Source organism: Vipera berus (genome assembly GCF_964194415.1).
Source record: "Vipera berus genome assembly, chromosome: 8".
Lineage (NCBI taxonomy): Eukaryota > Metazoa > Chordata > Lepidosauria > Squamata > Viperidae > Vipera > Vipera berus.
The window spans coordinates 5,053,630-5,197,808 of NC_138211.1; the positions used below are offsets into that span (position 1 = coordinate 5,053,630).

The 144,179-nt window shown below is 43.8% G+C and overlaps 2 protein-coding genes across 2 annotated transcripts; both read left to right on the plus strand.

Moving 5' to 3' along the window:
• Nucleotides 1–20,694: 20,694 nt before the first annotated feature.
• On the plus strand, nt 20,695–90,008 carry IGSF9B (immunoglobulin superfamily member 9B; the record flags this gene model as incomplete). The annotated part of the gene is made up of 20 exons (XM_081333650.1): nt 20,695–20,764; nt 44,026–44,223; nt 46,563–46,709; nt 53,406–53,557; nt 54,472–54,589; nt 54,924–55,065; nt 55,418–55,563; nt 56,787–56,929; nt 58,827–58,967; nt 59,996–60,112; nt 62,508–62,658; nt 64,156–64,267; nt 68,872–69,047; nt 71,029–71,255; nt 73,220–73,304; nt 73,735–73,896; nt 74,478–74,523; nt 75,448–77,079; nt 88,743–88,849; nt 89,785–90,008. 20 exons carry the CDS (start codon nt 20,695–20,697, stop codon nt 90,006–90,008), a joined length of 4,296 nt encoding a protein of 1,431 aa, XP_081189776.1.
• A 19,084-nt stretch (nt 90,009–109,092) lies between these two features.
• On the plus strand, nt 109,093–119,398 carry SPATA19 (spermatogenesis associated 19; the record flags this gene model as incomplete). The annotated part of the gene is made up of 6 exons (XM_081333404.1): nt 109,093–109,152; nt 112,976–113,032; nt 114,352–114,534; nt 116,815–116,906; nt 118,679–118,756; nt 119,311–119,398. The coding sequence occupies 6 exons, from the start codon at nt 109,093–109,095 to the stop codon at nt 119,396–119,398; spliced, it is 558 nt and encodes a 185-aa protein (XP_081189530.1).
• Nucleotides 119,399–144,179: the final 24,781 nt, after the last annotated feature.

Below are 144,179 nucleotides of genomic sequence, written 5' to 3' on the forward strand. Positions count from 1 at the left end.
CCCCCAGCTCCTGGTCTGTGGACCAGCCACCAGGCCATGCAAACGTATGAAGCCCCCCGTTCGTGGGATGCAGGCAGCACGTAAAACCAGGCCCCCTGCCATGCACGGAGAAAACCTCTCTCCATGGTCCCCAGTGCCCAAAAGGTTAGGGGCACCTGCTGCAGAACTTTCTTTTCTGTTTTTCAATGTTCTGTAGAATCAAATCAAATCAACCTTTATTGTCAAAGTACAACATGTGTATAATGAGATTGGCTGAATAAGGCTATTGCATTCCGAAAGCGGACTAACATGCCAATATATTTTTCCCCCCCAAAGCTTGGTCTCCTACCAACTTGCTGCCTTGTTTCTAGAACCCAGTTCTTGCATCCCTTCTTCCTTTTCAGCTCCCAGTTCAGCAGGCTCCACCTTCTCAGTCACAGATTGTCCTGGTGGAAGTTGGACTAGATGGGCGACCCCGCCCCCCAAGGTCCCTTCCAATGCTCTGGTTTATTTTCTGGAATGCTGCCAGATAAGGAGACCACTTGGATGTTATCCTGGTCCCTCAAGGCTTGGGGAGTGGAGTGCAATGGTTCCTCGCTCATGTCTCTATCTAAAGAATGGAGCTGGGATTTCAAAGGTAAATTCCAATAACGATGAGATCATGAAAATGAGATTAAATATAACATCAAAAATGCTAATAGGATTTAGAGGCTTGGTAATCAAGGCTGAGGATTATGAAGATCATCAGAGTAAATCCCTAACCCTGAACCACGTTCGGTGTGTATGTGTGTATATCGGGAGAGGGGGCAGATGTAAGGAAGGACTTTGTGTTGAGGATCGGTCGCGTGGCTTCGCGAATCTAAACATTATCCGTCTGGGAAGGAAAGGCATTTCAATATTGGATGTGGTGACTTCCAGCTTTGTGTGTGGGAGGATTGTTCTGATAACACATTTGTCAGTTAACGTAGAATTTCCCTTGAGTAAAATTTCACTCTGGGTGGTTATATGTCCATGTCTGGGTAGTTTTCATAGCAACAGTGGAAAAGTAATTTGCCACTGTCTTCTTTCCAGAATTGTTTTAACCTCTCAGTGAAGTCTCCGTAACAATCTTGGATCTCCTGGTAGTCTTTCCATTCAACCAGGTCTGACCTGCTTAGCTGTCTTAATGCATCCCTGGCTTGATAAACGCCAGGACCTGCTGTTGACATTTCTCAGTTACATTTTCTTAATCCGTAAAAGGAACACAAAAAACAGGCAGAGGGTTATATATTCTGGTGTGTTCTATACAAATGTCAGCCTTTCCAGGTAGGTAGACATCAGGCAGGAAACAGGACCAAATGAGCTGTTTCTATTTTATTGTTAAGGCTACATTAACAGAATCTTGCAACTCTGAAAGTACAAATCTTCCACTGTTTCCTTCACAGTCTGAGAAGCTATGGAGGTCAACTTCTGTGTCCCTTTCTCCACTCATTGGGCAGCTTTGGGCTATGCCATCTCTTATCTGATTATTCCCTAGGCAGCATTTTTTCCACTCTCAAAGCTTTTCTCACACACAGTTACAACACGGTAGAATAAGAAGTTTCTGGGGGTGGGGGGGAGAGAGGTAAGGTGCCTTCCCAGTGAATCCCCAAGTTCAGTGACTCACAGTCTACCATTATTCCTCCTTTAAACTATAAGGCTGATTTTGTGCAAGACACTAGACCAGACTAAAATGGGGTTTGGGAATTTTCTAAACCTAGTCACTAAATCAGGTCAAACCCTTGCGTGTTAGTTCAATGAAACCTTCCAACTCTGTTATTCTGTTAAACCTGCTTATTAAAAAGCATGTTTGCTTAGGAATGCCCCAAACAGGATCTTGCGCAGACAGTAGTTCCCTTGAAAGTTTGGGACCTGCCCTCTGCCACACCCCCTCCCCAAATACAATCCTACACCGGCTCTGATCCTAAGCCCACGTAGAGTTTTCTCTCCAGAGAACCTCCTTCCAAGTAAGACAGCCACTGCAATATCCACAACAGCTCTCCGATTACGAGTTTGCAGTAATTGTGTTGTAATCTCCTAAAAGGGGGGTGGGGTGGTGTGAACTCCATTGGTTCAGTGCAGTAAGCTGGGGGGGGGGCGGGGAAAGCGGGGAGGGGGGGAAGAAGAAGAACAGGAATCTCTTTCTCAGCTTCCTCGAGCTTTCTCTTTGCAAAGAGCAGAATAATTACGTTTTCTCGTCTTCGGTCTCCCCTCCTCCCTCCTCCTATTCTGCCTTCTTCTTCCCATTTGGCTGGTGATTACATTATACTGCCTGGCAATTTTATTAGCTTTGGCAGAGAAAGATGTGTGTGCCTGTGTATCCGTCTTCCGTGAAAAAGGGATGGAGAAAGAGGAACAAGAAAGCAAGAGGTTGTGCCAGCACAGAGATACTGCTTCTTTTTTCCCCTCCCTCTGACAGCTGGGCTCTCTAAATCCAGTCCCCTGCCCCCCTAGTTCCTAGCTCAATAATCTTAACCAATGATTCCCCCAAGGGAGAGGGGAATTCTCTGACATCTGTGGGTCAAATTGTTTGCTTAGGGGAGATGGAAGCGTGACACACTGGTTCTCGCTTCGGAATCTGCAATCTTGATCCCAACTGGAGATGCAATTCTTGGTCTCACCTGGATGAGGGATCCTTTTGAAGCTTAGAACCATACTTTTCCTGTTGGACAATGAAAGCAATTTGATTTCCTCGAATCAACTGGATTTTTCTGCCTTGTAGGTCTTGAGGGAGCCTCTAGGACAGGGGTCCCCAAGCCCTGGTCTGTGGACCGGCGCCAGCCTGCAGCATGTCAGAAACTGGTCCACGCAAACAAGCAAAGTTGTCAGTCTTTAGGAGATGCAGCTGGCACACTCCTCTCGTGATGTTTCAAAGGCAGAGGGCAGGAAACCCTCAGGGCTTGAGGAACATGTCATCTGGAAAATAAATGAAGGGCAATGGAAGGGTTCTTTCCTAGGATTCTGTAGGGCAGGGGACCCCAACCCCTGGTGAAACAAACGAAGCTCCATCTGTGGGATGCACGCAGCACACAAACTCACATCCCTTCCGGTCGATGGAAGAACCCCTCTCCACGGAAATGGTCCCTGGTGTCCAAAAGATTGGGGGCCATTGCTCTAGGAGACGTCTGAGAGCAGGTTAGGGAGTTGATCTTCACCTGTGTTACAACGTGTCTAACCTCCTTGGCAGCACACCTTAACTGCTACCTTTGCAAAACATGCTATGATTCAGAAGCAATAACAAACTGGGTTAAGAGGTCACCCAGCCCAGCCTCTTGAGTTACTTTTATGCTTCAGGGTTGTGTGCGATCCGCAAACTAAGTTGTCCAAGGTCTGGGTTTAGGTTGAGTGTTAGGGATTCATGAAGGGAAACGGATGGGGCGATTGTCAAAACCAATGTCAGCTTTGGCTTAGAAATAAGACCAGTATTTTTTTTATTTTATTTTTTAGAAACTAGGGGAGGTTGCATTGCTACTGTTAGCTAGTTCTGTTGGTTAAAAAGATGCTAGCAAAATGTAATTGCCCTATAATGAGACAGCAGATGCTGTGAATAGACTTTCCCAAATGCAAGCTTTAATTATGATGTATATGAAATGGACATTCATGTTCAGTAGAATATAAAGGACTATCTGAATTGCATGCTTGTATACAGGATGGAGAAAGTGAGATCCAGTCCTGAAGAATAGCAATTCCAGTCATTTTTACAAGCCAGGTTTCTAAAAATAGGTCCCAAGAGAAAGCAATCATAGTTTGGGAGAAGGAAGATGGCTGCTAAGCTTTTCAGTCTGAAAAGCATCAGTGTTTGAAGAACGCCACCCCAGCCATCAATTCTCTCCCTCCCCCAGTGTCCAGCCTCAGCAGATGCCAGCTCTCCGTATCAAACCCTCTCTTAATCACCACTGCATTGCCCAGTTTGATAGTAACTGCCTTCCACTTAAGCAGTGATCCTCATGATTAGGGATTATTAATGCTTAATTCAAAGCTGGAGGAAACATTTTCATTATTAAGTGGGATTGTTGATTCAATAGGTCCCTCGCTATGAAGACAGAAGAGCTTTTTGCTGAGAGATATAGATATAGAGATAGAGATATAGAGATATAAAGAGAGAGAGAGAGAGAGAGAGAGAGAGAGAGAGAGAGAGAGAGAGAGAGAGAGAGAGAGAGAGAGAGAGAGAGAGAGAGATGGAAGGTAATTGACCTTGTGGTCACACACCTTCCATCGATGGTTAGAAGAAAACAGCAGCCAAGTGTTGAATGTTGATATTTGGATTCTATCAGATTATATAGTTTTTCATTGATAATGTGTCATCAAGTTGGTGCTGATTGTTGGGAATCAGCAAGACAGATTTTCTCCATGATGACTTTCCCCAACCTGGTCCTTCCACCCTTCCAGTGGTGCATCCATCACCACTGAACTTGAATACATCCATTTTCCTGCTGGTTGTCTTCTTCTTCTTCTTCCCTTTCCTTCCATCTTTCCCAGTGCTAGACCTTCCTCCAGAGAGCTGGGTCTTCACAAAATGTGTCCAAAGTAGGATCATTTGAGCCTGGTTATTTGTGTCTTGAGGGAGAACTTTCAATTGATTTGTTCAATGATGCATCAGTTTGCTTCCTTGTCTCTTCATGTTATGAGGAGTCTTCTCCAACACCAAAGTTCAGAAGAGTCAATACGCTTCATATCTTCCTTTTTTTCCATTGCTTCATGAGAACATTACTATTTATTTATAGATTTATATGTTACCTTTATTTGTACAACTCAAGGTGGCATACGTACCAACAACCCTGTGAGGTCAACCTATTTTCCAAAGCATCTGAAGGCAGGACAAGAAGCAATAGATGGAAACTAATCAAGGAGAGAACCAACCTAGAACTAAGGAGAAATTTCCTGAAAGCGAGAACAATTAATCAGTGGAACAGCGTGCCTCCAGAAGTTACAGGTGCTCCATCAATGGAAGTTTTCAAGAAAAGACTGGAGAACCATTTTTCTGGAATGGTCTAGGGCAGGGGTGTCAAACTCAATTTCATTGAGGGCCACATCAGCATTGTGGTTGCCCTCAGGGGGCCAGGTGGGTGTGGCCAGGGTGGGCGTGGCCTACTGGGTGGGCATGGCTAGAGTGCGTATGGCCTACTGGGTGGGCGTGGCCAGCTCTACATCGTTCGCATCAAGGGTGCCTATGGGGGCCTGGGCAGGAGTGGGACATATCTGAGGGTCTCTGGCAGAAGGAGGGTCTCTGGGCCAGGGCCAAGGAAGTGGGGGCCGTTCCCTCACTGTTTCCAGGATGGCTTCGCAGGCCACATGAAACCACTTCGCGGGCCGGATCCGGCCCCCGGGCCTTGTGTTTGACATGTCTGGTCTAGGGCCTCCTGCTTGAACAGGGGATTGGACTAGATAGAAGACCTGCCAAGTCCCTTCCAACTCTGTTATTCTGTTTGGTTCACTTGGGTTGAGACAGAGAGAAGGGAGCACTAGAACTCACAGTGTCCTGGTTTCTAGTTTGGCATCTTAACCAAGAGAGCAACATTTCCTTATGAAATCTGGATATCCAGCTAGAGACTACCAGCAACATCCCTGTTTTATCAAAAAAGTTCCTCTGCGTTTTCCTTTTCTCTCCTTTTACCATCCTAATTGCCAATTCCCCCCTCCCCCTCTCCTTCCCTACGCTCTCCTGAAAGTTGATTGTGCATTGTACGAAGAAGCAATGTGTGTGGCATTTATTTCTCAGCTGCCTGGATTTAATTTCTTTCTTCCTTTTTTCTTTTTCTCACCACAGCCAGAGAACCTGTCCAAATGCAGAACAACAAACAGATGGCAATGGATGAGTTCCCAGAGGGTCATCTCTGCTTTGTAGATATTATCCAGCCTTGATACGCAGCCTGGCTATTTCTCAGTGGTAAAATGAGGTAAAGCAGAGAGTTGGGCTCCAAGCTTCCTCAGCGGAGTAGAGGTCCATTCTGAAGTTCATTGGGGCTTGCCCGCTGACGCAGCAGAAAATAGTCCTTTATATGCGTGGAGCGTGATGGCCCAGTGGTTAAAGACGCTGAGCTTGTCAGCTGGAAAGACCCACGCACCATGTGATGGGGTGAGCTCCCGTTACTTGCTCCAGCTCCTGCCTATCTAGCAGTTGGAAAGCATGCAAATGCAAGTAGATAATAGGTACCACTTTGGTGGGAAGGTAACCGTGTTCCTTGCACCTCGGTGTATAGCCTTGCTGGCCACATGACCATGGAAGCATCTTTGGACAATGCTGGTTTACTTGGTGTATTTACAGTAGGTGAGAGTGGATTCCACTGAATTCTGGAGTGTCTACTTTTGACTGTAATACTCCACAGGTAGAAATGCTCTCACCTCCCAGGTGTGATCTTTGCATAGCAGGATGGCCATTGGGAGCATCCTGGGTGCCCTCTGAGCTTGATTGCCTTCTTGCAGACGTTTCATTACCCAACTAGCTAACATCATCAGTTCTAGTAAGTTTGGCGTTTGCTCCCTGTTGATCCAGATAGTCTTTGTTGAATGACAATCATTCAGGGACCAAAGTTAAGATGACACTCCCTGCATGAGGGAGACTAATAATGGGTCCTCAATCCTTGTAGCTATGGCAGTGTCCCCTCTGTCACCATTTGTGATCTTCGCCACCAGTTTCCGACATGCAAAGTTTCCTCCTTGGTGGGTTCCTTGACTGATTATAGTCTTCTAATCTGATTCGGCTGGAGCAGATCCCTGCATACGTCGTTGCGGAGGGGGGGGGTTGTAATTATTTTTGTCGTTGTTTCTTCCCTAGAGTTTTTCATCCTTTCTTTTGAGTGGTGTGCAAATGTGACAAATTTGTCATCGTCAACTTTCCTGCAAATGCAAGACGGTATTGCGATCCGGCTGCTAAAAGATGCTCTTGCAGAAGGAACTCACCCAGGATAGGGAAAGCGGCTGCCAGCTTTCCATCCGATTATTTCCTCGGACCGCCTCTAATGATCATATCGGTTACAAACAGTGGGGTGAATGGAGTTGTTTTCATTTGCTTGAGCAAGGAAATCTCTCCGTTGCCGGCGTATTTCAGCAGAGGCGTTTCTGCTCCTGTTCTGGGGAAACCCCCCCACCCGCAAAGTCCTGAAGTTGAATTCATGGTGGAAGAGCTTGCCTCTGGAAGTTGTAGGTGGTTTATCACTGGAGATTTTCAAGAAGAGCCTGGACAGCCATTTGCCTGTCCAATCTTGGCAACTTCAAAGTTCCAGCTGGGGAATTCTGGGAGTTGAAATCCACAAATCTTAAAGTTGCCAAGGTTGGACACCTGCTGGTATAGGGTCTCCTGATATGGTCAGGGGGGGTGGACTACAAGACCTCCAAGGCTTTTTCAACCCTATTATTCTATGTTCCATGATTCTTATTCTCCCTGTCTTTTTCTACATAGCATCCAGACAATCTTGTAGCTTATTATTTCAATTTCCAACAGGGAGCTATCCATATGCTTTTTGAAATCTTAGAAAGTGGTTTTAAAATGGCCTTCTAAGAAGTCTCTTTCCTTAGTATGAGGCATTCAGATGGTTAATTTGGCTTGAGATAGGACTGTTATACAAACCTAGCTTATCATCGTGATAAGCCAGCTTATCATCAGGAATAAGCCAGTTGTGGCATCCAAATGTTGAGGAAAACCCAACATTGCTAGGAAGCATGAGGGATGCTGGATGATGGAAGTTCAGCAACATCTGGAAGGCCCAGAAACTATTGCAAGCCACGATGAAATCACGGCTTAGTGCAATGTATGAACCTACCATCACTTACATAGTAGAGCTGATAATAGGATATTCTTGGCAATCCTAGAAAGGTAGCAGATGAGAATAAAGTGGGTGTCTGTCTGGCTTTAGTAATTTAATGGGAAATAAATACAGAGATCCACCCAGTTATGGAGAAGTATTATCAACCGCTTCTGAGCTTGCTTTCAAGTCTAGGTGTAGCTACAATTCTCCTACACTTTCCCTGGGCATAACTCCAAATGCTGATTGTTGACACCTTGGGAACAAATGCCACCTCTCCACCAACTTTCACACTGAAGCATCTTGCCAACAGCTTCCAGCTGTCTACAGAAGTAGGTGTAGAAATATGTTCACATCTCCTTCTGCTGGAGATGGAAGTGAGGCTTCCTAGATCAGAAAAAAATGCCTCTTAAGAAAGCTAGGAGAAGCCTGTAGGTTGGTTCTAAGGATCTAGCGGGGACAGTGGGTCAGGCAGTCCCCTTGACTTCTCTAAGAAGAGGCTGGTTGTCCTATTAGAAGGGCGAGAGTTTTGTAGCTTAGTTTTTCCAAGCAAAAGATCAAGTGCTAAGCTTGTCGCTGGCCTGAAGTACATCTTGCTTTCTCCTAGACCCAAGCCATTGTAAGAACAAGCACATCCTTGTACAAAATCAATTGGATGATATGGAGGAGGATTTAAGTCTGGCAAGATCATACCTCATTGCAGGGAGGGGGGAAAATATATCTCTGATGTGGTAAATCAATAACTAGATCTCCCCCCACAGCCCGAAGTGGTACAGTCCACAGAGAAGCTTACTAGCTCTTCTGCTTGATGTGAGAATTCAGATCAAACTATTCCTCTTTAAAACCACAGGCAACATTGGATGGGAAGTTTGCTTTGGGATTTATAAAATCTTACATTTTTGAAAATGTCCCCTTGGAAAAATAATGAATGACAGGTACACTAAGTTCTTAAACTCCAGACCTGCTAATGCCCTGAACATCCTTACAGAGGCCTAGTTTTCTGAAGGCCACCAAGTAAGATGGCGGCAGCTGAGGGAAACGCTATCTACGATTTCTGGGTCATTGTGCCCTTCCCCTTTTTGCCTCTTTCCTATGAGTTACCGACAAGACGAGCAATGCGCACACAACCAGTAAAACACAGGAAGTTCAGTTCACTTGTGAAGGTGCAGGCGTGAATTCATCTTCCTGACGTCTGGGCCAATGCGATCGATTGGGGAGGAGTGATGAATCAAGGTTAATTTGCTTGACGGGCTTTCTGCCACCACAAGTCCAGAGCAATTAGAAGGCCAGCCGATGTTGCGAATGGAGCCTTTCTCCAAGACTCTGTCTGTATCCTGGGCTGATTAGTGAAGTCAAGAGCCAACGATGGTGTTATTAATTTGAGGAAATGGCCTTTTCTCTCCTTCCTTGTTCGTGTTGGCTGGTGGGGTGAGGATAGAAGGCCATCTTTGAGGATAACTGGATTTACGTCTCTGGTTGGTTTTCAAGTTATCTGCTCCTCACATTTCTGGGTTGTTTTTTTTTTGCAATGATTTTATTTTACTGATTTATTGGTTACATTTGTATAGCCACCTACCCATGATTCCGGGTGGCTTACAAAGTTGAAAATACAAAACAAACAAACAAACAACAACCTCTATGCAAACCGCCTTACTAACTCACTGAGTCCTGGTGATTGGCCCAGAGTCACCCCAGCTGGCTTTCATGCCTAATGTGGGACTAGAACTCACTGTCTTCTGGTTGTTTTTAGGCCAGCACCTTAACCACTACATCAAATTGGCTCATACATTACATGGCTTGGATTTGAAGGATTCAGCTGGAATTCCTTATACTACTTTCTTATGGAAAATAGAGGAGGAAGCAAAAATCCAACATCTGTTGAACACTTTCATTTCTCTCTCTTTCTCTCTCCCCATCCGTCCGTGCATATCTATCGGTCTGTCTACTACCTACCTACCTACCTACCTACCTACCTATCAATATCTATATCATCCACTCATCTATCTTTCTATCATCTATCTATCTGTCTGTCTCTCTCCTTGACATTCCAATTTTCTTCTTAGAGCTCAAGATGATCTACATCTGACTTACTCCTCATTTTTTCCCCATACAATAATAAAACCTTTGACAAAGGCTGAGTTGAGAAATAGTGACCTGGGCAAAGGTCATTGAGTGAACTCCATAGCTGAATGGAGACTTAACGGCCATCTCTCTAGAACTGGTCCAAAAACCTTACTATTATACTTCACTGATTTTTATATCAAAGTTTATGATATCGGCAATTGTTTTGAAGGTCAAACCATTTCAAACCGCTCCTGTAATGTTTAAAGCAATTGTTGTGAGCAAAGGATATCTTTCTATCCATCATCTTGGAGAAAGTCTTCACATTTATTGAAGTTTCACCTAAGTGGAATTTTCCTCCAATGGGATTTTCCCATGTATTTTACCAGGAAACATAGATAGGGCAGCCTAGAAATGTAAGTGCCCTCCTAACCATACCAAAGGGCTCTGAGTTTGTAGGTGATGTCGATTTTCCTGTATGAGTCCAGGGTCACCTAACCCTAACCCTAAGTGGAATTTTCCTCCAATGGGATTTTCCCATGTATTTTACCAGGAAACATAGATAGGGCAGCCTAGAAAGGTAAGTGTCCTCCTAACCATACCCAAGCACTCCGAGTTTGTTGGCGATGTCCATTTTCCTGTATGAGTCCATGGTGACCTAATCCTAACCCTAAGTGGAATTTTCCTCCAATGGGATTTTCCCATGTATTTTACCAGGAAACATAGATAGGGCAGCCTAGAAAAGTAAGTGCTCTCCTAACCATACCCAAACACTCCGAGTTTGTTGGCGATGTCCATTTTCCTGTGTGAGTTCATGGTGACCTAACGCTAACCCTATACCAGGCAACATAGATAGGACAGCCTAGAAAAGTCAGTGTCCACCCAACCATTCCCAAGCACTCCGAATTTGTTGACAATGTCCATTTTGCTCTCTGAGTTCATGGTGACATAACCCTAACCTAAATTCTAAGTTGGTGCAAAATATTGGAGCTATTTTTCCAACCTATCCTTGAAATTTCTGCTAATGCTTACTGTGGGTTTAAAATTCATAATGCTGAATGCTTCAAGCAAAATGCGAAGCACTACATTATCTCATGGCCAATGGTTGCTGTTGTGGTGATATTTTCTTTTTCCTGGTGAAAGGAGAGAGTGAAGGAAAAGAATTGGATGAACGTCGATACTGGTAAGACTGAGAAGAAGAGGAATGATGCAGAAGGAAGGGATAAAGTAAAGCACGGGTCCAGAGAGTAATGGAGGAGGACAGCAAGATAAAAAGAGGAGACTCTTCAGATATGAGCTAATGGGACAAAGTCGTCACTCATTTATGTTACACACTCCATTCATCTGCCATTGCTGAAAATGGCTAGTATATGAGAATCCATTGGCACAGTATACATCTGTCAGCATGATGGCTGTCACAACTTTGTCAGTGAAGGAAGTCTGCAATCTGGTACTTATCCCTCTTTTTTAAAAAAATAAATTATTGAAGATTTTTTACATAAATGAAAGGTAAACATAAAACTAGAGAGTGAAATTGAGGAAAAAAGATAAAAGAACAAGTAGAAAACAGTGCAAGTAAAAGGAAAGGAAACTGCATGGGAAAGGATAAAGGACAAAGAAATCTCTTCTGATCTTCTTTATAGCAGGAATAAACAAGTTCATTATCCAAAGTGATAAAGTTACAAAATACGTCTTGTCTTTCCACATTCACCCCTTTTTAATTTGTAAATCCGTATGTCACCAATTGATTTTTCCGGCAAAAAGTCCATAAAAGGTTTCCAGTCTTTTATAAAAGTACTTCTTTCTGATCAAACAGGTCAATTTTGCCATTTCTGCAAAAGTTCCACCATCTTCATGATCCCCTAGTATTTCCCTCTTCTTTTGAAAAAGTAGCCCCACCATGATGGTTGGAGACCATATGCTTTGCTTTCCAAGGGAGATTCCTGTATATGGAGCTGGGTCTTCTATTAGACTGGAGTTTCTCAACCTTGGCAAACTTTAAGATGGGTGGACCTCAGCTCCCAAGACTGAGGAATGCTGCACTCACCAAGATTGAGACACGTTGCACTAGACCAGGGGTGTCAAACTGCTGGCCCGTGGGCCGGATGCATCATAGCAAAATCGCGCTCACCCCATGGGGAAAAAAAAGTTGCGATACGTGATGTTGCAAGTTTGACACCCCTGCACTAGACTGTCCTCTGTTGAAAGAGCTGTTAGAAATTGATCTTCCATTTATCTCACAGAGCAGTTGAACAGCTGGAATATTAATTATTATTATTTTTTACCTTTGAGCAGCTACCACTGGACATCCCAAAGGTGCTTTGGGACAACCACGACTTGGATGACTGAGAACCTCCATAGACACCAACCCATTGGACAAGACGCCCTCTCTTTGCTTAGTGGTCAAGCCTGCAGGGAGGAACGAAGCGTTTAGAGCATGAATCCAGACCTTTGGATTCTGCGTATTTCCAGTGGCAACTGAAGTCCGACCTGCTAAGAAGCTTTCACATTGGAAAGGCTAATGGAAAAACTAGACATAATGCCGCTTGCGGGTGTGTGTGAAAGCCCTAATAAGCAGGCATATACATAGAATGAAGGCTACTGCTAAGCTTGTAAGCCGCCCTGAGTCTTCGGAGAAGGGCGGGATATAAATGGAATTAAAATAAAAAATAAAATAAATAAATAGACAGAAGGAAAACCAAATACGGAGAAAGTCCCTGCACATCCCTTGGATAGCAAAGGTACAGCAAGGAAGAAGCAAGTACTGGAGCATATAAAATCAGACACATCGCTGGAAGGCAGAATCACAACGTTCCACCTTCTTATTTTGGCCCTGTCACGCAAGCAGACTTGCTGGGAAAAGGCAGTTATGCTCAGAACGGTCAGCGGTAAAAGAAAATGAGGCCAACAAAAAAAGGAAGCTAGATCACATCAAAGCCAACCAGAGCAGAAAACAACTGAAAGAAGCAGGAAAAACAGAATTGAAAGAGTTGCAGGGGACCTTGGAGCTCTTCTAATCATACAGGAGACCCCATACTATTTTAGACAAACGGTTGTCCAGTCTTTCCTTAAAAACCTCCATTCTAGAACAACCTCTGGAGGCGAGTTGTTCCACTGATTAATTGTTCTGTCAGGAAATTTCTCCTTAGTTCTAGGTTGTTTCTCTCCTTGATGAGTTTCCACCCGTTGCTTCTTCTCTTGCCTTCTGGTGCTTTGGAAAATACGCTGACCCTTTCTTCTTTGTGGGAGCACCTCAAATATTGGAACGCTGCTATCATGTCACCCTCTAGTCCTCCTTTTCATTAAACCAGACATACCCAATTCCTGCAACTTGTCTTCTTTTAGCCTCCAATCCCCTAATCATCTTTGTTGCTCTTCTCTGCACTAGATATTCCGTGGTTGATTGCTGATTAACTGCCACAGATGCCTTGAGGGTGGAAATTATTTTTGAGCTCTAGAGTCAGGATGATCCACCTCTGAAGATGAAGGTGTGTGGGGGGGACAGCTTTGAAATGATGCGTAACATCATACTGCCAATTGACTGGGTCACTTGAATCACATTAGCAACTCTTCAGCCTGTTAGTACATCTTCCAACATATTGCATTAGTCATCAATCCACTAATAGACTCACTTTCACAACAACTCCTGGATTAGAGAGCTGCAATTGTCTGTCATCTCTTATTAACTGCCTGTATAAAGTCAACTGGAGTAATGCAAGCCTCTCGTCTTATCTTCCCAACCAAACCTTCACTGAAATCACACCTGTCCACACAATTGCACCTCTTTGAGTCTTGATCTCCTTGAGGATCTCTTCAGTAAAATGGGATCAAATGCCTCCAGGAGGGTAAGAGAAGGACAGGAAGAGCCTGGGGGCAGAGTCAAGAGAGTTATCAGCTTAGAATCATTACATACTCACATGTTCATCCTCTCTTGAATTCTGTTTACTCTTATCTAGGTCCAATTTAAGGGACGCGGTGGCTCAGTGGGTTAGGACGCTGAGCTTGTGGATCAGAAGATCGGCAGTTTGGCGGGTCAAATCCCGAGTGCCGTGTAGCAGAGTGAGCGCCTGTTACTCGTCTCAACCTAGCAGTTCGAAAGCACGTAAAAATGCAAGTAGAAAAATAGGGACCACTATGGTGGGAAGGTAACAGCGTTCTGTGCACCTTTGGAGTCTAGTCATGCCGGCCACATGACCACAGAGACATCCTCGGACAAAAGCTGGCTCTTCGGCTTTGAAACAGAGATGAGCACCAGCCCCTAGAGTTGGAAATGACTAGCACACATGTGCAGGGGAACCTTTACCTTTATCTTAGGACCAATTTAGTGCTGAACACTAGTTGACTAGATTCCTGTGTTTAAGCATGAGCAATAAATCATCTTAGCTGCAATTTAATGTGTGGTGTTGATCCTGTGCACCTGAGAACATTCTAAGGGGAGGGAGGGCCTTGAAATAGACCCTTGACTTGATGCTGTAAACCAAGTTTCACACATTCCCCCATGCATCCTTTTTCTTAACAATGTAACACTGGTTCCTATAGACTTGACTTGACTACTGGGGCTGTGTGGAAGAAATTAGCTTTCTGAAGGCTTCATAATGAGATAAAAAGTTGATTTCTATAGAAAAGAACCATGCATGGTTTTCATTATCATCATCATCATCTTCAGCTGATAATGATTGCACTTAGGAGGAATCTGGCACTAGGACATGAACTAATTGGACTTAATTGGATTTGAACATTAATTGGACATTATTAATTAAATGCAATTGATACCATTACTTCCAGTGTATATAATTCTTCCTCTCCCCCCCCTGCACATTAACTGGTACAGATGCATTGCAATTGAACCCACTAATCTTTGTAAAATACAAGGTCTATAATCTGGAGCTCCATTCCTAGAGAAACAGGACCATGGACAGCTCATGGAATTCTTCAGATCTTAACCTCAAATTCTAAAACATCATTTCTACCACGATCCTCTGGATGTATCGAAGCCTTTTTTTCCCCCTTGGCATGCCCTTCCTTACCCCAAAATAAAGCTTGCACAATCAGGGGTTGCAGGAAACCAGGAAACTTCTAAATCAATGCAGAGAAGTCGAGAATTCTGGTTCCTTGCCAATTGGGAACTCAATCCCCAAACAGAAAGTGTATTCATTTACTTATTTTCCTATTTTTGCATTTCTTTCTTGCTTGAGTGTTTTTACTTATGTAAACAGAGGAATAAACGAGGCAAACCACGCAAAGTAAAACATTCAATGCAAATTTGTTTGGTTTTGCGAATTCAACTTTTAGACCTCAGTTTGAATTACTGGGTTGTATCATTTAAACACCCCAAACATGGAACTTGTATGGTTTTATAAATCCCAAAGCAAGCTTCCCATGCAATGCGGTCAGTTAATCAGCAATAAACCATGGAATATCTATACAAGGAAGAGGTGGGAGAACTGCAAGAGACTAAAACAACAATATCATTTTGGTGACTCCAGAATTTCACCCAATAAGACACATCAGTCCCAACATCAGTGTAGATGAGTGGACTATGACAAAGGAATCCTTCAGTGTTAAGTGACACTATCCATGGTCAACATTTGTGAGGTCCTCAGCATATATCAGTGATTCTCAACCTTGATCCATGGAAGATGTATGGGCTTCAGTATCCGGAATCCTCCAGTCAGCCTTACTGGCTGGACTATTCAGGGAGTTGAAGTCCATACAGTTGAGAAACACTGGCACAGGGGTAGGCAACCTTGGCTCTTTTATGACTCGTGGACTTCAACTCCCAGAATTCCTGAGCCAGCATGGCTGGCTGAGGAATTCTGGGAGTTGAAGTCCACAAGTCATAAAAGAGCCAAGGTTGCCTACCCCTGCACTGGCATATATGGTTTGAGTCTTATCATATATGGCTTTGGTATGCTAACCTTTATCAGATGGGTTCATCAGATAAAAGTTTTAGAACAGTTCATAAGAATAAGGCATAATCAGGACTCAGACCAACTAGGAAATGTTCAAAGGAGACGCATCATGTTGAAGCATAATGTACCTTAATGAGTTTTGTTCCTTCATTTACCATGGTATGTAAGTCATGGTCTATGACTTATTGTGTTGTACAACCCACCATCTGCAGTTTAGTCAATAAATAATGAGTACTAATCAGGGCACCATAGAGAGAATGGGCCAGGTAAAAACCAAGGAAAGGGCTTTTGGGGCAGTATCCACCCCTACCCAATAAAGTGAGCAAGGGAAATCCTAAAATGTAGCAGGGTTGACTTATTATCTTTCGAAATTACTGAAATAACATACAGGAGCACCCTTAAAGAAGACATGAATGAAATGAAAGTTTGAATTAAAAATAATATCATAATTATCCTTTAAATTATATACTCCACAAAACTGTTGCCTCCATAGATAAAATCCCCTTTTTTTGTTCATTCCTAGGCCTTCAAGTATGGATCAGGCATCAAGGCAGTTCTTTCCTTAAAATAATAATAATAATAATAATAATAATAATAATAATAATAATAATAATAATAATAATAATAATAATAATAACAACAACAACAACAACAACAACAAAACAACAACAACAACAACAACAACAATAATAATAATAATAATAATAATAATAATAATAATAATAATAATAATAATAATAATAATAATAATAATAATAATAATAATAGAAAAATCCTGTTGAGTTGTGGAAGCTCAAGACATTGAGAGGGAATTTGCAGGCTTTCCTTTCAAATCCTGGGATTAAAAGCTGACTAAGGGCCTTCAAAAATTTTCCTCCTCCTCCTCCTCCTTTCCTGGCAAGGAGAAAAGCAGATTATAAGCAATCTGACACCAAGATCCCTTGACTAAAAGTTTGCTTAGCTTTAGATTAATTGTCACCAGGTGGAATCCTTTGTTTATGTTGATCCCATGGAGAGGGTTCTTACCTCCCAATTCTTTTAGAAGAATATGAATATTAATCTTTCTTTGGGGGTGGGTGGGTGGTGTCGGCCACTTCCTAGAGCTTGGCGTAGGCGTGTACGATACAGCAATGATATTGATTAGCTGAAGGGCTTTCCAAGGCAGGGATATGAGATGCAATCAAGATCCTGAGCTTTGCCTTCAGTAATATCCGAATGACAGAGTTGGAAGGGACCTTGGAGGTCTTCTAATCCAACCCCTTGCTTAGGCAGGAAACCTTAGACCATTTCTGCCAAGTGGCTGGCCAATCTCTTCTTTAAAACTTCCCATGTTGGAGCATTCACGCAGATCGGATTCACATTGATCACACAGAGTGTTCATATAGGTCAGATCTATGTGACATGCATGATATATTATCCAGAAAAAAATCTGGAATGACCAGAAAAGTTAAGATGGCCTTAAAACAACTTCCTTTGCCCCATGCAGAATGCCTTCCAAATATTTTGGAAGTCTAGAACTCCCGTGAGCCCAGTTGTATGATCACTGTTTAAGGGGAATGGGTTGTGTAACCCAATATCAAGGGCTGAACTCTAAACTTCGGTCTGTTCTCTTCTGTTTAATTTATCCAGCCCAGTGTTTCTGTCTCGTTTGGCAGCGGTTCTTGACTTGCTACCTGAGACATCTAATGTTGGGGACTGATCTTGCAGTTCAGATATTTTGGCTGAACAGACAGCTTTGCAGGAAAGCGTCTTTTCACAGTGAGCTAAGGCCACTCATCTTTGGTCTGTGTTACCATGACAAATTCAGGCTGGGTCTCCCAAGCACACATTACTCTTAGCCATAATGTATTTTGCTTTTAGCTTTGCATGGTCTATGAAGTTTTGTGGCTTGTAATCCATTATGGTGTTTTATTTTTATTTAGTTTGCCAGCCATTATTGTTTATAAATCATGTTTCATGGCTGATACAAACCCAGCCAGTTCCTGTATCTTTGATAAAAGGATGAAAAAGACCCTTAGCTTAGCAAAATGTGTAACCCCGGTAAGTGACGCCCTTCTAAGAAGACTAACCCATGTTTTAAGTGTGCAAATATTTGCATGCAAGAAATCCCATGAAATCCCACTCAAGATTGTGAGGATAATAGCATTATGCGCTACAGTATTACTGAATCTGCAGAATTCTCTCTTTCTCTATAAATCTATCAGTCCATTGATCTATCAGCTCTATCTATCTATCTATCTATCTATCATCTATCTATCTATCTATCTATCATCTATCTATCTATCTATCTATCTATCTATCTATCTATCTATCTATCTATCTATCTATCTATCTATCTAATATCTTGCCTTTATTATTTTTATAAATAACTCAAGCTAGTGAACATGTTTTACACTCCTTCCTTCTCCTACCTGAGCTGGGTTGAGAGAGACTGGCTCAAAGTCGCCCAGCTGGCTTTCATGCCTATGGCAGGACTAGAACTCTCTGTCTCCTGGTGATTGGCCCAAAGTCACCCAGTAGACGATACTGGCTCTTGCCAGTGTTGCCATACTTTAGCTGAAATTATTAATTGCAGGTCTTATTTTGCCATACTGTTTTACAATGCTCCAACCTCTCAATTCCGTATGCATTTGCCCCCATGAAAAAGACAAAGGCTTGTGTGTGTGTAAATCTGTGAATTTAGAAAGCCAGCACAGTTGTCTGAACTTTGCAATAAGTTATGGCTGTCTATAAACTTTGCCTGGAAATGAAGGCCATCATCCCTTTAGAGGGATATTCATTTCTTCTCAAGTTTCCATTGACTGGGAAACTCTAGGACTGGAGTGTGTGTGTGTGTGTGTGTAAGAAAGAGAGAGAGAGGGAGGGAGGGAGGGAGAGACAATATGGCATCATTTGCAGGTCAGATCAGAGATGGTTAAATTGTTCCCCAGATGGTGCTCAACCTTAGCTGTTTGCAGCCCTAATCTGTGTAGCAAAGGATGCTGGGAATTTTATTTCACAGTATCTAGAAAATCCAAAGTTCCCTGGACTGTAATATGTTGTCTTTGATGCAAAAGGGTTCCCTCCCTGACTTTCTTCTAGCAAACCTTGGATCGTATAGAAACCACGTCCTTCAACGTGGTCAACCTTTAGTGGTCAACTAGGATGATGATTTTGATTTCCCCCAGGCTTCCTTCCTGTTTCCTGCAATGCCTTTCTCTCTAGAACATAACCAAGTGACAGAAGGGGATGGTAAAACTGGAAGAGCAGGCGAGATCTCTGAAAATACACCGTGGTTGGAGCTGGGTAGCTCATTAAACTAGGTTAAAACGGGATTGGGTTGGTTGAACCTCAGGGGGCGGCACTTCACACTTTACCCAGATTGTGTGAAGCCAACCAGCAGAGCAGGCCAAGGTAGACTTCTATCCGATACCAAAGCATAGTATCAAGGTTGTGCTTCATAAAACTCCGTTTGATGGGGAAGGGGGTTTGCGTGTTGTGGGAACCCAGCCAATCCAGGCAGCTGGCCTTTGCCAAGCATCCTCTTCCATTCCACTGAGCACAAGAGTTCCCGTTTTGGGTCCCCAAGTCTAAGTGACTTCCTGGCATGGCTAGTGGCCCTCTGCTCCTCTCCTCGGGAAGGTGGGCGCTCAGTAAGAACCAGCTCAGGCCCAACAGGGCCCCCTCGCCCTTTCCTCATCACCCCCACCAGGCGGGCCTTATGCGCATCCCACAGCCGCCCCCCACCACCACGGGAAAATTCCACCGACGTGCCTTCCAGCCGCTTTTTCCAAACCTCGGAGGCTGCCTCTGTTTCCCTTTTGTAGAAAACGTGACATCCAAGCCTGCTCCGAGCCGCCTCCTTCCACAGGCCGCGGGTGGCCCGGGACTGGAGGCTGCTGATGGAGGATCGGGGCGGGATAAGGGGGGGGGGAGAGAAGAGGGGGAAAGGGAGGAAGGGGGCGGCCCGAAAGCTCAGCTGCAGGAGCAGGGCCGGGGGCGGTCGGACGAAGCGAAGAGCCCCCTCCCCATCCCGGAGGAACACCAGAAGAGTGGGAAGCCCCCCCAAGTCAAGAGAAAAGGCTCCCCTGCTTTGCAAAATGGGGGAAGGGGAAGAAGGAAGGATGGGGGTGGATGGGGGTGTGTGATTCCTTCCCTGCCCCTCCCCTCCCCCTCCGCACCAGCCGCAGCGGGGAAGCTCTGCGGAGATCTCCCGCGATGAATGCGCTGCAACGGGCCAGCCCCTTCCCCTCCTCCCGTCCCCCCTCCACCAACCTCCCTCCCTCCCTCCTGGTCCCGGAGCATCCTCCCGTTGGAGAAGCGGCCATGCAGTGGAAGCGGGGGGGGGAGGGCGTGGGGGGGAGGAGAAGAGCGCTGCCGGCCTCGGCTCCAGCATTGCGCATGATTCTGCGGCTCTCTTGCCTTGCACGCTCCAACCCACCTTGGCACGGGGGGGGGAGGGAGGGAGGGAGGGAGAGGGAGGGGGCCGCCGCTCTCCCTCTCGCTTCCTCTCTCTCTCTCTCTCTCTCTCTCTCTCTCTCTCCCCCTCCCCTCGGGCCCCGGCTGTCAAAGCCGTCCGCCAATCGGGACCCGCCCCCCCGCGCCCTCCGCCCAATCCGCGCCCGGCGGGGGCGTGGCCCGAGCGGGGCCAAAAAAAGCCAGGCTGGCCTGGCCCAGGCTAGGCTGCGCGCCGGGAGGAGGAGGAGGAGGAGAAGCCGGAGGGGCTGAGCGGCGGCGGCGGCGGCGGCGGCGCAGGTGGCGAGGCGAGGCGAGCGAGCCAGCCAGCCCAGGAGCCGGCGAGCCTTGGCGGCGGGAGGATGGCCGGAGCGGCGGCGGCGGCGGCGGCCGAGAGGCGTCCGGAGGGCGCATCGCCGGGCAGGCGGGCATGAGCGCGGCGGTTGCTGCTGCTGCTGCTGCTGCTGCTGCACCCCGCCCGGGCGCGGCGAAGGGCGCTTGGCCGAGGAGGATGCCGCCCTTGCTGCTCGCTGGTCGGTAGTAGTACTATGATTTGGTATGTGGCCGCTTTGATAGCAAGTCTGATCGGCAGCACCCGGCCACTCGCCGCCGCTCAAGGTGAGTCGAAGTGCACGGCGGGGCTCCGGGCTGGGTCCCGGCTGCGCAAGAGACGCTGCCGCCCGCGGCGGCCGGGAAATTGCGCCGCGCTCTCTGCCCGGGCAGGGGACAGAGCCCGCCGCTCCTTTGGTCTGTAGAAGAGGGGATTGGAGGGGGGCGAGAGGAATCCTGGAAGGAAGGAATAGAGAGGAAAGAAGGAAGGAAGGAATAGAGAGGAAGGAAATAGAGCATGGGGAAGGGAGGAAGGAAAGGAATAGAGAGAAAGGAAGGAATAGAGAGGAAGGAAGGAAGGAAGGAATGGAGCACGAGGAAGGAAGGAAGGAAGGAATAGGAAGGAAGGAAGGAAAGGAAGGAAGGAAATAGAGCATGAGGAAGGAAGGAAGGAAGGAAGGAAGGAAGGAATAAAGAGAAAGGAAGGAACAGAGAATGAGGAAGGATGGAAGGAAGGAAGGAAGGAAGGAATAAAGGAAGGAACAGAATGAGGAAGGAAGGAAGGAAGGAAGGAAGGAAGGAAGGAAGGAAGGAAGGAAGGAAGGAAGGAAAGAAGAGGGAAAGAAGGAGAGCCCTTGCAGAAAGTTGCCGAGCGGGCGAAGGCGCAACAGCCGGCTTTTCCTCCTACTTCCGAGGTTCGACATTGGTGGTGGGAAAACAGCGGGAGATGCCCGGAAAAGATCGCAGGTCTTGGGTCACTTTGTCAAATTCGTGGGGAGAGAACCAGCGAAGAGAATGCGGAGATGGAATCCCCCCCCGCCTCGACTTTCTAATTGCAGACTTTATTGAATGGGGGAAACGCAGCCGGTGTCTCCCTTGCTTTCTCGCCTTCTTTTCGTTGTTTTTTCCCCCTCCTTCTTTATTTCCCGGCCCACACGCTTTCGGAGACAGGATTAGCAGAAACTGTGGAGGAGATACCCAGTCGAAATGACGTGGGAGGGTGACGAACACATTTTATCCGAAGCAAATAGGACGGGGTTATCAGGCAAGATTTCTCTACGTGTGGCTCGTGTGGAATATTAGTTTACCGAACAACCCTGCTGCCAAGGTTTCGGGATCATACGTGCTTCGCATGTGGCATGCGTGTGGCGCTTGGGAAACTTTTCCTAGACAGTTAAGATCCGGGAAAGTATCATGTAGGCTTCCCTTGGATTTTCCCTTGGGCCGGGGGGGTGGGGGGGGGTAGGAGAGAAACCTAGAAAAATAAGTTAGTGGTTGATCACTAGACCATCTGTGGGGGGGGGCGGGCACAAAGGTGATTTGGGATATAAAAGTTTTAGGGCAGCTGCCAATAACCCAAGTCTAGCTAATAACCAGATTTGCAGAGACTTATGGAACTTGGGAGACTCCAAACTGGGTGTTTTGAGAGGATGATTTGATATATATTCCTTCCCGGGGTGTGTGTGTGTGGGGGGGGGGGGTGTTGATGGAAAGGAGGCTGAATCGGTTTCCTTTAAAGCTTGGGGCATAAAAATGTGCAGTGCGTTTGCTCAGGGTTAAATCCTGCAGGAATTCCCAGCAGCGTCTGGCTCTTGAAAAAAAAGGACCTTTCTTGTATGGGAAGCAGAGGGAAAGTGAGAAGCAGCTAGAATGTCTTTTGACCTCTGATGAAAATGCAAATCCTGCCGGGCAAACGACCTTTCCGGATGAAGGAGTTGATGCATCAGAAGCTTGCAGGAGACAGTTGTGCATTGCTGCTACCAATGGTCTCGAGGATCTAAGGAGACGGTCCTTTTAAGAGATTAACTCAAGAGAGGGAGTGGCCAAGCCAGGATTGAGGGGTTGTTGAAAAAGAGATGCTTTCCACTCTGGAAGATGCCACACTGCTCGGTGGAGGTTTAGATCTCCAGTCTGCTTTGGTTTATGCAATGCTTGCTTCTCTACCAGAGCAGCTACCTCATTTGGGCAGTTGTAATTGTGCGTTAAGGGACACGGTGGCTCAGTGGGTTAGGACGCTGAGCTTGTCGATCGGAAGGTCGGCAGTTTGGCAGGTCGAATCCCAAATGCCGTGTAGCAGAGTGAGCGCCTGTTACTTGTCCCAGCTTCTGCCAACCTAGCAGTTCGAAAGCATGTAAAAATGCAAGTAGAAAAATAGGGACCACTGCGGTGAGAAGGTAACAGTGCTCCGTGAGCCTTTGGCACCTAGTCATGCCGGCCACATGACCACGGAGACATCCTCGGACAAGCGCTGGCTCTTCGGCTTTGAAACGGAGATGAGCACCGGCCCCTAGAGTCGGAAACGACTAGCATGCATGTGCGGGGGAACCTTTACCTTTACCTTTTAATTATGCTTTGCCATCTTGCTGTAGTTGTTCACCTGTGTGATGCAAATTTGGCTCGGTTTGGACTGTGGCCCTTTTGACAGACTTCTTCCCACCAGAAGGGAAATAGATCCTTCACATAATTTTATGAAAGCACCCTTCGGCATGTGCAATTTCTAGTTTACATGCTTAGTGACTATGCTCTCTGAACAGTTTCCTCCCCCCCTCAACAGTGTTCACATTCCATTAATTGAATTGCATTTCTCCACTGCTTGTTTATTTGCTGGTTGCTAAGCATCTCTTACATTTGCATGTGGGGTACAAATCTTCTTGACGTGGCTGTAACCTAGGTCCGGTCAAACGTGTGTGCAACAGAATGAAGTGACAACATGGAGGTCAAATGAATTGGTGAGGGAATCCGGCTTGGGAGGGTTTCTGAGAGAGGTGGGGAACTCAGTTGCGCAACAGAGAATGAGCTGGCGTTCTCCCTTATGCGCTGTTCGTTCGTGCGGGGAATCCTTACTCTCAGGGACTGGGATCTAAAAATAATCTAGATATCTCTGGATATTTAAAGCCCCCAGATTGTACTGTATCTTTGTTTCTTTTTTGGTGATCTTATCTCTCTTTGTGGAGAGAGCTTGACTTCAATCCTGGAGGTGGAATTGTTGACCTTTCCGATACCAGTGAATCCCACCAGACGCTGGACCTAATGACTGAATCCGGCAGTTGGAATGATGGATTGTAATCCAGCTCCATCAGTTGGGCTGCTGGAGGCCCACCTGTGTTTGGAAAAGTTGAACTTATTTAATTAGGATACAATCGCAAGGCTCTGATACTTGAGGGAAGTCAAGATTCTTGTACTAAACATTGGACCTGTCAGAGCTGGTCACCTGCAGTGGTGGTGGTGGTGGGGGTCACTGCAGCTCTGATGAAAAGAGTTGGCTTAGTCCCAGCCACTAATGAAGAGAGGATGGGAAAGAGGAATATAATCCAGCATTTTTAGAAGGAAACACCCCCCCCACACACACACACACTATTTGTCTTTTCACTACAAAGCTGAACAATGTACCATTCAGTTAATGATTCTCTGGGTTGTGTAGGAAAGTACACCAAGCCAGTTCTGGCTGGATTTGATGACTTAAAAGGCTCACTGAAATACAGTCAATCTGGGCATGGAGGTCTATTTTGACCATCTGAGTTCTCCTCAGCTTCTTTTCAGCATTGCACCATAGTTAGATCAACCTCAACCAGCTCTTCTCTCTGGTTTGAAGAATCCATGCCTGCCTTCTTCCTCTCTCCTGTCCCTCTAATTAGGGTGCTGCTGTCCCAGGAGCATAGGGCTTCGAGGTGCTAGTGACACATTGTGTAGGGTGGTGCATTCTTCTTGGGAAGCCAGTGCTGCATAACCCACTGGTGGTCTGGCCCATCCCACAATTGAATCTCCCCCTCCCCTCCTTTATTGGCCAATGCTACCGAGTAGAATATTCTGTCTGCAGCTATGAATCATGTCATGCAGCCTCGGCTGACTCAACAGCCTTCAGACACCTTGAACTACGTTTCCCATCGACGCCAAGGAGTAGGGCTGCTGGAGACAGCAGGAGCCTTGCTCGGTTGACCAAGCCTAGCTTAATGGAGACCCTACAGGTAGAGGCAACCTCTGTATTCCAGATGTGGGAATTGAAGGAGGAGAGACGCCATTATTTGTTTTGCTGTTGTTTGGGATTCTCTGTGCTTATGCTGAACTTCAGGGATCTGGTTTGGGGTGGGTCAGGCATTTTAGTTCTTCTTTTCTTAGGATGGAAGAGTTTAGAAGTTGCCCACCCAGGCAACTGTCAGCTCTGGTCCCATTCTCTCTTAGCCTAACCCGCCTCACAGGGTTGTTGTTATGGGGAAAATAGGAGAATAAGGAATAAAATGTATGTCTTTCCAATGATCTTGCAGGCCCGCAAGAGGCAGATATATCCAAGGCTGGAGAAAAAGAATGGAAATCAAAGTTGGACCATTGGAGATGGAGGCATTTTATGTTGAAAGTGATATTTAGGAAACAACCCGGCTTTCAATTAAGTAGCCTGCCACAGTGGGCTACTTAAAAAGTAGCAAAGGCGGGATAAAAATCTAATCACTCAATCAAATGACTAAATAAAAATCAGGATTGGGAATAAGAAAGCCGGGTTGTTTCCTAAAGATCACTTTCAACATAAAACACATCCATCTCAAACGAAGTCCAACTTTGATTTCCACTGTTTTTGTCCATGCCCAGATATATCAGCATCTCGTGGGCCTGCAGGGTCGTTGTAAAGACAGGAAGTAAAGTAGAGCATGCAAGAATATTTTCTGGGATTTTTTTTTTTCTGCTAGAGTCTGTGAGTCTTAGGGATTGGATGTCTCCTTTTTCCCCCATATGCTGAAAGTCCCAAATAGGAAACCCCTAGAGCAGGGGTCTTCAAACTCGGCCCTTTTATGACTTGTGGACTTCAACTCCCAGAATTCCTCAGCCAGGCATGCTGGCTGAGGAATTCTGGGATTTGAAGTCCAGAAGGCATAAAAGGGCCGGGTTTCAAGATCCCGGCCCTGGAGAATGGGTGAAGTTCTTATTCTCTGAGAATGAATAAACCTGCCTTATCCATCAGTTTCAGAAAAAGGCTTTTCTTGGAAAATAATAACAATAACCTAAATTGCTTCTGCATACTGGTCATGTTACCCATATACGTGGCTGGTTAAAGAGGAGGAACGAAGTCTTGAACTTTTCTGCTGTGAAATGGGCTTGCATACAAGTCCATTTCCTCTGACATTTAACCAGTTGCTTAGTGACGGTTCGAAGTTACGACCAACCTGAAAAAGGGGACTTAACGACTGGGGTCCAAAGTTTTGACAGCGGCCCCGCCCCCTAAGGGGGGGGTCACGTGACTGCACTTTGGGGGCTCCACAGTGCAGCTGCATTTATGGCTATTTGCAGCACACACACATCCCCGTTCGCGTGACTCTATTTTCCCTTCCTCTGGTCCTTCTGATTTTCAGCAAAAACCACGCCCATAGCGGTCAATGGGTTCCCTTAATGACGGCAGAGTTCGCTTAATGACCGCCGCAAAAAAAAAGTCGCAAAATCAAGTCTGTCCCGTGAGCGACCCATTTTTGCATCTGTCACGACCATAATGGTCAGGCGGCATTGCGGTCGTAACTCAAGGACTACTTGTATTGTAGATGAAATGGGTGGGCCTCTGAAAACTTTCTTGGCAAACTTCTCGAAAAGAAAGTCCACGTGGGATGAAGCCCATTCAATGGAGGTCTTTCCCCTCAGGGCTGCAGAGAGAGAGAGAGAGAGAGAGAGAGAGAGAGAGAGAGAGAGAGAGAGAGAGAGAGAGAGAGAGAGAGAGAGAGAGAGAGAGAGAGAGAGAGAGCAAGTGGTTGACTTCAAACAATGGCTTAAGCTATATCAGGATTTAGCAGAAGGTGGGTTTAGATGTCCCCTATGGTCCTTTCCAACTCTACGATTCCGAGGGGGGTGAAAGAGGCTCTATCAGCCCTTGAAGGTGGACCAGACCTGAAAATGGCCAGGTTATTGGAAGGAACACCTCTCCCCTATTACGCATAACCCTTCCCCCTGGCCCACCAGGATGGGAAGGCAGGGCATGTTACGAGATTCCCACCGATTAGAGATTATCCTCTAATGCAGGGGTCCCCAACCCTCCCGTCTGTGGACCATTACTGGGCCGCGGCATGCCAGCAACCAGTCCGCACAAACAAGTGAAGCCCCATCCGTGGGATGCAGGCAGCACACAAAACCACGCCCCCTCCGGTCCACGGAATAACTACTCTCCACGGAACCGGTCCCTGGTGCCCAAAGGATTGGGGACCTCTGCTCTCGTGGGACCACAAAAAAGGGCCTTCTCGGTGGTGGCCCCTTCTTTCTAGACCATCATTCCCTCTGATATACGATTGGCTTTGACCCTGCTGCTTTTCCAAATGGCCCTAAAAACACAGCTTTGTCAGCCGGCCCGGGGACCACAAATTTAGGTGGCACCGATCAAGATTTGATTATGTTGTTGTTGCCATTGGGAAATGTGGTTTGGTGGAGGTTTTTTTTTATGGGTTTTTATTATTGGGTAGATTTTTTAAAAAAATTGTTGTAAACTGCCTTTACACTTATGTGTGAATTGGGCAGCTGTATAAATTACTCTACAGTAATATAAATGAATTAATAGAACCCACTCACCCTCCCACCCCCAGAAGTCTAGAGTCACACTTTATGAACAGGAACACAATAACCACAACTTCTAAAGTCTGATAGTGCTTTTCCTCCCCGTCTTCCTTATACCCCAGTGAGTCAGGGAGGGGGCCCAAGCCTACCCCCCCCTTTACCCTGCCTTTATTGCCCAAACCTAAGATATTTCATCTTTCATCCTTTTCTTTTTTGCTTACATGTCAGTTTCTGAACACTTGCCTCAAGGCCGTCTCTCCTTAGGCCCTACCTGACATCTCTGTTGTCTGACGTGTCTGAAATGGTATAGGGTTTCCTGCCGAAGCAGGGGGGTTGGACTAGAAGACCTCCAAGGTCCCTTCCAACTCTGTTATTCTATTCTATTCTATTCTATTCTATTCTATTCTATTCTATTCTATTCTATTCTATTCTATTCTATTCTATTCTATTCTATTCTATTCTATTCTATTCTATTCTATTCTATTCTATTCTGTTCTACCTTCTGGATTCTCTTCTCTTCTCTTCTCTTCTCTTCTCTTCTCTTCTCTTCTCTTCTCTTCTCTTCTCTTCTCTTCTCCTCTCCTCTCCTCTCCTCTCCTCTCCTCTCCTCTCCTCTCCTCTCCTCTCCTCTCCTATTCTATTCTATTCTATTCTATTCTATTCTATTCTATTCTATTCTATTCTATTCTATTCTATTCTATTCTATTCTATCCTTTCCTTCTGAAGCATCTGCTTCTACCTGATGCTGCTTTATACTGCTTTTTCTCCTAAAACAAACAAACAAAAAACCAACCATGTTATCTCTCCTCCTTTCTCCTAAGCCTGATGATGTCACAGTGCTGTGTAGCTAATCAGGCCGAGCTCTGCAATGACATCATGGGGAAATCTCTCTGGTTCTGACTCCCTCTGAAGGAATCTGAGGGGAGAAGATATTTCTTCTCTTTTGATTTCTTTGACGCTTAAAGCAATGCTTCCTGTGGAGCTGGCTGGTTTTGAAGGCAGGAGAAGACTTCTGCTGGGATTTAGCTACAGAAGGGGGGCAGAAGGTGGGAAGGGGGGCCATACCTAAATCTGGGTATAGCTATCAACATAAGGTGTGTGTGTGTGTGTGTGTGTGTGTGTGTCCCATTTCACTTCTTATCCCTGCCTTTTTGTTTGCATCGTGGCCAAGAAGCACGGCTCTAGATTAGTGTTATTCAACTGTGGCTGCTTGAAGATGGGTGGACTTCAATTCCCAGAATTCCCCAGGAGAATTCTGCGAGTTGAAGTCCACCCATCTTCAACCTGCCCTAGTTGATAAATGCTGCTCTAGAAGTGCCCATAGTAAGGACAGGCCAGCAGGTGCCCCATTCCCCAAATGCTGCTGGGTTTAATTTAGGCAGTGAAAACATTTTATGAAATTTGCCCTCCCCAATTGATCAGCTTGCAAAATGGTACTTGCCTGTTCATCTTGGGGGTTGGGTGAGGGGTGGGGGTTGATGTTTAGCTGACATAGGTAACCCGTTCGTGTATTTGGAATAAGCAATCTGGCTTGGCTTCTGCCTTGTCTTGGCATATCATAGAAAAAAGAAAGGCAAGTCTTTACAGAGACGGATTTAATTCTGCTGGAGCAGAATTGGAAACGAGCATCTGTTGCAGCTCACATCCGCACCATTTGTGGACTTTGTTGAGAAGCTCTGTTCGAGGTAGCGTGCTTTGCGCCAGAGAGGTGCATTGCACCACAGAGCAGTCTGGATCTTCTGGTACAGATGTTTCTGCTGCCTTCTAGCAGCCTGTTGAGGAGCTCTGAAAATCAGAAGGAGTGTGTGTGTGTGTGTGTGGGGGGGTGTTCCTTGCCTGCATGGTGTATCCTCTGCAACCAGCAATCTCAAATATCTTGGCTTAGCAGGGTAGCAGACCGGCAGAGGACAGGGAGGGCTGTCCTTGCTTATCCTGTCATGTGAATGCATCTGATTGTGGTTTCCTTGATAAACCGTTCTTAAATAATCCCTATCTTGGTGTGAAAGTTGTATAAGTTGTATAATAAGCAACGAACTGCCAAAACATATCTTGGACTATGTTGAGACTTCCATAGAACATTTATGTCTGTGTTAGGTCTGTGTCTCTGTCTCTGTCTCTGTCTCTCTGTCTCTCTGTCTCTCTGTCTCTGTCTCTGTCTCTGTCTCTCTCTCTCTCTCTCTCTCTCTCTCTCTGTCTCTCTCTCTTTCTGTGAAGACTCGCACTCCCACTTGGAAGGTTGAGAGTTCAATCCTAGGCAGAGACAGAGATTTCTGTATCAGGGCACAAAGAGAAAATATTTTCTGCGAACTGTGCATGGGTGACGGGAAGGGCATCTGGCCAGTAAATGCTCAGCTCCATTCAGTCACCTCCGTCTCGCCCCAACCCCAACCTGAAGCATTACAGCAAGGGTCCCCAACCCCCGGTCAATGGACCAGTACCGGGCTGCGGCATGCCAGCAACTGGTCCACACAAACAAGCAAAGCCCCATCCTCGGGATGCAGGCAGCACACAAAATTACACACCCTCCAGTCTGTGGAAAAACCTCTCTCCAAGGAACCGGTCCCTGGTGCCCCAAAGTTTGGGGACCTCTGCATTACAGGGTCATAAAAATAAAAATGGCCCAGACGGTCTCTATGCATGTGAATTTATTTATTTATTTTATTTATTTTATTTTAATTCCATTTATATCCCGCCCTTCTCCGAAGACTCAGGGCGGCTTACAAACTTGAATTTGTAGAGGGTTTTTGTACAATCAAGTTCGGAGGGGAAGCCTCTCCCTGGAAGAGTTAATACTGGCACGTTTGGACTTTATCACTGAAAATGCTGCCTTCTGCAACTCCTCTTTTCTCCATGAATACAGAACGGACCCTTCAGGTGACATCCGATCAATACGTGTCAGGACTCCTGATTTGCTGATTCGAACAGTCACATGCAGCATTTCGCCCAAATGGATGCAAAGCAGATTCAGGGAGCTGCTTTTGCGATCCTCAGCAATTCATGTGCTTGAGGGAGTGAGAGGCACATTTATTTTCGGTCTTCCTCGAAATCAGGCTGAGCATCAGCAGAGGAGACACACTGTCCATGCTCCTGCACTGGAAGGCATTAGCGCTTGGAGAGATTAACCTCATTTTGTTCTAGCTGTGCAATTCTTCTTCCTCCCCCCCCCCCCCCGGAACACTTCACAAACATCATCAACCTGATTTTATTTTTGCAGCCTAGGAAAAGTTTTCCCTGACATGACACCCACCAAGCAGTCCATTTATTTGCAGGATGTGTATGTGTATGGTTACTCTGAGAAGCGTTTATTTGGTTAGCAACATAAAGCAGTAGGTTTAAGACCACAGCCCCCAATCCTTTGCGTATCACGGACCAGTTCCGTGGAGAGAAGTTTTCCCGTGGACCAGAGGGAACATGGTTTCATGTGCTGCCTGCATCCCACGGATGGGGCTTTGCTTGTTTGTGTGGACAGGTTGCTGGCATGCCCCGTCCTGGTGCTGGTCTACAGACCAAGGGTTGGGGATCTCTGATCTAAGACATTGTGCAAAGTTCTCACCTAAGAAGGAAGCCACAACATCTCCAGTTCAAAATAATTCCAGGATGGGCTCATGCAGTGTTTCCCTAGAACCATTTCGTTCTAGTAGTGAAGGCACCAGGCTAGACATCAGGAGACTGAATTACTCACATTTTTTTCCTCCCAACTATGATCAACAATATTGGATTGCTTGAGGAACACATGGTGAGAAATCTGAATAACGTCTCACGGGTCTTGCTCCCACTTGGTTAGACTAAGATTGCTGGCAGGATGGGTTGGAGTTTTGGGGAAGACTGTTCTGTGTCTTCCTGGCCATCCTTGGTCATGAAGGTTGCTGAATGTTGGACAGGTGTCAAAGACGGCCCTTCTGTATTTGCACCTTGGACTCTACAGTATGTCCTCTTTGCTGCAGGAGTCAACTTGGCCCGCCCTCTTACTTCCCCTGGGAGAGCCTAGCTACAGAACAGGAGATACCTGACTGAGGGTTGCTTCCCAAACTCACCCTTTGTAACCTTGGCTGAAAGGTGTTTGGGGGCTGGGGGGAGGGGGAAGAGGTCATTGGCTACTTTCCTACTGTAACATTTCTTGGGATTGAGAAGAATGTGAATCTATCTGCTTCAAAAGACAGGCTAGATTGCTCTGGTTCCTCTGGATTACTTTTCAGGCTTGATCAAGTCTTGCATCTATGGAGATTCTCAATCATCCTCTTGAGTCGTTTTCTGAATTGCATGACGTGGCCATCTCATTCTGTGTGTATTTATATATTGCCCCATGGTGCTTTTTACAGCACAGTCTCTGAACGGTTTGCAAATGTCAGGCTATTGCCTCCAACAATCTGGACCCTCATTTTACCGACCTTGGAAGGATGGGAGGCTGAGCCTTTAGCCCGGTCAGGATCGAACTCCAAACTGTGGGCAGGGTTAGCCTGCAATACTGCATTCTAGCTACTGCACCAGCAGGGCTTTTGGATGATGGGCCTTGTTTTTTCCAACAACATCTGGGGATCCAAAGATGTGGGAGACTGTTCCAGAGAGCCCAAACCATCGGCATCATCGTTTGGACTTACCAAACAAAATGGAAGGCACTTTCATCCTGCTTACCACTGTGCCTTTGTGAAGGAGGATATGTCCTCTTCCCGCAGGGTGTTAAGCTGATCTGCAGAGGATTTTGCTGGAATCACACTTTTTCCTTCTCTTAACAGCATTTTCCATGCTGTGGCTGCCTTTTCTGTAGCTTGGATGGTGTGACCTTGAGGCTAACGCTTGCCCTCTGCACATTCTCCATCAGTCATTCTGTGGGACTTTAAAAGCAGGAGCAGCGCATCAAAGAGCTGCTTCCACTCCCCCTCCCCTTCCCCGGAGGCTGCTTTGCAAAAGCAGAGTAAGAAAGGTCATTGCTCTTGGACTTGCAGGGATGCTGACCTCCCTTGAAGGAGGTTGCCAGAAGAAGGCCAAGAAAAGACCCATCAGCTCTTATACGTCATGAATGCAATTTGAGAGTTTTGTTTTTTGGGACACAAGGTGTAAAATCTTTTCCACCTGATTGCTTATCTAACCGTACCTTTCTAAGTGGCTGTATGGTGCCTCACAGCTGGCCAGCAGTGCAGGTCCGGTCAGATTTGACTACTGGCGGGACGTGTAATCGTCAGAATGGAAAGGTCTCAGCTTTGATGGATTCTCTTTGTCTGACATTTTCACAAGACAAAGGGCCTTGGAAAGTCCAGACTTCACTCACAACCATGAGTTGTGCTGGTAACTGCTACTACCTTAGCTGGCCTTTTAAGCATTGGCTGAATTTTCAGCTTAGAGTAGAATAGAATAGAGCTGGAAGGGACCTTGGAGGTCTTCTAGTCCAGCCCCCTGTCCAAGTAGGAGACTCTAGTCCAGGGGTCAGCAACCTGAAACAGTGAAAGAGCCACTCGGAACCGGTTGCCTCACAAAAGGAAAAACTGGGAGCCGCAAAAAATGTGTGCACATGCGCGTACATGCACGCATGTGCAGAACAGGGTTTGAATGAAGAGTGGAGAGAAGGTGAGATATGCACCTACCCTGCGTATTTGAATTGATTGGTTGAACTTTTTTAGTCCCACTTTTTTTTGTGGGGGGACTGCACATGGCAGAGGACTGGGAGCCTCAGGAGATGGCTGAAAGAGCCGCATGCGGCTCTGGAGCTGCGGGTTGCAGACCTGTGACCTATACTATCTCAGACAGGTGAATGTCTAGTCTCTTCTTAAAAATCTCCAGTGATGGAGCGCCCACGATTTCTGGAGGCAAGCTGTTCCACTGGTTGATTGTCCTCACTGTCAGGAAGTCTCTCCTTAATTCCAGGTTGCTTCTCTCTTTGATCAGTTTCCAAACATTGTTTCTTGTCCTGCCTTCTGGTGCTTTGGAGAGTAACGTGACCTCCTCATCTTTGTGGCAGCCCCTCAGATACTGGAACGCTGCTATCATGTCTCCCCTCTTTCTTCTTTTCTTTAGACTAACCAGACCTAAGTCCTGCAGCTGTTCTTTATATGTTTTAGTCCCCAAGCCTTTGATCATCTTAGTTGCTCTTCTCTGATTTTTTTTTCCAAACTCTCAACATCTTTTTTGTGATATGATGACCAAAATTGGCTACAGTATTCCAGGTGTGGTCTTACTAGGGCTTTGTAAAGCGGTATTAGTACTTTGTGTGATCTTGATTCTATGCCTCTGTTTATACAACCCAGGATTGTATTAGCTTTTTTGGTTGCTGCTGCACACTGCTGGCTCATAGTCAAGTGATCGTCCACAGCTTGACCTGGGCCATCTTCTAACTTGCACGACGTGACCATTTTCAGCAGCAACATGCTCACCAATTTGCAAAATTGGGCAGGTCACGGTGGGTTAGTCTATGGGCCTGATAACCTAATAGCATTTAGGAGATTTCTTGTGATCTCCACATGTGGTAGCTGATAACTTTGGAGACATTTCTGTCTCTGAAGTGAGATCTACTTTAGAATTGGCAATTGGTGAGGTTCAACAGCTTCTCCTTGAGGTGGAATAGTCCCTTTTTTTGTTTGTTTGTTTGAACCTGCTCGTTTTCTTGCAGATATTTTTGTTAAGATAGCTGTTGATTTGGGCCTAGCACTTTGCGTGAATCCAGTTGTGGCAGTTTTTAAACCCTGTATGTTTTTACGCCCTATGGAAATGCGGCCAGTTTTGATTTTTTTTTTCTTTCAAAAAACTATAATCGGTGAATACAGTCGGTCAGGAAGATAAATGAATGGTGTGTGTCTTAAGATACTGTGACAAGTTATTTCACTGGCTTCTTTCTCCATTTGCTATTAATTACGCCAAATGAGCCTTAACTCTTCGGGGTACCTTCCAAAATGTATCTGACCTCAGCCTGCAGAATTTTAGCTGCTCTGAGGCAGCAAATTGGAAAAGATGGACTGTTTTTACAATTACGGTGAACAGGATTATAATGCCTTTTCTATGCGCCCTGTGGAACACCCTTCTCCTTAGACCCAGGAGATCCCTTATCCTTTTAACCTTCCACAAATCCCCTAAGAAAGGTTAAGCCTCCCTTTAACCGTCCTGAGATCCAAGAGACACCTCGTCTTTTAACCTTCCACAAAGCTGTGAAGAGGTGGCTCCTCCAAGATAGGGTAAAATCAGAGCTGCAAGTTGATTGTGTTGACTGCATCAAAGGAGAGCGGGGTTGTGGCACCCTGGTTTTTGCTTCTGTTGTTATGGTTTTACGATGTTTGGCTTGATATAACTGTTGTGAGCCACCTAGAGTTCTGTTTTCAAAATGGGCTATCCTGCAAGTCTGAATAGATAGACAGACAGACAGAGACAGAGAGATAGAAAGACATTGATAGATAATAGATAGATAGAAAGACAGATACAAACAGATAATAGATAGAGATGGATGGATGGATAGATATAGTAGATGATAGATAGACAGACAGACAGACAGACTCAGACAGACAGATGATAGATAACAGATAGATAGAGATTGATAGACAGACAGATCTTAGCAGTGTTTGCCTAACTGTGATTATTTGTGCAGCATGCTAAATTATATATCATGGTTTAAAAGCCCTTATGATTGAGTTCACATGACGTATTAAGGCACACCAGATAAGCCTCATTATGTCTGAGCGGGATATGTGAACTCAGAAAGAGATTGGTGGTTTGGAAGGAGCTCAAGATGGCAGAGACAGAGATAAGGTTGCAGAATAAACTATCATTGGCTGTGTTCCTCCACTACTCTTATCTGTTGTGGAGAAATGCAAGTGTTAGTTATATACCTGCAAGAGCCAAACCCACACGTGGCTTAATGAGATATGCCAGTGTTTCTCAACCTTGGCAACTTTAAGACACGTGGAATTCAACTCCCAGAGTTGAAGTCCACATGTCTTAAAGTTGCCAAGGTTGAGAAACACTGAGATATGCAAACCAAGTCGCAGCACACCTTGCCTCTTCATTGTGGACGAGTAGTGTTCTTCCCATCCAGGAACCACCCTGCAAAAATGGGATGTGATGGTGTCACAGTCAAAGCTCCACTTCACAGTACCCATTGTGTGTGTGTGTGTGTCCGGTTTGTATAGGTGGGGCTTCGGCTGTACGGCGGCATTCACCATTTAAAACATGTGGACACCTTCCTGTAGATGGCATCTTCCACCCCATCCCTACAGGGAATTCCAGCATACGGTGGCAGAAGTCCAGCATGCCTTGTTGCTTATTGGAGCAGAAGACTCTATGTGCCATTAGTGAGTTGTTGAGCTTGTCTTGTAGCCCTTGAGTGAAATTCCACCCGGATGCATAATTCGTTTTGCGTGCAAGACACACCTCCAGGAACCCTATTTACGGGGTTGGTGGCGTGGTAGTGGTTCCAGAGTGATAAGATGCCTTCAAAGATGATGCTTGCTCAGGTGTAGCTCAAGTTCTCCTAGGAGAACGAGGAAGAGAGGAAAAGAGGAAATAATGAAACCTCCCTTTTCATTCTCTTACACTGAAAAATTATCTTGGCAGAATTTTCTGGAATATACTTAATACCTCGAGTCTTCTGCAAATCCATTTAGGGTGTCGAGTTCAGCCAAACAGGTAAAAATAGATCTCTCTTATCCATTTTTTTTTGAAATCTGGGTTGGGGAAAAAAACCAATTAACTGTATCGTTCTAAAAAGACATCTGGCTTAAAACGAAACGGGAACAAAGGCATTCTGGATTCTCCTTAAATATAAATTTGGGACCTTCTTATCCAATACTCTGAATCGAAGTCTGCTTTTACCAAATAAAATAGAAAATCACGGGAAGGGTAGTTGATTCCTGAATTAAGGATTATCAGTGATGTAATAGGTCACGTATTGTATGTGTTGTAGCAAATTATGAATATTTATGGTTTTTTTTGACTAAACAGCATGGGTGCTTTTCCGTCTCCCGGAAAAAAAAACAGAATTTTGCCTGTAATTACCATCCATGGAACGGAAAACTGCTGGGCAATTTGGTTCACAGGGCAACCAGACTCCCTTATTATTGGACTGTGGCTCATTCACTGTTACCGATAATAATAATAATAATAATAATAATAATAATAATAATAATAATAATAATAATAATAATAATAATAATAATAATAATAATAATTTTCAAGGTAGGTGCTATGTGCAATGAGTGCAAGTTTAAAGCATTCACAAATGTGGAATTAAACATTCAATACTTAAGGAGTAATAAAACATTCATCTCGGCGTTTGCGTGCCTGTTGTGATAAATATACTTAAAACTGTTTTTTCCTGAGGAATTATGAAATTGCAGTCCAACACATTTTGAAGAGAGCAGGTTGGGCTAATAATATATGACAGGTGAGAATGTCTGTTGATAGAGATTTGGTGTCTCCTTGCACCTGTTGAAGTTTCTGAAGAAGCTTCAAGGACATTCTCAGATAGAACACACGGAAAGCATCTAACTTACTTCTCGGTTTTGTTACTTCAGCTTATTTTAGGGGGTTATGAGCAGATGTAATGAGTGTAGCTGAGTACAGGTGTCCTTAACTTATGAATACAATTGAGCACAAAATTTACGTCGCTCAGTGAGAAATTGGTTAAGTGAATTTTATCCCATTTTACCACTCTTCTCGCCACGTTTGTTAGGTGAAGCACTGTGGATGTTAACAACAAGGTTGTTAAGTGAACCTGGCTTCCCCATTGATTTTGCTTGTCGGAAGGTCACAAAAAGAGGATCCCATGCTTCCCCCCTCCCCCCGGGACTCTGTTCTTCAATAAACTGCAACCTTCTTTCTAAAGCAGTCTCCATTTTGTTTATTCCCAGCTTGGACTGGGTTTGAGTAGAAGACCTCCAAGGTCCCTTCCAAGGTCTGTTCAGATTGAAGACATTCCTCAACTATTCCTTCTCCAAAGTACAAGAATGTTGGACTACAGGTAGCCCTTGACTGACGACCATTTCAAAGTTATGATGGACCTCCTTGGGTATTCTTAAGACCTGGTCCCAAAGTTCTTCTGTAGAGTAACCTGCATCAGAAGCTAGAATGCCAGCCCTTCTCAGGCATGTCTTCTGTGCTGTCTTGAGGTGGGGAGTTCCTTGTTTTATGCTTATCCATGTTCCTTCTTTCCGGTAACACTTAACTTTTGCCTGAATTCCCGGAAACCAATGGCTCCACATGTTGTCAAACAGTTGCAGACATTGGTATCTACTGTGGCAGAAAATGGAATCAAGAGCACTTCAAGGCTAGAATGGATTTTTACCTGAGACTTACAAGATTGCCAGGCATATTCCCATAGGACCAACCTAGTCTAGTTGTCCACAATGTTGTCGATTTTAGACAGACAAGGATCTCATGTGGCTAGGCGCTTGTGTGTCTGTGCACTGAGAAATCATTAAACGATTGCTGAATTACCGGCATCTTCCTGTCAGCTGAGCCCATAAGGAAGGATCTTGAAATACGATCTAGTTAAGAGCACTTTTTACACTTGCTAGTGAGAAATGGAGGTTCTGGTGAAAGGTTGGAAATGATTAACAAGGCCTCTAGATCAGTGTTTCTCCACCTTAACCATTTTAAGAGGTATGGACTTCAATTCCCAGAATTCCCCAGCCAGTATGAGTAGTTGGGGAATTCTGGGAGTTGAAGCCCACCCATCTCCAAGCTGACAAATTTGAGATACACTGATCTAGGCCATGGCTACAACGTGGGTTAATTCCATAAACCACAAGTTATGCATGGTGAAAAATTCTGGATGTTGGTCTACATATCTACAGTTCCCTGAGGTGGTTCTGTCTCTTTGGGCAAGTGTGATTATAACCATTTGCTTTGGACATATTTTGTTCTGAAAATCATAAAGAGTTTTATAGCCCAGATGTGGTAGCCATACACATGCTAGCTTCATCAAATGTGATGATGGAGTAGTGTAGGTGGGTTAGATCTTTACACCTTAAGTAGAAGCCCAATGTTGGCCAGACATCCTTCACTTCATGTCTTCGTTATCTGTCATCTTCTCTTTGCTGTCTGCTGGGCCTGTCTGTCTGTCTGTCTTCCAACTAGAAAGACCTCAAAGGAGAAAGAGTGATCTTGATCCTCCTCAAGAGATAAGAGAACTGGAGACTACCAGGTCCATCTTAGCGAGATGCTGCAATGATTTTACATCAGTGATGACTTGGACCAGCACCAGTCTTTCATGGTGAAGACTTATAGATAGGAAACATGAAATTAACTAACACATGTGGACAATTTGCTTTCTGTAACCCAGAATTGCAGCCTGACCTAGTGCCATCTTTCCCAACACTGATCTAGCACCTTACTAGTTTCCAAAACTTAATCACAAACCCTCCATAAATAGAAGCTGAAGGCTCCTCATCCAAGGGGTTTGATGGGTCACAGTTCAGTGCTAGCAGAGTGGAATTATTTAATTATTAGCAATGTTCCAGTATCTCAGGGGCTGCCACAAAGAAGAGGGAGGTCAACCTATTCTCCAAAGCACCTGAAGGCAGGACAAGAAGCAACGGATAGAAATTAACCAAGCAGAGAAGCAACCTGGAACTAAGGAGAAACTTCCTGACAGGGAGAACAATTAATCAGTGGAACAGTTTGCTTCCAGAAGATGTGGGTGTTCCATCACTTGTCAGACAGCCATTTGTCTGACATGGTATAGGATTTCCTGCTTGAGCAAGGGTTGGACTAGAAGACCTCCAAGGTCCCTTCCTACTCTGTTATTCTGTTAAATAAGCCAAACCTAGAGAAGTACCGCTAAGACTGCTGAAGTGAAATGTTGATTTTTGGATTTCTGAAATGGACCGGGAAGGACAGTCTGACAGTTCTTTTCTGAGGATTGTGGGAGGATTGTGGTCCTTGTGAGATGGACTGGAAATTAGCTCTAAGGAAGAGCAGTTGTGCTGCCTCTATATTCCATAAAGAGGAATCTTCCTTTATCTCTTTTCCTTGGTCTCCATCAGGAGGGATGATGGACAAGGCTTCTCCGGAATCTGCATCTTTCTGTGGTTGACCAGCAGAAGAGAAGGGGAGGAAAGAGCCAGCAACCCAAAGTCATTTCCTTTGCCGAAGGGCTCAGCCATATTGCAAATGCAGTGATAAGGAGACGCATCCCGGGGGTAGGCAAAAGGGTGGCCTAGGGTGGAAGCTTTGCTTGAAGGATTGGGTGCTGAGAAGTGGCACCCCCTGAACTGCCACCTGGCTGGCCTTGCTCTTTTCTCTGGGTCTTTGATATTTTCTCCATCTCTCTGGGCAGGATCTGATCGCTGGCATTTCAGCTCCCTCCCTGCCTCTCTCCTTTCCTCTCCTCTCTGCTTTTTCTTCCCACCGGCAGCCAAGCCTCTTTGTAGCTTCATCATCTCTCCCAAACGAGCGTCAGGGAGTGTGCGCATATGGGGAGAAGCGGGGGGGGGAGGGAGGGAAAGAGGCGAGAGCAGCAATAACGGTTTCTCTGGGCATTCCCACCTGTCCTTTCTCCGTCCCATCCCGGAGGGACTTCTAGCATCGTAAGCTCGCTTGGCCCCATCGGAGCCAGTTGCTGGTTAATGCTTGTCTCGTGGGTGCCAAAAATAGACTCGCTGGCGGACCAGACTCCTGTGATGGAAAAAATGGTGATGTCATCTTGGGCCAATCAGCAACAGCCCAGCAGGGAGGATGCGGTGGTGGTGGTGGTGGTGGTGGAGGGGGGGGATGGGCAGCAGCAAGAGAAGAGCACTTTTTAAATCTTTTCTTGAAGCTACTTTATGGCTCGTATGGAGAAGTCAGGAGCAAAAACCTTGCTGCAGATTGCAGTTAGAAATGGGAGATGGTTCATTGCTCACCGAGAAGAAAGTCATTAGGAATCCAGTCCTGGGACCCTGGAATTGGTCGGGAGGAATGCTTAGTGCTTTGCCCCATGGTAGTAACTAGTTTGGGGAAGTGGCTGCCATCCATTTATACTTTGGGGTGAGGAACTGTGGTAAAGAGGGAGCAAAAATCTGCACACACACACACACACACACACACACACACACACACGATGTTTGATGTTTCAGATGGACACCAAAACAGTGGCTGTGTTCCCAAGTCACGTGGATCACTTGAACCACGCTTTATTCAGTTTGGGCTTGATTTAGCTGACATGTCATTGGGCAGATTGTCTGCAGGTTTCTGCAACATGCAAAGCCCTGTTTGGAACTTTGCAGAACACTGTGACAGCATTGGCACGCAGTGAGCAAACAAAGAAAACGGATTGTGGCTTTGTGTGATGACCTGGTTTGCACAAAGGGTCATGATAATACCCGCGTTTCTGCCGCCGAGTCACAAATGACTATCCCACCTTAACCTCACCTGGTGCAGTTCCTCACTGGTTAAGTGGCTCAGCTTCTGCCAATAAACCAGCAAAATCACCCCTGATTTGCTTCCTGCCACAGGATCTGTAGACTTAATATTTTATCAAGCGGGCTTCGCATTCTGTGTGGCTGATCCTTGACACCTTACCTCATTCACACCATCAGCTTACCTAGGTTTCTCACTTTGCATGCTGGGGCAAGTAACACTGTAATGAGAAACAGAAATAAGGAGCTCATTTTTGCTGAGAGCGGACCACTATATGGCACCCAGGTGTGCTCTGAGGGTTACTGAAATAAGAAACAAAAATCGGAGTGTAGGGCAGCATTCGGATCTTAAGTTGGCTTAGATCATGATGGTGGGAAGGGTTGGTGGAAGAGAAGGCCATTGGAATAAAGTCACCAGGGCAGTCCACAAGGCAACACTTGGTTTCAGGATCTGTTACTCCCACTTGTTCCTGGATGCAGCTGATTATCTAGGGCAGAGGTAGGCAACCTTGGCTCTTTTATGACTCGTGGACTTCAACTCCCAGAATTCCTGAGCCAGCCATGCTGAGGGGAAAGGGAGAGGTTTCTATGCTTAGCCATGCTGGCTCAGGAATTCTGGGAGTTGAAGTCCACGAGTCATAAAAGAGCCAAGGTTACCTACTCCTGGTTTAGGGGCACTTCAGGCTGGCTCCTGGCCAGTTTGGGATGGGGGAAGCTTTCCTGCTTGATCTGTAAGAAGAAATATGAGGGTCTGTATATCTCTGTTAGATCTTCTAACTTCTTGCAACATTTAATAGTACAATTTTTGTTCTTCCTCAATGCATTTATTTGTTTAGAGAGCTTTTTCTGGTGATTTTAGTCCTATTTGGCTAAGCATTCCTCAAGGTGGTGCTGAAGGTGTAATGTACTGCTTCTTTGCTCCTGGCCCAAGGACTTTGCTTCATGTCCATATTTTTAAGACATTTGTGGTCCATAATTTCTATGAGCTTCATGTATCCATTGGGGAGATGTCCAGGTTCTTCTCTACTATAAAGTATGTTTAGATCCATTTTTCTCTTCAGTCATTGTCAAAGATTCTGGGGAGGTGATGTTCCTGTACTTTTTCCTCTGCAGAGTGAAGGACTGCCCATGGCTGAATAAGGTGAAGCTCAGCCAAGAATTTTAGGCAATTTTAGTTTGTGGCTAAAGGTCAAAGGGAAGGCAATGAAAAGAAGGACTAGGGGTGACATGACAGCAGTGTTCCAATATCTCAGGGGCTGCCCCAAAGAAGAGGGAGTCAAGCTATTCTCCACAGCACCTGAAGGCAGGACAAGAAGCAACAGATGGAAGCTAATCAAGGAGAGAAGCAACCTAGAGCTAAGGAAAAAATCCCTGACAGTTAGAACAATTAATCAGTGGAATAACTTGCCTCCGGAAGTTTGAATGCTCCAACAATGGAAGTTTAAAGAAGAGATTAGACAACTATTTGTCTGAAATGGTCTAGGGTTTCCTGCCTGAGCAGGGGGTTGGACTGGAAGACCTCTAACGTCCCTTCCAAGTCTGTCATTCTGTTAACCCAAGGCAACTCAAGATCTCCTTGGTGAAACATAGTGGAAATACTGGATTGGCTGGATGGTACTCAGATGTTGAACTGCAACTTCTGGGGCCTCTAACCAGTGGGCATACTGTCTGGGGCTGTTTAGAGTTGTGATCCCACAATTTGTGAAAGACTCTACTGTAGCTCAGCATGATTTGTAAGCCTCTGTGCCTTCCCGCTTTGGAAGCATTAACAGAGAGATCTTATTTCTGCATCTGAACACAGGGAGATCCAATTGCAGATTTTATTTCAGATATACAGAGGTAGGATTCTAGGTTCTGGAGGGAATCCTTGGAGGGAGAGGCTGAAACGGATCCTTTGGCTTTTGGATCAGCACTGCTGATCAGTGACTTCCCCATCAAACACCCTTCCAGGAATGTTTTTTGGCCTGCGTTGCCAAGCGATTGGCTCCGAAGACAGATCCATTTATGAATGGATGCTACCAAGAAGAAAACCACTCCCGGTAGATATTATTAGGTGAGGCAAAAAACATTCAAGGAAGAAGAGTGAAGGAGAAGCCACGGGGCTTTTTGCTGATTCCCTCCCCTCCCTTTTCTCTGCCTACCCCTCCCTGAACTGAGAAGGAGAAAGAAAAGGGGGCGGAGGTAGGGAGAAAGTCACCTTGGAGCTATGCTGAAAGGCTCCCTTCAAATGCTAGGTGGATAACAAGCTCAGGCGGAGACAATCTTCCTAGAGGGTGGGGTGGGGTGGGCCTTTGGAGATGTCTACACCTTGCCTGGATAGAATCCCCCATCTTGCCTTCTGTATAAATCACTTTTTTTAAAATGCACTAACCAATGCACGGGTCCTATAAACGCAGGAACGTTTCTCCTCTCTCCCTCCATGCTCGCTTTCTTCGTCAAAAGTCAGTGTCACCTTGAAGCCTAACCTGCTGTGTGTAGGGGCGTAGATGTGTGTGTGTGTGTGTGTGTGTGTGTGTGTGTGTGTGTGTGAGAGAGAGAGAGAGAGAGAGAGAGAGAGAGAGAGAGAGAGAGAGAGAGAGAGAGAGAGAGAGAGAGAGAGAGAGAGAGAGAGTAATGAAAAAGCTGCACAATAGCGTCTGTGACTGTTCCCAGTAAGGTAATGAACCCATTCAAATGCTTCCTGAAGATGACCTTGATAGAAGGATGTGAGCTGTTAAGGAGAGACTATGTTGTGGCTTGGTCTGTGCTTCACAAAATGAAGATACTGAAAGAAAGGTGTTACCCACCCATGTTTCCTGATAGGTTTATCTGTGGTCTTCTTGAACAGAATAACAGAGTTGGAAGGGACCTTGGAGGTCTTCTAGTCCAACCTTCCTGTCTCAAGCAGGAAAGCCTATGCAATTTCAGGTAAATGGCTGTCCAATCTCTTCTTAAAAAACCTCCAGGTTTGGAGCACCCACAACTCCTGAAGGCAAGCCATTCCGCTGGTTAACTGTTCTCACTGTCAGTTCTAGGTTGCTTCTCTCCTTGATTAGTTTCTATCCATTGCTTCTTGTTCTGCCTTCATGTGCTCTGGAGAATAGGTGATACTCTCTTCCTGGATTCCTGGACTATGGTCAGTTTAGCAATTTTAAAAACTCTCCAGTCTTAGAGAGGTTGGGTCAACTGCTGTCAGGATCTCAGTCATGGAGATTCCATCTTCTCCTGGTTGCTGGTCTAATCTATCTTTTGGGATTGCACCGTACATTAAGCCATAAACTGACCAATTCGACTGAGCTGGTACATTTGAAGTCAACTAATATTTGAACAAGCTTGACATTCACCATGCCAAGCAGGTTTTACCATTGTAACTGCTAAATTTGTAGCTGATGGGCGATACAAACACAATTGTTGGATACAGCTGTAGCTGTAAATAGATTTTCTTCTTGGCTTAGGGAAAATGACTGAATCCCCCCCTTTTTTCCCCCTTCGTTCCCCCAATTCCTTTTTCCCCAGGTGCCCACGGTTTAAGAGAGGAACCCGAGTTTGTGACGGCTCGTGCTCGCGAAAGCGTCATTCTGGGATGCGATGTGATCCATCCGGTGACAGGCCTGCCCCCTCCTTACGTGGTAGAGTGGTTCAAATTCGGTGTGCCCATCCCCATCTTCATCAAGTTCGGGTTCTACCCTCCTCATGTGGATCCAGAATATGCTGGTAAGTTAAAAAGAAATTATAGACTCCAAACAATTTTGGAATCAGTTTAATCAATGAATTTGTTTATTAAATTTATATATGCCGCCCATCTTGGCTACTTTAGGCAGCTTAACATTGCTCTTTAAAAACAAAACAAAACACCTGCGTAAAACATCAAAACTTTAAAACAATAAATGCAGATGTTGCATTTAAATTTAAAAAATTAAAAAAACAACAACAATATTGACCATGTTGGAGAGGAAGGGAGCAGAATGAGCCCTGGGAGGACATGGGGGCCTTATCTAATCCATTAGCCATCTCCAAAATGACTTAGTGGTACCCCCTGCTAGTTGGCATAGCCATGTCTTCAAGCCCTTCCTGAAGGCTGAAAGGGTAGGTGCAGATCTCACCCCAGGACCATGATGTTTCAGAGGGCAGGAGATGTGGCTGAAAAGGCTCTTCTCCAGGACCCTGCCAGCTGAAATTCCTTGACCGATGGCTTCCACAGCACGGTCCTTCTGCCAGTGTGGTTGAGTTGGGCCAATCCCATTTGGGGTGAAACGGTTCCTCAGGTAGTCTGGACCCAGGCCACGAAGGGCTTCGAAGGTGACAACAAAGACCTTGAATTGGAAGCAAACTGGCCATCAGAGTGGTAACTCAACTCTCACAGCTTCACTTGAAGAATACGGCTTTTAGGAATGTGTTCGTCTGCCTGCTTCTGCTTTTGTTGCCTCCTTCTGAATCTTTCTCATATGGAGACTGGATCTGTATTGAACTCTGCCTTTCAACAAGTCCTCGTGGCAAAGGTGTTTATACCGTCTTGCCTGCTGGTATCTCTGGAGCTGAAGGCTGTTCTCTAACCACCTTCTGGCTTTGCATCTGCTAGGGCCATGTGCTCAACTGTCTGTCTGCTAAGGCCCCAAGCTCTCAAGAGCATCCCTGACTCCAATCCAGGAATACTAATTAGATCAGATTGTGAGAAATAATAATAATAAATTCAGCTCCCTCCATCCCTCAGCTGTTTGAACGGCAGGACACTGGCAGATGATTTTTTTAAGACTACCTCCATCCAACAGATTTTAGTGATTGAGGGTGGTTGGATATTTTTTTCTCTCTCTTGGATCTCAGAAGTGACTTGGTCCTTGGTGAGGGGTTAGCCATGGGGACTCTTTGGATATCTAGGATTTCTCCAGAATTTCTGGCCATGATGGGAAAGACTGCTGGGGAGCTGAATTCTAAACCTTTCGGAGTGGCTCTGCAGTTCTTCAGAACTAAGATCACGTGAAGTGTTAATACCACTTTACAATGCCTTGGTAAGGCCACACTTGGAATACTGCATCCAGTTTTGGTCACCACGATGTAAAAAAAGATGTTGAGACTAGAAAGAATGCAGAGAAGAGCAACAAAGATGATTAGAGGACTGGAGGCTAAAACATATAAGGAACAGTCGCTGGAATTGGGTATGTCTAGTTTAACAAAGAGAAGGACGAAGGGGGACATGATAGCAATCTTCCAATATCTCAGGGGCTGCCCCAAAGAAGAGGGAGTCAAGCTATTCTCCACAGCACCTGAAGGCAGGACAAGAAGCAACAGATGGAAGCTAATCAAGGAAAGAAGCAACCTAGAACTAAGGAGAAATTTCCTGACAGAACAATTAACCAGTCAGTGGAACAACCTGCCTCCAGAAGCTGTGAATGCTCCAACACTGGAAGTTTTTAAGAAAAGACTGGACAGCCATTTGTCTGAAATGGTATAGGGTTTCCTGCCCGAGCAGGGGGTTGGCCTAGATGACCTCCAAGGTCCCTTCCAATATTATTATTATTATTATTATTATTATTATTATTATTATTATTATTATTATTATTATTATTATTATTATTATTATTATTATTATTATTATTATTATTATTATCGTATTTGACTCTTTCAACTCTCCCCCACAGGACTTGACTTTGCTGCTTTTCTTCCTCGGTGGAGGAAAAATGTGGCAATTGAAAGGAAAGAGCACAGGAACACATAGCTTAGGAAGTGCATAAACACTTCAATCTCATCCCGTTTTCACGAGAAGGCTCAGTTGAGAAGGCTTGAAGTTCTAGGCACCATTTGTCCTCAGATCTCCCACAGATTCCTACCCCTGGCAGAGTCTGGGATAAGGTTTACTCTGAACGTCCCGTGTAGTTTCTGTGATCTTAATATTACTGTTAATGAGGGGGAAGGTTCGTTCTCCAAGCTTGTGGGTTGCTTTCCGAATGTTTCATTACCAGGCTAGGTAACATCTTCAATATTGTTAAATCTCGGCAGAATAACGGAGATTCTCTTTCTGTCTCCACTGACTTCTCTTCTGGACTGCTGTCTTCCAGGCCGCGCTAGCCTACATGATAAAGCCTCTCTACGCATTGAGCAAGTTCGCTCCGAAGACCAGGGCTGGTATGAATGTAAAGTACTCATGCTGGATCAGCAGTATGACACTTTTCATAATGGCAGCTGGGTACACCTCACCGTCAATGGTGAGTAAGGGATCTTCCTTGTTCCTAGAATTCTCTTTGGTTGCCTGCAAAATGTCTAGTGTGATCGTGACAAGTTCCCACTTGCCAGAATTCCCTACCTCCTGGTTCTTCCAAGCATCTTGCCATTGTTGGCTTCATAAAATAAGCCCACCTAACCCTGAGTTTGGATTAATAATTGTTGTCTAGCTTCTTACATGCTGGCTTCTTGTGAAGAATATGGCCTTTGGGTGAGAATATGGCACCAATGCACTAGCTACCTATTTTACACTCTCTCCCTGGCATACGACTGTTCACTTAGGAATTTGAGGCTTCTAGATGTTGCTGAGATAGCTTTCCAAGATTCGTCCACCGTCGACTGAGATGGTAGAAGTGCTGCTACAGCAAGTATGCAGCAGGTGACACCTTCCCAACTTTCCAGTATGTAATATTTTTTCCCCCTTCCCCTGGCATTAACAATGTACAATCTGAAAAGACACAACCCCTTCCCCTTTCTTGCTCAGAACTGTCCTAGTTCAAAAGGACGTGAGAATAATCTACATGTCCATTAAAAACCCTCTGCTTTTGTACACAGATTAGCAAGTGAGCCAAAGGGAAGAACGATAGGATCTTGCCAAAAGAACGGGTGGGTTGTGTTGAATGTGTTGCCCACTTGTTGGTACTTTTCTGGCCACAATGAAAGCAGAAAAACAATAAACATGAGTTATGAGTTGTGAATTATGCACAGATCTCTGGGCTTTATATATATAAAGTGATATGTTTCTACAGTAACACTGAATGGCTACTTAAACTCTGAATGAAATGCACATTTATAGAGTAACTCAGAGGAGGTTGTAATTTTCACTTGACCCAGCTACTAAATTCCTTTTCTGATGCTCTGGCGATAAGGAGTACATTTATGAGAATGATAAGTGAGAATGTCTTTTTGGAGAGCAAAGCATCTTCCAGAAATATGTCTTTCCCACTGCCTCTTGTCGTCTCTGTTTTCAGTGGCTTCTCCCTTTTTAAGGAGATCATCCAGGAAGGCAAACCTAGATGGAGGTGTTGTTGGTACGTCTAGGATGTGGGTTTTGCTGTGCACCAAATCACAGAGGTTCTGGCACCAGATTGGGTGAGCAGGAGAAGGTGGCTCTTATGAACCACTAATAAAGGAGACTATTTGTAGTTCAGGGTTGACATGAGGGGGGTCCTTGGTGCTCTCTGAGCTTGCTTCTTTTCTTGAAGATGTTTCATGACCCAAACTAGGTAACATCATCAGTGCTGGAAGGGAGTGGGGTTTGCAGGGAAGAGGAGGAGGAGGAAGAGGAGGAGGAGGAGAAGGAGTAGGAGCAGAACTTGGTGTTCTTGGTGTTCTCTGAGCTTGCTTGTTTTCTTGCAGATGTTTCATGACCCAAAATAGGTAACATCATCCTAGCTAGTCCTGAGCAGCACTGGTGGTGTTACCTAATTTGGGTCATGACTTGTCTGCAAGAAAACAACCAAGCTCAGAATATGAACCAGTTGTCACCTCTTTAATAGCTCAGATCAGGAGATCACCGGTTCTGAATTGCTGAGGAAAGAAGGATGGAAATGTCCCGTGCCTAAATTAAACCCCTTTCCTGAGAACAAGAAAAACAACAGCGCTTCAAGAACAGCAGAGGACGATCAACCTGGGCTTGTTAACTTTTAATAGGAGCCTTGCACTCCTCCAAGGAGCCCTTAATATGTATTTTTGAAGTATTGGCGTGCTCACTGGAGCAGAGCATGTTCTTTGTTGCAGTCTTAACCTTTCAGCAGTGGCAAAGCTCTGGAGCGTTTGCTAGATGATCACGAGGCCAGGGCTTTTGCTTTAAAGACACCCTAAGGACACGTACGGCCTGTTTATTATTATTATTATTATTATTCTTGATCTAACTGGCTGAATCGCTAAACTCTTCTTTGAAACGAAGAAAATATTCAACACACCAGTCAGCCAGTATGGAAGGCACTTCGTCAACACAAGCCACAAAACAGCCCAAAGCACCTATTCTGGTAGAGAGGAATTTCCTGAAGATGGGCTTGAGTCCGAAAGCTCGGAAGAGTAAATCCCTAATCCCGTTGATCGACCCGAATTTGGGTTTGAAGGAAATATTCCCTGCAACTCATTTGGAGAACTTGAATGGCCCAAAAGACGGCTTTGGGAAAGAAAGAGCTAATTCTTTCTTCTCTTCTTTCGCCTCGATGTCGCCAGTGCTTAATGAAAAAAATTCAGATTTTTGCTTGCCTCCGCAGACTTCTTATATATTCTGTATCTGGAGGATTGGAGTCGTATTTGGGGCAAATATAAGATCCCTTAACACTTGTGCTCTCAGATCTCAGTCATAAGCATATAAGCCATGCCTTAAGACAGGCAATCCTCAACATACCACTACAATTCTGGACCAGAATTTCTACTGCTAAGCAAGGAGATGAGTAAGTGACCCACACGCAATTGCACAACCTTTTTGCCCCCACGGTTGTTAAGTGAATCACTGCTTGTCAGAAGCTGACTGAGAAGGTTGCAAATGATGGTCATGTGACTCCAGGGGAGGGGGCTGCATCTGTTGTAAATACATTCTGGTTGCCAAATTTTGATCCCGTGACCTTGGGGATGCTGCTACAGTTGTCAGTGCAAGGACTGATTTTTTTCCAGGGCTGTTGTGACTTTGAACGGCCATTAAAGGAATGGCTGTAAGTCAAGGACTTCCTATAGATCAGATTTGGTCCCATCTGGTCCACCTACTGTATCAGGAAGCCCACCCATCTCCCAAACAGATGGGCCCACTGCCATCAAAGCTAATAGCAATAGATCCGGACGACTTCCCAGAATTGGTTCAACTCTATAGATGGGGGTTATTAAGAGCCAAACAACCTTTTTTTTTGGTGGCCTCTAGAATTTTGCAGGATTCCTTTGTGGATACATTTCCAGTAGCAAAATTGCCAAGTCCAGGGTGTCTCTCTCTCAACTTATTTTAAAACTGTGCCCCTCTAAAAATAAAAATGCCCATTTCTCTCCTAGTGAGACCCAGCTAAGAGGATGAATACTTTGATTTTTGTTTTCCTTTTGCCTGCCTATGGTGTAATCTTTTGAATATTTACTGGAACACGAGCCCCAACATGTTCAGAGGGACGTGCAGCCAAGGAAATGGGCACTGCCAGCACAACACAAGCCACTTACAGCTTTCCAGAAGTTGCTGATCTATAATTTGTAGCCATCTTGGCTGTGGTTATGGGAAGGGGTGGATGGACAATCTCTGGAGTGCGATTCTTAATATGTAGACCCTGCAGTCGATTCCTCCTGTGTGCATCAGTTGTGATGCTGTTACGCATCCCATGTTAAGTAGGTCAGCACTTACCACCGGGAGGATGATTGTGGATTCAGAGTCAGAGTGTTATTTAATAGTGAGGAAGTGATTAGGCATGCAAATCTGCCTGTAAGTGCAAAAAAAAAACCCTTTAGAAGGCAAACGAAATGACACACACACACACACACACACACACACACACATCTTCCAGCTTCTCAGAAGCCAATCCTGTACATGTATTCAGAGAAGAGACCCCAAAATGCTCAAAGCACATTCAGCGCAACTAGACATACATTTTGTCTAAGACTTTCCCAGCTGGGCAGTTGTTAGCTAAGAGTGTGCCGCACTGTGGACGTGTGATGGAAGTGAAATTCATCAGCCTAGTCTAGATGTGCAAATAGAATAAATCAGAAGTAATGAAACCAGTCCTGTGAATTTACACCCCTGGGGAATAGGATGCTGTAATGGCCGAAATTCTGTAATTTTATGCCATAGTTTTTGAAGTCCTTGAGTTACAAGCGTTCATTTAGCGAGGGTTCAAAGTTACGACATCACTGAAAGACTGTTAACGACTGTTGCAGCATTCCCAGAGTCACATGATCAAAATTTGGGAGCTTAGCAGACAACTTGTGTTTGCAACAGTTGCAGGTGGTGTGACTGCCATTTGCAACCTTCCCAGCTGGATTTACTTAACAACCGTGTGATTCACTTAGCAAGTGCAGTGATGTGCTTCACCATGGCATAAAAATCATAAAAATCAGGTAGGGCTCATTTAACAATTGCTTTGCTTAGCAACAGAACATCTCTTCCAATTGTGGTCGTAAGTCGAGGTCTCTCTGTAAAATAGGATTGGCATGAGGCTTGGGAATTCTGGGAGTTGAAGTCCACATTTCTTGAAGTTGCCAAGGTAGAGAAACGCTGCTGTATATGAATGCAGTTGTTCCTAAATTCTTTTCCCCTAAGCAACGCAAGCTGTTTTTCCTCTTCCTGGAACAAATTACGCTGACTTTAAGAAAACGAACTGTTCTGCTACCAGGAGTCCGTTCTTCTTCTTCTTCTTTTTTTAGCTGATGTTGCAGAAATGTCTTCCTCAAAAATTGGATTTAACAACTATTTACAATTAGGCTGGGATCATAATTGGCAAGAGCTGGTTTAATCAAAAGGGAGATTAGTATCTGCATGGTCGTGCCTCTGCGTGTTTCGGTCGCCTTCCTCTAAAGTGAGCTTGAGCGGCGCCTGTCCATCTTTTATATTAACCAAGTTCCTTTGTCTATCGAGTCAAATTATCCAAAATCAAATGGGGGGGGGGAAGACAAAACGAGTGAGGATTTTCTGTCCAAATGTCTCACCAGTATCAATGACATCAACTTCCATAAAGGAGTGCACCTTGCTCCTGAAATTGCTGAACCCATAATTTAAAATTATTTGAAGTTTTGCAACGGTTTCTATTTACATTAAAGTCCTTCTTCTTCTATTCCAGTGCTTTGGATTTTAGACGTGGGGGATTTTGGCTTATTTTAGGGAAAAACCCCCCTCCCCCCACATCACTTTTCTGTGTTTCTGGCTTCATGAGGCCCTGCCTATGGTTTAGCGAGAGCCGATTTGGTGTTGTGATTTATCAACAGGGAGACTGCGAGTTCTAGTCCTGTTTTAGGCACAGAGCTAGCTGGGGAACTTAGGGACAGTCCCTCTTTCTCAGCCCTGGGGGGGGCGTGGGGGTGGGAAAAAGGCAGAATTAAGCCAGTTCTGAAAATCTTGTTTTTTTTAAAAAAAAACACAACTAAAAGAGGCAATCACCAGAAGTCAACACTGAACCAACACCTACAAAATGGCTCAGAGCTTCAGGTTGTTTATACCTGTTGTAGGAAGTAGGCCTAAGCCAGGGGTAGGCAACCTTGGCTTTTGTATGACTCGTGGACTTCAACTCCCAGAATTCCTGAGTCAGCCATGCTGCTGACTCAGGAATTCTGGGAGTTGAAGTCCACGAGTCATAAAAGAGCCAAGGTTGCCTACCCCTGGACTCTAAACAGCTAAACAACAAAGCAAGGTACAGGTTGCTCAAACCTCTCATGGAAGTAGCTACAACAATTCCACCTGACCTGTTTACCCTGCAGGTAGTCCTCAGTTCACGACCGCGATTGAGCCCCACATTTACGTTGCTTAAGCGAATTCTGCCCCGTTTTACGGCCTTTCTTGCCACAGCTGTTCAGTAAATCACTGTGGTTGTTAAGTTAGTGACACAGTTGTGAAGGGCATCTGGCTTCCCTCATTGACTTTGCTTGTCGGAAGGACGCAAAAGTGGGGAAATCACATGCTCCCGGGACACTGCGACCGTCATAAATATGAGCCGGTGGCCAAGCACCCGAATTTTGACCATGTGGGATGCTGCTTTTTTCAATGCCGTCGTAACTTTGAACGGTCACTAAACCAACTCTTAGAAGTCAAGGACTGGCGGTGTTTTCTCTATTATATACTGCTCAAAAAATAAAGGGAACACAAGATAAGACATCCTACTATTAAATACAGTACATTGTGTTGTTTACGTGTTCCCTTTATTTTTTTGAGCAGTATATTTCAAAAATTAGAGAGAATGGATGGTCATTTGGTTGCTCAGTTTTGGGTGCCTTCTATCCTATTTTTTTCCCCTTTCCCAGGGCATTTCTATTCTTATTTGAAAGAACTTTCCTTCTAGCATCTCAAGCCTAACCAACCAAAGATGGATTACATATTACTGAGTGTAGATAAGGTTGGCTCCTTTTAAAATTGGAAGGAAAGACATTTCTCCTAGCATCCATCTCTCTCTTTCTCTGTGTGTGTGAAATTCATAAAGCTCTAAAGCAGGAATTGTGTAGTCTGAAAGCAGTTACCCGTAACAGCCTTTACAAAGCTACATGGCACCTTGTTAGGACAGGGGAGCCAGTTTGGCCTCAAGCTGGAAAGCAGAAGGCCATGAGTTCAAGTCCCAGCTTAGCTAGGAAAGCTGCTGGGTGACTTGGGGCCAACCTCCAGGAGACTGGGAGTTCTAGTCCCACCTTAGCCATGAAAGCCGGCTGGGTGACCCTGGGCCAGTCACTCTCTCTCAGCCTAACTCACCTCAAAGGGTTGTTGTTCTGTGCAGAAAATAGGAGGAGGAAGAGGTGCTGGATACATCCACTTCTTGGAGATATTTGTTAAAAAATATTAAAGGCAGGACACAGGCAAGTAAAATAAAATACATAAAAAATCAGAATGGCCCCCTTGGGTGTGTTGAGAGTGCAAAGAGCAGGGATCCCTGTATTTTCTGTGCCAGAGCAGCAGATCCAAAGTGAATTTGTGTTGGTGTCCTCGAACCACATAGCCTAGGACCAAATGGTGTCATCTCTGTCTCTTTTTCCTTCCTGCTCCTTTGTCTTGGCAGCTCCTCCCACTTTCACAGAGACTCCCCCCCAATACGTAGAAGCAAAGGAAGGAGGCAGCATTACTCTAACTTGCATGGCTTTTGGAAACCCTAAGCCAACCGTCACCTGGCTGAGGGAAGGAGAATTTTTGGGTGACAACAACAAATACCGGGTAAGTTTGTGTCTTGGAAAGACGACTGACAGTCCTTGCACATTCGGAGGCACTGTGGTGGAATGTAGTCTGGATTCCCAGGAGGGAGGGGGCTGCATTCCAGAGGACCAAAAGACAGCAGACCTAAGATGGTTTGGCTGGGAGGAAGAGAGTCAGGAACACTCCTCCCTAGTAATTCTCTTGAGTGATACAAGTAGTTGCTTTAGTTTGGCAAGATTCTGTCTATAGGTGAGGAACAATTAAGGAAACTGCTTAGAAGTAACTCTGTGTGTCTTTCCTGATTCATGGAGCCTGGCACAAACTATCAAGACTATTCTTTAGATGGCAGCATAAAACATTTATTCAAGCCTATATACAAGAATCTGGTCAGCTAAAGCTCAACACTAAATTGATGCCAGATAAGGGTCAACGGAATTGAGGAGGGGTTTGGGCTTGTACTGTTTGTGGGAACGTATCGATTCTAGATTGATGACTTGTTTAACTCCACCTCCAGGTCTCCCTGCTGTCCCTCACATGTAGCAGTCTGAGGACCAGTGTTTAATTTTGCCACTCCCTGCTGTAGGTCTGACAATAGCAATAGCACTTAGAGATATATACTGCCCCATAGTGTTTTATAACACTCTCTGAGCAGTTTACAAAGCTCAGCCTATTGCCCCCAACAATCTGGGTCCTCATTTTACTGACCTCAAAAGGATGGAAGGCTGAGTCAACCATGAGCTGGTCAGGATCAAACTTCTGACACTGGGCAGAGTTAGCCTGCAATACTGCATAACCATTGCACCACGAGGGCTCCTGGTTTCAGCGTTTATTGACACTGTCACTGCAGGGTGTCTTACGTAGTTCCATAGTGGGTTTTGTAGTCCATGGATTTTATGCATAGAAGCTTGCCTTGAAGTGACCTTTGGCCTTTTCAGGTTACTGACGGGAGTCTGACAGTTACGTCCATCAGTCGCAATGACAGGGGTGCTTATACCTGCCGGGCCTATAGCATCCAGGGAGAAGCTGTGCACACAACACGCTTGCTTGTCCAAGGTAATTTGTGGGCTGGATCCCTTCACATTTTCCGATCTTGCACTACTTCTTTGAGTTGTTCTATGCTCTGGCAGGTGCCAGCTTTAATGGTGGGGTGATTAATTAATTCAGCCACATTCTGCCTCTTATGTCCTACTTCAACTGGTACCCCCAGAGGGGTTAAGGATACAGCTCCTGGTATCGCTCACAGTTTAGCTGAAGAGCTGAGCGTACAGGGACCTGTTAGGTGCCTCGATCCCCACAGTCTGCTGTGATCTTTGCGTGAACTCTGCTTATGAAGTCATCTTCCTTTTTCATCTGCTGAAGTAACTGTTTGTCTCTTGCTTTCCCACAGGACCCCCTTTTATCGTTTCTCCCCCGGAGAACATCACGGTTAACATCTCCCAAGATGCAATGTTCACCTGCCAGGCGGAAGCATATCCAGGCAACCTGACCTACACTTGGCACTGGGAAGAGGACAATGTGTACTTTAAGAAGTGAGTCCAGGCTTGGATCTTAGATGTTCCAACTCACGGATATACCAACCGATGCCGCCTAGGGATATCCTTGAAAATTGAGGGGGAAATGGAGATTGGAGTAATATTCCCCTTCTCTCTTTTCCTGGTCCTTAAGGAAATCAAGTTTGGGTATTTAATTGAGGAAAAGCATTGTGGTTATTATTCCCAGCCTGTGGTGGTATGAGGGTCATCAGATTCGCAGAGCCTAGAGAAGGATGAAGGCAACCCCTTCTTCACAGAAAGTGACTTCATCGAGGAGAAACTTAATATAAAACAATACCTAGTTTGATACTGTGCGCCCACTTCTTTCCTTGTTCTCATCCACTTGCAGCGACCTCAAACTAAGAGTACGGATTCTGATTGATGGGACACTGATCATCTTTCGGGTCAAGCCTGAAGATGCCGGGAAATACACCTGCATTCCAAGCAACAGCCTTGGCAGATCACCTTCGGCCTCTGCCTATCTGACTGTGCAATGTGAGTTGCAAGCAAAGTAACTAGCTGTTGCTCTCTCCGTTTGCCTCTTTTGACAAAACGAATGCTTAAGTAGCAGAAATGGCTAGCTGATAGGAGGAAGTTGTGAGAAAAAAAACAACCCCTATATATTCCTATTTAGGAACAATGATCATGGATCCACTAGAACAGGGGTCCCCAACCCCCAGTCCGTGGACCGGTAACAGACCGTGACATGCCAGCAACCGGTCCACACAAACAAACAAAAACCCATCTGTGGGATGCAGGCAGCACACAAAACCACGCACTCTCCGGTCCATGGGAAAACCTTTCTCCACGGAACCGGTCCCTGGTGCGGAAAAGGTTGGAGGATCTCTGCACTAGGAGGATCGAATTATTCCTGGATTTGAATTTACAACTTCCTATGTGTTTTGAGAACTCCAGGGGCGCCAAAGATGAAAATGGGCTGACCTTTAAAGCTATCTTAGATATTTCTCCTAAGAAGGATGTCTCCATTTTCGGGTTGAATTTTCATGCTTACGGGAAACAATTGTAGCAGTTCAAATGGATTAGACCCCAAGTCACTGATCTGTTTCCAATCACTTTTTGAAATCTTTCCCTGTCTTTATAAATTTTGCCAAACCTGGAATCTTCACGTTGTCTTTAAAAGTCCCTCTAGCTAGCCCATTCTTGAGTGATTGTGCCAAAACAGGCATCTGTTTGTCCTATACCTGGCATTCATTGTAAATAGTTTTCTACCTCTGCTGTTTTCACAGAAGGCTTTACACCTGCTAAATCTGTGTGGGAAGCATTTTACTGAAAACATTTTTAAAGCCAGGCTAAATATTTTAGTGTTGATCGTGGAGGTGAGCGACAATGTAGACACTTCTATTTTCCAGCCCCCAAATATATATTTCTTAGAGCTAAGTGCAGATAGGGGAAATTCAGTTTCCATGCCTGAAGCTTCGTGCAGATGCTAAGTGATATGCTAATGGCTTTGGAAGAGATAATGAGTCTGAATATAATAGTCTTTGGTGGCAGTAATGAACATTACTAAATTAGCATATGGGCTTTGGAGGCCATTAAAAAAAACCCCATTACTATTGTTTTCCCATTCCTTATTTTACGGAGGCTGCAGTAGAAATAACGTGTCTTTCAACCAGTCTGGAGACGAGCAGAGAAAAGTCCAGATGTTTCATAAAGACATGATTACACTTCTTCGTAACTTCTGATTGCTTCCATTTCAGATCCTGCCAGAGTGGTGAACATGCCACCCATTATATACGTTCCAGTGGGGATTCATGGATACATCCGCTGCCCGGTTGAAGCTGAACCACCCGTTTCTCTGGTCAAATGGAACAAAGATGGACGCCCTTTGCACATTGAAAAGGTATGCGTGGACTACTTATTTTCTTTTTTAGGAATGTCAAACGTGGGGTTGCATTTTTCTCCCCTCCTTCCTCCAGAAAGCTCAATATTTCATGCAAAAGGATCCCTTTGCCCTTTCATCTTCACAGCTACCTTGCGAGTTAGTTGGTGTGAAAGGAAGGTTCTGGGTCAAGATTGCGAGAACTGAGTGTGCCTATTTTAATGAAGAGAAGGACGAGGGGTGACATGATAGCGGTGCTCTGATATCTCGGGGGCTGCCACAAAGAAGAGGGAGTCAAACTCTTCTCCAAAGCACCCGAAGGCAGGACAAGAAGCAACAGGTGGAAACTAAACAAGGAGAGAAGCAACCTAGAACTAAGGAGAAACTTCCTGACAGAACAATTAACCAGTGGAACAACCTGCCTCCGGAAGTTGTGAATGCTCCAACACTAGAAGACTTTAAGAAGAGATTGGACATCCGTTTGTCTGAAATGGTATAGAGTCTCCTGCTTGGGTTGGACTAGAAGACCTCCAAGGTCTTTTCCAACTATGTTATGCCTAAGGATGCCCCAAACAGGACCTTGCACGGACAGTAGTTCCCTTGAAAGTTTGGGACCTGCCCTCCACCACACCCCAACTAGAGGTTTTGGGTGCTCCATCACTGGAGGTTTTTAAGAAGAGAGTGGACAACCGTTTATCTGAAATGATATAGGGTCTCCTGCTTGAGCAGGGGGTTGGATTAGAAGACCTCCATGGTCTCTTCCAACTCTGTTATTCTGTTATTACCCTATTGTACCCTAACTTTCATAAGTGAATTTGAATCATGCCATCTTTAACTGCTTAACTGAGAATGGTGATGTTTAGTTCTGAGCTGTAATCCATTATCCACTTCCTTGGTATGAATTTCATTCATTGTTGTTTCTGTATTTGGAAGGCAACAGTGTTTGATTAATCAGGTTCACAGATGAAAAACTTACCTGGTAGAAATGTATCTCCCATTTAAATTAAATTATTTATTTATCAGCAGATAAAAGATCCTCTTTAATGAGACTTCATTCTACTATTATCTTGGTTTAAAATTCCTATTGAGGACTTCATCCTTCTAAATGTTTAAAGCGAAACACTCAATATTTAGAATTATTTTTAAAATATTAACGGCGTAAAGATGAAGCTTGTTTTAAATACAGGATCATTCATCAATATGCCTTTCATCTGAACACAGCTAGTCTAGCTGAAAAGAGACCAAGTCAAACCAAAGCTCTAAAAGCTGATTAATTTCTACCCAAGAGATTTCTTCACATGCTTTATTCACCTAATGAAACCAATGATTATTTTTAAAGCCTAACATTTGATCAGATTTCATTCCCTTCTCTTCCCCCCACTTAAAGGAACAGCATCCTTTTCTGCACTGAATCTCTGTTGAGATTCTTGTAACATGGGTGATTAGTAATAAAGCTTCTGTTTGAATATTCACAAGTGGTTCTGGATGCTTTTGCCTGACAGGGGTAGATTGAATTATTCTGGTCCAAGCAATAACTCTGATGAATTAAACAGGGTGTCAAGTGAAGATCCAGGCAGTTCAAGTGAATATATAGATTTATTTCAAACTTAAGCTCTCTACAAGAATCTGAAATACAAATGGTCAAAGTTAATTGGAGGTAGAAAAGAGTCAGTGGAATTCAAAGTGGGCTGGATTTAGATCCCTTGTGGGTATGGAAGGACTTGAGACTGATGGTGCGTTTGACCCCTCCCTCAGGCTTAACTTGGTCATCCCTTACACATGGATGTTTTCTGGACCAAAATATTTCAGATTCTCCAAAGGCTTGGATATCATGTTTTACTCCTCTGTCTTATTCAGACTTCTTTATTCTGCGAAACTCATGTCTGCCAAAATCTAATTTCTTCCATTGTTTTGGCAGTATTCAGGCTGGAGTCTTCTGGAAGATGGGTCAATTCGAATAGAAGAAGCAACAGAAGACGCTCTTGGCACATACACCTGCGTGCCTTATAATGCTCTAGGGACTATGGGCCAATCGCCCCCTGCCCGATTGGTACTGAAGGTATATCATTGGTTGATGTATTCCTTTTGGCTCTGTGAATGTGGCCATGCATGTATGCATGGCTACTAGCAAAGGGCCCAGGTTTGCCTTGTGCAGTAGAGAGATATAACTTGCTGTGATAGTTCTGGAATGTTCCAATGCTGTCATACATCAAGGGGGGGAGATATTTACAGAATAAAACTGTAGAAAAAGGGGCAGAACCTGGGGGCAGAGTTAAAAGAGGGATCAACCTAGAATCCCTACGTAGCCAAAAGCAAACTAAGGCCAACCTCCCCTGAATTTTATTGATCCTTATCTAACTCCACGCAGGCACTGAGAAAATTCTTGCACATAAGATTTGAGCAATAAATCAGTTTAATTGGGCCTTTGTGCATGGACCCGATCTTTCAAAAACAGATGTTTTAACTGGTAATAAACATTATTGCCTGTTTATTCAAAGCAAAACCATGATTGTGGTTAATGGGAAGTTCTTTTGTTTAGAATGATCTCTGTTGCTGATATGATACAGACGATGTGCCAACGATTCAACTGTGCATTAAGCTGACCTAATTGATGGCACTGATGGCCGTTGGGGGTTGAGGCATTTTGTAGAAAAGAAAGCAATTTTCTTGAAGTTGATCAGCTGTTCCATTAGTAAAGTCTGCATGTTTGCGTGTATGAGAGTAGCGTGAGTGAAGTGCATGCTCATGCAAGGGGTGAGGTTTGAGTAGGGAATTGTGAATGGTTGAAAGAAAAGGCCCTACACACACATCAAGCATCATGCTTCCCTTTATCTGTGCATTTAGATCAGGGTTTCCCAACCCTGGCCGCTTTAAGACCCGTGGACTTCAACTCCCAGAATTCCTTAGCTAGACAAGGTTGGGAAACCCTGACTGAAGATGGACCAGGGTTTGAAAGCCAACCATTTGTTCACCTTTGGACAAAGGCAGTAAGTGGCTGAAAATCCCGCAGTTGGTTGGCAGCTCCAGGTTTTCAGCGAGAAGCATTGGATGGTAATTATTCTTTGCTTTTCCTTTCTGGTTTCACAGGACCCACCCTATTTCACGGTGCTACCAGGCTGGGAGTACAGACAAGAGGCAGGGAGGGAGCTCCTAATCCCCTGTGCCGCAGCAGGAGACCCCTTTCCTGTCATCACTTGGAAAAAGGTACCCGGCCTGTCAGAAAAATCTGCAGGGCATTTGGCTTTTGATGAATATTGCAGACAGAGAAGCCATCCTTTGTCCTGGTAAGAGCAAACTGCAGGCTGCTCTACCACTCTTGCCCTGTCCTACAAAGTGGGTGGGGGAAGCCCAGCTTTTTGCCAGGAAGCATGTAGGACAGTCTTCCCCAACTTTGGCCTCTTGGAGAAGTATGAACTTCAACTCCCAGAATTCTCCAGCCAGCCTGCTTTAAGACTTGAATTCTGGAAGTTGAAGTCCACCCACCTTAAAGTGGCCAAGTTCAAGGAACACTGTGTGGGAAGAGTAGGGAGTGTAGCTGGCAGCTTGAAGGAGCCCAAAGCTCCTTCAGAATCTTCCTCTGAGTAGTCCAGACTTAGGCTATCCTCCCACATTTTGATTTTGGTTTGAGATGCACTGCAGCACTTTAGGACTTCATCAGGGAACCAAAGAAGGAAGGAGGTCTCGGCACTGGGGAGAGGTGTTGAGTTCTACTTCTTCCACCTCCCTGTAAGGCCTACCTCAACTTGCCTCGAGTTGGGAACGATGAGGGGAGCTGAAGTCAGGCATACGTTGGATGGACCAATCATGGTGGAATTAACCAGTAAGACCATATTCGTATGATGGAGCCAACTCGGGGAAAAGGCTAACATGAGACACAATGTTCAAATTTAAGTGTTTTGACCTTGGTTTTGTGGCCTTTGTTGGCTTCTCCCTTCTGTAGTCTTTGGTTGGTAGTCAAACTTTGAACTCTTCTTCATAAGTTTCACCTTACTCTTGTAGTTCCAGAGTGGGCCCCATACTCCTAACATTTTGGGACCCTTTGTGGTCACGTGGTCTCCATCCACTTCTTTCCACCAATTTTGGCCTCTTTCTTATTACTAAGCAAAGGCCAGAACACGCCTCGTTCTCCCTTTATCCTAAGTTTTAAAAGCTGGTCTTGGGCAAGATGCCAAACCACAAGTTGCCTGACTCCACTTTAGCCCAGCTTAGCATCTTCTCTGAATCCAGCCAGTGTGTTTGTTTAATTTAAGGCCCATTGTGCTGGGTAAACTTGACCGTGATGGAGTACTAAAATCTGGAATGAAATGGCTTCAGTTGTGTGGGAACCTGGCCACAGAATCATCAATGAAAGGAGAAGAACATCTCTTTCTATTTATCATTGTCCCGGGAAAGGTGCAAGCCTAATTAGCATCCTCTACCAGTCCTCTAGCAGGGAAAAAGCTGCCTTTTAACCTAGTTGTGACTTCATCAGTAAACTGGTATTAATGTATTAAAGGGAAGGAAAATCAATAGGTCTGTAGCTCCCTCTTCTGTTCTGAAGCAGTGAAACAGTGAACTAAGCTGGAATAGTTACTGGAACTGCATGCTTCAAGAATTAATCAGAAGAAATGCATGGGAAGGAGTAGCTATTTCTCACGAGTAGCTGAGAAATTCTATGATTTCTCAAGGTCCAGAAGACGTCTTCAAAATCAATTTGGAAGCTTGCACATCAAAGCTTCCTTTGATCAGGTATCTAAGCCTCTTGGCTTCCTAGCTTGCCACCAATTTTTTTTTTTTTAAAAAAGGTGGATAAGAGGATTTCTGTGAGAGAAGCCAACTAAGATATCCTTTCTGAGGTTAAAATTGAGCATTCCTGGAATTGGAAATCTTAAAAACTCCATGGAGCGTGAGCCAATTTCACTTTATGGTAAAGCTAATTCCATGGAACTTGATCCAATTTAAATTTATGATATAGCAGAACCAGTTATAAAACGAACATCCCTCCCTCCCCTTCTCCCCTTACTTCTGGAGGTTAAGGAACATACGTGGCTGTGTCTGGTGGCTCCAGGGGACATGACAGATGTGGTTTTTATGCTCCATCATTGCTAAGCTTTTTTTTTTTTAAAAAGGGCATCAGCCTGTGCAGGACTCAAGGAATTTCTTTTGTCTTCCCTCAGTCTTTCCAGGCCAAAAATGATGTGAAATTTGGGATCCAGCAACTCTGGAAGGTTGAGAGGGCAGAAAAAAAAAGCAAAGAATGGGTGTGCTGGTGGCCCCCGGTTGTCCACCCTGATCAGGGCAATATATTCCTTGCTCAACATTAGCCCACAAAGCCAACTACAGAGATGGCTTCCTGCTTGATTGCCACTCTTGCCATCCCTGTCTTCCTTATGCAAGCTCTATGAGGGAGCCCATCTTCCTCTGCCTCTTTGGCCCATGATTTCACCCCACTCCATGGCTTTGGGGGTTCTCTGTCCAAGATCCCCTCCCACTCCCTCACCGACAGTAGCACCCTATGTCCAGGTACTTGCAACATATCTCTGAGTTGTATGTGTGTGTGTGTGTTCCTCCCCATCCCCCTCTCCTTCCTTCCCTGGGTCTTCTCTCTTATTTGACCAAGGTAGGGAAGCCTAGTAGAAGCAGACACACCACCCTTCCCAGTGGAAGCCTCCAGTTCCGATCTCTCAGTAAGGATGACCACGGAGAATGGGAATGCGTTGCTACCAACATCGTCACAAGCATCACGGCAAGCACTCATCTGACTGTCATTGGTAGGTATGAGGCTGGGAAGCGTGGTTGATACGACCAGCTGGTTGATCGTTGGGGAGGGCTATGGACACTTGTGACATTTCAGCTCCAGTTGTTGTTGTTTTTGTTGTTTGTTTGTTTTTTTTAATTTGAAGATTTATATGGCTGCTCAGTACACAAAAATGTGATTCCCTGTAGCATACAATCGCAGAAACAAGTGGTGGTTCCCCAAGAACCACAAATACAGTCAATAACCAGAATACATCACACAGATTAGAGCATGAGAAAGCTGGACGGGTGACTTTGGGCCAATCACCAGGAGACTGTGAGTTCTAGTTCCGGCTTAGACATGCAAGCCAGCTGAGTGATTTTGGGCCAATCACCAGGAGACTGTGAGTTCTAGTCCCAACTTAGGCATGAAAGCTGGCTAGCTGACATTGGGCCAATCGCCAGGCGATGGTGAGTTCTAGTTCTGCCTTAGGCATGAAAACTGGCTAGCTGACATTGGGCCAATCGCCAGGCGATGGTGAGTTCTAGTCCTGCCTCAGACTGGGTGACTTTGGGGCAGTCACTCTCTCTTAGCCCAACCCACCTGCCAGGGATGTTATTGTGGGCAAAACAGGAGGAAGAAGGAATATTAGATATGTTCTCCACCTTGAGTTGTTTATAAAAATAATAATAAAGTAGGATATAAATCAAATAAATAAGGTATTCTGCCTCCCGTGACATGCTCTCCTCAATTCCGATGCAAAGCCTGAGGTCTTGAAATCCTTCTCGAAGGCTAACAGGGTTGGGGCCAATCAAGGAGCTTGTTCTGCACAGCAGGTGCATTAACTAATTGGTGGGAAAAGCTGGGCAGTACAGAGAAACATTTTGTGTGCAACAGCATTTTCCAGGTCTTGCTTCTTACTTTCCATTATTTCTCCCCATTTCCTTCTGGATTATGATTCTACTCCCCCCTGCCAAGCCCCGATCATTCTGCTATCTATTAGGAGAAGCTTCCTGGAGAACATCCATGTAATTATAGTAATATTATATTTGATTTTGTTTGTTATTGACTTGTTTTCTTCTTTTTAGTGAAAGTCCATCTCAACTGAGTGACATCCTGGTTGCTTTCCACATGGGATCTACCATGTTTCCCCAGAAATAAGACCGGGTTTTATATTTTAGTTTCTGGTTAGGTCTTATTTTCAGGGAAATACGGTACTAAATGCGTCCGTCTGGCTGACGAACTTAACTGGGGCTTATTTTTGCTTTGGAGCTTATATTACGAGCATCCTAAAAAATCATGCTAGGGCTTATTTTCCAGTTGGGTCTTATTTTGAGGGAAACATGGTATATCCCTTTGAGCAGGTTCCTAGATGTCTTTTATTTATCAAATAATAAACATGGGGATGTTAGGGTTCTCCAGTGATCCATATCTGAAAGGGATATCCATTGGGTGCTTCCTTTCTTTCATCCTAGTTTAAACTCGGTTTTGTTCATCTTGATGGTCCTAATTTCCATCTCCTTGTTTTCAGGAACAAGTCCCCATGCCCCAAGTAATGTGCGCGTTGCTGTTTCCATGACCTCGGCCAACGTTTCCTGGGAACCTGGCTATGACGGCGGATATGAACAGACATTCTCAGTTTGGTACGGCCCTCTGTGAGTCATCCCAGCATGCTTTGCTCTCTGCTTCTTTTCTTTCCCCGTTGGCCAGTGTGAACAGTAGACTTGAGGCCTTGTCCTTCTTAAACTGAGTCCTCTTGAAAGTTGACTGTTCTTTTGTGTAGCAGCAATACGCAGGTATCCTGTATGAGAAATGAGTGTTTTGCACCCCAGATCTTGATTAGCTGACTTATGTGGTATATATGGAGTAGGGCTTTGTCCATTCCTTTTTAAGGTGACTTTCCCCATCATGAGGAGACGGTCAGGGACACTTAAATCTTGCTTTTCTTTCACGATGGAAGCCAAATTACTCCTCATGGGATTTGCAGAGACCTCAAATGCTTCCTTGGGCCTCGTACATTCGGTTTTCAATTAAAAATAGAATCCGTCAGGAATATCCAAATCAAGATTTGCATCATGGAAAAAACAGTGGATTTAGATTGGCTAAATTGTGGTTATCCCAATCTGTACAACGAAACAGTAGCTTGCATTCCTGGGGGAACAGCAGCCGCAAAGCAACTGGTGAGAAAGTAAAGTCTTAAATATTGTATCCTTTATGATATCCTTTATGAAGCTTTATAAAGCTGTATCCTTTATGATACAGCTCTGGTCCTGATCCATTCTTCCTCTGCAATGATGCAAAACAAGACAAAGCTAAAATTAATGTTTTCCACAGTTCACTAAACTAAAAAGCACCCAACCAGCCACATATCTGTGGTCCATCTTCACACCTGCGGTCTCAAGCAAATGACCCCTAATAAATCTTCGAACATAATAGTTGAGTTTACCTAACATGCTGATTTCTGAATCTGACATAATGGTGCTGTATTCGTGTGATTTGTCGTGCCCAAATAAACTACACAATGGCATCCTTTGATGGTTTGTTTCACATGACAGCTAAGAACCCAGTTGGATTTTCACCATGTGCTGAACCAAACATCTAGTTTAGCTTAATCTATAGTGTTGCATAATCCTCCAATTGGTTAGCATGCTGTACATCCTATATATTATGTAATCTATCCTTCTTCAAGAAAATGCACCCTCAACGTGTCCTGAAAACAGCAGCTGGAAAAAGCTGGTGTGTCAAATTTTATATGGTGATGTAACTATTCACCTCTGCCTTCCTGTAAACTGGATGAAATTGTTTTATTTAGAGGCTGTCTTCCAAGGCTACTGGTGTCAAAATTTGCTAAAAGTCACTGTAATTTAAAGATGGTATGCTCATCAGTGTGCACTATGTTTTCATACCTCTAAAATTACCCTGTACACCGCCCTGAGTCCTTCGGGAGAAGGGCAGTATAGAAATTCAATTAAATCAATCAATAAAATAAAATATGACATACCAGATCGGTGCCTCAGACTATTTACATTCTTCCATACGTGTAGGGTCTAAGTCAATTTGGATGGCTCTCAATGCCAATAGCCGTTTTAAATGGAAAACTTTCTCTTCCTAATCATCTACCTTGTCCAGGTTTTTTGCTTTGTAGGGGTTTAATTTTAGAAATCACATGTCAGTAAAAAGTTGATGGTTGGCTCACATTTCGCCTCCCACCTGCAGCATCCAACATTGTCACAGAAGTGTGAAAAAGCTGTCATGCCAGAAAGGTATCTGGACCGCTTACGCCATCTTTTTCAGTCTTCTAAAATAGCTGTTCAGGTTTTACAGAAGAAAATATAGGGCACGGCAGTAAAGGGGCACAATTCTTCTCCCCAATAAAGCTATTCCTACATCTGGAGTGTCGCTGAAATAGCCATCTAACTGTAGGCCTGCAGGCCTTTGGTTGAGGTTCTTCTGAAAAGGAAGGAAGAAAGAAAAAATAAATAAATCTGGAATCTACCTAAATTATTTCCTGCGGTGAGAAGTCCATTCGCCTTTCTTTCTTGATATGTCACCCCTTGAGTCAGTTCACAAGTCCTTTTGGTGTTGATTAATCAAATGATGTATGTGCAAACCACCAGCTTCTGTTGAAAAGATCCCTAAGGTCAGATCCCACAGGTTCCTCTAGATTTGGGGACATATTACTTATGTGTTGACTTTAAATTTACCGACAAAGAATTAAAGGGAGACTAGTATAGCTATTTCTCCCTTTAAGTCTTTGTTGGTGAATTTAAAGTCAACGCAGAAATAGCTTGTCACAGAAGCCTGTGAAAGCTCCTAGATTGGGGCTGAATGGCGAAAGCAGAAGCTGAACGCTCTGTCCCATATTTGGGGTAGACCAGGTTGCCCTGATAGACTGGCTTCACCAGAAAATGCATATCATTTAAATAGTAGCAGATGAAACCAAAGGATTGGCCAATATGAGAACTTAGAACATTGCTGGTAGTTAGGTTTGACAGCCGTAGATGAGTTGGATAAGACATTGATTTTCATTGCCACTGCTAAGTTTGTAAGCCGCCCTGAGTCTTCGGAGAAGGGCGGGATATAAATGGAATTAAAAAAAAATTCTTATCACTGTAGCAAATCTCCTTCCCTTTAAGCTGACTGACATTATCTCAGTTGGCTGAGTAGGGATACATCCATTGCCTTCTGTATTATGTTGCCTATTTTCTTCCTATCCTTCCTTCTTCTTTCTGCCTCTTGTGTCCTCTCTTCACCCCATTTGACCAGGGAAGTCTACTGGTAACTTAAAATATTAGATGCACAAATCCGATAATAAAGAACTGTTTTGATTTTTTGGACAGAGGGAAGAACCTTTGGGTGGCACAGTGTTCTGAACCAGCCAACTACCGGCCTTGTAATAAGGCAAACCCCTATTCAAACAGTAGAGACTGGAGAGCGTCCAAGGCTGAAAAGCGTCTGCCAAGATTTATTAGTCAATTAACAGAACAAGAAACAAAAACACTGAAACTTGAATCCTCAAGCGGAAGGGTTGCTTTCAGCAACCAGCCCTTCCCCAAACACTCCTTTTATTCAGAGTTCAGGGCGTGGCCTCCCTCTGCCTCCTCCCGAGGAGACCCGCAGCCTTTCTCTGCTTGGTCCTGCTCGACTGCCTCCTGCGTCGGGCGTCCTTGAACAGGGCCAGCTGTGGGTCATCATTCTCCGCACTATCGGGCTCACGCAGCTGAGAAGAGGGCCCCGGCTGGGAGCTCTGCCAAGCCTGCAAGCCATCATCAGCCGGTTCATCTCCCACACACTCCTCCTCCCCCTCATTTGAGTCATCCGATACATCTGAGCCGGCTGCCGGGCCCACAGGCTGGCCCTGAGTCACAACACACAGATAGATTCAAGAACAGTGGCCATGAGTGCACCGTTGGGAGACTTGAAGGAGTAGGTTAGGGACACCAGGTCTTGGAGAAAATCTGGGTAGTATTTAGAGTGCCGAAGAAAGTTTCCCAGTAAATTGGCAGTCTTGGTTTGGTTGTTTCAGTGTTTGATCTTCAGTGCTTTTGGCCTGGACTGGAGCCAGAAGGGGTGAAATTGTACCTTGGACTTCACTGTTGTTGAAGTGGGGCCATAGGTGAGCAAGGCCGAAAGCAACAAGCAGCACAGAGGGTCATGTAGCTTCATGCTGAGGACATCTGAGTCATCTTGGTCTCCACTTATGTGTCTGCCACTTGAGCTGGTTTTACGCTGTGAAGAGAGTGAAATCTTACTGAAGGTTTACATCTGCCTGGTGAAATAATGAGAAGTTTATGGCGAGACACCAGTGGGCAGCAGGATGGCTGATGTGCAGACATAAAATTTCTCATCATTAGTGCACTGCTTGTGGCTTTCATAATTTCATGCCATTTGAAAAGCAAGATGGGTGCTCAGGTATCAGATAACAAGCAGAAACTGGGTTGATTATCCTACCGTTGTAATTCAACAGCTTTTATAAATATAGAACGTAAACCTTGCAATATCAAAGTGCAGGGGGAAGTAGAAAAGCCTCACGCTAGACCAGGGGTAGGCAACCTCGGCTCTTTTATGACTCATGGACTTCAACTCCCAGAATTCCTGAGTCAGCTGGCTCAGGAATTCTGGGAATTGAAGTCCATGAGTCATAAAAGAGCCGAGGTTGCCTACCCCTGCGCTAGACCTTTCAACCCATTTTTTTTTAAAAAAATCACCAAGTTATCTAATTCAGATTTTTTTTTTTAAAAAAGACACTTGACAGAATGTGGGTAGCACATGTTTAAACGGCAGCAGCCAAAAGAGATGGGATGTTGAAGAGCCGGAGATTCGTTGCTTTCCATTCGCTCCTCGTAATCAAGTGATGCAGACTGAAATCAACATGCAAATAGGATGTATTATTTGCATGTTGGCTGGCTGGGGATTTCTGGGAGTTGAAATCCACATGTCTTAAAGTTTGCCAAGTTTAGGGACCCCTGATTTAGGTCACCAAATTCAGTTTTTTCTCAAGGTGGAATTTAGATGACTGGTGCCATTTCTTAAAAGTGTGTGTGGGTGTGTGATTAAATAGGATCCTGATTACCATTGGGACTGTTCCCCAAACAAGGCCGTTGTTCATTAAGAAATTATCTCTGCTTTCCCTTTATGGTCCCTTCTCCATCTCTCTTCTGCTTTCTCCTTTCTGTTTTGCCTCTGGGATTCTTTCTTTCCGAAGAACCTGCTCACTGGATGGTCTTTCTTCTCTCTCTCTCTCTAGGATGAAGAGGGCACAGTTCGGACCTCATGATTGGCTTTCTCTTCCAGTACCAACTGGTCCCACTTGGTTGCTTATGGATAACCTAGAACCAGAGACTGCCTACCAGTTCAGCGTCTTGGCCCAAAATAAGCTGGGCACAAGCTCCTTCAGTGAGGTGGTCACCGTAAATACTTTAGGTGAGTCCTGGAGATGAATGCTTTTCCATCATCCTTCTTTTCTTGTATCCATTCAGCAAAGTTCTAGGTAGGCTATGTACCAAGCTTGCTGTTCCATTTCAGAATTCTGGGCATGGTCCAGTAGTTTCCCAGAAACTAGTCTTCCAAAATTGGAGGCTGCTCTTGGTGTCCCAGACCTTGTGTTCTTTTTGGAATGAAAGATTAATTTCTGGAAAACATCTGGACCACTCCTGGTAGGGCGGGATGGGTGTGGCTCAGAAAACGAAGGCAACTTCCATTGTGGTAGGTTGTTCTGATACTTCTATTCTTTCTAATGAATCTGTTTCCTTCTCCCCTATTTCCATTTTGGAATTGTTATTTGCACAAAGAGTGGGCAGAGCATGGGTCCACAGCACATTATAAAATAATCTAAGCGGACCAGATTTATCATTGGGGAGAGTTTGTTTTAAGCCACAGATACAGATTGGAAAAGGAGTTGTAGAACAGTGGTGAGATGAGGAACTAAAAACCCAGTGCGATTAATGTATTAAGGTGCTGGATTAGTACCTGAGATGCAGGTTTAAGGCCACCTTCAGATATCACTTCTTGACTTAACTTGCTCCAAAGATTGTTATCCTAAAACAACTGGAGGAAAATATGTACTAGGTAGATGGTCTTAAGCTCCTGGAGAAAGTGTGACACGAAAATACCTCTAATTTATTCCAGGTGGGGTCCTTGGCGCTCTCTGAGCTTGGTTGTTTCCTTGCAGACGTTTCATGACCCAACTAGGAAACATCATCAGTTGATCATGATGATGTTACCTAGATGGGTCATGAAACGTCTGCAATAAAACAACCAACCTCAGAGAGCAACAAGGACTCCACAGTTCAACCCGGAGCTAGGGCTACTCTTTTCTCTTGGTATTTTATTCCACCTTGAAACTTGGCTTGCCACTCTTCAAAATCACATTTCCCAGGGCCGCTTATGATGAACAAACTTCAGTTAAAGTGGTCACACAAAAAAAGGGAGAATTGGAGAAGGATTTGAGTGGAAGAGGAAGGGGAGAAAGAATTCCCAGGGAAGGACATTCAGTACAGGGGCAATATTTTGGCTGCTGGATGCCAGAGGCATGAGGAGCCACGGTGGGGAGCAGAGCTGTGAACTGCGGTGGGTCTGTTTTTTCTTGTTTTTGGACATTGGAGAGAAGAAAAATTGGAGAAGGCTTCATATTTTTTTTAAAAAAAATATCTTTTAAAGATTTCATTGTAAGATTACCACTATAATTTTATAGTGGCCCCTACCTTAAAATACTAAAAATGTATGACTCAATATTGGCCTGATAACCTAGTAAGAAGGACTTTTGCCCCAGAAAGGTGCTTTTTTCAAGAGGCAACTGAACTTCCTTTGTTTTTTCTTGAAGATGTTTCACTTCTCATCCAAGAAGCTTCTTCAGTTCATGAAGTTCATGAAGAACTAAAGTTCATGAAGTTCATAAAGAACTGAAGAAGGTTCTTGGATGAGAAGCGAAACGTCTTCAAGGAAAAACAAAGGAAGTCCAGTTGCCTCTTGAAAAAAGCACCTTTGGGACAAACATGACCTGGATGATGGAGAATCTCCATAGACATTTTTGGCTCAGAAGTTGTTCAATTTTCACACGAAGCCAAAAAGAAGGATCCACTTAAAGAATGGTAGCCAACTACATTTACAAATGTGTCCTTTGTTGTTGTTAGTTGCGAAGTCGTGTCCGACCCATCGCGACCCCATGGACAACGTTCCTTCAGGCCTTCCTGTCCTCTACCATCTTCTGGAGTCCATTTAAGCTCACGCCTACTGTTTCAGTGACTCCATCCAGCCACCTCATTCTCTGTCGTCCCCTTCTTCTATTCTTCTAGGTGTCCTTTAGAAGTAGGCATTTGTGCTATTGATGCAATCCTTTCCCGTCCTTATTATTACTTTTTTCCTCTTCTCTTTTTATTTTCTTTATTAAAAACAATACGTTCAGCATTCCCTGTCACAACTCCAGAACCTCTGGTGCTGGTTACTCCACCAAGGTGCCTAACAGCTAACCGGACCCAACAAGGTGTTCTGCTGTCATGGCTCCCACCAGCCAATCACAGCTTTCCAATTGACCGGTACATCATGGAATTTCGGATTGGAGAAAGATGGGAGATTTTGGATGATGCCATTTTAGGGAGCGACAGTGATTTTTTTGCCAAGGATTTGACTCAGGTGAGTGGAAACTCTGGGAAAATGGTGATTGACTTTTCTCCATCCTTTGGACACTAGTCCTATTGTCCAAGCAATGTTGTAGGACTTGATGGAACAGGACAAGCGTAAGCTTGATGTCATACCTGTGGCACCATGGTGGTGCGGTGGTTGGAATGCAATATTGCAGGCAAACTCTGCCCATAGCCTGGAGTTTGATCCTGACCAGCTCAATGTTGACTCACCTTCCATCCTTCCAAGGTCAGTAAAATGAGGAGCCAGATTGTTGGGGGCAATATGTTGACTCTGTAAACTGCTTACAGGGGTCTGTAAAGCATTGTGAAGTGGTATACAAGTCTAAGTGCTATTGCTATTACTATACCTCACATTCCAAGTTGCTGGGAATAATGTATTTTGATTAGTTAAATAAAAAGCAGTAGGAAAAGCAGAACAGAAAAAAAAGTGGAAAGGAATAGAATATATACATATAAGTAGCTATATCACAGTATAACCCCAAAATTAATCCATGTTAAATGATTTTTTTAAAAAAAGCATATTACTGGTGTTGCATAAGATTCACAAGTTTGAAGTGAAAATTTAAAAGGTGAGATATAATACAACGATTAGGAAAAAGTAAAAAAGAAAAGAAAAAACCAGAAATAAATGTTATTTGTAAGGGGAAAAAAACCCTCCACAAAACAGCCTTCTCTCATTTCTCTTTTGCTGTTCTTGCTCCCCTGTTTTAAATTTTAATTAATCTTGAGGGGGCCTTGATATTAAGTCCTCTTAGTTCTACCTGGATTTGACCTGGGCTTTTGTTGAATTTATATGGGCTGCTTGAACCTGTCCTGTTACCTTTTATGATTATGGTGGAGATGGTACATCATGTATATTTAATGCTAGAAGCTGCCCTATGGGACTCTTTCCAAGTCAGAAGGGCAGGGTATAAATCCCATTATAAGTAAATCAGAACGTGAATTCATAAATAATCAGCTCACATGAATGCCTGCTTGAAGGGATCCATAGGGAAAAGCTTTTACCGCAACCTGTTCAGAAGTAAATCTATTAAGTCAGTAGGACTTGTTTTCATGTAGGAGCATAGAGGAGTGCAAGTGAAGCTTTTTGTTATGCTTGCCAGATTGTCAGAGGTCCTAGTGTGGAAAAATGGGTTGTCTGGTTTTGCTACAAAATTAATAGCCTATGGATGCTGCATTTATTTGCTCCTTGAACCCAGAATGGTGGTGTCCTGGATAGTCTCTAAGCTGGGTGGTTTTCTTGCAGGCGTTTCATTACCCAACTGGGTGACATCATCAGTGGTATTATCAAAACAAGGCGAACTTGATGATGTCACCCAGTTGGGTAATGAAACGCCTGCAAGAAAACCACCCAGCTCAGAGAGCAGCAAGGACCCCCACAGTCCTCCTCCTCCTCCTCCTCCCTGCAAACCCCTCTCCCTTTTAGCATTAGTTGGGTAATGAAATATCTGCAAGAAAACAACCAAGCTCAGAGAACACCAAGAACCACACAATTCTCCTCCTTTTCCTTCTCCGTCTCCTTCTCCTTCCCCTCCTGTTCCTCCTCCCTGCAAACCCCTCTCCCTTTTAGCACTGATGATGTTACCTAGTTGGGTAATGAAACGCCTGCAAGAAAACCACCAAGCTCAGAGAGCAGCAAGGACCCCACATTTCAATCCTGAGCTACAAATACTCTGTACTCTCCATCTTGCAATTCTTCCAAGGTTTTCTTTGGGTCATACTGTTGGGGAACTTTAGGCTTTGTAGTGCCAACACATTCAAAAAGCGGCCAGTTGAATAGGAATTAGTTCTACTTAATACAGGTAGCTGAACTCAAGTCTGGTTATAAGATTATTATTATTTTTGCCATCCCCCTCCCTTCCCTTGGGAATCATTTGTTCCCTTGAATGGTGATGACATTGGTTTCCATCAGCGTTATTGAGACTAATAACCCTGACATGTTTCATGTTGTAGGACACGTGGTACGAGTTCCGAATTTTGGCTGTCATGCAAGGTCTAATTAGCGAACCCAGCAATATTGCTGGAGTCTCCAGCACAGGTAAGCAATGATTTTACTTGCCTTGGCAGGCAGGTGTTCTGCCCCTGAGAGTAACCCGGTTCTGAGACCATCTCAGTCAGCTCTAGGAACAGGGGGAGTGCTTTGTGATGATCCCCCAAAGATTAAAAAAAATTCTTTGGTCTAGAGCAGGGGTCTTCAAACTTGGCCCTTTTATGACTTGTGGACTTCAACTCCCAGAATTCCTCAGCCAGGCTTGCTGACTGAGGAATTCTGGGGCTTGAAGTCCACAAGTCATAAAAGGGCCAAGTTTGAAGACTCCTGTTATAAACCAATCTCAATAAATGTCGTTTTAGCCCTCCTGTAGAGTTTGATTTCCCAGACAGCCCCATCTAGAAGAGCTGTTAGGTATCCCTTTAGGCATGTCCAAACCTTAATTCTACCTACGTCTTCTATCTTCTTTTCTCCCCAGACATATTTCCGCAGCCGGAGCTGACTGATGAAGGATTGGCGCGTCCCGTGTTGGCAGGCATTGTGGCTACAATTTGTTTCCTCGCTGCCGCCATTCTTTTCAGCACGTTGGCGGCCTGCTTTGTCAACAAGCAACGCAAACGGAAGCTCAAGCGCAAAAAAGGTGAGGACTTTCCTGCTGGATCCTTCTTGGTGATCCTTCCCAGGTGAAGGTAGGCAGGCTTGGAAAAGCAGAGGGGCTACCTGGCAATTGTGGGATTTGTAGTCCAGCAGAACTAGACGACAACCATCCCTTCGAGGAAGACTGTAGCCTAAATTTCTCTTCACCTGGCTAGTTTTCCTACATCCTCATCCTGGTTAGGAAGAAACCTCAATCTGCCACTTCCGCAAAGATTTTGAGTCTAGACTGGTGAGGTCAGGATGGGGTTCCTCTGAGAAAGATTTTTTCCAGAAAATCTCAACCCCCCCCCCCCAGATGGAAGTGGTAAAAATTAAGGCTGGAATAAACTCTAATCCTCAAACTCAGATTATTAGATAAGCTTCTTTCTTCTTTCTGCTTATTTCATGCTACAGAAAAGGCTCATATCTGGTTAAACCGTGCAAGTAAATATTTAGAAAAGGAGCATTAACGTCAACTGTGGTTTAACCCTTTATGGTTATCTGGGTTAACTGTTTAAGGGAAATAGTTCCTCATTCATGCATCTGTAATGGTTGGTTTCTCACCTTCTTGTTATTGCTTTGCAGACCCACCTCTCTCTATAACTCACTGCAGGAAGAGTCTAGAGTCTCCGTAAGTATATTGCATTGGGACCACAGATACTACAATCCGTTGGATGGTTAACCCAAAAGGGGCGCTGTTGACATCAATCTTCTCCAGCCTGATGTTCTCCTAATGCCTTGAGGTCCAAAATGCAGATCTTCTAGACAGTCATGCAGAATCTATAAGCCTGGGGAGTTAAAAGAAACAGGCTTTAGTTGAGCATTTCAGGGTTCCAACTGCAGCAAAAACCTTCAAGCGAAAATAGATCTTAGTTAGACCTTGTTATTGTGCTGATCGTTGAAGTCTGTGGTGCTTTAATGAGTTTGCCTTCAAAGTCTGACATTCATGGTTAGAATTTGGAAAAAAACTTCTCCATATCCACTTGTTCCTTGACCTTGTTATTCTCTTAGAAGCATATTTCAACAGGTACATTACCGCTTGGAGAAAAAAAATAATCTGTGGGTTTTGTTGCCTTCCATAACAAAGCTGAAGAAAATTGCTAGTGTTGGTTCCCCTCAAAAAACTGTATGCGTGTGCATTGTGGTATTCAAGGTATATACAAATGACCTGGGAAAGCTCACCTCAAAGTGTTGAGTCAAACTCTGAGAAAACATTATTGTCTCAGTGCTTTGAATCATCCTAAAATAGTATTTCCCAACCTTGTCGACTTTAAGATGGGTGGACTTCAACACCCAGAATCCCACAGCCAGCAAGGCTGGCTGTGGAATTCTGGGAACTGAAGTCCACCCATCTTAAAATTGACAAGGTTGGGGAACAGTGTCCTGAAGTCATATATATAACCTTGATACAAATCTTGGCTTGGAGCTCCTCTCTGGATCATTTCTACAGCCCTAAGTCCTATTCTCACGTCCTAAGCTTTCTTGAGATGTTTTTCAGGTGGTGCTGTAACTCCTCCAGGAGCTTTGCCCTTTTTCTGTCATTCCTCCTTCCTAGGCTGTCTTCTGGCAAGGTGAGCCCTGAGAGCATCCGTACTCTACGGCCCCCTTCCGAGTCGTCTGATGACCAAGGTCCATCTGGCAAGCGCATGCTCAGCCCTAGCAAGGAGAAGGAGCTGTCTCTTTACAAGAGGACCAAACGGGCTATCAGCAGCAAGAAGTACAGTGTTTCCAAAGCAGAAGCAGAAGCTGAGGCCACCACTCCCATTGAGCTCATCAGTCGTGGGCCAGACGGCCGCTTCGTCATGGATCCTTCAGAGATGGAACCCTCGCTCAAGTCCCGTCGGATCGAAGGCTTCCCTTTTGTTGAGGAAACAGACATGTACCCCGAGTTCCGCCAATCTGATGAAGAAAACGATGACCTTGTGATGCCTCCGTCCGTTGTGGCCCTCAAGTCCCAGTTGACACCTCTTTCTTCCAGCCAGGAGTCTTATCTGCAGCCACCAGCATATAGTCCCAGATTCCATCGGGGTCTAGAGGGAACAGGAGCCCTCCAAGCCACTGGTCAGGCCCGGCCCCCAGGCCCCCGGCCATTCCACCATGGTCTATATTACGGTTACCTCAGCAGCAGCAGCCCCGGAGAGATGGACCCTCCACCATTTTACATGCCAGAGGTGAGCCCTCTCAGCTCTGTCATGTCCTCCCCTCCCCTGCATCCAGAAGGACCTTTTGGCCACCCCACCATCCCTGAAGAGAATGGAGAAAATGCTTCCAACAGCACACTGCCCCTGACTCAGACTCCAACGGGAGGCCGGTCCCCTGAACCATGGGGCAGGGCCGAGTTCCCTTTCAGCGGCCTGGAGTCCTCGCCCATCCTCTTTCCTCACCAGCTCCATCCGTGCGAAATGTCCGAGAGCATGCAGCCCCAGGCCAGTCTTCCGAGGGGACCACCGCCTTCCTCCCTCCAGGTTCCTTCATCCTACCCTGGAATTTTGGCTCTGGAGGCACCCAAGAGTTGGAGTGGCAAGTCACCCAGCAGGAGCCAACCTTCTATGATGCCCACCACCGCCACCGCACCCAAATGGCAGGACAAACCTATGCAACCAATGGTGAGCCAAGGGCAGCTAAGACATACCAGTCAAGGCATGGGAATACCGGTGTTGCCTTACCATGGGCCGTCCGAGCCAGTCAGCCACAGCAGCACAAGCACATTTGGCCTAGACACAAGGTGGTACGACCCACAACCGAGACCTCGGCCAAGCCCTCGGCAAGCCAGGAGGGTGGAGCCCAGTTTACATCAGGTGGTGTTGCAACCATCAAGGCTATCACCCCTGACTCAAAGCCCCCTCAGTTCCCGCACCAGCTCGCCGGAGCTGACGGCCCGTGCCAGACCACGACCCGGCCTCATCCAGCAGGCAGAAATATCAGAGATCACCTTGCAACCCCCAGCAGCAGTCAGCTTCTCACGCAAGTCAACGCCCTCCACCGGTTCTCCTGCCCAGAGTAGTCGTGGAGGGAGCCCCAGCTTCCGACCAACGATGGCCTTCACCTCTTTGGCCACCAGCTTTCCCCCCTCTCATTGCCCCTCCATGCCCATGGAATCCATGGATGTCTTTGGACAGATCTCCTCGCCAAGGAGGACTGGGGAGGAAACCCATAGGCCAGAGCTGACACCGACAACCAGTTCAGGGTAAGGGTGTGCACGCGCAAGTGGAATTTGCCTGCCTTCCTTTTTTACCCAGCCCTTCTTTCCCTCCCACCTCACCTGCTCCCACCCCTTCCCCAAAGTCCTTCCCCAAACACCATCAATGGAGTCCTTAGAGTTGATCTAGACACCCTGCAGCATCTTTTTTTTTTTTGGCGATGACTAGTTCCCAAAGTCCACTTTGCGCTGTTGGGGCAATACCGCTGCCTGTCGTTGCTCAGCTCATCAGGTTAGATCGGTGGAATGCTGCACCTTTGAGTTATAGTTGCGGTTTTGCATTGTTTGTTACCAGAAACTCCCACTTCTTTCCACCCTCCATTGTTCCATTGGGAATCTCATGCAGAGCTTGCTTCTGGCTTGGGGACTGACGCCTCAGAGGAACGAAGTTAATAACATTTCAGATTCAGGAGTCTTTGGAGAGAGAACGGTTTGGGTTTTGTGGGGACCGGGGTGAACAAACTCTGGAAATTACTGACGTTTTCTTTTTCTCATTCCTGGCTGTTGACTGTCCTGGAACATTAAACCCTAGTTTTTTGCCTTCTTCACATCCTTTCCCCTTCCCAATAGGACTGATCATCTTCCACAATTCCAACTAGGCTACCCAAGACACCTTACTTTTCCTCACCTCCAAATGGGGTGCTGCAAACTTTGCCCCAGCTTTTGTCCAAGCAGGGAGCAGGGCTTTAGCCCCTGAACAAACTGCCCGGAGAAGGGGAACCCTAAAACCCTACATCGACCTAGAACCCCAGCCCAACCCAACCCAAACACAGTGAAGTCAACAATCTTGGATTCTGACCACGGAAGGAGACTGGAGCTGGTCTTCTCCCCAGCAGCTGGTTTTTCAGGTACCAGCGTTGCACCAGGCGAAGCGTTCTTTCTTTCTCTCTCTTCCTTCTCTCCTCTGCTCCTCTTTCTGATGGCGGTGCTTCCCATGTTGGTTGTCTTTACTGATGCAGCTTTTTGTTTCGATTCTTGATGTAGTGGAGTTGTATCCCCCTGCTTTCCCCTTTTGATCCCGGGGACTTCTGGAAATGAATGGGGGCATTGTGCCATCTGGATGGGGAGGGGGCAAGAGAAAGGGAAGTAAAGGATGGGAGGTGTGGTCTGCTTGTGATGGGAACAAGCATGGATTGCCACAGCCAAGTTGGCAGGAGCAGAAGCTGCAATGCGATGAGCGCAGCAGGGGTGGCTGACTTTCATTCTCCTTGCAACGCTTCCTGTTTGTCCATTTCATTTATACTATCTGGTGCCTGGAAGATCCTAATTCATTAATGAACCCAATCAGCACAATTATGGGATGCTGCTTTCAGGAGATCCAGACTGTAGGAGAAGAGAGATGTACGCACACAAAAAGGACAGGGCAGCCTCTTGGCTTTTGAAAGCAAGCAGAGAAAAAAGCAGTGAGAGCCACCTCTCTGATTGGGAATGATGGACCTCATGGACCTTCTCATGGATCCATGGTCACACCAAAGCCCTTTACCAGGAAAATGTCACTTTCTGATGCTGTCTACCTCCAGATTGATGAAGTCTGGGATTCTCAGCAAAGTCATCTTATCCAAATTGCTTCTGGAGGCTGAAGTCCACCCATCAGCACCCAAGGTGGGGAAGGCTTCTCTAATGCAAGGGTGGGGAATACAGGACCTTCTAGATCAGGGGTCTTCAAACTTGGCCCTTTTATGACTTGTGGACTTCAACTCCCAGAATTCCTCAGCTAGCTGGCTGAGGAATTCTGGGAGTTGAAGTCCACAAGTCATAAAAGGGCCAAGTTTGAAGACTCCTGTTCTAGATCTTGTTGATTTTTGGCCTCCAATTAGCCCTAGTCTCAGAGATCAGGAACAATGGGAAATATTGTCCAATGATATCTGGAGGACATAGCATTTCCTTGGCCCTTGTCTATGCTATGAACATTATATTTGCTTTCAGGTCCCTTTAGTGATGATGGCTTCCCCCAGAGATTCATGGGAATTGTAGTTAAATTTTTGAAAGCCCTGAACTAGACAGGGACTCCACTCCGGTGGCTTCACAAATAAAACTTTAAATGGGCTTTCCTTAGCTTAGAGGGTGGAAGGCAATTTACCCTCTTCGATGATGGCCTCAGATCCTCTTTAATGATGCCGCACCATTTTTCTCCTGATGGAACTACAATTCCCAGGATCCTTTGGGAAGAAGACCTGAGGAACGTGGCAGTGAGCGAGCCAGTCCGTAGCACTGAGAAGTCCTTCGCACTAGATCCCCGTTGCATTGATGATGAAGTGCTCTACACTTTTAGCTCTCCTTTCTTTCCCCCCTTACTTTCTCCAGCAATGTTTGTTTGTTTGTTTGTCTCTTGGTTTCTTTCCTCCCTCGCTTTTCCTTTGATTTTTTCCCCCTCCCCTTTTGACTTGCTGATGTCTTGTGGAGTTTGGCTCCCTGCGGATGTTGATAACTGCTTTGTTTTTGATTAATCTCAGCTATCTGGGCAGTGTTGTCGAGACAAGCCACTCCTCAGCTCAATAGGTAAGGGTGATCAATGTCTGGAAGGATGGTGCTGGGCTTTTTGGGATTCGGTTGGGGTGAGGGGGTCCGGGAGGGGACGCGATAGGGGCGGGCTTCTCCCCAATAACATTTATTTATTTGGTTTTTTTAAAAAAAATACTTTTCTTTTCCTTTAAAGGGGAATGAGGAATTGCTAAAACTAGGACAAACTATCGCACACACAAACCTTTGTGGCTTTGGGGTTTCTCCTCTGCTACAGGATGTCCCTCCCTCCCTCCCTCCCTCCCCCTTTGGTTCAAGCCAATTGGAAGAGCAGGGATGACCACTTATGAACTTGACTTTGGGATTAAATAGAAAGTTGAATCTACGAGGACTACACAGGGACGATTAAAGCCAACACTTCTTTCTTTGGCTTTCAAAGAGATGAAACAGGGCCCTACTTCGGTCAGAACTGAAGAAGCTTCTTGGATGAGAAGAAAAACATTTTCAAGGGGGGGGGGAAACCCCAAGAAAGTCCTGTTGTCTTTTTTGGAAATGCACCTTTGGGATGATCCTACTTTTTTTCCTGTTTAGACTCCTCAAATGGCCACTGAAAGCCATTTAAACGTGAAGCACTAAAATGTATTGGGCCTTGGATGAAATCCTAAACCAGGGGTCTTCAAACTTGGCCCTTTTATGACTTGTGGACTTCAAGTCCCAGAATTCCTCAGCCAGCAAGCCTGGCTGAGGAATTCTGGGAGTTGAAGTCCACAAGTCATAAAAGGGCCAAGTTTGAAGACCCCTGTCCTAAACCATCAGCCTTTCATGGTAGAACACAGAATTACAGACTTGCAAGGGACCTTGGAGGTCTTCTAATCCAACCCCTTGCCTATAGCAGGAGATCCTATACCATTCCAAACAGATGGTTGTCCAGTCTCTTCTTGAAAACTTCCAGTGATGGAGGTTATTGGTGAAGAGTCCTGATCCCCCAGTTCTTCTGCTCAAGACTGAAATATTGCAAGCAGTAAAGCTCTGAGTATTTTACAACATTGATCAGTGCTTCTAAACAAGAGACTAAAGTAACCTGTGTTTTGTTCTTTATCCATTATGGTTTGTTTTAAGAGGTCCCATTAAAGCAAAGAGCCACCCCTCGGGCTAAATTGTTCTTTTATAAGTGGGCTCTGGAAAGTTGTCAGGGGCTGAAGGCATTGTGAATGGTTTATAAGCAGGCTAGTAAAAAAAATCTTTTTAGTCTTCCTTTCCTTAGCCGTTGTTTTATGCTGCCATAAAAGAGGAAGCAAGATTTATGTGAAAGCTTCAGTTCCTCTGTCGGAGAGAGACACAAACAAATCCGTTTCTCCCCCCCCCCATATGGGACTTAAAGCAATTTGGACAGACTTTTGAAAGAATGCCTGGCAGATTTCTGGATATCTCTTTTTAAGATATTTTTAAAGCCTTTTTCTAGAAAGAAGGGTAAAGGTAAAGGTAAAGGTTCCCCCGCACATGCGTGCTAGTCATTTCCGACTCTAGGGGCCGGTGCTCATCTCCGTTTCAAAGCCGAAGAGCCAGCGCTTGTCCGAGGACGTCTCCGTGGTCATGTGGCCGGCATGACTGGATGCCAAAGGTGCACGGAGCGCTGTTACCTTCCCACCGCAGGTTAGCAGAAGCTGGGACGAGTAACGGGTGCTCACTCTGTTACGCGGCACTCGGGAATCGACCCGCCAAACTGCCGACCTTCTGATCGACAAGCTCAGCGTCCTAACCCACTGAGCCACCGTGTCCCTAGAAAGAAGGGTACTGATAGCTAAATCTGGCCCTAGGTTCTGCCTCGGTTTACCTTCCCAATAAGCCAGCTGTTCTTGCGACCTTAATTCAGCTTTCTTTAGCTTTACAAATCTGTGTAAAGGCAAGGATTGCTCGCCAAGTTGGTTTTTTTTTTTTTAATCCGGCCTGTGAACGGTCACCAAACTAGGATTATCTATATTCCAATTTTGTATGAACAGGACACCAAGATGCTGGAAAATTACTACTTGCCTACCTCTCAGTCTAACAGGGAACTCAGCTGAAACTGCCCAGGCACTTTCAAAAACCAAAACTGTAGCATCCCTAAGGCCAAAAAAGTTCAAGGTTTCATCTGCACTTCTGAGAAAGCAGAACTCGGGGGCTCAGTTCCATGGTTTTTCTTTTCTTTTCTTTTGCAAATTCCCACAAAATCGCCGCCCGCCCCCCTGCTTTGCTGCCAGCATGCACTAAACCAAAGCTGGGCTTCTCTGCTGCCCCCGGATCAAAACCCCAAAGCCACAAAGGAAGTTGTTGGATATCCTTGGATCTCACCCTCTGCTCTCTCTTCCTGCGTATTTGTCTCCGAACTGGGATGGGCCCTCAGCTCCTAGCCTTAGAGCAGCGGGGCTGGCCAGACCTTGTATGTCCCCCCTGAACCCTTGTCACTCCGGTGTATTTCTTTGGAGTATGAGGTTCCCTGTCTGTCTGTCTCTTTTTTTTGGAAGGAAACCAGTTTTCCCCTTTAAAGGCTTTCTCTGTTGTCAGGACTCTGCATGCCATTCACATTTGCTCTGGCTTGGAGAAATTGTGAGTTCTCTCGTCTGAGTGCTTCGTTAATTCCTTTCCTTTTTTTTCCCTTTTCTTTTGGATTTGTGATTCCTCTTCCTTTATTACATTTTGCCCTCGTTCTGTTTCTCCTCTCTCTCTCTCTCTCTCTCTCTCTCTCTCTCTCTCTCTCTCTCTCTCTCTCTCTCTCTCTCTCTCTCTCTCTCTCTTTTTCTCACGCCATGGTGAGCCCTTCTCCTTCTCCTCTCCTTTCCCTCTTCTCTTCCATCTCTCCTTCATTTCTCTCTTCTGCCAGCATGGTGAAAAAAAAATCCATCGTGTAGGCCAGTTGCGCTGATCCCGCAAAGCTGGGGAAGGGGGTGCTATTCTTGGGGACGTGTTCTGCTCTTCCCTCGGCTTGTCCTTCTCTCATTGCTGGTGCTGGTTGTGGTGGAGCTGGCACGGCAGTAGCAAAACGCTTTGTGGTGTGTGTGTGTGTGTGTGTGTCCGGGGTGGGGCAGGCCCCCTTGCTTTTTCCTTTAGCAACACTCATTAGTCCAGCTTGCCCATTGCTATGCAACCGTCCTTCTCCAAGAGTAGCTGCTTTCTGACGATTGAGGTGGCTGGCAGACCTTTTTAAGGGTGGGTGGGTGGGTGGTGGCCTCTGCGCATTTTCCAAGCTGTTCACCGATTTGAGGCGGTCACGTTGGAAAAGCCGTCCTTTCCGAAGTTAAATTCCACGCTGGTTTCCTCCTGCAACTGAAACTCTCTTCAGAGGTCAAAGAGTATGCAACTTCTCACCATTCCTTCCAGTTTCTTCTGGTCTTGCAAAAAATAAATAAAGAATAACTACAGGGCTGGTTCCTGCAAAATAAATAAATAAATAAAACGGCTGCTTCCTGCAACAGATTTCACATAGTAATGGAGGGTTTTGGTTGTTTTTTTTTCCTTTTTGGCGGGGATCGGGACAAAAATTTTGCAGCGTACGTAGACTAACAGAATAGTGGGATTTTTGAACAAGCCTGCCTCTCAGAAGATCTAACCACCCTTAGTCTGAGTGGGAATGCTGTTACTAGATCTGGTTCAGTGCTTGGGTTTCTATAGCAGTCATCTCTTTTGCAAATGAGTAGAATCTTTTATTTCAGCATGGTTCAAGACCCCTGTGCCCAGTGGTGGGATTCAAATAGGCGAACAACCGGTTCTCTGTGTGGATGCCACTTCCGGAAGTCCATTCTGGACCCGGGCAACAAAAAATTAGCTCCCGGTTCTGCCGAAGTGGTGCGAACGGGCTGAATCCCACCACTGCCTGTGCCGGAAGGCAGAGACACAGAAATGGGGTGAAGGGTACATAGCAGAAAATAGCTTTAACAGAATAAGAGAGTTGGAAGAGACCTTGGGGTCAATCTCCCCCAGAAAGACATTATTTTTATATAACCAGCTCTTATTTTAATTGCATCGTGGTAATGCAGCTTCCCTTTTTCCCCCTCTTGCTCTCTTAACAAACTTGCTTAATTTCGGTGGATAGTTTGTACATGGCAGGGGTTTTTTGAGAGTGTGTAAACATTGCGATTCCTTTTGCTTCTTCTCAGGAAGACTTGACGCTGAAAGACAGAACCAGTGAGGTTAGAACATACAAAGACCTTTCTGCAATTGAAGTGTTGTGATTCTAACAAAGGAAAAGACAAATATTTGTGATGCAAATGCAGACTTGTTTTATGATGGGCCTAGTTTCCTTTGTCATCCCTTATTATCGGGAGAAACAATATTTTTTTTCCAGAGTGTCACTCAAGCATAATAAAAGGTTCCAAACAGGAACTTGGTGGGAACCATGTAGGAAATAAGGAAAGATTTTTTAACAATAAATCCGTAGTAGCAGAGAAAGCAGAAAAGGGATGCGGTGGCTCAGTGGGTTAGGACGCTGAACTTGTCGATCAGAAGGTCGGCAGTTTGGCGGGTCGAATCCCGAGTGCCGCATAACAGAGTGAGCGCCTGTTACTCGTCCCAGCTTCTGCCCACCTAGCAGTTCGAAAGCACGTAAAATGCAAGTAGAAAAATAGGGACCACTACGGTGGGAAGGTAACAGCGTTCCGTGCGCCTTTGGTGTCTAGTCATGCCGGCCACATGACCACGGAGACGTCCTCGGACAAGCGCTGGCTCTTCGGCTTTGAAACGGAGATGAGCACCAGCCCCTAGAGTCGGAAACAACTAGCACGCATGTGCGGGGGAACCTTTACCTTTATCAAAGAAATTCACAATGTAGTCACCGGAAACCCACAACTATTGCAAAGGGGAAAGAATGACAAACAATAATCTATTATTTACGTTGGCTATATATTTCCAATGATGTTTTTATTTGTGTTGGTTTTACTGTTTTGATATGATGCAGGACTGTCCTTTTATATTTTCATTGCCCAGGAGATTTTCTTAGAGATATAAATGTTTTTTGGTATGTATTTCAGAAAGCAACTATAAACAAAATGTATGGTCGCTATAACACAATAGCCAACCTGTTGTGAATGGGGTAAGAAAATCTTGCCCTTTGTAAAGTATGATTTATTAGTTTGGAAGTCAGCATCCTGCAAAAATAATTTAGTTATCTGCAGGATAAATATCCTGATATACAGTTTCTTTCTTTCTTTCTTTTTTCCAGAGAAGCAACAGTGCTAATTGAAATGATTAAAAAAGCTTCACGTTCCCTTCTCCAAGGCATAGACTAATCAATTAACTGTATTAATGAAGGGGAGGGTTGCTTTAAACCTAAATCTTTCTTCCCCTCCAAATAGGATTTTACTCATGTGATTTATGTGCTGTGTGTATGCATAATACGGGAGTTCATTCATTGCATATGAGGTCCACTCACAGAGAGATCTGTTAAATGGAAGGTTCACTGTCTTTATTTTGAGATGTTTTTTTATATATATTTGACAGAATAGCAGAGTTGGAAGGAACTATGAAGGTCTTCTAGTCCAACCTCCTGCTCAGACAGGAAACCCTATACCATTTCAGACAAATGGTTGCCCAATCTCTTCTTAACAACCTCCAGTGTTGGAGCACCCACAACTAGTCAGGTCATTCCGTTGATTAATTGTTCTCACTGTCAGGAAATTTCTCCTTAATTCCAGGTTGCTTCTCTCCTTGATGAGTTTCCATCCATTGCTTCTTGTCCTGCCTTCAGGTCCTTTGGAGAATAGCTTGACTCCCTCTTCTTTGGGGCAACCCCTGAGATACTGGAAGACTGCTATAATGTCACCCCAGTCATTAAACTAGACATACCCATTTCCTGCAACCATTCTTCGTATGTTTTAGCCTCCAGTCCCCTAATCATCTTTGTTGCTCTTCTCTTCATTCTTTCTAGAGTCTCAAGGTATTTTTTTTATATCGTGTTGACCAAATTCTGTCCCATGGTTTTATTTTGTTTTGGAACTATAGAGCAATAGACTGAATATATTGCAAAACTCAGTATTTGAATTTTCACTGGAAGATAGATTTTAAGTCGGTAAATTTTCACTGTGATTCCTTTTGATTCGACATGGTGTCCTGTGCAAAAGAGATATCTGATAGGCACAGTTAATTTCCTTTATTTCGAGTACTCATCCAAATCTGAAAAAGGTAGTACCTTTTTAAGCCTTCTTAGGAACTCTTTTTAATTAGTGGCTTGGCTGACTTTTATTATCTGATGTTAAGAAAGGGCAGCTAATACATGAGCTTTCAGTTCCTTTTATCATCTACAAGGCAAAGGCAGTTTTCTTGATTATTTGATTGATTGTTTCACAGCCAACAGGAAGGCATCTTTTAATTTTTCAGACATCTTTGTAGAATCAGGAGAGCTACAAAATTGAATTAAATCTCTTTTCTGCGCTCATCTCCCTCTTGATAGCTGGTTATCTTATGCCATCTCTGAGAAAATGTCAGTTATTAATCTCTCTTTGTTGATCTTAATGTAGAATTACATTTAATTAGCTCAGATTTATTTCAGTCTGTTGCTCAAGCCTATCTGGATCTTTTTGAATCTTCTGATTTTCATCCAGAATAGCTTTGTCTCATTTACACACTTCTTAAGAATTTCCTAACTTCTTAAAAACTTTTAACTTCCCTCATTCATTCTGGGTATTGAGAAAAATGTTGGATAGCAAAGGGGCCCAGAACGGAATACTCTGGCATTTCATTTAATATTTTTCTGTAAGCCAGGGTGTCCAATCTTGGCAACTTTAAGACCTATGGACTACAATTCCCAGAATTCCCCAGCGAGCCAAGCTGGGGAAATTAAAGTCCACAAGCCTTAAAGCTGCCAAGGTTGAACATCTCTGCTGTAAGCTGATCTGTAGCCACAACTGAGCAGTTTTTGAGGGTAGCCATTCAGCCAACTGTGGGTCCATCTAATAGTAGTATCATTTAGCATATATTTTATCATTTAAAAAAAATCATGAGGCATTCTGCTGAGGCCCAGTTATGTTGTGTCAATGACATTCCTATGATCTACTAAATTACTAAATTATTCGTAGAGGGAAAGAAAATTGTTTGGGACAATAGAAGATTTGTTTGGACAATTAATGAACAAGTGTTCTGTTAATTGCAGCATGCCTACTCAAGCACAGTACCTTGGCACACAACTACTTTGAAACTCATTGAATTTGGTACTCAATGCATTTTGACTTATAGTTTGTTTGGTACTCAATGCACAAGCTAGAACTTGCCAGTGTTGGCTGCCTTGTGATTCACTAGATTATTCCTTGTGGGGAAAATTTGTCTGGTACTCATTGTTTTTGATACTCAGCGTACCTCCTGGAATCAATTAAGGTTTTGAGTACTGAGGTACCACTGTACTTATAATCTGATCAAGGACTTTGCCCAACAAAGACATTAAGATAACAGGTCTACAATTTCCTACCTTCTCATTCTTCCCTTTTTGAAGATGAAAAATCATATGTTCTCCTCTGATGTTTTGGGGCAGCAACCATCCACCAGGAAATCTCAGAGATTTAAAATTTAAAAATCCATTGCATGAAAACTTGGCGATACCACCTCCACACTTTTACACATAAGATCTACCTTCTTTTCATAAACCAGTGCGAGGATGTTAGGGAAGGTGCACTGGATACATTTCTTCTTTGACTAACTGGGATACTATTGTAATTGGAAGAACGTTTATTCCATCTTTGTGGTGGAATATATTGAGGAGGAGGAGGATCCCCAAGAGGAGGAAAAGGGTGTGTTTCAGAGGAGTGAGAGACAACTAGCCCAAATATTAGTATGAGAGAAAGAGGGTGAAGAGACAGCCTCTGTGTAATCATTCCCACAGTATATGTAGATACAGATAGTAGAGTCCTCAGTTCGGCAAGATTTTTGTATATAGATGTGAAACAATAAAGAACTCAGCTTGGAAGAATTACCACAAACCACAATTGTTAGAGTGATCATGGTTTTGGACCAATCTTCTCCATTTTTTTTCCCAACTCATCAAACCCTGGCCTAAAGGGCTGGGTAAACAGCAGCCACACCGTGGCAGAAGAACATGGGCCTACACCCTGAGTGTAAATAATAGATTGTTCGTTGGTGTGTTGAGAAACCAAAAAAACATAAATCTTGTTTGTAATGCAGAAGAGAACTAGTTGAGTTCTACAGTTGCAGATGGACTGGGCTGGTGCTGCAGTTTCTAGATAACATGTGTTGTAGCTACATTGATCCAGTGGTGTTGCCTATGGCAAACCCATCAGCTGGACTTTTAAGTTGTGGTTGCCCATAAAGAGACTGAAGTGTGAAAATGCAGTTGTTTGCATGCCTACTTTACTGCACAAGCTATCCTTGTCTGTAGGATCTGCTGCTTGCCATCTAATCTTTGAAGGCAACTTGTAAGCGCTTTCTTTGAACTGTGTACTGAGATGTATGTAATAAGTATGGCTAACTACTACAAATGCATAAGGGACACAAGTATATATTGGCAATCTTAAGGGTCTCCTCTCAACAGAACCTCCCCATCTCCCCTCTTTTAAAGGATGTGTTATTGTGAAGGCATCTGTTCTTGCTAGACGTCTAAAATCTCTTCCAACACTCACATGGACTTTTCTGAAAGATGTTCACTCTTGCAACTAGCAAAAACAAAAAGGGCCTTAAACCAGCCCAGAAACTGCCACTTTAACTCTTCTTCCTCTTCTTCTTCTTCCTCTGTTTAACACTGCAGATGGTTCAGGCCCAGACCCTCAGCCTTAATTGGGCTTTGTTTCCTTCCTTTGGTTTTAACCACAGCTCAGCCACTTTCAAGAGGCTGACTCTATTCCCACAAACAATAGGCCTAGTGTCCTTTCCGTAACCTTTGCCTGGTTTGACCTAAGTAGTTCTGATCACGAGAACAGGAAAATGAAGTTTTCCAGCTAAAGGAAGGGCCGCGTTGGATGGGGTTACCTTGGAACGCAGGGATGGGGGTGGGGAGGGAAAAAATAACCAAGGAAGTAAGATGCTACGTTCACCTCCGGCAGAGAAGCTGATAGGGTGGATTTGGCATCCACCCTGCTTTGATGGTCACCATCTTTTCCTTCCCCGTGGCAGACCAGGTGGAGGTTGACATGCCCTCTTTGCCAGCAGAGAGACCCTCCCTTGAGAGAGAATAGGGCAGGGGGCCACTGATGGCGCTTTCTGCTTTGTCTTTCTAGAAGACGTCCAACACCAACCCGGGACGCGGCCGCACCTGAGAGACTCGAAGCTCTGAAATACCAACGGATTAAGAAGCCAAAAAAGTCGAAATCCAAAAAACAAAGCAGTGAGTGCGAGGAACACCAGATTTGCTCCCCTGCCTCTCCCGCTGCCCCTCCCCCACCTGGCACAATGCTCATTGAAGTCGATGACTTGTAATGGGAATTGCTTCTCTCTCTCTCTCTCTCCATGGGCCTGAACGTAGCTACGTGGTTTTGGGAGCAACCCATAATAGAGATTGTTGGGTGACCCTCTAAGCTTGGTTCTTCAGAACTGAAACATCTCCTTCAGTTTTGCCTCATTCCTTTGGCTACCCTTTTGCATCCCGGGTGCCTTGTAGATGTGTAGACCTCAGATCCCAGATTTCTTACCAATGGCCATGCTGCCTGTAGTATTTGATGAGGTGTTCCATCTGTCCGGCGATGGTTGGCTGGAGAAAACTGCCTTAGACCAAAACTAGCTTCTAGTTCTCCTAACCTCAGTCCCTATTGCCAGTATTTCCTGTGGGGGAGGGGGGTTTTCTGTCTTTAAAACCACCCTCTCATGCAAACTTCTCATAGTCCATCCTCCCTTTGACCCCTGCTCCTCAATAACTTTTCCTGGTTCCTCCTCTTTTAAATTATTATTTTTTTGTTACTTGACGATGTCTTTTGAAGCTTATCCATCTTGCTGCAATCGTTAGAGCTGGGTTTCCCCCCCCCACCCCACCACCACGTTGGTATGAATGAGAATCATCTTCATCTTCACCAAGACCATCTCCGTGCCTTCCTTGCCAATGTTCCTACAGCTCAAGCTTCTCATACCTGCAGCTTGGTGATATCCTAGGTTTTGTGTGTGTGTGTGTGTGTGTGTGTGTGTGTGTGTGTGTGTGTGTTGATTTACAGTGGGGCCAGACTGTTTTTTTGTTGGCTTAAAGAGAGAACCGCAAAGAGTGAATGTCCTCTTGTAAGACCGGTACCGGAGATTAACCAACTCCTTCTTCCTCTTTGCTTTCTCCTCCAGATGGTTCTGCCTCCCAGGTTCAACCACATCCTAACTCTCAGGTATTGTGGCCTGACGAAGCTGTCTGTCTGCGTAAGAAGAAGAGACACTCTCGCCAGGATCCCTTTGCCCGCCTCTCTGCCCTGAAGGATGATCTCTGTCACCGTCAGGTTCCTGAAGACCAGACAGCCATTCTGAACAACGTAGATCATGATGATTCCAGCGGGCACGCAACCTTACTTTAGGGTAGCACCAGCCAGGGAAGAGGGAAATAAGGAGAAGAAAAAGATTAGATTTCAAGTGCGTGGAAGGAGGAGAAATTGAAGCCCAGGTTGGTGTGTCTTAGACCTTCAGGATCCAGGCTCTGATCGGTGACACAGGAGGGATGAGCACATGATACCTGTGACTCTGGTGTGATCTGTGAAAAGACAAAATCCAGGGTGAAGTCTTTGACCATAGTGAGGAGCGAGTGACATCTCCCACGTAGTCTTCTACTCTAATGTAATCCACAGGGAGAGGAGATATCCTAGAGTAAACCGGTGGGAACGTCGAAAAGCAAAAATCTCAGTTGAACCCTCCTCATCCTTGTTTTCAAGCTTTCTCTGCATCTTTTGCAGAGATGGGCCATTAAGAACCGGGCAAGAGCTGTAGCTTCTGCTTGTATACTTTCTGGAAGGGGAATACGATTGATTTAATTCTACAAAGCTGGTTCTCCCAATATTATTTATTCATATATATGAGATATTTCTGTATTCGTATATATGAAAAAGAAACCATAGAAGCAAGAGACGGTGTGTGCATTTACTGTATGTAGTGTTTATTTAGAATCCACTAGAGGAAGGAAACATGGCATTAGTTGACAGAGTCGGTTGGCATATTATTGGATGCAGCAAAATTAACGAGATTTTGAGCTGAGGTTTATGGCCGTTCGGACCTGTTACTAGTATGTTATTAGAAATTATTCAAGCATACCAAGGGAGGGGAAAAATTATTTTGCTCGTTTCAACTGTCATACCTCTTCGATGTCTGAATATTCGGAGTGAAAATACAGCGTATAGTTGACTTTCCTATCTGTGGGATGAAGACCTAGGATTAGAGTCTGCCTTGTCCTTTGCACAGTTCAATCATCTATGGAAACCTTCTTAATTTACACTGGGGGAAAACAAAACCTGTAGGACTTTTTATCAGACTACTTAAGAAAACGGAAGTTTGTTTATGGTTTGTTTGTTTGTTTAAATGGCCAGGGAAATTTACAGCCCAAATTGTACTTTCTGGCAAATTTTAGGTATGGATGGGCTTCTCTTAAGATGCTAATTTTGCTAAGCTTGTATCTGTATTGTGGCACACCTAGTCTTTTCACTATAAAGCATCAATGCGTTATCTCCTCTGACATAAGGGGTTTTAAAAACTCTTTTGTCTATGTTTAAGCAAGGATTTCTCCCATTTCAGCCTTTTTTTCCGTCTTTTTTCCCTGACCACATAATAGGATACATGCAGTGTGTTCATCTACAAGAACAACAGAATGTGGTGGCTGAGCCCAAGCTAGCAGAGAGGACTTATAAGATTAGAGGACAATATTTGGAAATCTTTCTGGACAAACTACACTGTCTGCCCAGAATGGGCTCAGTGCAGAGGGAAGCTAGAACGACTTAAAAAAAAACTTGCTAAGGATTTCTGCTTTAAATAAAGAATGGAAAGGATTCCCATTTGCAGCCTAAAGAAATACAATTCATTCTGTAGCCCTCAGATGCTACCAGATGACTTGCTGTGAGTACAGACTTGAGCAAAATGAAAAAGAAAAACAAGTAGCAGAAACACAGCAGAAAAAGAGAGCTTAGAAAATAATCTAATCTTCCATGGCTGAATACAGAAATTATTTCAAGTAGCAGCTAGCGAAACCAAATTCTCTCTTGTCTTTCTATGCCTCTTACTTCTGATTCTGATTCTGCTTTTGTTTCTCTCCTTCCTCATCTTGGTCTTAGGGCTGGCCCTTATCATTCTTCCTATTATTAATGTTACTCTAGTCTAGAAGTAAGCATTTGGAGACTACTGTGTTGAAAAATTGAATTTTGCAAACATCTTAGGCTGTTTCTCTGCATCAACACCAAACTGGCTTAGTTGGGTTTATCAGTTAGCATCGTTCAGAGAATCAGGTGATGACGGACAGTGAGGAGACTGTCAGCAGCAACACATAATGAACCCCAGGAATAAGTGAACTGCCCATGTCGCTTCTTAACCATGATAAAACCAGCACAAGGGGCGAGGAGACTGTGCTTGGTTTTATAGATTACATATTGTTGCTTGGACCCATCTAACGATGACTCTATAAATAGAGTATAACCGCGCGTAGGTTCTTTCTATAGCTTTGAACATACCTAACCAGATCTTCTAGCTTTTTACTTAAATTTATTTTGAAGCGCTCCTTTTATATAATATTTAGTTTTTGCTTATTGGGCAGCTGGGAGTAAATAATGGAGACGTTTCCTTCAAGAAGAGGTCTCAAGTTGTAGCCTAGGCGTGTCCATCTAGTTTTCTTGACAGCAATACAGAAAGGATTTTGTGTTGCTTTCTAAGATTTTTAATTCCCACGCTAGTGACCTTGGGATGTCATATCAACTAGGTCTGATCCTGCTTAGCATTTCAAGATCATTGATGTTTGACTAAAGAGGACTAAACAGTCCGCAGAATTCCGGAAACAAAGCCTGAAGAGTCATTTCTGAATGCAGATTTAATGACAATCGTTGTTTATATATGGTAGCTTCTAATACGATCTTCTACAGAAGAAAGCTTCTCTTAGAGAAGAGCTCTACCATCGGTCAATTGCAATAGTTCCTACTGCCCCAAAGGGCTACAATATCAGTTGACCTCAACCATTTGCCAGGAGGATGGTGACAATGGAGTTGTCATAAAATCCATTGTCAGTTTATAAGACTGATATATCTTTTGTCTTTCACTGAGGTCATTGGCAAGAGCCTTCTTCCTTTTTAATACAATCTTATTGAGAGGTTGGGAAATGGATAGTAACCTGAACAGTTAGACTGACATTGCCAGGGGATGAGACAGAAACCATGGGGGTTTGTTTTAGCTATCCAAAGCAATACATTGTGAGCTGAGTTGAAGGAAGCCCCGTGATCTCCTTCATGGAGCATGTTTTTCAACTTTATGCCATCACCTGCACAGTTTATCACCTGCACAAGCTTCCAAGAAAAAAAAAGGTTTGAATGTGGTAATATAAAGTGGTTGGTATGAATAGACTCTCTTTCTTGATATTACATTACCAGGACTACACCTAGCCTGTGCCTCAGCATTTCCATCCATAATGAAAGCATTTTTAACAATTGACAATTTGGACTATTAAGGTTTGTAATTAGATAATTGTTACCATCAACTCAAGTCAATCCACTGCTGGATGAAGGGTTCTTCAAGGTTATGGACAATGATCTACGTTACTACCCAAGTGTGGGTTGGTATATAAAGTTGTTTTGTTTTTTTTACTTCCTAGTCTAGCATAGAGAGATTGGCCCAAAGTAATATGGAACACAGCATAGAGAGATTGGCCCAAAGTAATATGGAACACCGCATCCAGTTTTGGTTGCCATGATATAAAAAAGATGTTAAGATTCTAGAAAGAGTGCAGAGAAGAGCAACAAAGATGATTATAAAGGACTGGAGGTTAAAACATATGAAGAATGATTGCAGAAATTGGGTATGTTTAGTTTAATTAAAAGGACTAAAGGTGACATGATTCCAGTGTTCCAATATCTAAGGGGCTGCCGCAAAGAAGTGGGGGGCAGGGATCAACCTATTCTCCAAAGAATGAAGGCAGGACAAGAAGCAATGGATGGAAACTAATCAAGGAGAGAAGCAACCTACAACTAAAAAAAACAAAAAACTTCCTGACGCTTAGAACAGGGGTTGGACTAGAAGACCTCCAAGGTCCCTTCCAACTCTGTTATTTTGTTAAGTCATCCAGCTGTCTTCTGTCCGTACAGGATGATTAGAATCTGCCTGTACCCACTTCTAGTCCAAACGTTGACTATAGTACCACATTGATTCTCATGTATGTATGTATATAAATGGATACAAATCTTCCTAGGAGTGAGAACCAAATATATGTCCAGGCTCATCTGATGGGCTATTGCCTATTGAGTCCTTTGTGAGTTTTGCTGCCTGCTTTGGTGGAATTACCTTCCAGTGAGTTAAGTTTTTGGATTCTTGGACCAAGAGTTCAATTAGTCAAGCTTTCTTTACTCAACTAGGACTTTGCTTTCTAATAGTATGACTTCGTGCATAGGTTTACCCAGAAAATTGTATTACCCCCAATGGGCTGGCTGCCCAGTGTATGATATGGCAGCTGTCTTTGTCAGCCATTCATGTTCTGCTTGTGTGAATCTTCTGTGATGATGGGGAAGGAGAAGAGAATGAGTCCTGGAACCCAGCTGGTGATGGTTTCTTCAATAAACCATAGTTGAGGGAACAACGCCTTAGCAGCATATGTGACCATAGTCATTTGCCACTCAAATGGCAAGCCACAGCGTGGAACTCCTAGGAGGGACTGGTCTTGTTCAACCCCTTTGGAGCCCAGTGGAGGCTATTGCACTAATGGTAAATCAGCTGTTACAAATATCAGGATTTCAATATTATTTGGGGTCCCTTTAGCATGTGCGTTGAACTTTTAAAGCAAAGATGTCTGACCTTGGAAACTTTTAAGACTTGTGGACTTGAAGTCCCAGAGTGGCTGGCTCGGGGATTATGGGAGTTGAAGTTCACAGATCATAAAGGGGCCATAGTTGTCCATCCCTGTTGTAATTATTTGATCACCAATCCTTTACATTTCTGATTTTGGAGTTAAGTGGTCAGTTTAGATCAAAGAGGGAATTTAGAATTGGTGGCCTCTGCATCCATTCTGCTGAACTTGCTGAACTGAATGGATTCAAAAATCCCGATCATCAGTAATTATTCAGATTGGGTTTGCCCCAAATCTTTTTCCCCCCACAATCCTTCTGTGGAATCTCGGGGATTCATTATTTTTTTAGCTTTCCAAGCTATGTTGAATATTTCTTTATTTTCCGCTTTTGTTTTCTGCATAGTGAGGCTAGAGATAGTTTTTATTGCTGTTTTTTATTTATTTATTTTGGGGAGGGGGGGCTTTGGATGGGCCCATTTTGTTTAGTCCAAAGGACGATTGGGAGTAGTATACTTTAAGATAGTTTTACTTTAAAAAAAAAGTTTTAAAGGCTAAATTAAAAATGACAGTACAATGCAATTAGAATGAGGTTGGACCTAAAAATGAGAAGACATGAGTTCAAGTCCAGCTTTGGCCATGGAAGCTCACTGAGTGACATTTTAGCCCGTCCTACCTCACAAGGTTATAGTGGTGGCGAGAAATTGGCACCGGGGATGCTGTTTAAACTCCTGGGGTAGAAATCCATTAAGGAAAATAAAATGAAAAAAATTCAAAACGCCGGCAGCAAGAATGTGTTCAGCTCCAGTTTCTCAAGCAAGACTTCTCCTCTCATGGGTTGAGGATAGAAAGGGAGATGTAATTGTATTATTCTTCTATGCCCCAAGTTTAAATGGCTTATCAATATTTGTCAAGTCAAGTATAATCCACTGACTATGTACCACCACCCCCTTGAAATCCTCCTGTTTTTCTTTTTCCCTTGTTGACCTGGAGTGCAAAATGCAATAAAGTCTGCTGAGCACCTTTCAAATTTCCAGCTGAAGAGAATATTTGTAGCTCAGGGTTGAACTGTGGTGTTGTTGGTGGTCTCTGAGCTTGGTAATTTGTTTGCAGATATTTAATTTCCCAACTAGGTAATGTCATCAGTGCTAGGGGTGTGTGGGCCTTGCTCCCTGTTCATAAGCAGTAGCTTTCCCTGCCTGTTTTGGTGGGGGTATGTGTTTCTCCTTGGAGGAAGACCTTTTTGGACCAAGGAGAAAAGCATAGCCTCACCAAAATGGGCAGGGCAAACAGGAAGCAAACCCCACACTCCCTCACACTGAGGATGTTACAAACTCAGAGAGCACTGAGGCTCCCATCTTTCAAGTTGTGTTAGTTAAGCCACAAACTGCGCAGTCTTAAAAAAAGGCACTCCACTCGAGGGATCTTGAAATGATGGTAATAAGTCTTTCCACTGGGGAAAGCCATCATCCAATTTATTGGTTTCATAATAGAATGTTGTGTAATGCTGGCCAATATGGTTTGCAAACCATGGTTTGTTCCTCAGTGTCATGTATTAACTAGGTCTTTATGGCATACTGTAGTCAGTGGAACGTGGTTAAAAATGAATCCTATCTTAGCACAGTATGTTTAGAGCACTGCTAGACATAATTAGGGACGCGGTGGCTCAGTGGGTTAGGACGCTGAGCTTGTCGATCAGATGGTCGGCAGTTTGGTGGGTCGAATCCCAAGTGCCGTGTAGCAGAGTGAGCGCCTGTTACTCATCCCAGCTTCTGCCAACCTAGCAGTTTGAAAGCGCGTAAAAATGCAAGTAGGAAAATAGGGACCACTGCGGTGGGAAGGTAACAGCGTTCCGTGCGCCTTTGGCGTCTAGTCATGCTGGCCACATGACCACGGAGATGTCCTCGGACAAGCGCTGGCTCTTCGGCTTTGAAACGGAGATGAGCACCGGCCCCTAGAGTTGGAAACGACTAGCATGCATGTGCAGGGGAATCTTTACCTTTACCTTTAGACATAATTATTGTTTTCTAATACTGGTATAGTAATACGATCAAAGTGGAGCTGATGTTCTGAGGCAAATAATGATAATGACATTTTTTTTCCGTATTTTACTGCAGACGTACACCCAGAGTGTATTTCTACAGAGTTAGAACTACTAAGGTTTATTTTTGGAAAAAACAAACAAACAAATTGCTCATTTAAAATTCAAAAGCAATCTGTAAATGGGGGGGGGAAAGGTAGGTCAAAGAAAGGAGCTTTCAAACATTTTGAACTTCGGCGAGTTTACATGGAGCTCTGCACATTTGAGGTCTAGTCAGAGTAACTTTGGCCATGCTGAGTGAGCTGAACTCCATCACATCTGAAGGGCACTGGGATGGAGAAGAAAAACTATTGAGACCATGCCATGAGCACATCTCAGGAAAAGTTGTGTGAAATAAAGTCAGTTATGCTTCTGTTCTCTCTTTTATCAGCTCTTGCTGCTCACCATTGGCTGAAAAATCCTGGAATCTTTGAGAACATTTGGAGTCGGGGTGAAGAGCAGAGGGCAGTTGAGTCAAATCTGTTGAGGATCCTCATCATCCTGTCCATTCAGGAACAAGTTGGTTCTTGAAAGGGAGGAGAAGGCAATTTCCAGAGGATCTTACCTGAGGTTATTGAGGAGCCTCCGGACTTCCAGCCGGATCTCAGAATCGCTAAGTTAGGATTGTGAGGCTGAATGTTTCATGTGCGATCATGGTAGGCTTTCTTGAATGTGCTCGGATGTGCATGTGTTCACAGTATAATGGAAAGCTCTGCGCTTGTGACTGATGAAATAGCTTTGCAGAACGCTAAACCCCAAAGTGAAGATTTTTGCCTAGCTGTTAGTAGCCTTGTTGTTTTAATGATTTGGCCAGCCTTTGCTATGGTCTCTTTTATCCCCATTTTAAGATTTTTTTCACTACCATGCCCAAAACTGGGAAGGCCGTCATCCTTGGACACATTTGCATTCATTTCAGATTTGCATTAAACAGCGACAGCTTCCCTTAAAGCACGGGAGGGTTTTTAGTCTTTAAGGTGCTAAGTGTTTTATCTTCATAGATTTCCAAGGTTTTGGAATTCAGCTGCGTATTAAGGAATGTCATAGAAACTTGCCAGCTGCTCTTTTTCCTTTGAAGTGCACCGAACACATTGAATTGCACTGAAATGAAGGGGAATCTTGCTCTTTGGCTAATTTTGCTGTTGGAAGAGAATTGCATTTGGCTTCAGCGTCCCTTGAATTAAATGAAGAAATGCAAGGAAAGAGAGTGGAATATATCAGGGTTTCAGGTTTTTTGTTTTTTTTTTGCTTTGGTGCCATTTCAGTGCTGCGTACATACAAATTTTACGTAGACCAGCAAAAACAATGCAGATTTTTCTGAAGTAAATAACACCCACCCCCAAGGGAAATACTTTTATTCACTAGTCAGCCAAATGTTTTCAGAAATGCTGAACAGCTAAACCGTGGCATCTTTTTGCCCGTTATGCTGAAGGTCTTGAGGTTGGCATCCTCTTGGATCAAAGCTTGCAATTCCAAATCAGGCTAGTGTAAATGCTTTTATTTGCTAGTTGGCAGTTTTGTGTTTTTTTTTTAACAAATATATATATATATATATGTAAGTCTGTATGAATGTACATGTGGATGAGTGAGTGGTACTTTGAAAAGTTTTTTTTAATTTAAAAAAATGCATATAAGAACTATATAGCTATATACAAAGAAAAAGATCAGAGAAGAAGTTAGATGTATTTGCAGTAAACATTTATGTGCAAGGGATCAGGAGAATGGAATTCACCTTTTTTTTTTTAAAAAAAGTCCCCTCAGAGGTGGGAATGGGACTTTCTGTGTTAGTCTGTCCTTGTGGTTCTTTGTGATTTACTGCTATGATCTGCAGAGGATTATTTAGACCAATGGGCTGGTTCAGAGAAGTTTTAAACCCATTGAGCTGTGAACATCAGACAGGCAAAATGGAGTTGTCAGTGAGCTGAAGGAGATAACAAAAATAACTGCAGTGTCTGCCCAGATCCAGTTTACTTATTTCCAAGTTTCTGGAAGACTTCAGGTAGATTCCAGATCTGAGTGCATGGAGACAACTCAAGGGTCTTCAAACTTGGCAACTTTAAGACTTGTGGACTTCAATTCCCAGAATGCTGGGAGTTGAAGTCCACAAGTCTTAAAGTTGTCAAGTGTGAAGACTCCTGAGATAACCCAAAGTAGGGAAATGACTCTGTTCATCTTATGGAATTCATAGCTTTATTAGGCCACAGATTGTGACAATTTCCTGGTTCTTTTGAGACTGTTTTGGGGAAGGGGATTCTCCTTGATAATTTATTTCTCATTTTACTTGAGGGCAGCTCTGCTTCAAATGTTAAATACAACTAAAGTTGTCTCCAGGACAGCCTTTTCCTGGCGGTTATTAAGCATGTTCACTATACTTGGGATTCCTAATCTTCCGGAAGGAATTTATTGACCCAAACTGTATCTGCTCAAATTGTGCCTTTGACATTTCACAGATGGTAAGAGATTGTCATTGATGGCATGGTTAACTGACCTGGCTTGAGTGTCCATAAGACCATCTCATGGTCTTACTGGACCAAGGCCTTTATTTATCAATTAAGGCAGTGGTTCTCAACCTGCGATCCTCAGATCCCTGGGGGGGGGGCACAAAGTCATCATGGGGGGGGGCTGCAAAGGCTTGAAGAAATGTTATGATTTAAATATTGACTTAAGTCTTGGGGGTCCGTGGCCAGGGTCTGTGGCCACACACCATGAAAGGTATTTAAAGGGAGTCCATGGTGAAGAAAAGATTAAGGACCACTGGATTAAAGTGTTCTTCCACAATCAGTTGGGCAATAAACTGTTATCAAATCCTTCCTTTCTTATGCACAGAAGGTCTGGAGGAAAAGTGATTTTCTCATCTCCTTAATCCACCAATGCTTGTAGTTTCCATTACAGTTGCGGGTTCATGCAGTTGTACATGGAGGAGCGCCTTTGATTGTTGGCCATGAACTCTACTAGTGATGAGAAGACCACTTTTACTGTGCTTACCAGGACCACTTTTGAGAATGGTTTTGAAACATCTTATCTTTAGAGGTTGGATGTTCTCAAGTGGATCTTTGAAATTGGTAGTTTTCAAGCAGGTCCAAGTTGGCGCTCTACTTCCTTAGAAATTGACTCAGTAAAAATGGCCACGTGTGAAAAGCAGTTCCTGCAGAAGAAAATAATATGATTGGGTATGCAGGGATGTGCATTGAGGCTAATAAATTAAGACAGGAATCAAAACACAGCTGGCAACTTTAATTGGACTGAACTGATTCTAGGATTAGTTGCATGGAGATATTTTGATACGAGAAGGATCACTTTAAAAATAGAGTGTTTTGGAAACTTCTCTGCTAATAGCAGTGCTTTTTGGGGGAAACCTATCAAATGGTTTAATCAGAGGTCAGGAAAAATCTACAAATAGAGAAGACTGAGAACATTAGCTGCCACCTCCAGTATGATTTCAGTCACATCGTCCTTACCTTTGTCTCCCTTTTTAGGATCCTGAAATCCCTTAATTTGGGGTAGAGTAGGGGCAACTGGATGGAGCTTAGCATTTACAGGCTGGTTGCCTTTCCTGATACACAAGTTATATGAGTGATGTCAAGAGATAATGTTTCTCTTGGCCAAATATTTTGACTGTAAATCACGGTTGGGTGGAAGTAGAGCGAGTGTGGAACTCTATATTAACAAAGCTTCTTCCATATCAACAGAATTTTTTTTAAAAAAACTTTTATCTTCTTCCCATAGGAAGTTATTTTAATGTCATTTGTCTCTTGTTCCATCTTGCCCAGCAGTTTCTACTTGCTTTTGAGGCATGATTCTTCCCCAGCCTTCAATTCCACTTTAATAGATATTTTGTCTCCCCAGGTTAGGCCAAGGAGTGGAATTCTGAGAGGAAGAGGACTTTTACTAGAACTACAGTTCCCAGGATTCTTTGAGGCAAGTCCTGATTGTTTGAGAGACATAAAGCTGAGGTAGAATTTCAGCAATGACTGTAGACTTTCAGTAGGTCAAAGGAAATCCTTTCTTAGTCCTTTGGCCCTTATAAATATAGATATCCTTGAATGACAGAAATGACCCCTCAGAGCAGGGATGTCCAACCTTAGCTTGAAGTCCACAAATCTTAAACTGGCCAAGGTTGGACATCCCTGCCTTAGATGAACTGCTAGAGGAGTCCCATTTTCTGCTCAGACTTTGGAATATGTGCTCTTCAGGTATTCCAAAACTGTGTTGTATATAAAAGTATATAAAGATAAATTTGATTTCTATTTTAAATGTGGGGTGGGGGGATGGGCATAGAGGATGAAAAAGACTATTTAAAGAGATAGCAAGTAAATAGATGTTTAAAGTTCAGCAAAGTTATTAATGATGAAAAAAATAAAGAACAAGAGCAAGCTTTTTTATTTATTTTTAACAAAATGTGTTGGCACCTAACACTTCCTCTTCCCAGCTAATTTTACTATTTTGTTTTATTTTAGTATCTGGGTTGGACTAATTCCGAAAGTCATTACCACATTTTGCATTTGAGGGTGAGGTTTGAATGTAGAGAAAGGGGTGTCTTCAATAAACATTGGAGCAAATCGGGGCTCTTTGTAAAGGACACACAGAATGTACTGTGTGGACTTTTTGAAGGGTGTTTAAAATAGTTGCACTCATTTCTTTTGTTAGAGTTCAAAGGTCAACTAGGAAGTGTGTAAGGAATGCCTGGTAAAATCCTGGCCTTCAAGATTTCCCATGATTAGAAGGCAGGGCACTCATGCACGTTTGTGCCTCTCCCAAGAAAGGCATCCTACACAACCATGTAGGTTTAATCGGCATAGTTAAGATGGATTGTGCAATTCCTCTGAAATGCCAAATGAGGCTCACAGACCAGGAAAATTGCCGTACAGTTGGCACCTGCCCTTTCTGAACACAAAAAAACTGCTTGGTGTTGCACTTCCTTGTCCACACTGTGCTGGGGTGTTTCCATTGGCTTTAAAAAAAATATCTGAGCCATCAATTCTATAAGGTCTGTCAACCGAATGGCTGCTCCAGAGCAAACGCTGCAAAAATAGTTTTGGGGCATTTTCTGGTAGAATCGCAAGGCTGATGGTTGTCTGTTGGTGAAGGCATCTCACCTGCCTTCCGGCAATTTCCACCTTGGTCTTCTAGAAGTTCTGGTGTTCTCCTTTGACCTGTCAGTACTGGCACTTGTCTGTGCAGCAAACAGTTCTTTGCAGCATCAAGAGGGAGAGGGGACGATGGGTCAAGGTAGCAAAGAGGAGTGCCTAATGTGGAGGACCAAGCTTTTACTTTCTACTCTCGGGAGTCAGCTGTTTTGAAAGAATCTTGAGTTTGCTGGGTAAAAGGCTTCCATTTGGCAGGCGCAGCCACACGCAGCCCTGCCAGTGGTGCAAGTTAGGAAAAGCATTTATTATTATTATTATTATTATTATTATTATTATTATTATTATTATTATTATTATTATTATTATTATTATTATTATTATTATTATTATTATTATTGTCGTGGGTAGTTTAGAGAAATGTTAATGGGGAGGGGAGGCAATGGGGAAAGTTGTTGCTAAGGGATGATAGGAATAACAACGTAGATGATGCCACCCATCATCCCCTGTCTTCTGTAACTTGGATGGGTGTGGGCAGTTTTCTTTCAGTATTATAATCCAGGGCTACATTGTGCTCCTAATTGCGTGAGGTTCTGCAGTGAAGCTTCCACTGTATAGAGGGAAGGGATCTTCGCTTCTTACCCAGTAGCTCTGGGATGGTTTTCCCAGCTCAGAGAAAGATAATGTTCAGATGAATTCTCTTCCAAACTTCCCCAAAGGCATTGATGTAGAAAATGAAAGTGACAGCCCTCCTTCAAGTGAAATTCTTACGTTCACCTGAAGTAGGAATTATTATTATTATTATTATTTATTAAATTTTTATACCGCCCTTCTCCCGAAGGACTCAGGGCGGTGTACAGGGCAATAAATATCAAAATGTAAATACAAAAGTTAAAAAAGAGTTAAAAAGAATTAAATAATTATGCCCAATATAATACAATAATGGGAATGGGAATGGAATAAGCAGAGTGGGTTAGAATAGAGCTGATCTCCATCCTTAACAGGGTCAGAAAACATTGATGCCCTTTCACAATGGCGTCGCTTTTCATTCTTGAAGGAGGCTTCCAAGTGAGAATTCAAAGGTGTAATTATGGGACTGAATGCAAGATTAATAATAATAATAAAAAAAGACTTTCTAGAATTTGCGACTTCCTACCTTTGGGTGGAAGATCATAAGTTTCCATTCTGGATTTGCTCTTTGCATTTGTGGGGGAGGGACTGTTGGGGCTTTCACCCATTCAGTAAGCAGTTTGTCTAGAATGTTAGATAGGTGAAGGTAGCATAGTTTCCTACACTGCTGAATGGCTAGTCTTAGGATATTGTCTCTGTATACTTGAAGACATCACTCGGAGTGCGTATAGAGGAGGGCCTTGGGAGACAGGACGAAGAGCCGTGCAGTGGTTCTTCCCTCTGTTCTGCGAGGCTCTTCTCTACAATCATTACATCTATCCATGCATATCATGGTGCACATCTCTAGGAGACTCTCAGCTGGGTTTACAACCGTACTAAGCCATGATGTGGTCCATGCGGTACATTACCTAAACCCAGGCATGTATGACGTAGCAACTACAGCTTACACAAGAGGCTGTATTGAAGCAAACAATGCCTTAGTATGGAGTGTGAACCAAGCATGAGTAGCAACTCTTGCAGGAAAAGCTGTTGGCTTTGTAGTCCTGCAAAAAGCAATTCCTATCCCCCTGGCCCAAAATCAGAGAGGCCACGAATAGAATGTGACTTTGTAGGAGGAGAATACAGGGGTACAACTTGTACGTCAAGAGTTAAACAGGATCCTTTCCTTTAGCTTTGAACTTTCAATTTCCATCACTTTTTTCTTCCCCTTCCTTCCCAACATATTCATCCATTAATGCAGGAAGCCCTCGACTTACAAGCATTCGTTTAGCCACCATTCAAAATTACAACGGCACTGGAGAAATTTTTTTTAATTACAACTGGTTCTTGCACTGACAGCTGTCGCAGCATCCTCAGGGTCATGTGATCCACGTTTGGGTGCTTGGCAACCAGCATGGACCTAGGCCGGTTGCAGTATCCTGGGGTCACATGATCACCTTTTTTGACCTCCCCAACTGGCTTCCAACAAGCACGCTCAATAAGGGAAGTCAATAAGTCTCGCTTAACGACTGCATGGTTTACTTAAAACACCTGCAGGGATTTGCTGATCAACCGTGGCAAAAAAAAGTCAAAAAATTGGACGTGACTCGTTTAACAACCACCCGGAAATTCTGCTCCCGATTGTGGTTGTAAGTCGAGGCGTACAGGAAGGCAGACTTTTTCAGTTCGATATTGTGTGGAGCTTTGCCGCAGGGATGGTAGCACTCTCTGCTTGTGGGAAGAGATTGGCCTCTGTAGGACATCCGAAAGGTATTTTATGCTGCCCCCCCTTATCTGAGGTATCGGAGCGTGGGAATCTTCCCTTCAAATTGTGTACAGGGTTTGTTTCCGTGGCCTGCTTTGTAGTCACAGGAAGGAAATAAAATATCACGGGCCTTTACCAAGCAAGCTTTCAGCAGTAATGATGATGAGCTTTTAAAATGCCAAATACAAAATAGTCAGCGTTTTGTTTACCACCACATCCTGATAGTATTTGGGGAGATAACTTCTAAGCGGCCTCAATTCTCTCAGCCTTCTGGTTGCTATTTGTCACCTGGACGTTTGTCGTTAGAAACGTCACGTTTGCGATGTCTTTTCCCATGAAATGAAACAATAACTTTTAAAAATGAATGGGACCGCCATAGCTGAAACAGATAATGACATGAAGTGTCCAGGTTGGGCCTCAGACAGTGGTGGGATTCAGCCGGTTCACACCAGTTTGGCAGAACCAGTAGCTAATATTTTGTTGCCCAGGCCCAGAATGGACTTCCAGAAGCGGCATCCATGCAGAGAACTGGTTGTTCACCTATTTGAATCCCACCACTGGCCTCAGAGAACTGATAACATTGGTTGAAAGTCTCACTCGTGATGTCTGAAGATTCAACTCAAATTTGTGGGTTGTCCCTTCCAAGTGCTTGATGAATCCATTCTCTTGTGTTCCATCCAATACATTTGTCAATTCAAAACTTCCTGCTTCCTGCAAAGAGAAGTTGGTGATTCTGGGCGAGGACTTTGTTATTCCTCAGTCCCACCCAGTCATCAGTCAAACGAAGACTTGTCTTTAGGTTTGAGTTTGTTTTTCGGAAAGAGTTGTGTGGGCACACTCCAGTCTTGCTTAAGACTTGGAGTGACGCATCATTTTGGTCTTTTCCCGTTGATGGAAAAATCTGTAGAAATGTATTAATAGTAGAGGAGATGTTTTTTCTGTAAGTAATTCAGGTACAGCAACAGAAGAGACAAAACTATATTCTTATAGAGAGAACGCTACAATCAACATGTTTTTCTCACTGTCTTTATATCATGCAGTGGGACGTTTCGTCTCTACATATCTCAACGTTCTTAAGAACTTCTTGGTTTTCTTGTGTGTCCAAACTGGACTTTCCATACGGTGCTATTTCTTATGTTCTTAAAAGATTTTCGTTGAACCATTCAAATGTATTTTTAAGTCTTACCTATTGAATTTAACTGACTTTAACCTTTGAAGGCCATGCGACCTCAATTTCATGTCTTGAATGTTGAGTATTACTATGTATAACTCATATTAAGGTGCTTTTTGGTGCTGTTTCAAGAGCAGCCATGGGGAGGGAGGATGGGGGTGGGAGGGGATGACTTTAAAAATTCATAAAAAGAATAAAGTGGAAACTTAATTCCCCACACTACTTCCTTTATGATTTTGTTGGGGGGGGGGGTTTTGGGAGGGAGGGAAAATCTGGTTACAAATAGATGCAAATGTGTGTTGATTCATGGTTGGCACACATCCAACTCTTCCATCCTTAACGGTCCAACTAATGTGTAAAAAGATGTAATGGTTGATTTTTATTAGGACTTTAAAAATCGCCCAGGCGAATAGAGTTCAGAATAGGCACATATGGAGCGTTAATCTTAAACTTCGGATTACTGAAATGAAAGCTGTCCACACAAAAAAAAAACATTATTTTCCAGTATGTTTTTTTTTCCTGCAAAGTTTCCAAAAAAATAAATAAAAATAAAATACAATGGTGCTGTACCAAAGCCTTATATGAGATTTAATCTGCAAGAGGTATAATCTCTCTATATCTGCATTGTTTTTCTCTGCTTCCATGTGTAAAGGCCAGTAAAATACCAGCAAAGAAAGAAATTGGAATCACAAGCTGGACTTGCTAGCCTCTGGAGAAAGAGGAGTCACTCTAAAGTTCAGCAGAAGGCTGAGATTAGATGTGCAAGTCATTGTTGCTTCCTCTCCTTGCACTTCCAAGAGGAGAGACTTGTTTGCTATCCTTCAACAAGGTGGTGCACGTCTAATCCCCTTATTCCCCCACTTTCCCTCTTGTCTCAAATAGCTCTTCACGATAATCCCAAAAGTGCTTTTCAAAAGGCAACGGGACTCTCTTGGCTTTTTCCCCTTGAAAAGGTTTCGCTTCTCATCCAAGAAGCTTCTTCAGTTCTGTTTAGGGAACTTCTTCAGTTCAGTTTAGAGAACTGAAGAAGCTTCTTGGATGAGAAGTGAAACCTTTTCAAGGAAAAAAAAAATCCAAGCCAGTCCAGTTGCTTTTGGGACAACCACGACCTGGACGATGGAGAATCTTCGTAGATGCTCATCAGTTTTGTGTCTGTTGGCTTTCTTCCTTGGTCCTTTTGAGCAATCCAAGAACCTAAGTTCAAAGTGCAAATTAGACACCCAACGTATGGTTTGGTTTGGTTCCATATCTCTGATTCCCGCTTCCTTGCTCTGTATTTATAGTGAATGGTACAAAAGGAGTTTCCTCCATGACTTGGTGCTAATTAAATTTTGCTTGGAGGAGAGAACAGGCAGGTGAAGGTAATGTCTGCTTTATTTGCATCTGTCATGCATCCCTCCCCAATAGACTTAAGAAGAGGAAAAACAGAAAGTGGGGTGTATCTGCACCCCACAAATATAAAACAGTACATTGGAGATGACTTGCAGCAAATGGGATTCTGGGAGGGCAAAGTCCACTTTCCCAAACTTGGTGCTTCCTAGATGATATGAATTGACAAGTCAAAATGCTGGAGAGGAACATCCAGATTCTGGTTAGATCTCAAAAAGAAACATCCAGATAGGACAGCGTTTCTCAACCCTGGGAAACTGAAGACATGTGGATTTCAACTCTCAGAATTCCCTAGCTAAACACAGAGATAGAAGATTGGTCCATTTCTGAATCAAGAAGCAGATAGAAACTCAGAAGGCAGTCACTTCTAGGCACTTATGTAGAACAGGTTGCAAAAGGGATGCAAGAAACGTGAAGGATGATTGCGGTATAAAGAGAACTTACCACGAATACACTCCAAATTGTTCGGCAGTGGCTTTATATATGAACCTTTATATCCTAGAAAATTTATTCTTGCAGCATTTTGACTTGTCAACCAAGAGAAGCCTACAGGAATGTTAAGGCCTATATATCTAAGGCCACAAAGTTGGGGAAGGTTGATACAGTTGCTTAAGGATAACCACCAATGTTCCACCAAGATCGATAGATATGTGACCGTGGGTTCCACCTATCGTGGTTTGTAGGCCACATGTCAACCCAGTCGGTGTGGTTTATTCAATAAATCATGGTCAGGTAAACCAGAATTTAGCATCTGATAGGATTGCCATCTAATTTTTGAACTTGTTTAGAGATTCAGTGGTATTCTGCGAGATCATAAGCTACTCCTCCAGGACTCTACGTAGAAATAATCCTAACACTAAGGAGCACGTTCGGTTCTGAGAGTGACAAAACCAGAAGAGATGTAATAATATCCAGGAATGTGGGTTCAGGTTGATCCCTTGGTCTCCTATCTTCCAGGTTAGAGGAGGCTCTTCATGTGACCAAAGCAAATGTAGACCATGTCTTCTGCCAAGTTCCTGGGTTTATCTGAAGTGGGCTTCTTGGTCCTTCCTGAAACTTTTTACACTTGGCTTTTATTGGCGACATACAATATGGAGGATCCTTCTAAGCAATAAATCCACTTTCTCTAGTGCTGATGTTATTCCCTGTGGGCAACTAGAATGTTGCCAGTTAATTAAAACACATACTCCCCTGCCTTAAAATTGGACGGCATGCCTTTAACCTTTCTAGCTGCTGGTATTTTACAAGCCTACTCAGCAATTCCACCTTCAGTAACATTGCATGTTCATGAATTTACTTTTACCCCCTGCTTTTTATTTTATTATTTTATTGCTTTTTTTTTAAGAAAAAGAGATGTGTACCCTGTAAAGAAAATTATGGCAGTGTCGCTTTGTTATGTTAAACCTGCCATTCTGTAGGAGAATGATGGACTTTGGAATTGATTACAAGGAAAAAAAATCATTTAATTGCTCCACATGTAACATTACTCTGCTTCAGAAGTGTTTTGTATTTTGATATAAATAAACATTTGCAAAAAAAATAAATAAATCCTAGAGTATTCAATTTTGCATTTGTATGGCGTTGTGGTTGTTGCTATTATCCGGTATGATATTGTGGTGAGCATGAGGGACTTGAACTGAAGAAGCACAAATTTACACTCTGAAATCACAGACAAATATCACATACAAGTACAAGCAAGCTTCAGTGCTGGCTTTTATTAAAAAATTAAAAGACCTCTTGCAAGTCAGAAGCATTACATAAAATACATCAGAAGAGGATGAATGGTGCATAAATTTCCCAATAAATCATTTCTTCCTGCAAAATTATAATCCATTCATCTGAATATTTCTCAAGGATGGACAGCTGGACATTCCCCAATGGGGTTCCAGTGCCTATTGACAGTTGAAAACATATAACTGTTAAGTTACTTGCTACATCTTTGCTCATGTACTTCCCTTGGACTTCTAGGAGATGACCAGGCTGAGCCTGAGGGAGGTTATCAGTCTTGAGTTCCTTCGTGCACACAAGGGATCTAAGGCCAACCCACCTTGATCTTTTTTGACTCTTGTCTACTGCCAGTTTGCTTTGATCATTAGTAGTTAAGACTCTTGTAGAGTACATCAGCATATAATAAACTATATTCATTTAAATTCACTGGATGCATGATTTCTTGTGCTTGACAGAATTGGTCTATAAGTGCTGTGAATTAAATACATAAAGAAGAAAGAGTGGATAGGACACTGATTGATTTCTAAGCTTTATATGCTGCTCCAATCACCATTAAGTTGGGCATTGCTCAGATCCAGCCTCAGACAACCTATTTTGCAACTGTTCCCAAGCATCAAGGTTTTTAAGCTCTCTATTTGTGGTGGGTTCACCAGGAATCACCTACAAGAGAGGGGTGAGTAAAAAGATCTTCCAGCATGGGAGGAAGTTCAAAAGGTCTTTTTTCCAAAGTCCCAAAAGTGCTTTTCAAAGTCTAGTTGCCTTTGAAAAAAACACTTTTGGAACAACCATGAGTTGGATGATTGAGAATCTCCATAGACATCCATGGGAGAAAATGGCAAAGGCCTCACCATTGAAGCCTTTACTGGTTCCCAAGGGAATGCAGTCAGTCTGGGAAGATTCTTGCAAAATAGGTGATCTACAATAAAGAAGCTGCTTTGACATTCATGGGGTTATTCTGATTCCTGGTACTTGACAGTATTCTTCAGAAATCATGGTCAGTAGGGGTTGGTGACTGGATTTCCAAAGTCCAAAATGAGTCTATTACTATAAGAAAGGCAGCATATGAGAAAACTGTTTGAATGCTTTTCCAAGCATTTGTATTTTATCTCTTGTTGAAACTTAATGCGTTTCTTTTTTTAAAAAAGAAGACTTTATTATCTAAAAAAGAAAAAAACTGAACATTGATCAATTGAGAAAGAAGTCACAAGGTCATTTGGGGAGATGGGATTGAAGATGGGAAGCTCCATTTTCTTTGGACTGCCCCTACCCTACCTCTTACTGACCCACGGCTGCCCATCAATAGGGTATCATATTTGCATAATTGAATTGAAACAACATCGTACTTCAGATGCTCACACGATGGTACAATGATTGAAAGCAGATCCAATTACCCTTATAATTTTATAACTGAATGTGAAGCATGAAAGCAGAGCCAATGCCAGCCTTCTAATTTCATAAATGAACTTAAAGCATGAAACGCACATAAGATCATCCACTAAAAATAAAACAAACATCCAAATGAGAAATTACGGCGCTGTCAGATTAACATCTACTTCAGTAGCAAGTTAGTGTTGATACCCAAAAGTCTCAGTAAAAATTCCTTTGCCTCCAACAGCACAACGATGGAAAAACATTCTGACTCATACACTTTCCTATCATGACTTTGACACGTCATTATATATTTATATATAATATAAATATATATATTTATATTTATTAAACTTATATACCGCCCTTCTCCCGTAGGACTCAGGGCGGTTCACAAGGTTTTTTAAAAAACAATACAACAAATTACAAAAATTAAAAACAATTAAAATGATTACATTAACCTTGAATAAATAAAATCCCAATTAGAATCCAATGAAAACCCCAATTAATACTCTCAGTCCAGGCCCGAAAGCTCAAAGAGCCAGGTCTTCAGGTCCCGGTGGAATGAGCGAAGGTCAGGGGCAGTCCTGAGCTCTACAGGCAGCTGGTTCCAAAGGGCAGGTGCACCCACAGAGAAGGCCCTCCCCCTGGGTATTGTCCGCCGGCAATCTTTTACCGGCGGCACCCTGAGAAGACCCTCCCTGTGGGAGTGCACTGGACGAAGGGAACTTGATGCTGGCAGCAGGTGCTCCCTCAGATATCCCGGACCCAAGCCATTTAGGGCTTTATAGGTCATCACCAGCACCTTGAATTTCACCCGGAGGGCAACCGGAAGCCAATGCAGCTCGCAGAGCAGAGGTGTTACGTGGGAGTATCGGGAAACCCCCATCACAACCCACGCGGCTCCATTCTGCACCAGCTGAAGCCTCCGGGTGGTCCTCAAGGGCAGCCCCATGTAGAGAGCGTTGCAGTAGTCCAATCGGGAGGTCACGAGCGCATGAGTGACTGTGCACAGGGCATCTCGGTCCAGATAGGGCCGCAACTGGCGCACCAGGCGAACCTGGGCAAAGGCCCCCCTGATCACGGCTCCTATATGGTCTTCAAAACTGACTTATGACTTTCCTAGAGTTGTGGAATCCACCAGTTCTTCGGAAAAAACTAAATGGACACAAGAGATAGATATCTTCTCCAGGTGAGCTATATTTGATGGCAACCCCTTCATCTGTATGGAACAGGGATGAAAGGAGCTCTAATTCTTCCTTAGAAGAAGAATGGTCAACCTAGACGTATCAGGCCCTTCCTTGATTCTTCACTCCCCTCCAACTAAGCACTATGGACACTCAAGAGCAAACCAAATAATAGCAGGAGTGCAATTTTCAGTGGGACGTCTGAAAAGAGATGTAATAAACCTTTCGTAGGCTTATTAAACCCTCAAGTACTTGAGAGTCTTTCTTTTTTTTTCTTTTTTTATTATTATTTACAAAAATGGGCTCTTTCATTCTATCTCCATCCACATGCATGGATCATTTTTATGTCAACTTCTGGTTACTAGAAAAGAAAATGGAAGGAAGGAAGGAAGGAAGGAAGGAAGGAAGGAAGGAAGGAAGGAAGGAAAAAGCTTTTTCTGTTTTAAGCTGTTAAGAAAATAACAACAGTTTCATATGTTACATAAATCTTTTCTTCCTTTCTTCTGTCATAAAAAAATCATTGGATCCTGGTGTTGGGAAAGTCCATGTAAACCCTCCATTCAACCTCTTGTTCAGGGTGGAAAGCCAGATGAAAGCATGAATGACAATTTACGATCCCCTTTCCCCCTTTGTAACTCTGGTTCCCTTGAAAAACTGATCTCATCATTATGAAGTAGCTTTGTTTTATTATTTATATTCAACTGGATTCTTCTTTCCTGTCATTTAAACCCATCATTCAATACCCTACATTCTGGGTTTATTTATTTTATTTATTTATTTTATTGGATTTGTATACCGCCCTATTCCCATAGGACTCAGGGCAGTTTACAGGGCAGTTAAAACCATGAATACAAAAAATTAAAAACAAATAAAACAATTAAATTAAATTCAAGCCCCAAGAGTAAATCTAAAACCCAGTTAAATTCACAACCCCACAGTCTGGACCAAACACATCGAAGAGCCAAGTTTTCAGGTCCCGGCGAAATGAGCGAAGGTCGGGGGCAGTCCTAAGTTCTGTGGGTAGTTGGTTCCATAGGGCAGGCGCACCCACAGAGAAGGCCCTTCCCCTGGGAATAACCCGCCGGCATTCATTAACCGGTGGTACCCTGAGAAGGCCCTCCCTGTGGGGGCGCACAGGACGATGGGAAGATGATGCCGGCAGCAGGTGTTCCCTTAGTCCGGACCCAAGCCATTTAGGGCTTTATAGGTCATTACCAGCACCTTGAATCTCACCCGGAGGGCAACCAGAAGCCAATGCAGCTCACGGAGAAGAGGTGTTACACGGGAGTATCGGGAAGCTCCCATCAAAACTCGTGCGGCTGAATTCTGCACCAGTTGAAGCCTTCGGGTGGTCCTCAAGGGCAGCCCCATGTAGAAGGGAACCAGTTTTGGCTTTATTCTGTATTACGTGGTGGCGCAGTGGTTAGGATGCAGTACTGCAGGCTACTTCTGCTGAATGCCAACTGCCAGCAGTTTGGCAGTTCGATTCTCACTGGCTCAAGGTTGACTCAACCTTCTGTCCTTCTGAAGTCAGTAAAATGATGACCCAAATTGTTGGGGGCTGACTCTGTAAACTGCTTAGAGAGGGCTGTAAAGCACTGTGAAGCAGTGTATAAGTTATGAAATAATTGACCAGATCATAAAAAGATTTACGTAAATGTTTGTTAGGTATTGCTTGTATTATTCCCATGCCTCTCTTCCTGGAAAAAGAATATTCAAAATAAAAAGCCATCCTTCCTGCTTGGAGAAGCACAACCAATGGAGGTGCATGCCTCTCCATTCTATTATGACATCACGGTTTCCCAGGCAATGTCCTTTCCTGGCAGAGGGTGGATTTGCTCAACAAAATTATCATTCTCACTTGAAGGATCCAGAAGTTCTTTATACCAAGCAAAAATTGTGGCTACGGGGATCTGGCTTCCCCGGTACTCTTAGCGTGAGTTGGGATGATAATTACCACATGGTCAGCATTCATCTTTCTCCGCAGAGTTTCTAGACGGCCTTTTCCAGCTGGGAAATATCCAGTAAGGAGATCAGTTGGTGGTTGGTCCTCAGAACAAGAGGGTTGAACCAGGAGAATAAACTAAGATGAATCACAAGATTCTCTATTGAATTCTTTCCTTTCCCCTCCTCCTTTTCTTTCCTTTAAGGATGATGCTGTTGTTGAACCAGAGATTGTGACTGTACTGGAGCATTGGCTAAGAAAGGTAAGTGAGCGATGCTGAAATGGCATGTAGCCAGTATGGAAGCGATTCCCATCACAGAACAAGGATGTGGGTGGGATATGAGAAGGCTTTCTTTGATCGGGAAGAAGAAGCTGATTGAGAAGGTTGAGCTTCAGTGTCTACAAGGACATACCCAGGTTGTTTTCTGGGCAATAGTAACAAAGTGCTTGCATTGACACCATTGTCTTCTCGGATTATTATTATTATTATTTAATTTCTTCGTCTGTTTGGCAGCACTGGCTAAAGTTAGTTTGACGCAGACTATCCTGGTCCTACATAATTCATTGTTGATGAGTGTTGATCTACGTGAAGGCTTAGAATGACAGAATAAAAGAGTTGGAGGGACCTTAGAGATCTTCTAGTCCAACCCCCTGCTCAGGCAGGAGACCCTATACCATTTCAGACAAATGGTTATCCAATTTCTTCTTAAAAACCTCCAGTGTTGGATCACCTACAACATCTGGAGGCAAGTTGTTCCACTAAATCTGAAACGGGTGCAAAATATTTTTGGAGTGAAAGTTGAATTTAGATTGAGTGGTATCCATGAAAGTTCTCCAGCCAGCAGAAAGGGATATATAGAAGATAAATGCATGTTCATGCACCCAAATAAAAGTTTCTGGATTACTGTGATGCCCTGTCCATCCTTAATGCTTTCTCTTGATGCATCTTGTTTTGTTCTATAGTAAGATGTGCCTTGTTCTGAAAAACCACAGGCTTATGGGTTTCTTCCCCTATCAATATACAGTTAGTCCTTGACTTACGACAGTAATTGAGCCCACAACTTTGCTAGTCATCATATGACTACCCAGGTTTGCCACCCTTTTTGTAGAAGTCATTAAGCAAATGCCACAACTGTTGAGCAAACTCATTGTTTTCTATGGAACATTTTTGCCAAAAACTGGAAGCAAAGGTGGATTGCTGGGAAAAAATAAAATAAATTGAGGTCATGTGACTTGCAAACAATTATAAATGAAGGCTGGTTTCTAAGTGCCCAAAATGTGGCCACGTGACCCCAGGTATCTGTATGCTAATTTGGAAATTTGAATCCGGGTCATAAATCCCTTTGGTCTTTAAATGGTCAATAAAGCAGAATAACAGAGTTGGAAGGGACCTTGGAGGTCTTCTAGTCCAATTCCCTGCTCAAGCAGGAGAACCTATCCCATTTCAAACAAATGGCTGTCCAGTCTGTACTTAAAACCCTCCAGTGATGGAGCACCCACAACCTCTGGTGGCAAGCCGTTCCACTGGCTGATTGCAACCGGTTGTAAGTTGAGGGTTAGGGTATGGTTCTTTTTCTGCAGGTTGAAGATGAAGCTGCAAAGATCTTTAGGCAGAAATCAGAAAACCAAACGGGCTTTAAGAGCGAAAGCCAAATGGATGTCCGAGCGTTTCCTTCAGTTGGCCAAGATGTGGCAGCAGCACGCTCCAAACCGGAAACTTGGGAGAAGTTTGAAGACAGGAGGCCAGCCAAGATGAGAACTATGGTAGGCCATTGGCACTTTGCTTTCTCCTAGTGAGGAACGTACCTCCAATTTGTCTTCAGTGAAAAGTGAGAGGGGACAAAAATGTAGAAGAAAGAAGGTAAAGCTGGTTCTGCAGCTTGCAAGAACTGGTCTCTAGGGTGATGTCCCAGATCTTTGCAATGATCTCATTTGGCACTTTAAAAAATGCTAGAGCATTGCGGTGCTTCAAACTGCTCCTCAGAAACTTGCCGATCACGATAGAAGAGACTATTTATAGCTCAGGGTTGAACTGTGGGGTTCTCGGAGCTTTTGTTGTTTTCTTGCAGACGTTTCATGACCCAACTAGGTAACATCATCAGTGCTAGAAAGGAGAAAACCGCAGTCCCTTCCAGCACTGCTGCTGTTATCTAATTATCGGGTGGGATTCAGCCGGTTCGCACCACTTCGGCAGAACCGGTAGCTAATATTTTGTTGCCCAGGCCCAGAATGGACTTCCGGAAGCGGCATCCACGCAGACAACCGGTTGTTCACATATTTGAATCCCACCACTGCCTACAACTGACCTTGCCATGGTGACCGTCACAGCATGTCCTCAAAATTTGAGCACTTGGCAGTCAACGTGTATTTACAACAATTGTAGCAGTTGTCATCCGCTCCTTCTTCCCTTAAATTTTGAGTTTGCAACAGAGGGATTTTAGAATAAAACACTCATTTTGAAAGCCATCTACAGCAATATGGGAAACAGATACGACAATGCAATGTGACTGCTGCCGAATAAATAATCCTCAACTACTTTGAAATCAATTTCAAGGTGAGTCATTGTCACATTGCCTTGATCCACATTTCTTTCAAGATTCTACTAATAGCTTCCAAAGATGCTAACACTAGCATCTGGAAGACAATGCCCAAGAAGCCTGTCTATTCCAAGTGGCAAGAGGTCACACAAACATCATTTGTGACCTTCCTACTTGAGATCTGACAAGCAAAGTCAATGTGGGGATTCATGGCCATGTAATTGGCATAACAACTGCAGTGATTCACTTAACAATCATGGCAAAAAGGTGGTAAAATTGGTTGTGACACACCTAACCATCACCTTGCTTAGCAGTGGAAATTGTGGTGTCAGTTGTGGCCATATGTTGAGGACTACCTGTACGGCAATTTGATAGGACAACCTTTCTGTCTTAGTTCCTTTGGTCCAAGGATCATTCTGAGTGAGTGCCATTGCAGTTCTCGGTTTTGGTCAAAGATAGACACACACACAGGCTGAATCCTTACCCGGAGGCCTTCTGTTTAACATATAGAAAGTTTTGTGTGGATAATACGGTTTGACAATCTGTGAAATACGGCTCATGCTTAATGCACTTTTTTCTCCCCAAAATAAACTAGAAGCTTGTTTGCAAAGCCAGAATGTTGTGCATTCAAATATACACGCCCACATAAACATAGGTAGGAAGCTTGTTCGTTGACATTGTATATTCTCTACAGTATAATTAGGTACGTGGTAAGTGAGAGTTAGTATTTTGGAAAATCATGTCTGCATTGGAGACACTCAAGTTTCCATCCACATTCAGCTCACAAGTTTACATCTCAACCCAACCCACTTTAGGAGGGATAACTGTAAATAAGGAGAAGGGAGATTATTGTGGGTTAACCTGAGTTTGGTATATATCTGTACCAACATCATCCCTTTTGCACTCCTTGGGATGACCAGAGAGAGAGAACCAATTGCCTCAGTTTGAACCTCTTAAGTAAGAACAATCCTTAACTCCATTTACTGAGAAAACTAGTTTACTAGCATTGCTGAAATTCACTTGACTTCTAGTAAACAATACCTTCCTTCCTTCCTTCCTTCCTTCCTTCCTTCTTTCTTTCTTTCTTTCTTTCTTTCTTTCTTTCTTTCTTTCTTTCTTTCTTTCTTTCTTTCTTTCTTTCTTTCTTTCTTTCTTCTTTCTTTTTTCCCTCCCTCCCTCCCTCCCTCTCCTATTTATTTGTTTTTCTTTTCTTTTCTTTTTTCTTTCCTTTCCTTTTCTTTTCTTTTTTTCTTTTCTTTTCTTTTCTTTTCTTTTCTTTTCTTTTCTTTTCTTTTCTTTTCTTTTCTTTTCTTTTCTTTTCTTTTTTTCTTTTCTTTTCTTTTCTTTTCTTTTCTTTTCTTTTCTTTTCTTTTCTTTTCTTTTCTTTCCTTTCCTCCTTTCCTTTCCTTTCCTTTCCTTTCCTTTCCTTTCCTTTCCTTTCCTTTCCTTTCCTTTCCTTTCCTTTCCTTTCCTTTCCTTTCCTTTCCTTTCCTTTTCTTCTTTGTAGGACTTTTCAAGTATGTCTGACATCAAACTTTCCTGCAGTTCGAGTCAAGAGCTTCTGGAGGACCGAATGAGAATTCAGTTTATGCGCTGGAGGTAGAACCCTAATGCCCATCGCAACTCTTTAGTGACAAGTGAAAAACATTATTTTTTAACAAAATTAGGAGAGACTAAAGTTGTCCGTCCTCTCCAAGGCAAATGCCACCAGCATTAGAAATGGTTCTGCTCTTCCTAGAGTGATGGGCAGGTGGAACTGAAATGACTTCAAATGTAGGCCTTTGGTGATGATGCAGCTCAAATCGCACACCACAAGGAATACATATAAAAACATACATGTGAGAATAACCTCCACTCTGTGGAATATCCTGCCTCGTGAGATGAATGTCTCCAACTTCCTGGAAGGGCTTGAAAGCTGCATTGTTTTGCAGGCATCTACAGGTGGTCCTGTGAAAAATGTTCATAAGTCACTTTTTTTAAATGGCGTTGTAACTTCTAACCGTTCATTTAGAGACTGTTAGAAGTTACAACAGCACTGAAAAAGTGACTTACGAACATTTTTCACACTTACAACCATTGCAGCATTCCCATGGTCAAGGGATCAAAATTCAGTTGCTTGGCACATGACTCATATCTAGGACGGTTGCAGAGTCCCATGGTCACATGATCCATTTTTGTGACCTTCTGACAAGCCAAGTCAATGGGGAAGCCAGATTCACTTAACAACCGTGTTACTAATTAACAATTGCAGTCATTCCCTTAACAACTGTGCCAAGGAAGGCTGTAAAATGGGGCAAAACTCATTTAACAACTGTCTCACTTACCAACAGAAATTCTGGCCTCAACTTGGTGGTAAGTTGACAAACACCTGTTTGATGCCGATGATACAAGAATTGGCTAACAAATTATTATTGCGGTTGGTCACACAGCCAGCCAGATGTTTAGACTGGATTTTGTATTTTTGTCCACTTAATCCCAGGGATTTAAGATAGGCAGATGTTTTTTTTTTAAAAAAAATATCATAGGTAATGTTGCAGGATAAAAGCTGTTCCCAGTAAAGCTGCTTTTTGCAATTGGTTATTGTTGTTATTATAGGGACGTGGTGGCTCAGTGGGTTAGGACGCTGAGCTTGTCGATCGGAAGGTCGGCAGTTTGGCGGGTCGAATCCCGAGTGCCGCGTGACAGAGTGAGCGCCTGTTACTCGTCCCAGCTTCTGCCAACCTAGCAGTTCGAAAGCACGTGAAAATGCAAGTAGAAAAATAGGGACCACTCCGGTGGGAAGGTAACAGCGTTCCGTGCGCCTTTGGCGTCTAGTCATGCCGGCCACATGACCACGGAGACGTCCTCGGACAAGCGCTGGCTCTTTGGCTTTGAAACGGAGATGAGCACCGGCCCCTAGAGTCGGAAACGACTAGCACGCATGTGCGGGGGAACCTTTACCTTTACCTTACATTGTTGTTATTATTTTATTGGCTTGATCTTTTCTGATTATAAGCACTTAAAGCCCTTTGTGGAAGGAAGTGGTTAAACAGTAGTACCAATAAGCAAAATGAGGAACACACATTGGGAAGGAAAGATAGAATATTGGTATGGATTTTTTAGATTTTGACATGTAATATGTTCTGCACAACAACAACAATAGAGCAAAGTGAACAAAAGATAAATGGCATTGCCTCTGGCCAATATTTTCCAGATCTTTTTATATAAATGAATAAGAATAAATGCATTTCTGAAAAGATGATGTTACTCAGAATAGGAGTCTGAAAATACTTTTTTTAAAAAAAAGCCTTTTAGAACGTGATCTTTGGACTTTGGTGGCTCTTTTGTTGTACAGTACTAAAACTTATTTCAATGTACCTAATGTTTTCTAGCCAAACTCAAGTATATCGTATTACGAGTGATATGAGAAAGGATGCTATGCAGGAGAGGGTGGATAAAGTGAGGAACAGGTAAGACTCCGTTGGAATGAAATGGTTGGATTAGCATCAGAATACAGAATAACAGCATTTTCAAAAAAAAGTTCCGTTTGGTCCGTTTAATCTGTCGAGCCATTATTTCCATCTCAGCCAGGTTTAGTTTATGCTTTTATTATCTCCATTTGTTTCCTGAGCACTTTCTTTTGTGGATCTGTTTGTAATTCTCACCCCAACTTTCTAAGTTCTTCTCTCAGCTTTAACTGCAATTAACCTTCTTTAACCATCAGTGGTGGAGCTCCCACAATGTTTGGAGGCCGGTCCACTGATTAGTTATTTTCACTGATAAGAAATTTCTCCTTAATTCTAGGCTGGATCTCTCCTTGATTAGTTTCCACCTGTTGCTTCTTGTCCTGTTCTCAGGTGCTTTGGAGAATAGCTTGGCTCCCTCTTCTCTGTGGCATCCCTCCAAATATTGTTCAATTTCATTTCATTGCTTATGCGTACAAAGTTTGGGTGCCAATCGCCCTACCTGCGTTTCATTTGGGTAGGACGTTGTTTCCAGGCTAACTGTACTTCTTACCTTTCAGCGTCTCCAGAGTGATGTTCCAGGCATGTTCAGATACTGAATGTAGCCTATCTGATACTCAGCTCCAGGTCTCAATATCCACAATTTAGACACGACCAGGTAAGGATATTCCATCCATTTGAATTCTCCTCCCTTGGCTGCCCTGACGCTTTCGTGTGTAGATGAGGGGTTCTTTCGTATTGACCATTTCCAATTTTATTTTATTTTTAAAAATTCCAAAATGATGTTCTGGTGCTTGAAGGCAAAGAGGTCCATTGCCGCTTCACCCTTTTCTCTCCCCAGCTGCTCTCCTTCATCTGCGACAAATTCAGATTTCTTGAACTTGCTAGCCGAACAGCACGAATCCTGGGACAATCTTGGTTTAATTTACGTTGCCTTGGTTCTTATAATGGTTGGGGTTTGCACATTCTGAACGGTGAATAAAAAAAGTCCTAATGTTAAAAGTGCTTTCTCAAATGTTTCTTTTTCTGTTTTTTCTGTTAACGGTGACAACAATGAATTCAAGTGGGTTTTTACTGGAGGTGTTCAAAAATAGACCGGACAATCATTTAAGGGATTAATGCTCCCATGTTCTATGGGTGTTTGAGGCTACTAGCATTGATGTCTTGTGGTTCTTCATATATCGAGCAGGTTTTTCACAAAAATTCCACCAGAGGGTGGTCTATGCTCATAAGAACCAAGAGATAAGGGATAACAGGGGCTGATGGAACTTAAGGAGTGTCTTGCGTGATAGAAAATCTCTTTCTTTTCCAGAACATCATAATTCTCAGTACTAAACCATTGCATTACCCAGACCTGTCTGACTTTTTTTTCCAGGCAAGATTATTCCATTTTTTTATCATTCTATTTATTTAGAATCTACTGCTGACATGTGAGCTGGCAGAAGAAGAATACGAAAGCAAAGATGCAGCCATGAACTAAAACAAATTGGGCCCCTTCAGGGTTGCAGGTGTCACGTCCCCAGGCCATCAGATTAGAAAGATTCTGGAAGTAGTTAGAACCTCAGGAATAGGAGATTTATGAAAAAAAGGCATTATAATCTTTAAGCGAGGATAGTAGAGGAATGCTACAGAATCACCTCACCAATTAACCAGGGGAACAGCTTGCCTCCAGAAATCATGGGCGCTCCATCACTGGAGATTTCAAAGAAGAGACTAGACAACCACCTATCTGAGTTTGGTATAGGTGGTTCTGCTTGAACAGGGGGCTGGACTAGAAGACCTCCAAGGTCCCTTCCAGCTTCTATTCTATTCTATTCTATTCTATTCTATTCTATTCTATTCTATTCTATTCTATTCTATTCTATTCTATTCTATTCTATTCTATTCTATTCTATTCTATTCTATTCTATTCTATTCTATTCTATTCTATTCTATTCTATTCTATTCTATCTCTTCAAGGCTTCAAATGACCATTTACACTGGTTGATGATGATCTTGTTAAATGCTGGACTTCAGGTCTCCTAAAGGAACTTTGGAGAATTTTGAAGGTCCTGGCAGAAGATAACATGTGTGGCTCAGGGTTGAACTGCGGAGTCCTCGGTGCTCTCTGAGCTTGGTTGTTTTCTTGCAGAAGTTTCATTATCAAACTAGGTAACATCATCAGTGACCACGGGGATGCTGCAATGGTCCTAGGTGTGCAAAAAATAGTCACAAATCACTTCTTGTGGTGCCTTGTCACTTGGAATGGTCATTAAATGAATAACTTGAGGGCTACTCGTAGAATCTCCTTGATCTGATGGCGGAGATTTGCTCTGCTGTTCCAGCTTTTAAACTTTCACCTTAAAAACAGCTCCCTTCTTTTGTTTGTCAGATAAAACTCTGGATTTTGTACATCCTGATCAGACAGTGCCTTGACCATGTTTAATTGCTGGCTTTAGAGCCTGAAACAGGAGGCTTTGAAGTATTTAACTACAATAACCCAACATCGATACATCTAGAGGACTTTTTTCTTCACAGACTCCAAGGCCTGGGAACATTTTATTCATTCGCCATCTCCGCTTTCTTTTCACTGAATCCTCTATCAATGTTTCCCCCCCCCACCTCTTAATATCATGTGTGATGTCTCTCATCATCTGGGGCAATGTTGTGTGAAGCCACATCATAATAACTATTGCTTTTATATATTCTTTTAGATAGCTGAGCCTCTGGGGTTGCCATTAGACAAGAATAAAAACATTAAGTGCAGCTTGATTAGCAGAAATTTGCAGGAAGATCTTCCTGTTGCAGAGAAAGAGAGAGAGAAAGAGAGAGAGAGAGAGAGAGAGAGAGAGAGAGAGAGAGAAACGGAGGGAGGGAGAGAGAGAGAGAGAGAGAGAGAAAGGGAGAGAGAGGGAGGGAGAGGGAAAGAAAGAGAGAAAGAGAGAGAGGGAGGGAGAGGGAGAGAAAAAGAGGGGGAGAGAAAGAGAGAGAGAGTGGGAGAGGGAGAGAAAGAGAGAGAGGGAGAGAGAGAGAGAGAGAGAGAGAAAGAGAGAGAGATATTATGCTTCCTTGCTAGTGTCTGATGCTTGAACTGTGGAACAGAGGCAGGGGTCATAACACACCATCTTGCTGCCACATTGCTCAGCTGTAATGTTCTCAGTTTTTGCAGAATCCGATTTGCAGTGGCCGGGAAGACAAGAAGCAAAGTCATTAACCGGTTCAATAGGAGCTTTGTTCCTTGCATGATTATGGCAAAGTGACACGGCAAGCAATACCTGTTCTCTGGGCATCGCCAATGTTTCTGCTGAACTAATGGAAAGTAAGTGGCCAGGATGGGCCTGCTCAGCCATGACCGAAGCATTTGCATAGGTAAATGGGGCTGAAAAGAAACACTAATCAAGATATTTTGGGGGGTCACAGGTTCCACATGGCTGCTAACAACCTCTGTGGAATACCGACCGAAAGACCTGTCGGGAAAGCAGAGCTTGATTAGGGAAAGACTTGCTGAGAATAAAAAGCCAAAAGTCACAGGGTCTTCCTTATTGCAAAGGAACTCACATTGTTGATGGTCCTGTTTGAATGAATGAATGAATGAATGAAGGAAGGAAGGAAGGAAGGAAGGAAGGAAGGAAGGAAGGAAGGAAGGATGGAAGGAAGGACCTTTCTTGTCATTTACCTGTATACAGGTAGCCCTTGACTCACAACAGTTCATTTAGTGGCTGTTGAGAGTTACAATAACACTGAAAAAAGGGACTTATGACCGTTTTTCACAATTACGACCTTTGCAGCGTCCCCGTGATCACGTGATCAAAATCCGGACGCTTGGCAACTGCTTCGTACTTATGACTGTTGCTGTGTCCCAAGGTCGCGGGATCCCCTTTTGCGACCTGCTGACAAGCAAAATCAATGGGGAAGCCACTTAAGAACCCAGTTGCTCACTTATCAACTGCCACGATTCACTTAACAACTGAGGTAAGAAAGGTCGTAAAGTGGAGCAAAGCTCTCTTAACAAGTCTCACCCTTAATCACCTATATTTGGGGCTCCATTGCGCTCGTAAGCCGAGGATTCCCTCTACACAACGGCACACCTTGAAAGAAAATTCCGATGTGCTTCTCTCGACAGAGAAAAAACGCCACCCACCGCACAACAGCACCATCCTAAGGACAACAATTCTAAGAACCATAATAATAGAATAAAAGCAGCAGCATCCAAAAATGCCCAACTTTATATAAAAGTGACCTCAAGGCACACCAACAGACACCCACCCACCCACCCACACTCTCTCACACACAAAGCAACTGCAGTCTTTTTTTTTTGCTGGGACAGGAGGGGGTGTGTGCTTTCCCATAAGTGCCGTGGGTGATATTTATTTATTTATTTGTTTTATTGGATTTGTATACCGCCCTATTCCCGTAGGACTCAGGGCGGTTTACAGGGCAGTTAAAACCATGAATACAAAAAATTAAAAACAAATAAAACAATTAAATTAAATTCAAGCCCCAAGAGTAAATCTAAAACCCAGTTAAATTAACAACCCCACAGTCTGGACCAAACAGATCAAAGAGCCAAGTTTTCAGGTCCCGGCGAAATGAGCGAAGGTCGGGGGCAGTCCTAAGTTCTGTGGGTAGTTGGTTCCATAGGGCAGGCGCACCCACAGAGAAGGCCCTTCCCCTGGGAATAACCCGCCGGCATTCATTAACTGGCAGTACCCTGAGAAGGCCCTCCCTGTGGGTGTGCACAGGACGATGGGAAGATGATGCCGGCAGCAGGTGTTCCCTTAGATAGTCCGGACCCAAGCCATTTAGGGCTTTATAGGTCATTACCAGCATATAAATGATTGTCTCGGGGAACGCCAGAGGGAAATTGAGGGCAGGTAATAAAGAAAATCAAGAGCCCACAGCAGCTGGGAAGAAGACAAGAAGGAGTCCCAGAAAAGATCAGAAGGAGCCTACGGGCCCCATTGTTTCTTTTCTCCCAGGATTAAAAGCAAACGTAAGTCGGAGAAAGAATTGCACTTGAGCTGAAGTGGAATGGCAGCAGAAGTTCAAAGGTTTGGCAAGGTTGCAGAACCGGGATTATGAGAAGGATAATCCTCTGTTTGCTAAGGCTGGAGAGTGTTCCCTTTCCTCTGCTGCATTCTGGATGGCCCTTGGGTCTTTCATTCAGTCCATGTTACAGGACAGTGATCTCTTTTGCCATACTGGGAGGAAAAACAAAACAAACCAAGATGTTTCAAAACGGTTCTTCAGTCTTTCAACCTAAAAGCAAGATATATTTTTTTTAAAATGGTTCTTCAGTCTTTCAACCTTTATGAAGAGAGCCCAAAGTTTTGGCCATGACCTGAGATGAATTCACTCCATGATGACCACTCTTGACCACAGGGTGGATAGAAAAGAAGGTTTCCAGGATCAAGGGATCTCCATATTGCCATTACAGAAAGTATATTTGGAACTTATAAATGTTCCAAAATAAATAAATAGAAGATCTTGGCTTCTTCTTAAGGTCCTAGAGAGGGCAAGAAGTCAGAGAAGATGGTCCTCCTCAAATTAGCATCTTATCAAAGGGCCAAAGCTACTCTCCTGAATCCAGAAAGGCGGATTATTTGGCATTTGGACAATGCAACGTTGGAAGGTGATTCTGCACCATCCGACAGGTCTTTTACTTAGGTTTCATGTGGTATGTTATGTAATTCCTGCCCATAAGTGGTTTATAATCCATCATGGCAGTTGAGTGTAATGCTTAAAGCCAGCCAACGGTGTTTTATTTTACAAATTGTTAGAAGTGTGGTGGTTCACAAGGTTGTAACACCGGGCTGGCAATCAGCAGGCTCGTGTTTGAGACCCATTGCTGCAGCAGAGGGTGGGATGAGCTCCTGTCACAGGCTCCAGCTTCTGCCGTCCCAGCGATTCAAAAGCAGGTGATTGCGAGTAGATAAATGGGTACCATTTCGGCAGGCCACTTCATGGGGTCACGAAATGAACCCCCAACTGGGCATCCCCCAGGCAATGGCGATGTCACTGGCAAATCCTTTCACCACAGAAGGATGCTTCCATGCTACTGACATAGGAAAGAGGGGGAAAAAAATCCTACAAACTGTGGTTAAGTAAATCCTGTCTTGGCACAATGTGTGAACCCATCCAAATAAAAGCAGTGTTAGATGCCATCAAGTTAGATTGTTTATTTTTATTATCTAGCAGACTATCTTCTCCTGAGGGAAAAAAAATTGTTGCGAAGGTTTTAGAACAGGAAAGTAGGTAAACTGGAAAGGATTTATTATCCGTGCTATTTCTTCTCTCAAAACAATTCGTCTCCTTCCCAGTCTCTATATACTTAAAAAATGTCAAACGAGGCATCAGAAAATGTCATCGGACTTTCATTATGGGCACGTGTCTTCTGCGGTTGCCTGCTTGCCCTTTTGTGGTCGCTGCTTTTTTGTTGCTGCACGGCTTTGCTTGCATTCTGTTCCGTGGCAACTTGATAAAGGTGGGTTTGTCTGCTGTGCTTTAGAGAGAAAAGTGGGACAAATTTTTTTTTGATCGTAGGCAAACCAAACTAAATATTTACAGCAAAGGGACGGGTGCTTTGGGAAGTTTCGGATTAATCCCACCTGCCTTGTAAAAGGTCCACCTTTATAAAAGCTCAGATCAGTGTCTGTTGGCAACATCAGGTGGCGCCATTGTGTAAACCCGGAATGGGTTGTCTACCAGCTGAGCATCACACACACACACACACACACACACACACACACACACACACACACAAAATCTAGTAAGATTCCTCCGGTCTGCTTTTATTCCCTAACCCATTGCAACCCTCCACCCAACTGGGACTTTGATCACAGACTTTCCCTCCTCTCCTCCTCACCAGGAATTAATACCCAGATGAGCATAGATTAAACCATCAAGATTAACCCCAGACCAAAAAATCAAGAAGTAAACAATAACCCCATCAAGGAACGACCAATTCAGACAAACAAGCTAGCAGTAAGCAACAGCCCAACCAAGAACGCTCCCAACGATACTGACAGGGGAAGCCACTAATATATAAAACACTCTTCTAGAACTGATGATGTTTTAGCTAGTTGGGTAACGACATGTCTGCAATCGAGCTCAGAGAGCAAGAAGGAACTCAGTCACTCTTGTCGTACTCATCCTTCTGTTTGTACTCATCCTTCTCCTCCTCCTCTTCTTCCCTCTCCCCCTCCACCTCCACTCCACAAATCTCCACTCCCTTCTAGCACTGATGATGTTACCTAGTTGGGTCATGAAACATCTGCGAGAAAACCACCAAGGTCAGGGAGCACCAAATGCTACAAATATCCTCTTCTATCAAAACTTTCTCTTGCCTGAGTTTCTGCCTCTACTCGTGCCACAAAGCCACTGCTTAGCAGCGGCTTTCATATCCCAGCACGGCTTGAGACATTCCTTTTTCTAAGCTGTGGCCAAAGCAGTCCAGAATTTAAAGCTGCATTTGCACATTTGAAGCTTATAAGAGCCGGTTTCCAAAGAGAATTGGGGGGGTGTGTCTTTTCAATCTCTTGCTTCAATCTGATGGGGAACAGTTTGAAATGCGGGCCTGGATCAGGAAAGGCCATTTCATCAAACTCTCATCATCGTGGTCAGATTGCCAACTGACCTGAAAAGAAATTGTGTTGTCCAAAACGAGTTGCACAAACCAGCAAATAAAGCATAGGAATAAACGATTGCCTTTTTTCACGACTGTCTGAACATCCAGCCGCTACTAAAGACTCAGCCACAGAGGCAAGATAGGAACCACTATTTCAATCAGGAAGTCTAGGTAGTCTCAGTGCTTTGTTCCCCACGATAACATCAAACTAGGTTTATACGTGGCGCAAAACTATAATATGCTTTCCTGGGTTTGGGCTATCTCTTTGGTGAAACAAATTTGCGATAAGCAAACTATGAGTTAAGGCTTTGCATGTTCACCGAGCCAGCCAACTGTGGTTTAGTCAACAATCCATCGTTAACGCACATCATGGCTTAAAATGTATGTGCACTTACTGACCTTTTTTTTCGGGGGGGGGGGCAGGGAGTTGGATAGAGAGTTGCAGAATTGGATGTGTCCAGGATACCAATCTTTGAAGACAGGTTTATTTCACTTTATTTTTATTATTTTATTTATATTCCACTTTTATTATTTTTACAAATAAGGTGGCAAATATTTTTTCCCACAACAGTAACCATGTGAGATGAGTTGGGCTGAGAGAGAGAGGGACTGGCCCAAAGCACCCAGCTGGCTTTCATGCCTAAGGCAGGACTAGAACTCACTGTCATCTGGTGCTTGGCTGAAAGTCACCCAGACAACTTTCATGCTTAAGATGGGACTGGAACTCATCCTCTCCTGGTGCTTGGCCCAAAAAGCCCCAGCTAGTGTTCATACCTAAGGCAGGACTAGAACTCCCAGTCTCCCACTTTCTAGCCTAATGCCTTCACCGCTAGACCAAACTGTCTCTCTAGATGCCCGACACCTGGCAATAATGAGATTGTTTTAGAATTCTGTTCACACCCTCTCCGCTTATTTTAGGGAGCAGAGGCCTTTCACTGAAAAGATAACAGAGACAAGCCCAGCAGGACACCCAAAGCTGAAGCTACTGATATGGTCCCTATTATATTTTTTATCAATCCTGCCATCCAATATTCCTTGGTGCTTTGTCTTTGCTTTGCATTTTATCAATATTGCCGTCTGATTCTGCCCTCCCCTCTCCACGGGTTTATTAATATTGCTTTCTGATCTCAGAGTAGGAACCGTGTTTTATATTCTACGGCCATCAACAGCCCTTGCCAAGCTTGGGTGCCATCTTTAATTAAATTTCCTCCTTGGTTCCAGCAAACTTCTCAGATTGGCCCTACTCGCTGCCCGAGCAAAGTTCCTTGGCTGGGTTTTCGTTTTTTGTTTTTTTGGTATTCTTCTGCAATTGTTCTCCTCTGCCTGGGTGTAAATGCAAGTAAGGTTTTCTCTGAGGGTGATAGTGATTGTGTGGATAAAAAGCAAGTTTCTGCCCAGCTTGTAGAATGTTTTTTTTTAAAAAAAGAAAGAGAGAAAGAAAGAGAAAGAAAGAAAAAGAAAGAGGGAGGGAGAAAGAAAGAAAGGAAGGAAGGAAGGAAGGAAGGAAGGAAGGAAGGAAGGAAGGAAGGAAGGAAAGAGGGAAGGAGAGAGAGAGAAAAGAAAGAAAGAGGAGAAAAAGGGAGGGAGAGAGAAATAAAGAAAGAAAGAAAGAAAGAAAGAAAGAAAGAAAGAAAGACAGAAAGAAAGAAAGAAAGAAAGAAAGAAAGAAAGAAAGAAAGAAAGGAAGGAAGGAAGGAAAGGGAGGGAGAGAGAGAAAAAAAAAGAAAGAAAGAAAGAAAGAAAGAAAGAAAGAAAGAAAGAAAGAAAGAAAGAAAGAAAGAAAGGAAAGGGAGGGAGAGAGAGAAAAGAAAGAAAGAAAGAAAGAAAGAAAGAAAGAAAGAAAGAAAGAGAAAGAAAGAAAAAGATATGGATGTGATAGGGCATATCTATTAAATATCAATGTCCAGTTAAAAAGCAGAAGACCTTTTTTTGACTGTCAGGATGTAGGCATGGCAACTGGACTGAAGAATGCAATTAACTTTCCAGGGGAAAAAAAGCCCCACCTTTCACATGGCAATCTCCAACCTGGCGCCCTCCGGATGAGGCTTTTTAGCACTCCTCCTCCTCTTCCTCCTCCACCACCACCTTCCCGGTGTGCATCTTGAAATCCAACATGTCTTGAGGTGTTGGAGAGGGCCAAGCAACACTTCATCATTTCCTTTTCTTTCTGGCAAGTTAAGTTCAGCCTGTCACATCTCAAGGATTCTCTCTTTAGAGTTGCTAGGCCTCATGAAGACATCTCAAGAAAACAAAGGCTGAAACTCATTTTTCTCCCAGCTGGGTTTCCTTTGTATGTCTGGTTCACCAACACTTTATTTAGTTTAGATGTGATTTTCCCACCCACCCCTATTCTGAAATGAAGGTGATATTCTTTAAATAAACAACTCTTAAATAAATGGCGAATCAGTCAGAATCTATCCATGGGCTCCACTCTGGCTTCACTCTTATATAGGATTTGCACAGAATCAGATAGCTGGATAAACAACAGGAGGCATTTATATAAAATTTGGAGCAGCATTCAAGCCAAGATATCTCTGGCAAGAACTGCATTTTCACAACTGAGGTATGCATTATTCACAGTTATGTGCTAAGTCAGAGGTCCCCAGCCTTTTGGGGCACCAGGGACCGGTTACATGGGAAAAGTTTTTTCTGTGGACCGGAGAGTGCCTGGTTTTGTGTGTTGCCTGGATCCTGTGGATGGGGCTTTGCTTGTTTGTGCGGACCAGTTGCTGGCATGCCGCGGCCTGGTATTGGTCCACAGACCAAGGGTTGGGAACCTCTGTGCTAAGTAATCAGTGGTGGGATTCAGCCGGTTCGCACCACTTCGGCAGAACCAGTAGCTAATTTTTTTTTGCCCGGGCCCAGAATGAGCTTCCAGAAGCGGCATCCACACAGAGAACCGGTCGTTCACCTATTTGAATCCCACCACTGTAAGTAATACCTTGCAGCCCAACTTCTGAGCAAAGCATTATTATTATTTTTTTCATTCCCGTAGCCATTGTCAACAAATCCAGCCCCTTCCTTCAGCTTTGTCTTAAACAAAGGAGGCCTGGCTGACATGTTTTGCCTGGGAGTCACATCAAACCAATGCATTTTTTGTAGAACTTCCCTGTCACACAGACTCCGTTCTCCGCATTTTTAGATTTTCATGCATTCAGAAGACAGGCTGCAATTCTTCTCCTGCCGACTCAATATATTTTGCCAGCTTTGGCGTTTTAAAATGTTATGTGCATTGATTTATTTAAGATCCTTGTATGCTGCTTTCCTTAAGCTGGAGGTCGTTTACATGAGAATGGAGCAATGTTTAAAATCACATAAAATATAGAAAACTCAATAATTGTGATCTATAGTCAACAAGCTCAGTTTTAAAACAAACATTCAAAGCATAACAAAAGCTGCTGAGAACAATCTAGCTGGTGGAATAAAAAAAATCGGGAAAAGTTGCCGGATAGCAAAAGGGAACAATTTTGGGGCCAGCTGAACTCATAGCTTGGCCTACAATGAAGACAAATTTCTCTCCTGGTTTGACATCAGAGGAACCAACCCTGCTCTCTTTTATTATTTTCCTTGGCCAAGTTTCTTCTAGCACAGGGGGTCTCTAAACGTGGCAATTTTAAGACTTGTGGACTTCAACACCCTGAATTCCTCATCTGGCTGAGGAATTCTCTGAGTTGAAGTCCACAACGTCTTAAAATTGCCAAGATTGGAGACCCTTAATCCAGTGTCTACAAAGCTTAGTCAAATCAATGGCAGTTGATGAAGGAGTCTTATTTTTTTTTAGTTCATGATGGGTTATAATTCTGAGATTCTAAGCAGCAAGAATAGGATTGGCCCAATAAGTGGAAACCATTGATACTGATTGGCCAGCATATCAAATGAAATCCAAAACACTACGGGCTTAGAATAGCATGGTGTGTAGCACATGTGAATCTAGATCCGTGCTAGTAGACTAGGGCAAGCAGACATACAGTAGTACCGTGAAAGGAATGGAAAAAGAAAATAATTCATACAGGAGACAATTTGTTTTCTTCTCGGAAGAAAACATACGTATTAAACATCCTCCAAATAAATTGTGATTTTTTTTTACATTGGTCATTCAGTTTAATCTTTGCTATTCTATGTTCGTCTTCCTGTTTGGCCTGCTTAGTTGCAAGCCCATTCCTTTCATTTCTGTTTCTGAAAAAGACAGAAACAAGTCTGGGTGACAAGGATAATTTTGGACTACAACTCACAATCTCCTGCTTTCTAGCTTGATGTCTTAACCACTAACTGGCTCTTTATTATTATAGTATGACATCATCATTGGGTAATTTACCCAATGATGTTATGATGCACACGAGAACTTATCCTCCTATAGCCAGATCCATAAGTCTATTAAAATGCCAAATATGTCCAGCCAGGAAAAAAGTTTGCCTACCATAACGTGTTGCCAATTTGTTCAGTTTCTGGTAGGTTTGTGCATTCAGAAAAAAATGCCAATAACGGAGATTCTGTACGGTCTGAAATGGCTTAGAAGACAATCTATTTTCCCTTCTTGCTGTTCTGAAGGAAAGCCTCGGTTTCATCTGCTAAGCTGACTGATTTCAGCAAGCTGAAGTAATCTTGATTATCTTCGTCTCCCTTGCTTTGGTAAAAGCAAAGGAGAGGTTTTTATAACAAAGTTTAATGAAATAAACCAAAGTTGAGATGAACTAATAGAATGAATTTAGGCTTCATTAGGCAATCAAAAGCTAAGGGAATTAAAGCAAGTGAGAGGCGCTTTTACCCCCCTGATCAAAACAAATGCCTGCAATTTTATTTTATTTTTATTATTTTTTTGCAGAGGGTTGAGTTTCAGTTTTAGCTCCATTGTCCTGTTAGTTTTTAAGAGATCTACTTACTGTACAACGGCAATGTAAATTCATAATAGGGGCTCAAAGCAGTCTTGTGCAATAACATTAAATGTTTTTTCCCCTAAATTGTTTAAATTCTTTTGTAATTGTAAACCACCCAGAGTCGCTTGGTTAAGCAGGGTTTTGTGTGTGTGTGTGTGTGTGTGTGTGTGTGTGTGTATAGAGAAATAGAACAAACAAACAAACAAATAAAACGAAAATGCACTGAAATCCTCAGCTTTTGCTTAAAAAATGCTTCTCCTTGTAAAAATAAATAAAAATCAGTCCTGAACCATTTCTCAACTTGGGGGGGGGGGGAGAGAGTTTTCTTCTTCTTTTAAGGTGGGATTGTACTTAACCCATCAAACCTTGCAGGTTGGCAGGCGATTTGTGATGGAAAACATTTTTAAACATTTCTCCCGTTCCAAGAACCACAATATTGCCTCCAGATATGATTGCCAGTTGCGCTTCTTCTTCAACTGCCTTCGGAGAAATGGAGTCTATGGGGATGGGATCTCCTTCCTAGATGGTTTAGGAAGGGCGGCTAGCAGCAGCCTAGGAGCTAGCATTGGTTCTTGTGAGCGCACAACAGCCCTTCCAGGGAGGCCCATACTAAAAAAAAAACCCACTTGTGAATGCAGAGGCTACTTTTATTGTAAGGTTCTAGTAACCAGAATCTTGCTTGACTGCCTCCTCTCTGGGGCAGCCCATGAGATATTGGAACACTGACCTTTGTCTTTCTTGGAGCACGTTCTCCTGTTCCTCAAGATTATTCCTACTGGTCCTTATGGCATCACAAGGTTTTCTCCATTTTAAGTTGAAGACCCGTGTGTTGGTGTGGGAAGGGAATTCTTAACTAAAGATTAAATTAGGTAAACAACAACCTGCTCAAAAGTTCCAACAATTTGGGGGGAAAAGTGAAATTTTGATTTTGGGCTTTATCGGTTAGATAGATTTGATGTTACCGAAATGGCTGGTTTATAAAGTAAAAAGTTGAGGTTTGAAGTTGATACTCTACTCCCCTTTCTCTTCCCCATCTTTTCTGCTATTTGCTTTTTGTATTTCCATTATATTGTCTATTATAAATGAATACAATTTTCTAATGATAAAAAATTTCAGATATCCATCAATCCAGTCTCTTATTTCGGTTGACAGCCAGCATGCAAACAAGAAGAAGAACAAAGCAAAATTAAAAGGATCGAACAGCAGCACCACACAGGAAATATCAAATTTGATTACTTTTCACGTAGAGCTACACCCAGGGGTAGGCAACCTTGGCTCTTTTATGACTCGTGGACTTCAACTCCCAGAATTCCTGAGCCAGCTATGTTATGCTGGCTCAGGAATTCTGGGAACTGGAGTCCACGAGTCATAAAAGAGCCAAGGTTGCCTACCCCTGGGCTACACCCATTCTATTGATAACACTGAACTAAAAATGAGCTGAGAATAACCTAGAAACTAAGACTCAAATTGTGATACTTTGGTAAAGACATTTTTGTTCCACCAAGCTTCATCTTGCTAAGGAACTCCTCCTGGATGTAAAATATCTTTAGCTGGCGATGAAGGTACTGTATGTTTACCCAACAGCTTTTCAAAGTTTTGTTCTCTGTTTTCCTACGTCCAGGAAATGCCCTTTGCGACTTTTCAACTTGAGCAAAAAAAAAAAAACCAACCAACCCCCCCCCCCCAGCTTTTTAAGTAAGGCTTTGGTCTTTTAAATTGACTTTTCTTCCCTAAGCCCTGCCAGGTTTTCAGAGGCTCACCAGTATTCAATGGAGCTTTTATGAGCCTTTAGTGGCTTAAGACAAAACTAAATTTGCCCTAATCTCTCTTAAAACTCACAAGGCTTTCTCTACCCACCCCATTTGTTCCCTCAAGATTTCTTATTTTGCAGCTAGGTTTGTGCCTGCCTTTTCGAGAGAAAAAAAGAGAAATTCCTAAAATCCACTTTTCAAAAAAAAAAAAAAAAAAAAAAAAGAAAGCCCGATCTTTGGTGGTGGGCAAAATGAAGGGGAAAAGATTATTGTTTTTTTGGCATTCAAGTGACCTTTCCTACAAAGAATCGATAGGCTGGTTTATTGAATGTGCAAACATAGCTGGGAAACTTTTCCTGGATTGGAACACTTGAGACGGATAGTTAAAAGAAGGATGGATGCTTGGGAGAATTTCCTAGATGGAGAAAGATAGATGGTTTGATGTTCCTCAGTATATATTGTATCCCACTCCATATGCCTTCAGAAAATATTCTCATTTTGTTTTTTCTCTCCGAATGGTTATTTGCTTAGAAATGTGGGAAGGATCCAGAGAAATAAATATTTTGGGGAATATTAAAAAGGCAGAATATATTTCCCCAAATGAATAATGGGAGACGATCTTAGAAAAAAAGAGACAGAAACCAGCCCCAGCCCCTCCCCCCCAAACAGAAAACCAAGCAGAAACTAGCTTGTAGAAATGCAGATGTAATAATCCATTCAGGAAAGTTGGAGCCAGGAGGCTAGGAGCTGTTGAAATTGATACATACCAACCCCCCCGGGAGCCTTCAACCATCTTGGGAAAACCCCGACCCGGCAGCCGTTGACAGCTGTCAAAAGGCTGTTGGAAGAAACAACGCATGCGCGCAAACCTGCAGGCAGCCATTGACAGTGACAGCTGTCAAAAGAACTGCCGGGAGCAAACACGCACGCGCCAAGACCGATCCAGCTGACAGCCGCCGGAGCTGTCAGCACGGCGGTTCCCAAACAGGTCCTCCAGCTGAGCCGGCCGCTCAGCTGAGAGGATTCCTCTAGCAGTCGAATACACAGCCCCCAAGAGCTGTCAGACTGCCGCAAGGCTATTGGCTGCCGCCCCAGCGGCGGGAAAGCACAGTTCACCAATTGGTTGTTATGTTTGACAGTTCTCTATAAAAGCCGGTTTGTGTTGGCCTGTCAGCTGTCCGGAGCTGAAACCAAATAAATGTCTGAACCTTGCCTACGGTCTCCCTCTCGTCCTTCGTGAGAGAATTCAGAAATTAGGAAGATAATGACCCCTAAAATCTTCATACCCCCACCCAAATTCTAAGGACAAGAAACATAATAGGATTAACCCACCAATACCAAAAGGGCACACTCAGGCTCAGGTCAAAGTGCATGACACAGGAAACACAAAGCCTCAAACAGGAACAGGAAGCGACCTCAACAGCCCCAGAAGGTATAAAAACCCACCACTCCCTGCTCCATGTGGTCAGCTTTCCCAGAGCCACGCGTCTGTCTGGCTCTGCTCTTCAATAGACTGCAACCTTCTTTCTAAAGCAGTCTCCATTTTGTTTACTCCCAGCTTGGACTGGACCCTGATGAAGACTTTTCTTTCAACAGAAATATATGGGGTCCTTGGTGCTCTCTGAGCTATGTACTTTTCTTGAAGCTATTTCATTACCTAACTAACACTTATCAGTGCGAAGGTTTATATACAAGCTAGCTCTACCAGTGTTGGTGCGGCTGTGGTTTTCTCCTTGGTAATTCTTCGATTAGGATATTGTTTTCTGCTGGATTGTTTGTCTAGTATTAGTTCCTGCTTATCTGGGTGTTGGCTGGTGGCGAGGATGCATTCTGGTCTTTAGATTTCCTTCTTAGTTTTGTTGTCTCTTTTGAATGGTGTGTAAAAGTGGTTTATCTCTACGTGTCTATTAATGGCTGATTTGTCTGAATTGTCAATGCTAGCTCTGATGCTGTCACCTAGTTGGGTAAAAAAAACATCTGCAAGAAAACAACTAAACTCAGAGAGCACCAAGGACCCTAAAGTTCAACCCTGAGCAACAAATACTCTCTTCGGCTAGTGCTTAAAAAATATGACAGGACTGATCTTACCACTAGTGGGGAATTCTGGGAGTTGAAGTCCACAAGTCTTAAAAGTTGCCAAGGTTGGATACCCCTGCTCTAGAGTGTTTTCCATCCTATTCTTTTTCTATTTCCTTCAAGATCAAATAATTTCAACAAAAACAAGAAACAAGCTACATAATGACCACACAGAGTAATATGTGCCCAGATTGGTGGAATGCAAATAGGTCCTATGAAAGTTGCAGAGGACTCATCTTACATGGCAAGTCAGAGGAAAAAATATATATGCATAACCCAAATATTATTAATAGAGTGAGAACTAGCTTAAGGGACAGTAACCACAATGGATTGAGTCTCATCTGATTATAGTGATGGTCTGTTAAATTTAGAAGTAGAAATGGTGACTTTTTGGAAGGGTGGGAAATGAATCTAGCAATCTGAAAAGGCAGAATTTGCCAGGTGTGTAGAAGTTAAGCCATCCTGTTCCTTATGAAGAGCAGTGAATAATGAAGTTGAATTCCGGTGAGGAAGGACCATTATCTAAGCGTGGTCTGAAAGAACGAAACCAGCACCTGTTCAACATGTCTCTTCCTGAGCTTCCTAAAGTTCCTCCTGCCTCTAAGCTCTTTTATGGATACTCCATGGAAAGAAAATAAATGGGAAAGTTGAAGAGGGGAAAAAAAGGCTCCAATTGTTCAATAAAACCCAATCACCTTGAAAAAGTAGGTGAGTCCCAAATGGTGGGGCTTTCAGCCACACCTTGAATGGTCCATGTGTTCCTTCTCTTCTTCTTCTCATTGCTAGAACTGCTTCAGATGACAACAGATTTCAGATCGTAGCACTTTTCTAACTTGGGGTTGGGAAGCCTTCCTGAAGGTCTTCTCAAACAAGGCTTTACCTTTTATGGAAGAATGTTTTAGGAAACTAAAATGACATCATCACCACCAACAACAAAACAATGAACTTCGGGCAAAGGACATCTATGGGATCTACTAGCGAGAGCTTCTCTTCCAGGGATGTTAGATGTTAAATCCATGCATAAAAAATCATTTTATACCCAGTTTTGGGTTTTCAAGAGGAGCTGCACTACAACCTTCAGAGAAGGGAGGATCCTTTGATGACAAAGGGACAAGTAGGTGAGGATCAGATATTGAACCCCCCCTTGATGAAAAATGCCCTATCTACATTGAAAAGTCTAGTCTACTGGTTAAGGCAGGCGGCTAAAAACCAGGAGACTGAGAGTTCTAGTCCTGCCTTAGGCGTGAGAGCCAACTAGGTGATTATGGACCAATCTCTGGGAGATTGGGAGTTCTAGTTCTGCCTTAGGCATGAAAATCAACTGGGTGACTTTGGGACAGTCACTCTCTCTTGGCCCAACCAAGCTCACAAGGTTATTATTGTGGGGAAAATAGGAGGAGGAAGGCGTATTGGGTATGTTCTAAGCCTTGAGTTATTTATAAATAGATGGGGTATAAAAGGTGGGGTATAAAATAAATCAGTCAATAAAATAAACAGCGATGGAAGAGAGCCATTACCCAACCCTCTTCTCTCTTCTTACCAGCCTAGATTTCTCCTTGCTGGGAAATGTTTGATGGTGAACATCCTTCCAAGTACTGTATATACCTTTTTGCCTCCTGGAGATCCTACCCCATTTTCCAGCTCCATGTTTGTTTAGAGAAGTGGGATTGGTAACAAATCATTAAAACTCTTCCCCAGAGACTCCGGGCCAATGCCAACATCTGAAGTCAGAGCAATGACTGCTCTCAAGTGAGGCTCTTCCCATGGAGAATAAAGCCTATGGAAGTGAAGCTTTCTACAGGCAGTTGGGGAGAAATCAAAGGATATATTGGCAGAGCTAGGGATGCAATTTCCTCTTTTTTGCTCCTAAGAAAATGAGGATGTAACTGTTAAGTAGAGAGCTATAGTTCAGATTCACCGGAGCAGAACATATAAACAAGTCCAACGCCTGAGCAAAGACATCCATATAGGTGCGGGTTGGGGTTCCTGTTTAATGCATGAGGAGGGGGCTTGGCGTAATTCACAATTAAGGCTCAGCCAACAAGCCTTCATATTCCCTGTTGTGCTCCCTCAACTTTGCGGTGGCACATCAACAGCTCCACCAGCTTGCCTGGGACGGCCTGTGGGGAAAGGCAGGATTTGTGTATTAGTCAGGAGTTTATGAATTATGCAGCTGCTGTTGGGAAACCAAATGGAGCTGGCTGCTGCAACCAGCCAGCCAGTTCCAGAAACAGAAAGATAAAAAAGAAGAAGAAGAAAAAATTGCATCGTATTTATTTTGGTGTGTTATTAATTTGCTAGAAAAACGCACAAGCCCGTACTTGTGTTTGAGGAGGAAGGAGGAGATAAAGCTGAGGACGAAGGGAGATTATCCCCTTCCCTGACTTTTTGGGAAACCTTTCAAAATAATTGGAGATATTGGGAGGTCTATGGAAACAAGGGAGTGCTTAAAAGCACACACACACACACACACACACACACACACACACACACACACAAATACACATATCCTCTCTAAACTGGTACTCGGGAGAACAAAATTCCAGAAACGTTTGGATTGATAGAATATTTGTAGCTCAGGGTTAACACCAGACTACCAGTCAAGAAGTAAACAATACTCCAATCAAGGAATTCCCAGCTCAGAGAAAAAAAACAAGAACCACACCAACATTGACAGGGCAAGCCACTTACATATAAATAGAGAGCAAATCCCTTCTGGTACTGATGATGTTACTTAGTTGGATCATGAAACGTCTGTAAGAAAACAGCCAAGCGCAGAGAGCACCAAAGACCCCAACTCCTCCTCCTCCTCCTTCTCGTTCTCTTTCTTCTCCTTCTTCGCCTCCACCTCCGCCTCCGCCTCCACCTCTTCCTTTCAGCAAACTCCACTCCCTTGTAGCACTGATGATGTTACCTACTTTGGTCATGAAACATCCGCAAGAAAACAACAACGCTCAGAGATCACCAAGGACCACAAAGTTTGGATTTAACAGCCAGAAATTGGTCTTCTGAGCTGAGAGCCGTCCAGTGATACTACTCGGGGTGAGGAGACTGGAGACTTGGGCCTATTCAAAAGAAGAATATCTTTTCCCATCAGGCAGTTAATTGGTGGGATTCCTGCCACAGAATGTAGAGATGGCTCTCAATTTGGTTGGTTTTAAGACAAGAAGTACGGTCAGCAATGCCCAGGAGGCAGGACGGCCATGCAACATACACCCAGAGCTTCCTTTTGGTTTTTGGTGTTATTGTTGACAAACAAACAAATGCAGGACTAGGGACTATGGGGATCTTTTGGTCAGACCCAGCAATGCTGTTTTACTCTTAATTTTTGCAGCTTTACTTTGAGCTCCTGGGGACTGAAAGATGAAACCTTCAGGCACTTAGCTTCTCTCTCTCTCTCTCTCTCTCTCTCTCTCTCTCTCTCTCTCTCTCTCTCTCTCTCTCTCTCTCTCTCTTGTCCTTTTCATAGACTTTTGAGTTTTTCTCCACCATCACTCACACCTGACTTTCTGTTCTCTCCAGAGCTTCAGCCCCGTTCATCGGCAGGGCATCCCATCCTGGCCATCACGTAGTTTAAGCTTGAAAAGAAATCTCAGCCTTCCTTCTTCCCCTTCTAGCCACCCTGCTTGGCCAATCTGGCAGCAGATGGCTGTAGAACAGCTGGCCCTGGAAAAGCCCTTCCTGGGATGGGAAGGTCCAGCTGCGAGCAGTCTGCCTTCTCCCAGACTCATCTGTTCTCCTGCACAGCTGGAGTCAAAGGCTGACAAGGGTGGAAATTTTAAAGCACAATTTGCTTCTCCGGGCCAAGTGGGATTCCTAGGGAGGAAAATCTATTTTTGTCAGACAGAATCAATCTTGTGGGATCTCTGGAATATGGGGTTTCAGAAGAGGGAGGAGAAAAATGACTGAACTTTTTGCTGATGGAGAAGCCTTCTTTCTTTCTTTCTTTCTTTCTTTCTTTCTTTCTTTCTTTCTTTCTTTCTTTCTTTCTTTCTTTCTTTCTTTCTTTCTTTCTTTCTTTCTTCCTTCCTTCCTTCCTTCCTTCCTTCCTTCCTTCCTTCCTCTCTCTCTCTCTCTCTCTCTCTCTCTCTCTCTCTCTCTCTCTCTCTCTCTCTCTCTCTCTCTCTCTCTCTCACACACACACACACACACACACAAACACTCCTGGGGAAATTAGGTAGAGGTAGTCCTTGACTTACAACAACTGAATTTTTGTTGCTAAGTGAAACATTGAAGTGAATTTTGCCCCATTTGATGACTTTTCATACCACAAGGAAATCACGGCGGTTGCTAAGTCCGTAACACGGTTGTTAAATGAACCTGCTTTTCCCATTGACTTTGCTTGTCAAAAGGTCACAATAGGGTATCACGTGACCCCTGGACACGACCACCATCATAAATCTGTGTCAGTGGCCAAGCATCCAAATGTAAATCACGTGACCCTGGGGATGCTGCAATGGTCATAAGTGTGAAAAATGGTCATAGTTCACTTTTTTCAATGCCATTGTAACTGAACAGTCAGTAAATGAACTGTTGCGTTGTAAAGTACTTTACAGTACTTCACCTGAACTGTACAGTATCTCTAATTTTAACAAACGGCCTTTCTATTTTGGGTCTTGCTAGCTGAACACATTATCACTGTGGGGTAAAAATGGCACTTTAAAAAGGTCCATTTGGATCCAGCCTAATATTATATCAATAGCTATTTTTCTCCTGGTTTCAGCAAGAGTTACTAGCTCTGGGGTCCCCAACCCCTGGCTCGTGGACTGGTACCGGGCTGTGGCATACCAGCAAGTGGTCCATGCAAACAAGCAAAGCCCCATCTGTGAGATGCAGGCAGTACACAAAACCACGGACACTCTGGTCCGTGGAAAAACCTTTCTCCATGGAACCAGTCCCTGGTGCTCAAAAGGTCGGGGACCTCTGATCTAGCTGATCATCTCTGGAGGCTGAGAGAATTAACTCTGTTTAAGAGCTGGATAGGATTCTATCAGGGAATCTATTTAGGATGGTTGCTGTGTCCTGGGTTCGTGTGATCCCCTTTTGCAACTTTCTGACAAGTCACGTCAGTGGGGAAGCCAGATTCCCTTAACATCCATGTTCCTAACTTACAACTGCAGTGATTCCCTTAACAACCGTGGCAAGAAAAGTTGCAAAATGGGTCAAAATCCACTTAACGAACGTCTGTCTCGCTTAGCCACATAAATTTGGGACTCAATTTCAGTCGGTAAGTCAAGGACTCCCTTTGCTTCTCTTCCAGCTTCTTCTCTGCTGGTTGCTCAGTCCCTTGGTGCCTTTTAACAACACAGGGACAACCTCGGAGACAGTTGACATTTTTTGAGGGGGCAATCCGATTTCTGAGAGGGAGGCTGGTGAAGGCAACCTACACACATCACCCACCCAGTTTGGAATGTGTGTTTGTCGCACAGAACTGGCGGAGGGAAGAGGCTGGTGACACATCTAGAGCCACCATCAAAGGACTGGTTGTGTTAGAGCAAAACTCTTTTTGTTGCTACCTGGGGCACCATCCTTGGGCCTTTCTAATTGCTCCCGGGGATGAGAGAAGCAGACAAGGGGTGGTTGTGTGGGGACCTTAGTGACTGTTTTCGGCTTGCTAGCCACGAGTGGGTATGCACAGCGACGGAACCGGCCGTTGACGAGAAATTGTCATGCCTGCTTGTCAAAAGGAACGAGGTGGCTGTCCCTGTTCTCAGTTAGCAGATGTTTGATCCACCGGAGAATTTCAGACAAGAGCAGTGTAGGATGCAAAAGGAAATGGCTTGCATTGGCAGAACACCCGTGTCTTGTGAAAAAAAGGCTCTCTCTGCGGACCTTGACAGATCCTAAACTTGAGGGAAGAGACTTGATGAAATTGGAAAGAAGGTGTGACCTTCCCTGCAGCTTTAGCTTGGAGGACTGATTCCACCCCCTTTTGCAAGGTGGGATGGAAGCAGCTTTGCTAGATTTTAAGAAACGGGGGCAGCTTTTTCTATTCTGTAGCTTTATTCTGTCCCTGCCTTGTAACCTAGCTCCCGTGTTCTGATTTCAGGCAAATAGCATATGAAATTGAGCAGAATCCAGTGATATGAGGTTCGCGTGCTTTCGAACCCATCTCTTAAAACGTGGAGATCTCGGGGGGGGGGGTGGTTGTAAAAATGTGCAAAGAAAGAACCGCTCATTTAGATGAAAATGAGGTTTGTGTGTGGGTTTGGCGGAAGCACAATCTGCTTCAGCGTTCGGCACAGAATAAAAGAACAGGAAGGTGACTCTCTGCCTGATCAAATCAAGAAGGCTTACTCTGCAGCATACAAACACACACACACTGGGCCGACGGCCTTCTTTGCCCTGCCGTCTAAGTGAGACGATAAACCAAGATTCAACTAGGAGGAAAGACCTCCCTGAATGAGGGGCAAGAAACAGTTGGTTTCTCTTTTTCTTTTGTGGCTGCATGGCTCATTTTGGCTGTGGCTTGCAAGGTGCTTTGCATTTTGAATCCAAAGGGAACGGCTGCATTTTGGGTGCCTGCAGACCTAAGGCTTAACCTCTGCTTTGAGAAGTAGCTTTGTGAGCTTGGGAGAGTTTAAGCCCAGGTAATTAAGGATATGATGGGGGGGGAGAGTCATGTCTTGGGAATTTCCCCGCCACTGAATTATCCTAGAAGCATATCTTCTCATCAGTAACAACAAAATAATAATAATTAACCATAACAACCACTTGGGAAAGCACAATTGGCATTGACAAAATCACCAACAGTCAATTGCAAAAGGCAGCTTTAATTGGAAAAGCTTACATCCTAGCACAATGCCACCATACAATGACATCTGCCTATCCCAGGTCCTTGGGAACGACTTGAGAGGTGGATAAAACTACCAAATCCAGTTTAAACAGCTGACTGTGCAACCAACCATAATAATAATAATAAAACAATATCCTCAGCAATAATCTGCTATCCTTTCACGATATCCAAATTATTACTCTTTTATCTATGTCTCATCTCTCTCTCTCTTTTTCTCTTGTCCATCCTTATGTTCTATCTCCAATCTTCTGTCTTTAGCTCCAGTTTCCTGTCCTATCTTCAATTTTCTATTTTATCTATCTATCATCTATCTATCTATCTATCTATCTATCTATCTATCTATCCATCCATCCATCCATCCATCCATCCATCCATCCATCCATCTATCTATCATCTATCTATCTATCTATCTATCTATCTATCTATCTATCTATCTATCTATCTATCTATCTATCTATCTATCTATCTATCTATATATCTATCCATCCATCCATCCATCCATCCATCCATCCATCCATCCATCCATCCATCCATCCATCCATCCATCCATCCATCTATCTATCTATCTATCTATCTATCTATCTATCTATCTATCTATCTATCTATCTATCTATCTATCTATCTATCTATCTATCTATCTATCATCTATCTTCCACCCATCCATCCTCCATCACTGAACCCATGGAAGATATATTTTATACTGCAGATAAATACGAATACCCCTCCCAAGTGCAAAGCAAAATCGTCATAAGAAGAATTTGGAGATCCCTGTAGATGTTTGTGGCTGTTCTGAACTGCCTTGTCAGTTTCCTGTTTCCAATCCTGGGCTCAGAAACGATGCTGCTGCACCAGCTTTCCTTGGAAAGGCCTCCAACTTTGCGGAGGTATCAGGAGAAGCAAGATGAGAAAATATTGAGGCTGCATTTCATCAACAGAGATATTAAAGTAAACAGCATCTTGCATGTCTTGGAGTTTTCTCCTTCCTGGCGTTCACTTTCTCCCAATAGAGGCAAAGGTTAGCCGACATCATACAACCAGTCGGATGCCCAGACTCCAACTCCCTGGGGCTAATTACGAAACAACATTAGATAAAAGTCAACATATGTTGTAAAAAGCTCCATGCTTCACCGCCTGACAGTTTGTAACAATGTGCTCTTGTAACAGCTGTCAGGCAGCAATGCTGGAAAATGAGTAATATGCTGATTTATGGATATCGGCTCTGCCCTTGCGCTCGATTCAGCTACTGCAAGAGGATAGCAGTCCCTTTAAGCTTTGAAGGATGGAAGGATGGAGAGTGGGGGTTTCTGGGGGCTTTTATATTGTTGATTTTTAATGCTGTGCACCTCCTGGAGTCCCTGTGTGTGAGTTGGGTGGAGATATAAATCTATTCACTATGAATAAATAAAGAGAGACAGTTTGGTCTGGTGATTAAGATGTTGGCCTAGAAATCAAGAGATGGTGAATTCTAGCCCTACTTTAGGCATGGAAGCTGGCTGGGTGAGTTTGGGCCAGTCATCAGGAGACTGTGAGTTCTAGTCCCGCCTTAGGACTGAAAGCTGATTGGGTGACTTTGGGCCAATCACCAGGAGAGTGTGAGTTCTAGTCCTGCTTTAGGCATGGAAGATAGGTGGGTGAGTTTGGGCCAATCACCAGGAGAATGTGAGTTCTAGTCCCACCTTAGGACTAAAAGCTGATTGGGTGACTTTGGGCCAATCACCAGGAGAGTGTGAGTTCTAGTCCTGCTTTAGGCATGGAACCTGGGTGGGTGAGTTTGGGCCAATCACCAGGAGAATGTGAGTTCTGTCCTGCCTTAGACCTGAAAGCTGATTGGGTGACTTTGGGCCAATCACCAGGAGACGGTGAGTTCTAGTCCCACCTCAGGCATGAAAACCAGCTGGGTGATTTTTTTTTCCCTTTTCTTTCCTTTTGGACCTTAAACGTCCTCGTGTCATTGGTTCTACTCACACATAAATGTTTTGCTAAACTACAGTGCAAAGATTACAACCAAGTTCATCCCAACTACACCCATTCAGAACAAGCAAATTATGTACATAATGATTAGCTTGTCACTCAAGAGTAAAGGACATACCTTCCACCCCCAAAAGTTCAAAGAATGGAAAATTGTGATCACTGTCAAGAGAAGGAAATTAGAATATTTAGGGCACATCATACCTAACAAGAAAAAAATATATCAATTAATTTAATTAATTATACTAGGAAAATTAGGAAGAGAAATATGGCATGGGAAACATGGCATATCCCAGCTGAAAAATCTGTGGGAGTGACAAAAAAGAAGAACAGAGATGTCGTAACATTATCGGTACTT